The sequence below is a fragment of the Gymnoscopelus braueri genome (assembly GCF_963280865.1).
Source record: "Gymnoscopelus braueri genome assembly, chromosome: 16".
Taxonomy (NCBI): Eukaryota; Metazoa; Chordata; class Actinopteri; order Myctophiformes; family Myctophidae; genus Gymnoscopelus; species Gymnoscopelus braueri.
The window spans coordinates 52,856,028-53,000,206 of record NC_137616.1 but is presented as its reverse complement, the minus strand read 5'-3'; the positions used below and the strand labels follow the sequence as shown (position 1 = coordinate 53,000,206).

Here is a 144,179-nt window from a genome sequence, read left to right as displayed (position 1 = left end):
CCCTCCCCCTGTTGTATTTGATTTATTTTTTCCTTTTTTTGTGGTGGGTTTGGAATACTTTAACCACTTTGTGTTTATTAGTGATTTTCCAATAGATGGCGCTGTTCGCTAACCTATGAATGATGCCTTCACTGCCAGAGAAGGATAGACCAAGGAAGCTTTTGAAAGGAAAGGACATAAATTCCGTCCGTTCTCTAGATATCTCCAGGGTGGCAAAACTAGCACTGGAAGTTTGATGAAATATGTTGCAGTGGATGGAGCCGGCTGGAGCAGCTCATAAACAAACATTATTTCTGAATGATTGAGACCATTGTAAAATAATCGCTTCTGGAAAATAAAAGAAAACCTATCACACATTTTTTTTGCTGTCTTGTTTTTCCATGTACACTCCATATACATTTATTTAGGTATCCAAAGAGCAGAGAGAGTAAGTTTCTCACTGGGCAGCCATACACTCGCAGGTGTTGATAGACTGATTGACAGTCACTGAATGATTGACAGCTGTCTGCCAATCAATCATTCAACCCCCCCCCCCCCCCCGTGTTGTGGGCCGAATTGAGGGCGAATGTTTTTAATTAATTAATTAATTAAACGACCATAAAACAACATTAACAACACACTCTCCTTCAGTGGTGGAAAAAGTACTCAATTGTAGAATACTCTGTTACATTAAGTCTGGAATTCAAAATGTACTTGAGTAAAAGTATAAAAGTATTTGCATCAAAATGTACTTAAAGTACCAAAAGTAAAAGTACTCCTTATACAAAATGTCCCATTTCAAGTTTTCAAATGTATACAAATCTTTTGAAAATAGCTGATCTACAAGCTCACAATGCGTGAAATCGTGATTGCCGATATAGGGCTGAAGTGGTTACTGTATGTTTTGTAATAATAATCAAAATCTACAAAGTAACTAGTAACTAAAGTTTTCAAATAATTATAGTGGAGTAAAAGTACAATATTTGCCTCTGAGATGTAGTGGAGTAGAAGTAAAAGTATTGGAAATTGGAAACACTCGAGTAAAGTACAAATGCCAAAACATTTTACTTAAGTGAGTACTTAGTTACTCACCTCTGTAATTGAATTCATGAATCCCAGGACCATTATCCATTCTCTTTTGGACATGACACTTACATCGTTTTATATTACCACTACATTTAAGATGCAAATATTGTACTTTCATTATAATTATTACTTATTATTACTTGGCAACTATTATTAGGCTACTACTTAAACCTACTGTATTCATTGTTACTACAATTACATTAACAGCTTATAGCCTATAGGCTACAGTTAATTTGCGTATTATTCTAGAACTTGAGCAATAACCACGTAAGGCCTACAGTAATTTTTTTTGAAAAATGTGAATACTTTTACTTTGGTACTGTAAGTATATTTTGATGGCAATATTTGTGTAAAATTCTGAATAAAGGCCTTAACTTGTACGAGCATATTACATTGTGATACTGCAATGCAACTTTTACTTGAGTAAAACAAAATCGGAGTACTTCATCCAACACCACTGACTTTTAATTTTGCAAAATAATTTACTATCAACATTTTTAAGACGTTATGCTTAGTTTATAATTAACATGAATTAAAACCGAGATGGGCTTTCCACACCTATTGCTCATTAGCAGGGATCTGTCGTGCACAATGAGAATAGTAGTATCTAATATATTATATTGTTTCATATAATATAATATATTATATCATGTGGAATGTCACTCGTTGACAAGTCTCGCGATGACAGCCTATGCAGCCCAGGCAGAAACTTACTATCTGTGCTCTTTAGATACCTCAATAAAATTAAATACTTCGCAAGTTGAAAAACAACCACTCGGAAAACAACCTGTGATATGTCTTCTTTTATATTCCTGGATTATATGACAAATGTCGCAATCGTTCAGAAATAATGTTTGTTCACAAGTTGTCCAGTGGGCTCCCATCCACATCAATGTGTTTCATGAAACTTCCGGTGAGAGTTTTTCCACCCTGGAGATATCTAGAGAACGGACGGAATTTATGTCCTTTCCTTTCAAAAGCTTCCTTGGGATAGACCCGGAAATGACGTCATTTAAACAAATAAACAACTCGTTCACTTCCTTTTTATTTGTTGTGGAAAAAAAGCCTTTTCTACGTTTATGTTGCTTTTTGGCGAAAACAAGCCACATTTAACTGGCCATAACTATGGATCGGTGTACCGCGACCCCCCACCCCTCCTCCGATTCTACAAGACCCCTGAGCATGTAATGAGATGATCGCCGAAAATATTCCATGATTTTTCAAAGGTTAGTAAAATCGCTCGGATTCGCTGGCAGTGGCTTGACATTTTTCTGAAAAACTCTGGCAGTTAAAGAGTTAAAGGTAGGGTAAGTGATATTTTTTTGAGAACAAACAAACATGTGTTCTAGTGTGAACAGGTGAAGAGAGATGAGATCTCCTAGGCGCCAGTGTTACAATGTTAAGTTATAGATTTAACTAAAAGTAAGCTGCAGCCAAGAAGCAATAAATATCGAGCCCAGCGGAAAAGGAACGTGTCGTCGCTGCCGTGGGATTACGAGCGCTGGATTTATGAATGAGACGCCAGTCTGTGTGTGGAATCTGACGGAGCCGCAGCCGGTGAGATAAACCCATGTCTACTGTTCTTATGGATTACAAACTTAAAGGTTTCATGACATTCAGTTTTACAACACATTAAAAGTCTTTGTCATGGTCCTTCAAACGTGTATAAAAAGTTTAAACTGAAAATTCCACTCTAGTGAGCCATTGCAGGTGTTTTTCTCTCACATTTTTAAAGCCTTTTCAACTGCAATGAAAAAAGAAATCTTTGCGGGTGTCGCTGTTGAGGGATTTTGCCTGTCAATCATCAACCCTGCTCCGCCCGCCCCCCCCCCCAAAGGAAAGGATAGGGGAGGGGTGAGGAGGGGAGTGGGCGGGATTAATGGCCTGTGACTTCACTAGCCAAGGGCCAATCTCAGATTACTTTTCAGCCTAATTATTCAGAAAACCCCAGACCACAGAAAATCTACTGAATGTTCAAAGTTCAGGTTTTTTGGGTGTAATTGAGGTCATAAAACCCACCCAAAAAAATAAAAAATAAAAAAAGTAAAAATGAATGTCATAGAACCTTTAAGGGGTACCCCGAACTTTAGGTTACTTTTGGATGGTTAGTGCGGGAGACCGTTTACATTCCGTTTGGATCTAAGGAACTAATAGACACTCTCGGGACGGTGGTAAGAAGAAGCCGTTCGGACCGTAAAGTGGGACTGTTTATTATGTAAACAAAGCGAGTAAGCGACTGTCCGCGGTAGCGTTCTATCTTATGTTGTGACATTTGTTCCTTTATGGTTTACGTTTGAAATTGTGAACAAAGGACATTGGGACTTGTTTGGGTGGGGAGGGGTGTGTGAATATAATATTGATTGTTGATGTGTTTGTTTATTTATTTTGTTTGTTAGGGAAAGAGACAGGGACAGTATTTAATATCCAGAAGAGTATTATTATTTACCATTTGCTTTGTCAATTATTAATTGTGTGGCTTCTATATAAAGTAATTCAGTTAAACACCTGCCTGTCCCGTTGTTTTTCCTTTTATAGTCTACTTGCCAGCCCATAGAGCCCCATTGTGAACCCGGAAATGTTGAGTACACCAAGGTTTTATGTTAGAAATGTTGAGTATGGGTCCCCAGCATGTAGAAACTGCCTGATGCTAACTTGGATATGTTGAGCAATTTTCAGAATGAGCGTAATTAGCTTTTATTAGCATAATCACCTTTATGGACAATATTTCCGAAATAGTCCCGGGCCTTAGGGATATTTTCGCGCTAATCAGTCTTAAATGCACCAAATTTGGCCCAGATGTAGCCTAGGGCATGCTCTAATGATTTAGCTAGGGCGCCCGAGCGGGCGACCTTTGGGGTCGCCATAGCGGCCAAATCCAAAATGGCCGCCATGTAAAACGGTTTTGGCTGTAACTTTTGAACCAGGTGAGCTACAAATACAAACTTGGTGTCTATTTCATGTTTTTTGACCATTGCAAACACATTGGAATGCTTATCATTATGATTGGGTGTGTCTGGAACCCTAATTTGCATATTTCCAATATGGCGGCTATGTGAAAACGTGAACTTTTGACAGTTTTGGCAAACTTAGTGTCTATTTTATGTTTTTTAAGCATTAGAAATGCTCCGATTTTCTGATTGCATCCATCTAGAGCACTCTAATTTACTTATTAACAATATCAACACTATCCCCAAAAAGGTATTCAACATTTTCACGCAGAACACTTTTAGGAACAACCTTAATAAGCAACCTTTGTATGTTACACATATAATGTATTTGAAAGATAGAACAATGGAGTGCAGCACATTCCTATTGATATAGATAGGAGTATTTGAAACAATCTTACAATTAATGCACAAAAACTCGGTATGTGCATACTGCATACGTGGGCTGGGCGTATCAGTATAGTATAGGCATATATGGAGATCCGGTTGTCCAGAACCGCTGATCCAAACGATATGCCTCTCCCTGAAGACGGGGGGGGGGGGGTGCCGCAACTGTGGCAATCTTCCTGCATCGTCCCGGTGCCTAAGAAAAGTCGCACCTTGTGACTACAGGCCAGTGGCTCTGACATCAAAGAGCATGAAGACCTTTGAGCGTCTGGTACTGAATCAACTGAGACTGATGGTGAGTGAATACCTCAACCCCCTTCAGTTTGCATACCAGGCGGACATTTGATGATGCCATCATCTACATGCTAAACAGGGCATTCACACACATTGACACCCTGGGCAACACAGTCAGAATCATGTGTTTTTACTTCAACACTATCCAGCCACAACTGCTTGCTGAGAAGCTTGCGTTGATGATGTGATCACGGCTTGGTGGCATGGATCAAAGACTACCTCTCGGGCAGACCGCAGTATGTGAGACTGCAGGGTTGTCAGTCGGAGGTGCTGGTGAACAACACGGCTGTCCCCAGGGCACAGTGCTGTCACCTTTCCTGTTCACCCTACACACATCTGACTTCCGATCAACTCCAAGACATGGCCCCTACAGAAGTTCTCAGATGACACTGCAGTGGTCAGCTGCATCTCAGGTGACAACACTGTTGAGCACGATAGCATGGCGAAGGACTTTGTGGACTGGAGCGAGGCAAGCCGCCTCCGGCCCAATGCTAGCAAGACCAAGGATGATGGTGGTGGACTATGGCACGACCAAGAGGGTACCTCCGGTCCCCAGCACCATAAATGCTGAGGTGGTGGAGATTTTAGCCAACTACAAGTTTCTAGGAGTGCACCTGAACAGGTTGTTGGACTGGTCTAACATACTCTAATGTAGGAGCAGGCTGTTCTTCCTGAGAAGACTCCGATGTTTTGGCGTGTGCAACAGGATGCTGTAAATGGCTGGTGAGGAAGGTGGGCTCCGTCGTGGGGACCTCACTGGAGGGGGTGGCTAAGGTGCGTACAGTGAGGAGGCTGGACGCCATCATGGCAAACACGTCCCTCTCCCTTCACAAGGATATAGTGGGGCATCCCGGGGTAGATTCACCTACCCCGGGTGGAACTGTTTGAGACTTGGCATGTCTTTTGTGCAGGTAGCTATGAGGATTTACAACGAGACACACGTTGGTCGCTCTGCCAGGTCAACTGTCTATAAAGAATACATCACATGGATGCACCTGGGACGTATCATCAGTGTTGTAGCCTGGGGTCATACGGTGTTTCGGGTCTCGCAACATACACCCTCGCCCAGGTGACCCAGCCGGGGTTGATCAAGCCCCAACTTACGTCCCAGGACCCACGGTCAGTCCTATAGGGAAAGAGAGGGCCACTCAGTCCGCTTCTCCGGAACTACTCTGCCGGAACTCGAGGAGGCTCTGGCACGTGGAGGGACTAAGCTCTGTGGGTGGCCTCCTGGCCGGGCTCCTCCTTCGTCTCACCAGGTCCAGGACCTGAGCACTGTACCAGATCCGCTGCACCAGATCCGCTGCAACACCCCGATCCAAACATTTCCTTCTGGCGTGATGGTTCCTTGGGCCGGTTTGCTTGAATGGCCCTCCTAAAGGCCTCACCGTGGGTTTGTTGGGCTTCTTCCTCAAGGAAGACACAGGCTGGGGGCGCTAACCCATACTGCTCCCGGTCATATAACTTGGAATAAAAGATATACCAAGGACTCTGACCTCTAATTACACTTAGATAGTTATTGTACTGATTGCACTGTGGACACTTTGTCACTTTTCTTTGCATTGCAGTGATTGTACTGGTTGCACGGTTTGACAGGACACTGTAACCTGGTGTTATTGTTTTTTTTCTGCATAGTGCAGGATAGTTTGTACAGGTGTATACTTTTGTTCTTTAGAGATGGTGCATCTTATTGTTATGTCTTAGCTTGGTATTGCTGTATACATTCCTTACTCTGTATCTGTAACTTTGTAACTCTGACTGCTGTGCTGCCTCTGGGTGACTGAAATTCCCCTGTGCGATCAATAAAGGTATCTATCTATCCATTGTGCTTATATGTTGTCATCTGGACCCCTCATTGTTGGTGATGTATCCTCACATCCACATAATCAGGTGCTACTGTGAGATCCAGTGTTGCCTCCCAAGCTGCCCATGCACTATTTTCCCATGGCCAAGGAAGGCTGATGTAGTATCACATCCTGCTAGCGCATGGAAGAGAGGAAAAGCCGGAGTTTGTTACACCTCATCATGTGGTTGTGAGGAACATTGAGGTTCTACACAACAAACCTTGTTGTGTGGTGCCCCCCCCCTCCACGCACCGCATTTCCATTTTTATTTGTATTGTTTAATATACTCTAGCCTACTGGCTTATTATCTGTATCAATAGGGATGTGCTCCACTCCATTTTTCTATTGTTTCAATAAAATTGTATGTGTAACATACATAGGTTGCTTTTTTTAGGTTGTTGATAGTGGTCATATTAGTAATAAGCTAATTAGAGTGTTCTAGATAGATTTAATCATTAATTGGAGCATTTCAATGTGTTTCTAATGCTTAAAAAAAACATAAAACAGACACCAAGTTTGCCAAAAGTGTCAAAGGTTAAGTTATAACTCGTTTTCACATAGCCACCATCTTGGAAATATGCATATTAGGGTTTCAGACACACCCAATCGTAATGATAAGCATTCCAATGTGTTTGCAATGGTCAGAAAACATGAAATAGACACCAAGTTTGTATTTGTAGCTCATCTGGTTCAAAAGTTACAGCCAAAACCGTTTTACATGGCGGCCATTTTGGATTTGGCCGCTATGGCGACCCCAAAGGTCGCCCACTCGGGCGCCCTAGCTAAATCATTAGAGCATGCCCTGGGCTACATCTGGGCCAAATTTGGTGCATTTAAGACTGATTAGCGCGAAAATATCCCTAAGACCCGGGACAATTGCTGAAATATTGGCCATATAGGTGATTATGCTAATAAAAGCTAATTATGCTAATTCTGAAAATTGCTCAACCTATGCAAGTTAGCATCCGGCAGTTTCCACATGCTGGGGACCCATACTCAACATTGCTAACATAAAACCTTGGTGTACTCAACATTTCCGGGTTCACATTCTGGCAAGTGGACTATTAGTTAAAGGTTATCCTTTCAAGATTTGTGAGTTCAGGTGAGTTACCAATTTCAGCCAATCAGGAGAGAGTACCCATTTATCAGCTTCAATTTTTATAGTGTTCCGGATCCAATTTGCTTATTGCTTATTTTTTTGTGTCATCACTTCCAAATCCCCTTGTTTATCCTATATCCTGTGTGAGTTCTCTCTCCTGATTGGATAAAATTGGTATCCCAACATGAAACCATTTATATCCTGTTGACATCGCCAACAGGATCAACATAGATCTTAATATCAATTAACCTTCTATGTTCTTCTACACTTCCAAAAGTGTTGAAGAACCCTAGTCCTCTGGAATTTCCTGACAAGTTTATAACATTATAAAATGTTATTTTTGCTGCAATCTTAACAGCTGAAGAATGATTACTCCTACCCTCTGTCAGCAAATCTGTATTTGTGTAACTATTTGTGTGTCGGCCTTTAGTACACACTTTATATGACCATTTATAATAGCATCTCTGTTAGAGTGGACTATAAGAACTGTCTGGGATTGGGGCGGAGGGAAGTTTATGCCGAAACAGGCCTGGAGGCCTGCTCCTTACGATCTGTAATGCTGTTGCTCTGCTGAATCTTCCTAATAAATGGTTAACACTTCACTCTGACTGGATATTAATATTTTCTATTATAACATCTTTACTTCAAGTACATTAATGAATACAAATACATTTAACATACAATACAGTATTTGGTGTATTTGGTGACCCCAAATGGGTCTATAAAAAAATTGCAGCACACGCCACCAAATCTCATTCCGAATGTTTCTGAAGAGTTGGCAGCACAGTGGTTAGCCTTAGATTACTAACCACAAAATCAAGTTAAAATGACCTAGTTTTGAAACAAATGGTCCCATTATCTTTATCTGCTGTGTTAAAAATAATCCAGGACCATTTGCAATTACCATTCAAGACTTTCTCTTTTCACAAGCTCAAATTAACATAATTCTATAAGGTGTAGTTCAAAACAGTTTTGTCAATCTAAACAAGCAATACCGGGTGTTGTAAGATAAATAAAAAAAATAGTAGAACAAAGAAAAAGAAGAAGAAATGCATTGTGTGGATCACATTTTGTGTGAAATGGATTTAGCTGTGTCTTGCAAAATATCTCTCACCAACCATTTGACCATTTCAGCATGGACTGACTTCACACCTCTACTCACTTGAGAGAATTCAGTCCAACAGAGAGCAGCGTCTCTTTTGAGTGTCCAGGTTGGTTGAAGCCTAGGTCGAGCTCTTTCAGATGGGAGAGTTTGCATCTCAGAGCTGAGGCCAGACAGGAAAAGCCTTCCTCTGAGACCAGACAGTGTGTCAGCCTGCAGAGAGAGAGAAAGCGAGAGAGAGAGAGAGAGAGAGAGAGAGAGAGAGAGAGCGAGAGCGAGAGCGAGAGCGAGAGAAGAAACAATTTAATAATCTCCTGCTGACAATCAAGTAGAGATCCACACAGAAAACACATTATTCACCTCAGAATCTCCAGTGTGCAGTGTGGACTCTTCAGTCCAGCAGAGAGATGAATTACTCCTTCATTCTGCAGCTCATTGAAACTGAGATCCAACTCTCTCACACTAGATGAGTTGGAACTGAGAAGTGATGATAATTCCTTGCAGCATTTGTCTGTGATGCTGGTTTGTCTCAACCTGAATAATAAATAAATAAATAGTAAACCGTTAATTCAGACAGAAAACTGACTTAATCACATATCTGAATCCTTAAATACATGTGTTTCATTCAAATAAATGTCAGTACTCAAATTGATTTGTAATCTAACCTGAGAATCTCCAATCTACATTGTGTACTGTCCAGTCCAGGAAAGAGTATTTTCACGCCTGAATCGTGCAAGTCGTTGTAACTCAGGTCAAGTTCTCGAAGACTAGATGACTTGGAACAGAGAACTGAGGCCAGATGTTCACAGCAGCTCTCTGAGAGGCCACAGTAACTCAACCTGAATGGAAATAAAAACATATAAACATGTCTTCTTTAAGTGTCTTTGTTGTCTGCTCTGATGAATAAATAAAGCACATTCTCAATACATAATGTCACCAGCTCTGACTCACTGGACAATGGATAAAAGATCCTGTTAGATATGTTAGTCTCTAATACTAATGTTAGTGTTTACACCTGTGTTGAAAAGGATTGTTTCACCTGTTGTCTGGTAGGCGTGGGACAAAAAAAAATCAATATAGCAATATATCGTTGTGCTCCCGTTTGTGATAAATAATCGATACATTACCGGCAAATATAAATATTTTATCAAAATGTGCATGTGCTCTATGGATTCCCCCGTTGCCACAGAGTGCAGTACTTCATGCCTCCTGTCCTGTCTGTGGTGGGGCTATTGACATAAATGAGGGTAAAATGGGCGGGAGTAAGCAGCTCTGAAGAAGAGAAGACGTGTGAAAGTGAATGCCAAGAATGAATGGAATGCATGCAGAGAGCGAGCGAGAAACAGTGAGAGAGTGTGACATCGCATCTAATCAACTTCTAGTATGTGAATAAGTTTATTTGTGAGCAGCGTGGCTCTATGTAGTGGACACATACATGCACACACGAACACACGCTTACACGCACAGTCACCCATGTAAAAAACACAGTGAATGGAAGTGATGGTGATGATGAAGGTGGGAGCGCAATGGTGGGAGAAGGCTGCTTCCGTGCGAGCTCCGTAACATTGTCGCGTTATTTCCTTCTTTTTTTTTGCCTTCTTTTTTATCTACACCGTCGGGGGTATAATGGGTTATGACAGACAGGAACGTATGGACATTAGCTAACAGAGTTAGCATCTGATGCCTTCATCAGTCCCCTTGGTTTCACTGCCTACAGAAAAGACCATAATGGTCCGAGCGTTAAGCAGTGTGTGTGTGTGTGTGTGTGTGTGTGTGTGTGTGTGTGTGTGTGTGTGTGTGTGTGTGTGGGGGGGGGGTGTAAACAGTAAGGTATGTGTAAAAATACATGAACTGGTTTCAGATCTGGCAATGTGGGGTACATGAGCGCGGCCCTAAACATTGTCATCATGAAGGCAAAGAAGGCCTTCACTGCAAAGATGGAAGACCAATTCAACATCAGGGGCGGTACACACAGGCGGTACACACCTTGATGGACAGCAAAGCAAAAAACAGAAATGAAGTGAACCCGCCTGCCTCCCTCCCCAACAAACTGAACATCTACTACGGCCGGTTCGAGACCAGTTCTACCCGCGGCAGCCCAGCGGTGCCATCAGCGACATCAACCAGCCAGCGGCAACACCAGCAGAGGAGACCAGCCCTTTAACCATCTCGGAGGACGACATGCGCACAGCCTTCAAACGTATCAAAATCCAGAAAGCAGTGTGACCTGATGGGATTCCAGGCCAGGTCCTAAAAGCATGTGCAGACCAGCTGGCGGGAGTTTTTGCTGACATCTTCAACCTCTCCCTCTCCCAGGCTGCGGTCCCTGCAGGATTCAAAATTCCCAACCCCAAAAAGGCCAAAGTGACATGCCTGAATGACTGGAGACTAAGAAAAATGTCAAGTTTAAAAACACACAAGGCATCAGTAAGTCCATCTAGGCAAATGTTAAAAAGAAAGTTTATAGTCCCCTTTTAAAAGCATCAACGGACTGTGGTGCTCTCATATGGTCAGGCAGGGCATTCCACAGCCGAGGAGCAGCTGAGCAGAAGGCCCGGTCCCCCATGGTGCGGAGCTTCGTCTTGTGGGGTTTGAGTGTATTCGAATTTCCAGATTACAGGTTGAGGAGGCCCTTAGCGCTGAACTCGGTAGAATATGCACCGCACCTGGCTCACTGATAACAAAATATGATTACACCTTGGCAAAACTGAATCCATTCTTTTGGGTCCAGAATATACCTCTACAAGGCCAAAGACTTCACAGTCAAAGAAGGCGACAATGTCATCACAAGAAAAGATGACATTTCCTACCTGGGTTGTGTAAGAGGGCAACGTCTCAAGTGAAAACATGGCAATAAAAGTAATCAGAAAAGTCAACCAAAGAACACGTTTTCTATTCAGGATCTCCTCAGTGGTCAGTAGGAACACAGTGAGGACACTAGCAGGAGCACATATCCATTCATTTTGACTATATATGCACCTTGTGGTACTTTAGTACCTCAAAGGCATTAAAAACAAAACTGCAGAAGGCCTTACACCCAGAACTCACCTAGCACTTGCTCATTATGCTAGGGTGGGATGGCTCAGGGTAGAGGACAGAGTAGGGTTGTAGTCGAGTCCACACAAAGCGAGTCCAAGTCAAGACCAAGTCCGAATAACTAGCATCACTTTCTCCGGCCAGATCCTCTCCCTCTCACCCGTAGTCACCAACCTCTGTGTTAAAATGGACCCCCAACTGACTTTCGATTCCCATATCAAACACCTCTGCAAAACCTAATTTTTCCACCTCAGAAATATAGCCAGGCTCCGCCCCACACTCACCCTGCCAGATGCCGAAAAACTAGTTCAAGCCTTTGTCTCCTCAAGGCTTGACTACTGCAACGCACTTCTCATCGGGATCCCTAGTCCCTAGCAAGAGCATCCAGAAGCTCCAGTACATCCAGAACAGTGCTGCTAGGATCCTGATGAGAGTGCGGATATACGAACACATCACACCCATCCTCCATTCACTACACTGGCTTCCCATCTCCGTTAGGATTGAGTACAAGTTCTCCCTCCTCACCCATCAGTGCATCTACAGCAACGCCCCCTCCTATCTAAAGGAACTCCTCAAACCCCAGAACTCCACCCGCTCACTCTGCTCTAGAAATTCAAACGCACTCGAGCCCTGCACACGCACTCGAGCCCTGCACAACGAATCTCCGCACCATGGGGGATCGGGCCTTCTGCTCAGCTGCTCCTCGACTGTGGAATGCCCTCCCGGACCATCTGAGAGCACCACAGTCCATTGACATTTTTAAAGGGGCCTAAAAACCTTTCTTTTTAACAAGGCATTTGCCTAGATAAAGATGTAGTTGTTTTATCTTTTTAAACTTCTACTGTGTTTTATTGACTTTGATTTGAAGTTTATTCATTTCACTGTTTTATTATTATTGTTTCTTCTTTCTTTCTTTTTTAACCTGTAGCACTTTGAGATTTGTTTCAAATATAAAGTGTGTTACAAATAAAATGTATTATTATTATTATTATTATTAGAGAGAGTATAGGGAAGTGACATGTAGCAAATGGTCCGGCTGGCCAAGAATCTAATCTAATCTGGCCTTGTGTTGGGGTGGTGGGGGGTGGGGGGGGTCAGACCTTGTGTTGGGGTGGTGGGGGGGGTCAGACCTTGTGTTGGGGTGGTGGCGGGGGGTCAGACCTTGTGTTGGGGTGGTGGGGGGGTCGGACCTTGTGTTGGGGTGGTGGGGGGGTCGGACCTTGTGTTGGGGCGGTGGGGGGGGGGTCAGACCTTGTGTTGGGGTGGTGGGGGGGAGTCGGACCTTGTGTTGGGGTGGTGGGGGGGTCGGACCTTGTGTTGGGGTGGTGGGGGGGTCAGACCTTGTGTTGGGGTGGTGGGGGGGAGTCGGACCTTGTGTTGGGGTGGTGGGGGGGTCGGACCTTGTGTTGGGGTGGTGGGGGGGGGGGTCAGACCTTGTGTTGGGGTGGTGGGGGGGTCAGACCTTGTGTTGGGGTGGTGGGGGGGTCGGACCTTGTGTTGGGGTGGTGGGGGGGGTCAGACCTTGTGTTGGGGTGGTGGGGGGGGGCAGACCTTGTGTTGGGGTGGTGGGGGGGTCAGACCTTGTGTTGGTGGGGGGGGGTCAGACCTTGTGGTGGTGGGGGGGGTTCAGACCTTGTGGTGGTGGGGGGGGGTCAGACCTTGTGGGTGGTGGGGGGGGGGGGCAGACCTTGTGGTGGTGGGGGGGGGGGTCAGACCTTGTGGTGGTGGGGGGGGGTCAGACCTTGTGGGTGGTGGGGGGGGGGGCAGACCTTGTGGTGGTGGGGGGGGTCAGACCTTGTGGTGGTGGGGGGGGGGGTCAGACCTTGTGGTGGTGGGGGGGGGGGTCAGACCTTGTGGTGGTGGGGGGGGGGGTCAGACCTTGTGGTGGTGGGGGGGTCAGACCTTGTGGTGGTGGGGGGGGGGCAGACCTTGTGGTGGTGGCGGGGGGGTCAGACCTTGTGGTGGTGGGGGGGGTCAGACCTTGTGGTAGTGGGGGGGGGGGTCAGACCTTGTGGTGGTGGGGGGGGTTCAGACCTTGTGGTGGTGGGGGGGGGGTCAGACCTTGTGGTGGTGGGGGGGGGGTCAGACCTTGTGGTGGTGGGGGGGGGTCAGACCTTGTGGTGGTGGGGGGGGTTCAGACCTTGTGGTGGTGGGGGGGGGGTCAGACCTTGTGGTGGTGGGGGGGGGTCAGACCTTGTGGTGGTGGGGGGGGCAGACCTTGTGGTGGTGGTGGTGTATCTAAATACTGAATCAAGCGACTTAAAAACTGTCTGGGGGGCTCACAAAGGCCTGAGTAGACGATAAAATGACCAAAAGTTTTTTTGAAAGTGAAATATCCCTTTAACATAAGTATTCACCCATACTCTGAACATGAGCACCTCTGCTGGAAGTGTCGAGGGGTGACACTTTTCAGTACAGTAGAATTAGCGAGGCTAATCAGTGAAAAAAACCTGGGGAAAACCTGTGTTTTCAGAAAACCTTTAAGAAAAGATCAGGAGAGCGTGAAGAGTTGGAATGGCACATCTGTACATGACAACCAAATAATGGGAATGAACGTATGCATGCTGAGTTCAACCCAGTGATGAGCGAACAGGTCAGACAAGAAAAAAAAGATTGGCTAAACAATCTTAGCCTTATTATTATTATTTCTATTTTATTTTAATGTGAGTGAATTGTTTAATCTGTTTTCTATCTATAGCTGTCGATGGTGGAAGTGCATACAGTATATCCTATAATTAATTTAGTTCAGAAACGCACAAGCCTTCTGGACCGATACAAATGGTGCTAAAAGGATAACACAAAAAGCCCTAAGAGCTTGTTTCCATTGTGGTCCTGTGTATTCAATTAATCGAGACATTTAAAGACATACAATACTATCCAATAATATGCAAGACATCGTATAGCAATAAAAATATATGTACAGTAAACAGTTGGGGGGGTGGGGGGGGGCATTTCTGGTGTTAATCTTAGATCGATAATATGCAAGACATCATCCACACTAGTAGGAATAAAAATGTCTGTTTGGGTCGATGCCATGCGGTCGGCCACGTCGTTCCGCGGTGGTGACGGGCGACTGAGTTGACGTGTCGCTATGGATGTATTGAAACAACGTTTTGAACCAGGGTTTTATGCCAGTTTAATTTAACATGCAGAGACGCTCTTAGTCTGTAACACACATGGGTTTTTAACATGGAGCCGCGCTCACAATAAGGAGCTGTCTCCATGTTAATTCAGTGCATGCTGACAACCCGGTTTAATAGGTTGTTTACTACATTATGTAGGTTACCGCTACTGCCTTTACATTTTTCATACGATGTTCAGAAGAAGGGATCTTAAAGGAGACATCCGGACATTTTAAGTGTTATCTTTGATGTGTCGCTAATCACTCACCATCATTGAAATGGACGTTGACTTATTCCAGAGAGTCCCGTCTCCTGCAGTCTGTCGACCCCCTCCGTTGGCATAATGGGAGCCTGTGTAAGAGTGAAATTAGAGCTAATGCAGAACGCTGGTTGCTTGTTTCTCTCCCAGAACCTGGCAACTCGGTGTTGCCAGGGAGAGAAACAAGCAACCAGCGTTAGCTAGTTCTGCATTAGCGTTAGCTCGTCGGGGACTTGAAGTGCATGTTTGAGTATCATGAGACTCCACAATGAGCAGTAGTAGAGAAAATACTAACTTTGCATCGGTTATAATAGACGAATTTCACTCTTACACGGGCTCCCATTATGCCAACGGAGGGGGTCGACAGACTGAAGGAGACGGGACTCTCTGGAATAAGTCAACGTCCATTTCAATGATGGTGAGTGATTAGCGACACATCAAAGATAACACTTAAAATGTCCGGATCTCTCCTTTAAGTTCTATACTTTCACCAATAAGTTGGTGAAAACAGTCTCTGTAATGTGCTGAAGGTGTCATTATGGATAACATTTGTCACATGTCTTTGTCAACTGGTAAACAATGAAAGGACTGTTACAGTTGATTTTACAGATATAGAGAAAAACAACCTGGCGTCCCATGATCAGCGTGTGAAAGGGGCGTCAGTCACACATGTGCGTTTGAGTTAGCCACGCCCACAGCTGTTGTTGTATGATAATAAGGGGAGGGGATGTTTTTAGTACGTAGTTAAAACAGTGTATTTCGATTGGGCCTTTTGACACAAAAGCTTTCAGCTTACAGGAAGAACCCCCAAAATACACAGATAAGACATATTTGCATATTATAACCACATCCGTAAAACTACATCAGAGGGCCTATTAGAGTCATGTAAAATTCATAGATAAGAAACTGGAAAAGAACCCCATATTTAAATGACACTTCAAGTGTTTGTGATGGGCAGTTCAGAAACATAAAGCCCGCCTCCTCACAGACTGAACAGTTCAGAAACATAAAGCCTGCCTCCTCAGAGACTGAACAGTTCAGAAACATAAAGCCCACCTCCTCAGAGACTGAACAGTTCAGAAACATAAAGCCCGCCTCCTCAGAGACTGAACAGTTCAGAAACATAAACCGCGCCTCCTCAGAGACTGAACAGTTCAGAAACATAAAGCCCGCCTCCTCAGAGACTGAACAGTTCAGAAACACAAAGCCCACCTCCTCAGAGACTGAACAGTTCAGAAACATAAACCCCGCCTCCTCACAGACTGAACAGTTCAGAAACACAAAGCCCACCTCCTCAGATACTGAACAGTTCAGAAACATAAAGCCCGCCTCCTCAGAGACTGAACAGTTCAGAAACATAAAGCCCGCCTCCTCAGAGACTGAACAGTTCAGAAACACAAAGCCCGCCTCCTCAGAGACTTAACAGTTCAGAAACACAAACCCCACCTCCTCAGAGACTGAACAGTTCAGAAACATAATCCCCGCCTCCTCAGAGACTGAACAGTTCAGAAACATAAACCCCGCCTCCTCACAGACTGAACAGTTCAGACACAGTTCAGTCAAAGAGTTAATGCTGACAAAAACAACCCTGTTTAATAGGTTGTTTACTACATTATGTAGGTTACGGCGACTGCCTTTACATTTTTCATACGATGTTCAGAAGAAGGGATCTTAAGTTCCATACTTTCACCAATAAGTTGGTGAAAACAGTCATTTGTAATGTGCTGAAGGTGTCGTTATGAATAAAAAACAGACATTTGTCACATGTCTTTTTCAACTGGTAAACAATGAAAGGACTGTTGCAGTTGATTTTACAGATATAGAGACAAACTAGACGCGTCGCAATTCAGGGCAATTGCAGAGTGTGGTTGCGCCGACGCGAGTCACGGGTCGCTGCCGCCGGGACTCGAGGAATACGCTGGGAGGAATACCGTCGGAGGCTGCACCAATTACATTGTCACGTAACTCCTGAGATCACTTGCGTTTCATTTAGAGTAATCTCTCAAGAACAGATTCTGCTCTGCGTTGGAATCTGTCGTGAAGGTTCGTCATAACGTGTACGCACTGGGCTACAAGTGGGCGTGCCTTCAGATCAGGAAGCAGGCCGCGCTTTACCCAATCAAATGTAGTGGGCGGGATTCACGTGTCCGTCGATCCTTCCCCCTCGAAACAAACCCAAACTAATTTAACAATAGCGTCCGCGGAGCAGACAAAACCACGGAAAGATATTCACATTTTAACTTACTCTTTCATCATAGAAACAAGTGGGCTTATAACCAAAACGATCCATGTTCTCTGGGAGAAGTGGTGTTAGTGTTTCGTGTAGAAATATTGTTAGTGGGAATGAAAACATAGTCGCACCACCGGAAGTGATGCGCTGAAGGCAGACCAAAACCCCGGTTTCCTTGCGCACGGGTGCTACGTCGTCATTGTCCCAGAGCCAAGTGAGATAGTACAAACAGCAGAGGGCGCTGTTTTTCCTTCTCATTTGGCTTTGGGTTCCCAGATTGCATTTAGAGAGGATTGATCCCCCCAACATAAGGTTTTTGCATCAAACGGTTACATTTTGAGCATTTGTGGCGCCCCCTATGGATCAAAGTGGAAATGCTTTTGGGGATTTGTTGAGTAAACCATCCTTGACATGTGATTCAAATTTGGGATTGACCGGACGTTTCGTTCATGATTTCTGGCATTTTTGGTAAAACGGGCCCCTCCCACTAACTTTGGAAGCCATTTACGGACGAACGGTAATGAATATCAAAATGCCGTTTGGATAAGTTTATCGCATGGGCCCAGAGACCATTTTGTAAAATTTGGACGAAATATGTGGGAGGATCGAGGAGCTAAAAGTGTGTTTGAAGAAAATTCAAAATGGCGGAAAATATATATACTGGTGTAATTATTTTATTAATAATTTGGCAATAAAGTATGAACCCCCCCTCCAAGTTTTTAAACTCTAGCCTTTACGTTTTTTGAGAGAAAAATACTTGAATTTGAGTTTTTCATTTTCCCATTAAAGTGGATGGGGAAATTTATTGCACTAATAAATCAATATCAAAAAATCTATCCAGATGCAAATGGGCGTGGCCTATATGGGGATGCGTCGTGACCCAAGGAATCCAGGGAAAAAGACATTTTGATTTTACGACCTACGGTTCAAGAGTTATAGGCCAAAACGTGAAGGGAGCTGTTATAGCGCCACCATGAGGCCGACTGGTGTATAATTTTGTTTAATAATTTCGCACTAAATCATGAACCTCCCCTGCAAGTCTTGTAACTCTAGCCCTTACGGTTTCTGAGAAAAAAATACTTGAATGGGCATTTTCCCATTAAAGTGGATGGGGAAATTTAATGCACTAATAAATCAATATCAATTAAACTATGTAACCAATCTCTTAGCAAAGTACAAGCGCACGATTCCCGGTGAAGCCGGTCATTTTGACATATGGCACGAAATTGGGCAAAAAAAAACTGTGGGAGGAGTAGCAGCCCGAAATATAGTTTATCTAGAAACATCAACATATGGTTTTTGCATCAAAAGGTTACATTTTGAGCATTTGTGGCGCCCCCTATGGATCAAAGTGGAAATGCTTTTGGGGATTTGTTGAGTAAACAACCCTTGACATGTGATTCAAATTTGGGATTGACTGGACGTTTTGTTCGTGATTTGTGGGCTTTTTTGTAAAACGGGCCCCTCTTTCTAACTTTGGAAGCCATTTACGGACGAACGGTGTGGACTATCAAAATTCTGTTTCGTTATCGCATGGGTCCAGAGATCATGTGTACCGATTTTTGTGAAATTTGGAGAAAATATGTGGGAGGAGGAGCTAAAAGTGTGTTTTGAAGAAAATTCAAAATGGCGGAAAATCTATCCTGACGCAAATGGGCGGTTCAAGAGTTATAGGCCAAAACGTAAAGGGGGCTGGTTTAATTATTTCTATAATAATTTTGGGCTAAATCATGAACCACCCCTCCAAGTCTTGAAACTCTAGCCCTTACGGTTTCTGAGAAAAAAATACTTGAATGGGAGTTTTTTCATTTTTCCATTAAAGTGGATGGTGATATTTAATGCACTAATACATCAATATCAATTAAAGTATGTAAGCAATCTCTTACAAAAGTACAAGCACAGGATTCCCGGTGAAGCCGGTCATTTTGACATATGGCACGAAATTGGGAAAAATAAACTGTGGGAGGAGTAGCACTTTGAAATAATGTTTATCTAGAAAGAATAAAGTTTATCTATAACAATAGTCTGGTTGCCCATTCGGGCAACCACACTAATAATAATAACTAGACGTGTCGCAATTCAGGGCAATTGCAGAGTGTGGTTGCGCCGACGCGAGTCGCGGGCCGCTGCAGTCGGGACTCGAGGAATACGCTGGGAGGAATACCATCGGAGGCTGCGCCAATTACATTGTCACGCAACTCCTGAGATCACTTGCGTTTCATTTTGAGAGGATTGATCCCCCCAACATAAGGTTTTTGCATCAAACGGTTACATTTTGAGCATTTGTGGCGCCCCCTATAGGTCAAAGTGGAAATGCTTTTGGGGATTCATTGAGTAAACCACCATTGACATGTGATTCAAATTTGGGATTGACCGGACGTTTCGTTCGTGATTTCTGGCATTTTTGGTAAAAACGGGCCCCTCCCACTAACTTTGGAAGCCATTTACGGACAAACGGTAAGGACTATCAAAATTCCACTTGGAGATGATCATTGCATGGGTCCAGAGATCATGCGTACCAATTTATGTGAAATTTGGACAAAATATGTGGGAGGAGGAGCTAAAAGTGTGTTTTGAAGACAATTCAAAATGGCGGAAAATCTATCCTGACGCAAATGAGCGTGGCCTATATGGGGAGTTGCGTCATGACCCAAGGAATCTAATATTTTTATTTTACGACCAACGGTTCAAGAGTTATAGGCCAAAACGTAAAGTGGGCTGTTATAGCGCCACCATGAGGCTGATTGGTGTAATTATTTTTTAAATAATTTCGCACTAAATTATGAACCTTCCCTCAAAGTCTTGTAACTCTAACCCTTACGAGAAAAAAATACTTGAATGGGAGTTTTTTCATTTTTTCATTAAAGTGGATGGGGAAATTTAATGCACTAATAAATCAATATCAATTAAACTATGCAACCAATCTCTTAGAAAAATACAAGCGCACGATTCCCATTTTGACATATGGCACAAAATTGGGGGAAAAAAACTGTGGGAGGAGTAGCACGGCAAAATAAAGTTTATCTATAAAGAAGAATAAAGTATCCCTAGAACTATAGTCTGGTTGCCCTGTTAGGGCAACCACACTAATAAAGTGTGAAGATTACTATAGTCTGGTTGCCCTGTTAGGGCAACCACACTAACAACCTGGCGTCCCATGATCAGCGTGTGAAGGGGGCGTCACAGTCACACATGTGCGTTTGAGTTAGCCACGCCCACAGCTGTTGTTGTATGATAATAAGGGGAGGGGATGTTTTTAGTACGTAGTTAAAACAGTGTATTTCGATTGGGCCTTTTGACACAAAAGCTTTCAGTTTACAGGAAGAACCCAAAAATACACAGGGAAGACATATTTGCATATTATAACTACACCTGCCTGAACCCTGTAGCAAGGTTTCTATAGCACATCAATTCACATTCCAGTGCTTCATTTGGAATGAAGGAGGGACTTGTAACGGACTCCTGACATGGTAACCTGTGTAGATCGCACAGCCAACGGAGTAAAACAAACAAGGCTATCATCCAATATTAAACCTGCTCCAACTAGCGCATGGACAAGATGCTCTTCCTTTAGAAAAACAACTACAGCTTTATTCATGTGTGAGCCATGAGATACTTTCATGTCCCACTTGTTCACCCAAAGCCAACAACTCTTCCTCAACGTTAAACAGGGTTCAGCGCCTATTCTCGCCTCATGTCTGATGGACGACGTTCCCTCTGCATCGGGGACGCCATCCCCACCGACACCAGCTTTTAAACTTAACTCTTCTCTTACCTTGTTGTGTAGAAACAGTACAGGTTGAAAAAGAAAAGGTGGAAAATCCAAAAGGCCTCATTCACCTCAGTCCACACACACACACAATGCAGAGAGAGAGAGAGAGAGAGAGAGAGAGAGAGAGAGAGAGAGAGAGAGAGAGAGAGAGAGAGAGAGAGAGTGGGGGGGACTTATAGGTTAATATGGATAATAGCAAACATACATTTATGGAGCACAAAATACTTTGGTTGCCAGAGCAACCGACTTCCTAGTCAAACCCCCGGCCACACCCATTTCCATTCCACTGATAATTCTGCCAGTCTACACTTTTCACATGTTGAGAATTAGAAATAAAATACCAGTGGTGCCCTTAAATAGATATGAAAGGTGTTTGTGGTACAATATTCATGCCAATAGATAAGTGTAAATGTTAATGAACAGATCAGTGCATAACATGGACACCAAACCCAGAGGATGTGGATGTTCTAAACCAGCCCACTGCTGGACCACACACACACACACACACACACACACACACACACACACACACACACACACACACACACACACACACACACACACACACACACACACACACACACACACACACACATTTAGGGGGGGGGGGGGGAACTGACCTCAGTATCTGCAGTCTACAGTGTGGACTCTTCATTGCGTCACAAAGCTGCATCACCAGAGATGCTGACAGGTTGCAGTGAGTTATTTCCAGTTCTATCAGAAGGGACGGATTAGAGCTGAGAGCTGAGACCAGGATCTCACAGCATGTCTCATTGATGGGAAGGTCAACAAGTCTGTAATTACAGATTAAAAGGGAAAATTTTAGCTTTATGACAAAACATTCGTTGACGTTATCAAACGTACGTCCGACGAGTGGTAATATAGAGCATAGAAGAGGCCGCCATTTTGTGGTTCCACAGATAGAAAACCCATTCATTTGTTTCTGTGTGATTCTGTGTCAAAACATATTTGAAGACCACAAAAAAAGGGTATTTATTAAATATAGTAGGTAATATGATTAAATATTCAAATATTTTTTGACATAGAATAACATTTGATGTTTTTTAAGTGTTATGGTCATGATTCACCAGGAGCCTGGATGGCTTGGTTCCAGGCTGAAAATAATTAATATACATTTTTTGGAAATCACTATGGGAAAACATTATGGGCTTTATATCTGTGGAACCACAACATGGACGCTACTGCTATGCAAGGAATTTATTAAGGCTTGGGCTCATAGGCGGAGTTTACATTTGTGCCGGGGGGGGGGGGGCACAAATGTGAAACAACATAGTAGCCTAATATAAGCATTCGCGCGCGCGCACACACACACACACACACACACACACACACACACACACACACACACACACACACACACACACACACACACACACACACACACACACACACACACACACACACACACACAAATTGCACTTCATGTTAATTGCTAGCTCTAAACACGGCATGTGTATCACTATGACTATGTGCCTGCTAAAAATGAAATTGATTACAAAACCAAATAGAATAAAATGTATTCATTGCATATCTTACAATCATTTTATTTTAGTACAATTTCAATGCACAAAATATTTTAATCAAACATATTTTTGACTTAGTGTAGTTACAGATTTGGCCAATAGGGGGGGGGGGGGCAGTGCCCCTATCCCCGCCCCAAACTCCGCCTATGCTTGGGCTAAAGAACAGGGAACCTGCTGATGGAAATCATGTCGCCCAGGGATTGTGTAGAGAGATAAGGTGAAACATCAATGGTCAATGGTCATCGTGTGTTGCATGTCGGCTGTTTAACGTTTCTATAAATCTAGCCAAACCGAACTCATTAACTAACTAACGTAGTAACATTAGCCACTTAGTCTAGCGTGTAGCAACTTGTTGTGAAACTTGATGTGTGTGCTTACACCTAGAGGCAGCGGACATGTGAGGTTCAGTCAGTATTGCCATGTCTGCTTATTATAAGCAACTATTGGCTTGTTTTTCTTTGAAGTCTCTTGTAAATATTGGTGGTTGTGTTTTTTGGGGGCTTGTTTCTAAAGTGTAGTTGCTTTTGCTTGCTGATGTTGTTTAAAGTGTCTCTCAAACATTTTCATGTCGAGAACCCGGGACCCCAAATTAATATCCATTTGTCTGCGGGCCCCCATCTGAAAATATTTTGTGCCAGGGTGTTTTGAAAATAGCAGATCTCGTTTTTCAAATAGCCAATGTATATAGGCTTAAAGGGCTTATAGTCACTTCTTTTGGGCTGGTTTTCTTAGACCTGGTTACTTATGGTTGAACTGGACATGGGTTTTATAACAACTCTGTGTTTAGTGTTAGGCTGTACTGGGATCAGTGTGATAAAATGTCAAGTTTAATGGAATAAAAGTAGACTAACAGACAAAAATTCAAATGTAAAACTAAAATGTAAAAGGTTTTTGTTGACTGAGATAAAGACTAAAATGCTTGACTTTTAGTCGACTAAAACTAAACCAAATAAAAACAGAATGAGCTTGACTAAATAATACGATAAAAACTAACAAGGATGATTGAAACTGGACTTAGACTGAGACTAAATTAAAAAAAAAGAACACTAAAGGATAGCACAAAATTCCCCAAGGGGCTTGTTTCTATTGTGGTCCATTGGAAAAAAAAGCCCCCTGGGGCTAAATGTTTGAAAACAAGTTTAGTTGTAAACAAAGGACCATTTCCATGTCATGTTAATCTAATGGTTAACCAAGTTTTCTTTATCTTTATTTATGAGCCAATACAGCATTATTGAGTTACTCATCGATGACAGAATGAAGCCACAAAATATGACTTTGCTTTAAACTTCAAATACTTTAAATACAATGTCTATATACAGTGTGACGTTCACTAAATGAACTTAGACTGTGAAAAAACGAAATTGAATATTTAATTATATGATATACTATATTTAATACATATTTATTTTCATAGAATCAAACGTTTTATGGTCATGATTCACCAGGATCCTGGATGGCTTGATTCTAGGCTTGAAATAATTGATATAAATATTTCTGGAAATCTCTATGGGAAAAATGAATGGGGTCTTGATCGATGGAACCAGAAAATGGTCACCACCGTTATGCCCTATATCATGTCTAGTATATTTGTATTTCATTCTAGGGTGTTTTGTGTGAAATGTAGAAGCAATATCTGAAGTAATATTATAATGTAACATATCACTGAGTTTAAATGAAAGCAATCATTAATGCGATGCTATCATTATTCATACTTTACTTCGGTTACTAATATTACTACCACAAAAAATATATATTAATAATAATACTATTGTAGATGCTGTATATAACCCAATGTTTTACAGTATTTGTATAATTGATAATGTAAAATATTTTTCATTTAAAAGTACAAAACAGTTTAGTTGAATATTTAGTGATGTTTAAAATGACTGACTGAAGCTTTAGTATGATTGAAATTCACATGAATACTAACCGAGCCTTTCTGCAGTTCCTCACAGCTGGCAGCAGTCTATATCGCCCGTACGGTGATGTGTTGTATGACTGAGGGTCAAACTCATCCAGAACCTCCTCTGACATCAGCAGCATGAAGGCCAGAGCTGAACACTGGGTGTCAGAAAGTTCCTTCTCTGATTTGTTCTCTGGCTTCAGGAAATGTTGGATCTCCTGCAGTACTGAGTCATCCTTCATCTCCATCAAACAGTGGAAGATGTTGATGCATCTGTCAGGAGAGCCATCGTAGTCAATCTCCTTCAGGTTGTTGATGGCTCTCTGGATGCTCTCTGGACTGTTCTTTCTCTGACCCAGCAGGCCTCCTAACAGTCTCTGACTGGACTCCAGTGAGAGGCCATGAAGGAAGCGGACAAAGAGGTCCAGGTGGCCGTTTTTACTCTTCAGGGCTTTGAACATGGCTTTCTTCAGGAAGTCATCCAGGGAACTGTCACTGTTGAAACCTTCCAGGAATGTCTTCAGCACCTCCGTCCTTCTCTCATTGAAACAGTGCTGCAGGTAAACTGCTGCCAGAAACTCCTGAATGCTCAGATGAACAAAGCTGTAGACCTTTCTCTGGAAGAGCACACTCTCTCTTTTGAAGATCTCTGTGCACACTCCTGAGTACAGGGAGGCCTCTGTGACATCAAGACCACACTCTTCCAGGTCTTCTTGGTAGAACATGATGCTACCTTTCTCCAGATGTTCAAATGCCAGCCTGCCCAGCTTCAGAAGAACCTCCCAGTCAGACTCCATCAGCTCCTGTTGATTCACGTCTTGTGAATACTTGAGATTCTTCCTCCTTGTCTGGACCCGCACAAAGTGGCAGTACATCTCATTCAGGGTCGTGGGCAGCTGTTCTGTCTTGTCTGTCTTCAACATGTGCTCCAGAACGGTAACAGCGATCCAGCAGAAGAGTGGGATGTGAGATTTGTTGTAGAGGCTCCTTGTTGCGTTGATGTGTGAGATGATTTTACTGGCCAGCTTCTCATCACTTAATCTCTTCCTGAAGTACTCATTCTTCTGGAGGTCTGTGAACCCTCGTACTTCTGTCACCCTGTCAACACATTCAGGAGGGATCTGATTGGCTGCTGCAGGTCTGGTAGTTACCCAGAGGAGAGCTGAGGGAAGCAGATTCCCCTTGATGAGGTTGGTCAACAGCACGCCCACTGATGATGTCACTGTGACATCAGAAACAATGTCATTGTTGTGGAAGTCCAGGGAAATTCTGCTTTCATCTAAACCATCAATGATGAACACAGTCTTACAGGCAGCAAGCTGCTCTGCTGTGACCTTCTTCAATGTTGGATGGAACTCATGGATCAGTGTGAGAAGACTGTACTGCTTATGTCTGACCAAGTTCAGCTCCCGGAACGACATCGGAATTAAGAGATTGATGTGTTGATTGGCCACGCCCCCCGCCCAGTCCAGAGTGAACTTGTACGTAGAGAATGTTTTTCCAATGCCGGCGATGCCCTTTGTCAGAACACTTCGGATGGGTTTCACTCTGCCTGGTAAGGGTTTGAAGATGTCAGAGCACAGGATTGGCTTGTCAAGGAGGTTCTTCTCCATCTTGGATGCTTTCTTAAGCTGCCACACCTCATGTTGCTGATTAACCCCTTCACTGTGTGCCTCTGTGATGTAGAGCTCTGTGTAGATCTTGTTGATGGAGGTTCTCTGACCTTCTTCTAACCTCTTTGTCACAACGATCATGTGTGGCTTTAAAATATCCTGCAGACTGACATCCCAACAGTTCATCACTGGAACCAAACAGCTCACCACTGGAACACAACAGTTCATCAATGTTAAACACACGTCCAATCATAACTGTATATCCTATAGAAATATATGGTTTATAATTTACATTGCCAGAGTAAAAACAGGATACAATACAAATAAAACACTGTCTGACACTGAACCAACTCTAACCCCAGGATGAGGTGATACATTGTCTGCAGGTCTGGTCTCCACAGGGAATAGATACTGGATCGGGCAGAATCTGGTCACACACTGCACACCTGGACGGCTCCTCAGTCAGGACACAAGTACTGATTTTCCTCTCTCTGTGGACACATATTTACAAGGTGCTGTAAAAAAAATTACAGTCAGGAAATCTTGGACTAATACCCACACACAACAATGAATGGATCATGGCAAATAAGCTGAAGTTGAAAGTCTTAAAAACTAAATGCATGGTAATAGGCTCTAAATATGCTCTAAGGACAGATCAGAAATTAAGCCTCTCTTGTAGGGTGCTACTATTGAGCAGGTTAAAGAAGTCAAACTGTTGGGTGTCAGAATTGACGAAACACTGTCATGGTCCAATCAGATTAATAATACAGTGGTGAGAATGACAGTCCTTACTCACAAACCCCCATTAACAATGCCATTAGAAGGAGTGCTCATCTGCTAACTAACAAAACAATTAGACTAGTCATACAATCTCTAGTTCTGTCAAATCTGGACTACTGTCCTGTTATCTGGTCTAGTGCATCAAAGCAAGAACTTGGTAAACTTCTGCTTGCTCAGAACAGAGCGGCAAGACTAGCACTTCACTGCTCTGTTAGGAGTAGTTTGGATAATACAAGTAAGACGCGCGAACGCTGGAAGCGAACGCAGCTCGAAAATATTGTGTATTTACGGACTTGTAATCCGTGTTATTTCACTGTGATGGGGAGAGAACATTGACTGTGTGTGTGTGTGTGTGTGTGTGTGTGTGTGTGTGTGTGTGTGTGTGTGTGTGTGTGTGTGTGTGTGTGTTTGGATAATATGATGGAGTAGTGTAGATGCTATGCATGCTAGGCTGTCATGGAGGAGGGTGGATGAAAGACTTAGCCTGGTAAACCCTCCCTCCGGAAATCTCATTTCCATTTGATTTCAGAAGTGAGTCTGGCCTGATAGCCCATTGTGGGGGTTTCTAGTGGAATTACCAGCTAACCGAGCCTATCAGCGTCGTCGCACATCGTTCTGTGATTGACAGCGACAGTTGGCCAATCAGGTGGCGAGTTCGAGTGAGCCCAAAACACGAATGGCAGCCATCTTTTTCTGTCCGCTATAATCTCCGCGATTTTTTGACTTCAAAAAGCTCTCTAACTTCTATTTTGAGGCACGGAATTTACTTATAAGATATCGTTTGGATAGAATTTAGTTGTTTAACTTCATATATGTGGTCAATTAATCATGACAAAGCCTATTTAAAAATAAAAATGTAGAGAACCGGTAGGGGTGGGCAGTGACACCCATGTACCCGAATAAGGCAACCCATTTTGGGCTTGGCTGTCTCAAAAGTCCCGTTGACGTCACATTAGACTGGTGAACTGCTGATTGGCTGAAGGGGAAAAAATATCATTGGCTGAAGGGGTTGTCAGTCAACGGTATTACTTCCGCCCAACTCAGCCTGCAGCCAATATTGCAGAATGGGCGATCAGGCCAGACTCACTTCTGAAATCAAATGGAAATGAGATTTCCGGAGGGAGGGTTTACCAGGCTATGAAAGACTGGCATGCAGCCTTATTCTGTTTTTAAAGAATGTGTATTCCTCACAGAGACCCTTTGGGTTTTTTTTACAGCTATTACCTGCAAATGAAAGACATGGTTATAATACTAGACAAGCATCAAGTGGTCACTTTACTTTACCTCTGCCCAGAATCAATGCACTTAAGAAAACAGTAATGTACAGAGCCATGGCATACTGGAATGTGCTCCCCCCACATTTGACTCTAACTAGAAATACATTTGGTTTAAAAAATAAACTTAAGGAAGCAATAATCAGAAAGGAAATTAGATTAAATGAAATTAGGTTGTTATTATCTTTAGTATTTTCGGACAATCCTGTTTTGTTATTATTCTTATTTTACTTTTAATGTATGCTGTTCTCTAAGTTTGTGTTTTTGTTCACTAACATTGATTATGTTGTACTGGATTTTATGATTTGTATTTGGATGTTTTTTTGCCTGGATCCCAGGAAGAATAGTCTCCACTACGGTGTAGACTATTGGGGATCCTTAATAAACAATAAACAAACATATTTATTTTGGCGGCTACCGATAGTAGAAGAGATTGCACAGATTTTTTGGCATCCCAAGTTGTTGGAAGCCTCTTACAACTAACCGTACATGTCCTAGGCTGCCAAAGATAAACACAAGTAGATTGCACCTATAGCCTAGCTCTGTGATGGTATTTAATGACTTTAGTCATAAAAGCTTCCTCTAAGCTAGAGTCTAAGGTGCAGGCCACTTCAAGAATGGAAACTGATTTGGATCCTTCATTGACAACAACATCTGGTGTTCAGTGTTTAGTACATAACTAGTACTCAACTAGTCAGTTACTCGTCCATCACTAGTTACTAGATCCATGGTAATCACCATACTGAGCCAACATTAGGTAGTGCATGACTTAAGTGTGTGTGTGTGTGTGTGTGTGTGTGTGTGTGTGTGTGTGTGTGTGTGTGTGTGTGTGTGTGTGTGTGTGTGTGTGTGTGTGTGTGTGTGTGTGTGTGTGCGCGCATATATGTGTTTGATTGATTGAATACTTTATTAACACGATTGTTAACAGTACATGTAGTACAGTCAAAAGTCAGCTAAAAATATAACACAAAAAGCCTCAATGTCTTATTTCCATTGTGGTCTGTTGTACTCAAATAATCAGTATGTTGTGTGTGTGTGTGTGTTTCAATAGACAGCTCTAACCAACTAAATGTAAGAGGATTCCATCACAACATTGTGTTTCCTGATCAGTGATCTTACTTTGAGTGTGAAGGTCCAGGTTCATCACTGACGTCTGAAGAGTAGATGCCACTCATTGTGCTGCTGGCTGCTGGAGCCTCTGGTTTCTGACTCTGGTTGTCATCTCTGTTATCATCACAATCACACAACACTGTTTATGTCATCTCTGTTATCATCACAATCACACAACACTGTTTATGTCACCGCTGTTATCATCACAATCACACAACACTGTTTATGTCAACTCTGTTATCATCACAATCACACTGTTATCATCACAATCACACAACACTGTTTATGTCATCTCTGTTATCATCACAATCACACAACACTGTTTATGTCACCTCTGTTATCATTACAATCACACAACACTGTTTATGTCACCTCTGTTATCACAATCACACAACACTGTTTCTGTCACCTCTGGTATCATCACAATCACACAACACTGTTTATGTCACCTCTGTTATCATTACAATCACACAACACTGTTTCTGACAACACTGTTTCTGTCATCTCTGTCATCATCACAATCACACAACACTGTTTATTAGGGGTGTCACGATACGCCTAATCCACGATTCGACTTTCGATTTTAAGGTCACGATTCGATTCGATTTTCGATACAATATATATTTTTAAAACTTCCTTTTTTTCAGCTTTGAGGGCTATTTGATTATTAATTTAGGCTATTGTCTTGATTTGTAAAGAAAAACACATGTTTCTCAATAAGTCCCTTTTATTTGAATAATATCAAATGAGAATGAGAATAACAAAAAGGGTTTTATGCCCTTACAATTTTCAGATTCTTCTTTAAGATGAGTTAACAACAACATTCTTGTGAAGCTCTATAACTAAATAAAATCTAACTACAAAGTTGAACATGTAAGAAAAAATCACACCCAGTGTGAGTAAGCGGTGCCTACTCTGTTTGATGAGTGTGTGCTGTCATTCAGTTGGTACAAATCTATTCGGTTCAAATAATGTGAACATACACAAATATTTCCAGTAACTAAGTACTTGGAATAAGTACTTAATTCACTTATTAAGTACTTTCCACAAAGTCACTTATATCCCAGACCAACAATCAAATAATGGCTTCATTTTTCCAATTTTCTAGCCTACCAAAAAATCAGGAAAATGCTCCATTTTTCTGATATTCTGCTTAGTATTTTGGCGTCTTTTGATTTGGGACTGACACTGAGAAAAGCTCAAAATGGTTTTTTTTCATCCCAGAATAAAAATCAAATAATGGCTTCATTTTTCCAATTTTCTAGCCCACCAAAAAAATCAGGAAAATGCTCAATTTTTCTGATATTCTGATTAGTATTTTGGCATTTTTTGATTTGGGACTGACAAAGGAAAAAGCCCTTTATTAAGTGTGCCTGCCATGTAATGGCAAAACACTTATTGAGATCCGCCATACTTATTAATCCAAGTTTATTTCACGCCGCAAAAGTTTGTCGCTCCGTAACTTTATTTGTTTATTTAGACAGGACAGAGCATATTAATGAACGTCACATGAACGTAAATACACCGGATTTAGCAAAGATGCTAATTTTCATCCGCAGTCCTCACACAAAACATAAAATCAGAAAAACAATAACATCAGAAAATAGACAAACGGTGAAATACAATTACATAACATCACATAGCCTAAAAATGAACCTAAAATATGATCACAAATGGTTGCAGCTTTGGTTTTCAAGCAACCATCTTTTCACATTGAATTTAAAAGATGGAAATGTAGCACAATCCCTTATATGTAGAGGAAGGCCATTCCATGCTACACAACCCTGTACTGAGAGGACATTTTGACCGAAGGTTGTTTGCCGGTGCGGCACTTCACAATCTCCTCGAGTGGTTGCTCTGGTACTGATTCCTCTTTCAGGCTTCCTTTTAATGAATTCCCTTAGGGGGGGCGGGCATAGACCATGTAAGGTCTTGTATATGACCCCAACCTGTTTGAACTTTTTGAAATTGTCGAAGCAAAAAAAATTGAGCCTCCTGAGTATGTTACAATGATGATAAGAGTGAGGCTTCCTGTCAAACACCTTGAGCGCACTTTTGTAGAGCTGTTCGATGGGTTTTAGAATCGTCACGCCTGTGCAAGACCAGTTTGTAAAACAGTATTCAATGTGTGATAGGATCATACAGTGAAGATACGATCTGGCAGCTCCAACTGTCAGGAAGGGTCTAATTTGTAAAAAATTTTGAAGGTTGAATTTAATCGTATTTGTGACTTTCTTCATATGTTTTTTAAAAGTTAGGGTTGAGTCTAGTATGACTCCGAGGTACTTGAACTCTGGGACAAGTTCAAGTTCCTCCCCACCCAGAAACACATTTGAGGACTCCAACACAACTGGTCTTTTGGAGAAGGCAATGCAGACTGTCTTTTTGGCATTCAAGAGCAGACATGAATCTATAAGCCAGTCTTGAATGCTTGTCAGAGCTGAGGTTAAGATTATTGACACCTCTGCATAGCTTTTACCATGGGCTTTTCGCAATTACGCGTTACCATTGCGACGTTATTCACAAAAAAATCCGAAACTCCGCCCCTTTTGGCCGCATGCACCACGCAAAATGCTACTCCTCCCACACGGTTTACTCGTTAGTGGCAATGTAGACATCAAAACGTGCGGAACGACCGGCCCACTTACCGCATTAGTTTTCTCACCGTTTCGCGTTACCACGGCGACGTAATCGGCAAAACCACGTAGCCACGCCCCCTTTTCAGTCCCAAATTCAGACTCATTCTAAAAAAGCAGCCTTCATCATCATCATCCTCATCTAGGTGGCCTTTGTTATGAACCTTTTACATTGAAGTGGACCTGGATGTCTTCTCCTCTCATCGGCCACACGGCCAACTGGTTATCAAAGAGTTTGGGTGTTGGGGGTCCGGGGACCCCCAACCACGTAGCCACGCCCCCAACCACATAGCCACGCCCCCTTATAGTCCCCCATTCACATCATGTTAACGGTTACAGATCCGGTTAAGAGTGCAGGTTGATGGGTGGACATTTCTTTTGGGTGGAGAATTTTTTTTTCCAACTTTTTTTTTTCTTCGATATTTTCTTTTTCCAAAAAATGTTTTTCTTCATTTTTTTTCCCCCAACTTTTTTATTTTATTTTATTTTTTAACCCCCAAACACTCTCTGAGGGCTATGGAGCTCAATGGTGCAACCCGGAAGTGGACCTCTTCACTTCCGGTTTAAAAAGTGCCCGAAATGCTCCGAAACTTTGCGCACCCCCCCTAAGTGGGGGTCTGCCAACAAATGCATCACAACAGGAAGTGGAATTATCACTTCCGGTTTTGAAAACTGCCCGAAATGCTCTGCTCTGCTCTGCTCTGCTCTGCTCTGCTCTGCTCTTCCGTGTGCGCTGCTCTGCGGCTTGCACCGTGACCTCAGCGTGGAGTGGAGTGATAACAACGCTCTTATCATTAACACAAAAAAGACAGAAGAGATTGTTTTTGGTGCTCCACTAGAGATACACAGATCCCCCATTACTAGTCATAGTGAACAGATCAACCAGGTATGTTCGTATACATACCTAGGAGTAGTAATAGACCACCTTTTGTCATGGAAAGACCAGATTTAATCAGTGGGTAAGAAGACAAAACAAAGAGTCTATTTCCTTCGCCGTCTGAGATATTTTGGTGCTAGTAGACAGATTCTTCTTTTGTTTTTCACTTCTGTTATTATGAGTGTTCTGCAGTACTGTAGTACCACCTGGTATGGATGTCTGTCTGTAGCTTTAAAGTCACAACTGCTGCAGCAAGTGAACATTTGTTCAAAGATTGTTGGACAACCACTTCAGAGGCTCTATACATCTACGTATAATGACAGTATGATAAGGTTGGCAAGGAATATCACTTCAAACACTAGCCATGCTTTGTATGGAGAATATAGGTTGCTGCCTTCAGGAAGGAGATACGGTGTTCCTACATACAATAAGGTCAAACTGAAGAGGTCCTTTGTCCATCAGACGACATTGAGGCTTAATCAGGAGTTATAGGCCAGGGGTAGGCTGAGTGGTGGACATTGCTCTTGTCTTTGCATGTCTTTATGTATGTATTTTGTTGTTTTCTTGTGTCATGTCAAATGTGTTATATGTTGCATACATGGCTGTTGGGTCGCAAGACAAATTTCAGTGCAAACTGACAATAAAGTATTATTGTATCGTATCGTAACTTCACCTACCCCCCCTAAATAGGGATCTGCGAACAAATGCGTCATATCCGGAAGTGAATTTATAATGGTCAGTTTTTGCGTCAGACCTTCAGAAGTGGGTGAAACAAGCACTCAAAACCATTTGAGTAATTGTTTATATATTAAAACAAATTATTAGATTTTTCTCAAACATTATTTTAGATGCTCATTCTTACTTTCAATTTTTTGGTTTTTTAATTTTCCTTTTTTAGGTTTGGGTTTATTTTTTATAGATTTTTCAATTATGTTTTTAATGCTAAGTGGATTTATTCACTTCCGGTATCTGAAAATTGCCCAAAATGCTCCGAAACTTCGCTTACCCCCCCTAAATAGGGGTCTGCGAACAAATATATAATAGTCACATATATAAAGTAATTGTTTATATATTAAAAAAATATTAGATTTTTTTTAAACATTGTTTTAGATGCTCATCTTTACCTTACATTTTTCAGTTATTTTATTTTCCTTTTCTGAGTTTCGGTTTATTTTTAATTATTTTTTTAATCATTATTTTGCTGCTTTTTTTCTTTACTTTTTTGGCCGCCCGAGGGGACCAAAATGCTACTCCTCTCACACGGTTGATACGGCCCCGCCAATGTATACATCAAAACGTGCGCAACGACCGGGCCAACCAGGCTATTACTTTCTTTGCCGTTACGCGTTACCACGGCAAAGTTATAGGCAAAGCCCCTCAGCCAACTGCAGGCACACTTAAATTTTTGTAGGAAATTTGTTTCTAGTTTGTCTTTGTTTTTTTTAATTCATCTGGAATCTAAAAGCCTGAAATGGTTATTATTCAAAATGTCAGTCATCTTTTAGTCTACCTTTTTCATCAAAACAAAGAAGCCATGTGACCATGTGTCAAAGCACATGGTCTTTGTCCTTCAAAGTAAAAGTTGTAGTCTAACATGCAAGCAATAGGATCTACAGTCATTACAGTCATTAACACCACATGTAATGACTGTATGATGTGTTTTTTAATGCATTTTCTGTCATTTTTTTTAGATCAAAGCTACGTCTCACAAAAGTATGTTGCAATTTTTTTTTTTAGACTAAGTTTTATTTTAGACTACTAAAATAAAACCGTAAACTCCTTACAACTATATACTTGTGGTGTAGAAGCTCCACCAGCAGGGGTCATTGACTTTCTAGGACCTGGCTAAGATATGTATGCACTTAATTTAGGAGAGAATATCTCAACTGTTCTTGGCTAATATGACCCCAGGGAACAACTTAGGAACTGTGACTAATTCTTTATCCAGGAAGAAATACCCGAAAATGACCACGCCCTTTTTAAAATGACCATAACCGGTGCACTACTTCCAACATGGCTCTATCCGCTAAACCGTTGGAGCTACAGATTTAATGAGGCGCTCAAAATGTTCAGAATACTTATGTTTAGGGAAACATACTGTAGTAAAGTGTAATATTTCTAATTTGATATTTTATGACAGAACAGCTAAAAAACGCAAAAGAAACTGCCAACATATTACAGTCCAGGGCTATAGGAATAATTTTGTGTGAATCAGTCTAGAAGCACCTAAATTGATGTAACCCGGGGCATGCTCCAATGATTGAGCAAGGGTACCTGAGCCAGCAATGCTCTGGGTCATCATTTGTGGCCAAATCGAAAATGGCCACCACCTGAAAAAGGTTTTGGCTAAAGCTTTGGAACCAGATGAGCTATAAATGAGAAAACTTGGTGTCTAAATCATGTTTTTTGACAATTAGAAACATGTTGGAATGCTTATCTTAATATTCGTTTTGCAAATGTGTTTCACTTACCTTAGTGACATTTTTGGCAAACTTAGTGTCTACTTTATGCTTTTTGAGCATTAGAAACACATCGGAATGCTCATATTTATGATTGAATCCATCTAGAGCACTCTGACTTGCTTATTACAAATATGGCCACTATACCAAACATGTTATGTAACATAAAGTTTCATCCAGATTGAGTGTATACAGTAGTTGTAGGAATGAGTTAAGATCAAACCGGAGAAAACAATGTAATTTTATCAAAACAACATAATATGACTATAGAATCCAAAGGATACAGAAACAACCAGTACAGTATGCACATCAATGCTCAGCATAAAGTGATATGATAATAGTCAAAGGTGTATGGAATTTGAACAATATGTTCAAATTAGAATCAGAAAAGTGAATTGCTAAACAACAAATCGTTGCTAGGAATGTGTCTTGGTGTTACTACAACAACAGAACAGCACTGCGATAACTGATACATACCACACACACACACACACACACACACACACACACACACACACACACACACACACACACACACACACACACACACACACACACACACACACACACACACACACACACACACACACACACACACACACACACACACACACACACACACACACACAGTTATATGTGCTCGGTCCTTTTGATTCCTCGGGTGATGACTGTTTTTAATGCCCTAATCACACAACATCTACATATCGAGATGCAGCAGACTCCAGTTTTGCAGCATTTGCTGTGTCCACTACATGACTTTTGCAGCCACAGTGGAGGAGGATGGCGCAAGCTTTACTGGCTGGTTCTGATATGCTCAATCAGTGCAGCTTGGGTGGGAGGAAGGTTCTCAAGGGACCTGGTACCATTTGACCAACATCAGCCTTCCCTGACTATGGGAAAAGGAGTGCAGGTATCTCAAAGAAACTCTGGTCACCCTTACTTTGGAGCCTGAAAAGATGGATTTTCCATGTCCAAAGATTGGAGTATATGGTCATCATCATATACTGTACGCCGGCAAGAGCCGTGGTGGCCACAGCAGAGTAGATGAATCCTGACAGTGGCTAGTGACTAGTACTGTATGATATCATACTAGTCAATGGTGTATAGAATAGTAATACTATATAGTATTACACTTTATGCTGAGCATTGTTGAACATACTGTATTAGCTGTAGCTGTAGGCCTATCATCATAGGAATTAGTTCTACTGTTAAATCATTCTTGTTTCAATAAAATTACATTGTGAGATACATTGGTTGTTTCATAACATAGTAGCCATATTTGTGATAATCAAATTAGTGTCCTCTAGATAGATTAAATCCTAAAGATAAGCATTCAAACATGTTTCTAATTGTCAAAAAACATGATTTAGACACCAAGTTTGCATTCATAGCTCAAAATGTGGTTCAAACGTTATAGCCAAAAACTTTGTCAGGTGGCGGCCATATTGGATTTGGCCACTATGATGACCCTGAAGGTCGCTGGCTCGGGCGCCCTTGCTAAATCATTAGAGCATGCCCTGGGTTACATCTGGGACAAATGTGGTGCTCTTAGATTGATTTGCGCAAAAATATCCCTATGGCCCTGGACTGTAATACGTTTCTTTTAGCTGTTCTGTCAAATATCAAATTAGAAATTTTACACTTTACTATGTTTCCCTCACATTTTGAGCACCTCAGTAAATCTGTAGCTCCAACGGTTTAGCAGATAGAGCCATGTTGGAAGTATAGTGCACCGGTTATGGTCATTTAAAAAGAGGGCGTGGTCATTTTCGGGTATTTCATCCCGGATAGAGAATTAGTCAAAGTTCCTAAGTTGTTCCCTGGGGTCATATTAGCCAAGAACAGTTGAGATATTCTCTCCTAAATTAAGTGCATACAATAAAGAATACATCACATGGATGCACCTGGGATGTATCATCAGTGTTGTAGCCTGGGGTCATAGGGTGTTTCGGGTCTCGCAACATGCACCCTCGCCCAGGTGACCCAGCCGGGGTTGATCAAGCCCCAACTTACATCCCAGGTAGCTACCCACGGTCAGTCCTATAGGGAAAGACAGGGCCACTCATTCCGCTTCTCCGGAACTACTCTGCCTGAACACGGGGAGGCTCTGGCACGTGGAGGGACTAGGCTCTGTGGGTGGCCTCCTGGCCGGGCTCCTCCTTCGTCTCACCAGGTCCATGACCTGAGAGTCAAATGACCATCACCAAGTCATCGAAGACAAGAACTTTAGAAGGATGAATTAGGTATGTAAATATGTACTACTATTTTAGTACTACTGTACTCTAATAGGATAAACACTAACAAATATTATTATTGTGATATTGAAATAGTGACAAAAAAAGTGAATTTCCCAATGTTATTACATGTTGAGTTCTTAAGTATAGAACATGTGGAGTATACCAACTAGTGTCACTCATCTGTGTTACAGAAGCACACTCTACTGTACAAGGCTCTTGCTGGACCTCTCCATGACCTTTCGGTGCTCAAGGTTGAAGAGGCATACAAGAACTTTGACCCCCCTGTCCAGGCCATTAGTCTGAACCATGGGAATGTCTGCATAAACCCTTGGTTGACTCCCGCTTTGGACCTGTCCAGGCTGGAAGTGTTCTGTCCTACCAACAGTCCCCAGTGAAAGCACTGCACATACAGTACTGCATGACAAAGATGCTCCACCGTTCCCTCCACTCCCCCTGGATGATTACAGACTTGCCTAGACCAGACCATACTTTACCCTAAGTGAACAGGGCAAACTTCACATTAAGTCTCTACAGGTCACATTTTCTACAGCTCAGAACATTTAAGAAGATACAACAGAGTGTCAGTTCTGAGTGGATAACACTGCGCAAGCCAAGACTGACCTCTTACAGGTATGGCTGAAACTTGATTATTTTATTAACTATTACGTTTAACTTTTTTATTAGAATACCAAAACTATTTTTTTGTAAGCCCTATTTAATACTTTCTCAATCAAGTGTTGCACAACAATAACTCTAATAGCTGATCTACAAGCTCATAAGGCATCACATTGTGACCTGTGATTATATTAACTGTTCCACCACTACACTACCTCCAGGTTCCGAGTGGCGTGCCATGTTAGGATGCTGACTTCAGCAAGTCATTCTGCTGCGAGAATTCTCAGGGGCACTGTACAAACAGCTGACATGAAGAGGGGCCTGGAGATGGAGGCAGCATTTGAGTATGTAAGGAGGAAGAACATGGACTATTACCTGTGTGGCCTTGTGATTCACCCTGATGCTCCCTGGCTTGCAGCCTCCCCTGACGGCAAGGTGTTTGACCCTTGTGAGAACCCACCTTTTGTTTTGATAGTGTCCCAATGTGCCTAGCTTTGTGTACTGCAAATACATGACCATGAAGAACGGCTTGAAGACACAGCATGGCTACTACAGGCAAGTTCAAGGCCAGCTTCGAACTTAAGGCTTAGATTGGTGTGACTTTGTTGTGTGTGCGCATGATGACATTTCTGTAGAAAGAATGTACAGGGATCCAGAGGTGTTGTCACAAATGAGACTGAAGGGTGACTGGTTCTATTACTATGTTTATATGCAGAGCTTTTTAGAGGGCATACTGTAGGTGGTGGTTTGTACATGCAGTGGGTGGAAGAGGAACTCATATTTGACTTGGTGCGTTCTTCTCCCATTGACACCAAATGTCTTAAATGTCTATAAATAAATAGTGGTTAAATGTCCAGTATAGACCTTTTGAATCTCTGGTAATGGAAATGGAAATATTCTCATGTTTTCCTTCTGACATAATACTCTATCGTAAGGGGAAATATTTACATATTCATGTACCGTAATATGACAAATGTAAGGTGCAATAAAATAAAAATGTCATACAGGGTGCCGTAGATTTTAGTTATTACTAAATCAAAACTATTAAGAGGCTGGCCATCTGGGGGTTTAGGCATATAAACTCGTGTAGATTCACAATGGAAGCTCTGAGAGATGTAAAATCTGGCACACTTGAAGCCAGGACATGCCTCTTCATTCTAGAAAACACCAAATGTCAATATCGGAATGTAAATAGAAGAGGAACACATACATACAACAGGCGAAGGCACATGTTGCTGACCTGGCATCCTACCTGGGACAACCAGGGGCTTGGTATACAGTATTTAACTTACAGAAATATAGAACTAATAACGGGATATGATTAAGCAACTTCAAATGTTAAACTGTCAGATGGCCCGGCCGTTGGAGTGATGAGAGGTTATCTGTCTGTACATGTGTCTGCATTTGTGGTTTCTGTTCCTTTCTGTCCTTCCCTAATCTTAGAAAGATGCAGGTTGGAGAGAAATGCCCCCCCCCCCCCCATTGTTTGAAGAGAAATGCTGAGTCAGGTGGCGAAGGGCAGACGAAGGAGGTGTCTTTACCAACCTGAAGACCACCCCACATTTCAGTATATAGGGGCTCTAGGGACAGATAGGAGGGCTCAGACTTTGTGAAGTGACCTCGATGCAATTTGTTGCTGATAAGGAAAGCTAGTGTGAGCCCAGAGATCTCTGTTAAGTACATTTCTATAACTTTAAACTTACTGCTTGATTAATAAATACACTTAATTTTAACAGTCTTGTCTGCTCTTAATTTCACCAACACAACGGACGGACGCACGACAAATTATTTCATTGCACAATTTGTCTGTTGTTTAAATAGCTGAAATCTCCAACACATAGAATCGCTCTGACATCAGAGAACCCCTCCTGGAACTCCATATATGGAGATAACCGAAACGTCCAGGACCAACATCATAGTCCTAAGGGAGTTCATCAGGACTGACATCATGGCTAAGGGAGTTCATCAGTGAGCCCGAGCGACATTAACTCTTAGATAAGCATCAGACAACTCATCAGCCTAGTTGGTTTTCACAGCCTAAGCCTTACATATCGATTTTACTAACTTCTCATAGCGGCTCTCGGATCTGGTCAAAGAATCAGCCGATTATCAGTTCAACAGTAGTAACCGATAGCCTCAGTAAAGCGTTTATTACATTAATTGAGTCAATCGGTTTCTCTCAGTGTGTAGATAAACCTACTCACAAATTCAACCATACCCTCGACCTTGTTTTGGTCTATGGTATTGAAATTGAACCTCTCATAGTCTTCCCATATAATGAGAACCTCTCCGACCACTATTTAATAACCTTTGATTTTACATTAATTGATTACTCACCATTGGACAAAAATGTATTTGGTAGAAATCTATCCGAAAGTGCTGTGGGCAAATTTAAGGAAGCAATACCATCAGCCATCAACTCAGTATATTCCAACACAATTGAAGATCTCTATACTTATAGCCCCTCTCAGGTCGATCACCTTGTTAATAGTTTCACAGGCTCCCTTCAGACAACACTTGACTCTGTTGCTCCTTTAAGAAAGAGGGTAATAAAGCAACAGAGGCTAGCCCCATGGTATAACTCTGGAACTAAAAATCTCAAGCGAACTTCACGTAAGCTTGAAAGAATATGGCGTTCAACCAAACAGAAAGAATCCTGTATAGCCTGGCAGAACAGCCTTAAAATATATAGGAAGGCTCTCTGCAATGCCAGAGCCACCTATTATTCATCTTTAATAGAGGAAAACAAAAACAACCATAGGTTCCTTTTTGACACTCTAGCCAAATTGACAAAAAGTCATGACTCTACTGATCCGCGTATTCCTATATCCCTTAGCAGCAATGATTTCATGAATTATTTCAATGGTAAAATCAATACTATCAGAGATAATATTGATAACCTACTGCTCTCGGCCCCTGCTGGACCACCCTCCGATGTGGTATCCTCAGAAGTGGCTGTGCGACACAGTGTATATTTGGACAGTTTCTCTCCGGTCGAGCTCTCCGAATTCATTTTAATGATCACATCTTCCAAACCAACGACCTGTCTCTTGGATCCAGTCCCAACTAAATTACTTAAAGAGGTCCTGACCCCGGTTGGTGCATCCCTACTCAATATGATCAATATGTCTCTGGTGACGGGCTACGTACCACAGTCCTTTAAGGTAGCTGTCATCAAACCTCTCCTCAAGAAGCCTACTCTCGACTCAGGCATTTTGGCTAACTATAGACCTATATCGAACCTTCCATTTCTCTCTAAAATCCTTGAGAAAGCAGTCGCCAAGCAGTTATGTGACTTTTTACATAACAATAAGCTATTTGAAGCTTTTCAGTCAGGATACAGAGCACACCATAGCACTGAGACGGCATTGGTGAAGGTCACAAATGACCTCCTGATTGCATCCGATAACAACCTTCTCTCTGTACTGGTTTTGTTGGACCTCAGTGCTGCATTTGATACTATTGATCACCATATTTTGTTACAGAGACTAGAGCATTTGGTTGGCATTAAGGGTGCTGCATTGAACTGGTTTGAGTCCTATCTGTCTGACAGATTTCAATTTGTAAACGTTAACGATACACCCTCATTACGCGAAAAGGTTAAATACGGAGTCCCACAAGGCTCTGTACTTGGACCAATACTATTTACTCTATATATGCTTCCTTTAGGTGAGATAATTAGGAAACACTCTATAAATTTCCACTGTTATGCAGATGATACACAATTATATCTATCGATGAAGCCAGATGAAACAGATCAACTGGCTAAACTTCAAGCATGTCTTATAGACATCAAGAGTTGGATGACCCGTAATTACCTACTCCTCAACTCGGACAAAACTGAAGTTATTATACTTGGCCCTAAGCACCATAAGAATTTTACCCTAGATGGTATTACCTTGACCTCCAGGGCCACTCTAAAGAATCTGGGAGTCACGTTTGACCAAGATATGTCCTTTCAGTCCCACATAAAACAAATTTCAAGAAATGCCTTTTTTCACCTGCGTAATATTGCAAAAGTTAGGCACATTCTGTCCCAAAATGATGCAGAAAAACGTGTTCACGCATTTGTTACTTCTAGGCTGGACTATTGCAACGCTTTATTATCAGGCTGCCCAAGTAAGTCCCTAAATAGCCTGCAGCTAGTCCAAAATGCCGCTGCGCGCATACTGACAGGAACCAGAAGAAGAGATCATATCACTCCTTCATTGGCCTCTTTGCACTGGCTCCCGGTTAAATACAGAATAGAGTTTAAAGTTCTCCTCCTCACATACAAGGCTCTCAATGGACAGGCACCAGTATATCTCAAAGAACTCATCGAGCCCTATAAACCAGCCAGAACACCATTGCGTCCACAGTATGAAAAAATGCTTACGGCTCCAGGAAACCCCCAAAAAATTAGAACAGGAGGGACCTCAGCTGTGGAACCTTCTCCCAGTCTCAGTCCGTGAAGCAGACACACTCTGTAAATTTAAGACTAGACTAAAAACCTTTCTCTATGATAAAGCCTATAGCCGAAGTGTATAGACTCAGTCACCTTATAGTCATCCTCTCCCCCCCCCTCCCCACCTTTCCTCTCTCCTCTTGTCCTCTCTTTTCTCGTCCTCCCTTTGGTTGTGTGGGTTTGTGTCCCATTGGTACAATCGTAATTAACCCTGTACGGATTCACGCTCTAGTAAGGCCTGCCACTAATTCTACAACCGGGGACCCGCTCCCCGGAGTTTCTTTTATATCCCACGTCGCAGGTCCATGGACCCCCAGCTGCGGCTCAATACTGTGACTGCGGACCGGGCCTCTCCATGGAGCACGACCGTGGATTTCTACTACATTACACTATACCACTACACTATACTGTATATTATCTTAACATTCTTTTATTATACCATTATATACTGCATACACACTATTGCTGTACTATATTATATTATCATATACTATCTTACACTATTATATTTGCTACTATTGTTATTGTTACTACTTGCACTGTATCTCTTTCTGTCTCTCCTCTGTCTGTCTGTCTCTCCCTCTCTCTCTCTTCTTTCCCCCGACACGGTCGAGGCAGAAGGCCGCCACCCTAGAGCCTAGGGTCTGCCTGACGTTTCTTCCAGTTAAGAGGGAGTTTTTCGTTGCCACTGTCGCAAAATTGCTTGCTCAGGGTGGGATGTCGGGTCTCTACTCTACATGTAAAGTGTCTTGAGACAACTTGTTGTGATTTGACACTTTAATAATAAAATTGAATTGAACAAAAAGGATTTTTTTCCCCTTCAATATTTAAAATTGTATATATTTGTTTTTATTAACGCGAGAACAATGGTTTCCATTATAGCGTGCTAACAGGAATAGAAAGCCTGTAGTTTCTATTATCTTGGATTCCCATCGATGATGTCACTGGTAGACAGGTTTCTGAACTGTCCACAGCCCTCCTCTGAGACACAGATTGAGTAGACAAAAATTGTGCCATATTATCATGAGCATTATTGAGGAACAATTATATGAAGACAGGTTGAAAATGGGTGAACTCGTCCTTTAAATCCTGATGTGAAAGAAAATATTTGATGAAAAATGTAGATTAAAAGATGACTGACATTTTGAAAAACAAAGACAAATAAAGATGTTTTCCTTTGTCAGTCCCAAATCAAAAGATGCCAAAATACTAAGCACAATATCAGAAAAATTGAGCATTTTCCTGATTTTTGGGTAGGCTAGAAATTTGGAAAATGAAGCCATTCTTTGATTTTTGTTCTGGGATGAAAAAATGGCAAAAGCCGTTTTTAAGAGCTTTTTTCAGTGTCAGTCCCAAATCAAAAGCTGCCAAAATACTAAGCACAATATCAGAAAAATTTAGCATTTTCCTGATTTTTGGGTGGGCTAGAAAATTGGAAAAATGAAGACATTCTTTGATTTTTATTCTGGGATGAAAAAAATGAAAAAAACCCTATTTTGAGCTTTTCTCAGTGTCAGTCCCAAATCAAAAGACGCCAAAATAATAAGCACAATATCAGAAAAATTTAGCATTTTCCTGATTTTTTTTGTGGGCTAGAAAATTGGAAAAATTAAGCAATGTTTTATTTAGGTTCTGAAACGAAAATCAGTAAAATAGACTTTTCAGATGTGAATTTGAATTGAATCTCAGATTATACTAAAATACCCCCACACCCCAAAGTGCCTATGGGATCTTAGTATAATCTCAGCTTTAATTTGGAAGTGACTATTTGAAAAAAGGAGCAATGTTTTATTTAAGTTCTGAAAGGAAAATCAGTAAAATAATTGTTTCAAAAGTGAATTGGAATTGAATGTGAGATTATACTAAGATCCCCCGACCAAAGTGCCTATGGGATCTTAGTATAATCTGAGCTTCAATTTGGAAGTGACTATATGAAACATGGAGCAATGTTTTATTTGGGTTCTGAAAGGAAAATCAGTCAAATAAATGTTTCAAAAGTAAATTGGAATTGATTGTCAGATTATACTAAGATCCCCCGATCTAGATCAACATCTTTAGCAGTGATGGATTTTGTGGAAAATATAGCAACAGCAATTGATGAAAAACAACACTCAATAGGTGAATTTATTGACTTACGTAAAGCGTTTGAAACAATTGATCATTCCCTGATTTTACAAAAAATGGAACGGTATGGAATAAGAGGTGGTACAAATGATTGAAGTTATCTAAATAATAGGTTTCAATATGTAAACATTAATAATACAGAATCACATCTTAGAAGCATAACATGCGGTGTTCCCCAGGGGTTCCACAAGTTATTTATACTTTATCTAAATGACATTTTTACAGTATCCAATATTTTGAAAATTGTTACGTTTGATTTGCTGGTGATACTAATTTACTTTGTTCAGGGGAGGACATGAAAGAATTATTGAAAACAGTAGAAAGGGAATTGATAAAGTTAAGAAATGGTTTGATAGGAATAAGTTTTCACTTAATGAAAACAAAATGTATGGTATTTGGTGGTGTTCCTACTGACTGTGACATTAAACTAAGCTTAAATGGAACTGAAATTGAAAGAGTGTACAGTATGAAACAAAATTCTTGGGTGTGATTATAGATCGCAAACTCTGTTGGAAGCCTCATATTCAATATATCAAAGGTAAATTAGCCAAATCAGTTGGCATTCTGTACAAAACAAGGGAGCTGTTGAATCAGAAATGTTTGCATATATTGTATTTTTCACTTAGTGCCTTACATGTCATACTGTGTTGCGGTCTAGGGGAATGTATATACAACAAATATAGATCCTATTATTAGATTACAGAAAACAGCTATTAGAATAATAAACAAAGTTAGTTACCTTGAATCAACTAATCCATTATTCATAAAGTCCTGCACAATCAAATTTGTAGATATGGTGTACATAAAAACCTTGGAAATAATTAGGAGAGCAAAAACCTACCTGTTTGTATTCAATGTCTTTTTGAACTAAGAGAAGGAAAGTATAATTTAAGAGGTTTATGTAGTTTTAAAACAGGTAAAAAAGTAGGAACCAATGTGAAAGTTAGATGTGTTTAAATTTTGGGAGATAAACTATAGAATAGCCTTAGTGATGGGTTGAAGTTGTGTATATCTCAGGGGACATTTAAAAAAGCCTTAAAAAGTCAAATAATTCAGGAGTAGTTTTGAGTGAAACATCTTTCTTTTTTTTCTCTTTTTTTTTTCCTTTTTGTTTTCTCTTTCATCTTGCAGCATATTTTAAGGTTGTTTTAATATTAAAATATATATTTTTTAAGTACTGTAAAGGGTAGGCAAAGAATAAGCATTATGCTTCAGCCTATTCCTTTTTTCGTCATTGAGTTTGGATTTTGTGTGTGAGCTGACTTTTGATATGTACATTTGTGATTTTTCCTTTTGTCCACTCAAGTGTGTTTTGATTATTTTTAAACAAAGACCGAAAATAAACCATTCATTCATTCAGATTGATACAAAACTAGGCTTGATCTTCAGAGCTTGATTGTTTGTCCTTTTATTTTTCAAATCATGAAATTCTATATAATTTAGGAAACATAATAGTTTAATCTGAACCACTTAAACCCTCTAGAATTAGTCAAACGCACCTTACAACTCTAATTTCACTTTTACACCTACAGCCAATCTATTTTTTGAACCATGGAGTCATCCTGCTGTTTTCACCGAAGCAGAGGCCCTGATGTACTGGACCCAACTTGCGTTTTTTCCACGGCCAGGAAACAAGGTAACTGCCATGATCAGATAATCACAAAAAAAAACTATTCAATGATTAAATTGAAGAAAAACAAAACAAACCTTGTGAGCTTTGGAAGTTACTCAACAACCAGCTAGGCTGCAGCAAAAATGTGAAAACCAAGTTTTCAAACATCAATATTAAGATGAATGACTCTCATTACAGCAAAGCGGGAAGTGGTTAAAATCTTTAACATCTTCTTTACAACCATAGCCACAACACTGGCTAACAATCTGCCCGAACACTTCGGGTGCTATGGTGAAGAGCACTCCCAAGCTTTCTATGAAAACCTTGGTGTACGCTAACGTAACAGGAGTTATTTTACATTTATTTTATTTGATGAAGTTCGTCAAAATGCAGCTTATTGACAACATAATGCACCCTCTAGATATTGTTAATTCTATGTTCTCTATAATACATTGTCTGAACAACAGCGCCCTCCGCTGGTGGACCCACAATTCACTGTGCTCAAATGTGCGCACGTGATGTTGCTCTTCCGTGTTGGATTCCAAGAGCAACGGTATGCTGGTGTTAACAACTCCGCTCCATTTCTATCATATAAAGTCTTACATTCCTGTATTAACTGTAATCTGTACACACTGTTTAACATATGGATGTGCAAGAGTTGATTTAAGTGAATTCGTATCATTTGACTCACTGCATTTAGCCTGTAATAATTTAATGTTATTGTGTTTGTGTACAGGAGCTGGAGTATTGTCCCCATGTTTCCATGTCTGACATGAACATGTTGTCTGTCCCCACCAGGTGTGTGTTGGGAGGGGTTTTGTATTCAGAATGTATGAGAGGGAATTTAAATGTTACTGTTTGTTGGGTACAGTGTGCCTATATTTACATTTACATTAATTATGTGTGTTTAATTAATCTTTCTTCCGTGTTGGATTCCATGAGCAACGGAGCTGGAGTATTGTCCCCATGTTGCCATGTCTGATATGAACATGTTGTCTGTCCCCACCAGTGTCTACAAATAAATGGTGAACAGAGGCGAAGCATTGTGTGGTTCTTCTGAGCAGCAGACCGAATTAGAGGGTGACACAAAGATGATTTTAAAGTCACCATGGTGACAACAGATGAGGTGTTTAAAAGATTGAGTGCACTACAACAACACAGAGCCACAGGCCTTGACAATATTGCCTCTTAATTTCCAAGACTCAGCCGCTTCCATTGCTCCAATCACCCACATAATAAACCTCTCCATCAAACAGGGACTGGTCCCCAGTGACTTCAAAATAGCAAGAGTGACCCCTCTGTACAAAAAAGGAAGCATATTAGACCCCGGCAACTACCGCCCTATTTCTATTCTTAGCTCCATCTCGAAAGTCATGGAAAATATAGTTTACGAACAGGTTGATAAGTATCTTACAGATAAAAATCTAATTTACAAATTCCAATCTGACTTCAGAAAATCCCACTCCACTGACACATGCCTTCTCTATTTGAACAACTATATATCAAACTAGAGGTCGACAAGGGCAAATATTGCGGCATGGTCATGCTGGACCTCCAGAAGGCCTTTGACACCGTTAATCACACAATTATGGATGTTAAGCTCAAAGCAATAGGTTTTGATGATACGTCGGCGAGCTGGATGAGATCCTATCTGGAGGGGAGGGAAGAGGTGGTGGAAGTGAACGGAACCCTGTCCCCCCCCCTCCCAGTGAGTTGAGGCGTTTCGTATACTAGGACCTTCACTGTTCCTGAAATATGTGAACGATATGTCGTCAGCTTGCGACTGCAACCTGTTCCTGTTCGCAGATGACTCGGCTCTGCTGGTCTCGGACAGGGACAGGCTGCAGGTTGAAAAAACTCTCAGCTCTGAACTCTATACGATCCGCATCTGGCTCTCTGACAACAAACTATCATTACACCTGGGTAAAACCAAATCCATTATCTTTGGGTCTAGTGTTAACCCTAGCAAGGCTGAGAGCTTCACAATCAAAGCGGGTGATGATGTTATCACAAGAAAGGAGGAAATTACCTACCTGGGTTCCATCTTGGAGGCAAACCTCTCCGGTGATAAAATGGCAAAAAGAGTCATCAAAAAGGTCAATCAAAGAACACATTTTCTGTATAGGATTTCCTCTCTAGTCAGTATGAATACCTTGAGGATTCTTACAGGAGCCCTCATCCAATGTCATTTCAACTGTGCGTGCTTCTCATGGTACCACAACACCACTAAGGCCTAAAAAATAAGGCTCTAGACATCCCAAAACAAACTAAGGCTAAGGTTAGGCTACTTCTTGGCCTCAAACACACAACCCATCTAACCCCTGCTCATTTTTGCTAGGGTTGGATGACAGAGTACGACAACTTGCAATGGGCCTGATCTACAAGATTCACAACCACATTGGGATACCCATGTACCTGTCTAAATACTTCAAAAACGTAAATGAAGTCCACAATCACAACACCAGAGGTAGCTCCACTGATCATATTCAACCCAGATTTGGCACAAACAAGGGAATGAACTCGTTCTCATGGTATGCAACAAAAATGTGGAATGCCCTACCAAAAGGAGTAAAGGAGTGTAAAACCCTACTCATTTTCAAAACTGCCCTAAAAACACCTTCCGGAGACTGAAATTCCAAACAGGCCCCTGTGTCAAAGTCTTAACCTACCTAGTCTGTTTGCTTAAGACCAGATTTGTGAAAAATGTGGACACGGCTGACAAAAGCGCCATTTTTTTTTTACACGTTCTCCATCACCATAAGTTTCATTTTGGAAGGGGAGCCACAAGATCAAGATGGCAGAAGGCGGCCATCTTGGATTAAAAAGATGGCCACCATGCAATATCTATAAAAGCCAATATCTCAGCTTCCAAGCCACTTAGAAGGTCAATCTTGGTGTCAAAATTTACATTTTCTGGGACAAGGAATGCAATAAAACTATAGGGAATATAAATAAGTGACTAATTCAGCCAATATTAGATAATTTGGTAAATTCTGGCAATATATGTACACAATTATGCATGCTTCGGCTAGATTATTCACAACATCTTGTGTGTGTGTGTGTGTGTGTGTGTGTGTGTGTTTGTTTTTATTAAACACTATTTTTCCTATCTATTTTGTAGTATCGTTCCTATTGTTTCCTGTCTACCTAGTTACTGTTTACCTGCCTTGTCTCTCCTCCCTGTGATTGTTAGTTATCTCCACCTGTGTCCTGTTAGTCCCCAAGGGTGTGGGTGTGTCTGGATCTGGTTCCTGCCAGTGTGACCACCTGCATTCACTCACCTGCAATCATGCCTACAGTACTTAAGCCTCAGTCTCTCACCAGTCTCTTGCTAGATTGCCTTGTGTTTACCCAAGCTCTCAAGCATTGTTCAAAATCTTCTCAAAAAAGCATCTCAAAACCTTACTGACCTCTATTCTGTTTTCTATACTACGTTTTTGCCCAAACACCTGGAGATCTCCAAAAGAGTTGATGTGGTCTGGGATACTTACATCACCAGCAGCATAAAAGAGTCAACAAGGGAGAAGCGAGGCAAAGGGATACGACGCAAGGTGGCTGGTCAGAACAAGCTGCCGGGGAATTGGCCAGATTTCCTGCGTGATCCTATAAACCAGCAGGAACTCTTTACCTTTCTCTCTGGGAAGATTGCATCCACCGCCTGGCCAGAGGGCAAGCTGGTCTTCATCACATCTGGCATCACAGTGGTCGGCACAGACACCAGCCACTCCATGCTGCCATGTAACCACGAAGAGGCCGACACCAGGATAGTGATTCACCTGCTTGATGCCCTGGAACATGGCTTTTCTACCTGCTTGATACGCACTGTGGATACGGATGTTGTCGTTATCCTCATCGGCAAGTTCCATGCCCTGCTCACCAAGTATCCAGCTGCAGACATCTGGGTTGCTTTTGGCACTGGCAAGAACTACACCTATGTTCATATAAACACCATCTGCCATGCTCTGGGCAAAGACAAGTTCACAGCACTTCCCATCTTCCACTGTTACACAGGCTGTGACACAACATCAGCATTCTGCGGGAAAGGGAAGAAGTCAGCATGGGTGGCGTGGAAGTCCTACCCTGAGGTCACCCAGGCCTTCAACTACATAGCAGAAAATCCATACACTTCAGTGACCATAGATGCCCAACACTTTCAGCTTCTTGAGCGTTTCACAGTCATCATGTATGATAAGACAAGTGATTTGGAATCTGTCAATGAAGCACGGCGAGAGTTGTTCTGCCAGAAGAACAAAACGATGGAACACATTCCACCAACGCAAGATTCACTGTTGCAACACGTGAAGCGAGTTGCCTACCAATCTGGGATCTGGGCCACGTCTGAACTGGCCCAGCAGCCGACACCCAGTCCAGAAGGATGGAGATGGACATTGGATGACAACAACCAGGTCTGGCTTCCTGTGTGGAGCATTCTACCGATGGCGTCAAAAGCCTGCAATGAACTGGTCAAGTGCGGTTGTAAACGTGGTTGTGGTGCAAGGTGCTCATGCAAGAAGGCACACTGGAATTGCACAGATCTTTGCAGTTGTCAATGTGACAGATAATTTGAATGTCAATTCACTTCATGCTCCATGTGTCTGACTGCTAACCGAGTTGAAAATTATGTAAATATGTTGCTAGAATGACCATATTTATTTGATCTTGGCACAAATAAACATCTAGTGGTATTCTCAATAGCTTTATTGCATTCCTTGACCCAGAAAATTTATATTTTGACACCAAGATTGACCTTCTAAGTGGCTTTGAAGCCGAGATATTGGCACTTATAGATATTACATGGACATCTTTGAAATCCAAGATGGCCGCCTTCTGCCATCTTGATGACGTGGCTCCCCTTCCAAAATGAAACTTATGGTGATGGAGAGCATGTAGAAAAAATGTGGCGCTTTTGTCAGCCGTGTCCACATTTTTTTGTTAACAGCGCTGACTAACCTGGCTCGACTTAGTCACTCCTTCTCAGTTGGCTTGGTGTTCGTGGAATAGAATAAACCAGGCTGCACTGAGTAGACTTGGTCAAACCTGGATTTATCTTACATCCAGGATGATTTAATTCTGCCTTTGTGAAACGGACCCCCAGGGTTCTAACTAAATGTAAGAGGATTCTATCACAACATTGAGTTTCCTGATCAGTGATCTTACTTTGAGTGTGAAGGTCCAGGTTCATCACTGATGTCACAAGAGTAGATGCCACTCGTTGTGCCACTCATCATAGACACATAGCTTTGTGTAGGAGATGCTGGTCTCTGGTTGTCAGCTCTGGAATCATAACAATATAAAAAGTATCAGTGTCTGGATCATACATTCACCTCCAGAATCATCACAATACAAAAACTATCATACATTCACCTCTGAAATCATTCAGATAATATCACTCACCAGAACCAAGGACAGGTGTTTTCGATGAGTCTAACATGGTTATCAAGCAAGTGAATCAAGCAACTTGAAAAGTGTCTGGGTGAAACACAGAAGACTGAGTAGACGTTTAAATGACCTCAGACATGTTTGAAAGTGAAATATTATTTTAATGTGTGTATTTTAAGTTATTTACTTTAAGCTAGGTTATATTAGTGGAAAGTAGCATGAATGATCTGTCATGCAGTTATACAGTGTTTCTCAAGGTGTGGTCCGGGCCCCCCCGGGGGTCCTTGAGTAGGTTGCAGGGGGTCCCCAGCTAAATTAGTTAATATAGTGTTTGTGTGTGTGTGTGTGTGTGTGAGTGTGCGCGCACACGTGCGTGCGTGTGTGTCAGTGGTCAGCTCTAGTGGTCAGCTGTGTGTGTGTGTGAGATGAATGACTCTCTCATTACAGCAAAGCGGGAAGTGGTTAAAATCTTTAACATCTTCTTTACAACCATAGCCACAACACTGGCTAACAATCTGCCCGAACACTCCGGGTGCTATGGTGAAGAGCACTCCCAAGCTTTCTATGAAAACCTTGGTGTACGCAAAGATGATTTTAAAGTCACCATGGTGACAAAGGAGGTGTTTAAAAGATTGAGTGCACTACAACAACACAGAGCCACAGGTCTCGACAATATTCCCTCCAAATTTCCAAATGACTCCGAAAGCCGCTTCCATTGCTCCAATCACCCACATAATAAACCTCCCCATTAAACCTCTCCTTTAAAATAGCAAGAGTAACCCCTCTGTACAAAAAAGGGAGCAAATTAGACCCCGGCAACTACCGCCCTATTTCTATTCTTAGCTCCATCTCGAAAGTCATGGAAAATATAGTTTATGAACAGGTTGATAAGTATCTTGCGGATACAAATTTACAAATAATAATTTACAAATTCCAATCTGGCGTCAGAAAATCCCACTCCACTGACACATGCCTTCTTTATTTGAACAACTATATATCAAACAAGATGTCGACAAGGGCAAATATTGCAGCATGGTCATGCTGGACCTCCAGAAGGCCTTTGACAACGTTAATCACACAATTATGGATGTTAAGCTCAAAGCAATAGGTTTTGATGATACGTCGGCGAGCTGGATGAGATCCTATCTGGAGGAGAGGGAAGAGGTGGTGGAAGTGAACGGAACCCTGTCATCAAAAAGGTCAATCAAAGAACACATTTTCTGTATAGGATTTCCTCCTTAGTCAGTATGAATACCTTGAGGATTCTTACATGAGCCCTCATCCAATGTCACTTCGTCTATGCTTGCTCCTCATGGTATCACAACACCACCAATGCCTTAAAAATAAGGCTCCAGACATCCCAAAACAAACGGTAAGGCTACTTCTTGGCCTCAAACATACAACCCCTGCTCATTTTGCTAGGGTCGGATGGCTCAGGGTTGAGGACAGCGTACGAAAACTTGCAATGGGCCTGGTCTACAAGATTTACAACCACATTGGGTCCACAATCACAACACCAGAGGCAGCTCCACTGATCATGTTCAACCCAGATTTGGCCGAACAAGGGAACTCGTTCTCATGCTATGCAACAAAAATGTGGAATGCCCTACCAAAAGGAGTAAAGGAGTGTAAAACCCTACTCACTTTCAAAACTGCCCTAAAAAACACCTTCAGGAATGTTGGTGACAGGTATAGGCAGCTATGATGGGCTGTTATGGTTTTTAATTGATTCATTGTTCATGTCATTCACAAAGAGGTCACGTGGTGTTGGTGATACGTCAGCTAGGCAGTGGTAGTAAAGTCAGCTGTTCACCTGCGGTTTTTATGAATGAAATGGAGAGGGGGTGAATGGGGGAAGTCCAACTTTGCTGACCGCACGGTATAACGCAACCCTATGCTATCATTGCTATGATTCACTGTACCCTGGAACAGTGAATTCTTGACAACTAGCGAGTCTGGCAAGTAAACGTTTCCCGCGATTTAGCCTCTCGGTGACTGAATAAGTTTGTTGATAATCGCCATACAAGGAGACTGAAATTCCAAACAGGCCCCTGTCAAAGTCTTAACCTACCTTCTCAGTTGGCTTGGTGTTCGTGGAATAGAATAAACCAGGCTGCACTGAGTAGACTTGGTCAAACCTGGATTTATCTTACAGCCAGGATGATTTAATTCTGCCTTTGTAAAACGGGCCCCCAGGGTTCTAACTTAATCTAAGGGGATTCTATCACAACATTGAGTTTCCTGATCAGTGATCTTACTTTGAGTGTGAAGGTCCAGGTTCATCACTGATGTCATAAGAGTAGATGCCACTCGTTGTGCCACTCATCATAGACACATAGCTTTGTGTAGGAGATGCTGGTCTCTGGTTGTCAGCTCTGGAATCATAACAATATAAAAAGTATCAGTGTCTGGATCATACATTCACCTCCAGAATCATCACAATACAAAGACTATCATACATTCACCTCTGAAATCATCACAATATAAAAATTATCAGTGTCTGGATCATACATTCACCTCCAGAATCATCACGATACAAAAAGTTTTTTTTAGAACAGGCTGCTCCCACTGCCAGACATTTTGACCATTTTGACAAATCTTTGAGGACCCAGAGAATATATTGTGCTATGACTATGAACACATGGAATATCTCAAAACAACGATTAGAATCGCTTCTTTCATCTGAGTTGATAGCATGTTCCACTTTTTAGCTAGAGGAAGTTGAATACAGCTTGGTTTTCAGCAAAAACAGCCCTTTTTCTTTAGAATCAGAGTTATGAGCATTTTAGTGAATGACACACATTTAGAGGCATAAAATTATTGTGTTTGACATTTATTTTGCGCCTTCATTGACATCAGTCATGTAAACAATACTTGTTTATATAAAACTTAAATATATAAAAATATTATAAACTGCTTTTGATTGTACATTTATCGCTCTGTTTGACTCCAAACTGACTGAAGTGACTATTTCAGCTCATTTCAAACAACATCTTTCAACTTAAGTTATATACATCAAATAATAAATAATAATAATAATAATTCAAAGTTCATCGAGAGCTTCATGAGAACACTTATTTTCCAGTCCTATATTCTATACTGCAGTGGTTTTCAAACCTTTTGTGCCCAAGCCACACCAATGGGCACAGCTTTTACTGAGCTTGTAGATCAGCTTTTTTTCCTTTTATGCCATTTATGACAATTTGTGAAAATAAATAAATAAAAATAAGGGATGCCAGGGCGTGACTCCCCAAAATAATCATATTTGAACAGTTTGACTCGGTTCCACAGATAAATATTGTGAAAATAGCAAATCTACAAGCCCTCTCTTCTTCTTCTTCCTCTCTTCCTCCCATCTGTCTGTCTGTCTCTCTGTCTGTCTGTCTCTCATGTGCCACTCATAGTACACAAATGGAACCAAATGGATCTGATTCAATAATCTATGCAGTGGTTCTCAACCTTTTCAGGCCGTGACCCCCCAAAATAATCATATTTGAACTGTGGACCCCCATTTTGTTTGACTCGGTTCCACAGATAAATATTGTGAAAATATCAAGCCCTCTGTTCTTCTTCTTCCTCCCCTCTGTCTGTCTGTCTGTCTGTCTGTCTCACATTTACAACTCAGTTCCACAGATACATATTGTGAAAATAACAGATCTACAAGCTAGCCCTCTTTTCTTCTTCTTCTTCCTCTCTTCCTCCCCTCTGTCTGTCTGTCTCTCTCTCACACAGTGATATGTCTCTGTTTACAAACATTGCAAACAAATGGACCCATCTAATCTATGCAGTGGTTCTCAACCTTTTCAGGCTGTGACCCCCCCCAAAATAATCATATTTGAACTGGGGATCCCCATTCTGTTTGACTGGTTCCACAGATAAATATTGTGAAAAAAGCAGATCTACAAGCTCACAACGAGCTCCGTTGTGGTCCCGACCCAGGGGTTGAGAACCACTGACCTAGCAGTGACGTCAAAACCTGCAAATTCCAATAGATGCCAGATATTTTGCTAGAGAAACAAGCAACCAGGTCTAAGAAAACAAAGTAAGATATTTACTATGCTATCTCTAACCAAAGTTGACTAATAGTCCACACAGCAGTGTGTGTGCAGGCTATTTGCACACACGCACACACACACACACACACACACGGATCACTCTGTCAATTCCTCCGTCTGTTGAGGGACGACAGGGGAGGGGGAGGGGGTCCACCGTTCGGTTCAACGGGGGAGGGGGTCCCCCGCTCGTTTTCCTCGCCGAGGGTTGATGATCCTGGGCTGGCACTTGTGGATCGGCTTTTTGTTTTGTGTCGCCCATCTCTCCTCTGACACAGAGGGGTGATACTACAGTCTTGTTTTGTTTTTTCTCGTCTTGGATCAACGGGCTGTCTATGAAGCGCTTTCGCACACCAACATCCTGGAGAAAAGATCATCACCCGCGCGCGTGTGTACATACGAGCTTGAGAATCTCACGGACGCACGCCTCCGCCGCTCATGGTAAGATCCTGTCTCCCAGAGCTAGAATGTGTTCACTCTGTTTCGGTTTGTGATGGCGGTGGACACCGTTACGCACGGCTTGGACTCTTTTGTGTGACGTGTTTGTGTGATCACGTGCCCGAAACACGTGTTTTTTCAACGGTGTGCTGGAGGAGCCAATCTAACGTGGACCACTAAAAAAGACTCTAGCCCGTAGTTCTACAGTCTTACCACTTTGTCATTCTTTATTTAATTTAATAATATATATTATTCAATTAATTTTATTTCATTTTGTATACTTTTTTTCTATTTTCGAAAACATATATACAAAATAATTGAAAAAAAGTAATTGAAAAAACATGGCCCCCTTATGCATTAGAAAAGAGACTAGAAACAAATGTCCTAAGAAAATGTAAGTGTGCCTGCAGCTGGCTGGAGATAGTGTCACTACAAAGTACCACCAATCGACTCCAAATGGCCTGAATGGTGCTATTAACTCATTGAGTGCCAATGACGTCGCAGACGTCACGTTTTTCATAAGCCCAGAGTGCCAATGACGTCTGAGACGTCATGGAAAAAAAAAAAAAAAAAAAACTAAAAAAAAAATCTTTTTTTTTTTTTTTTTTTTTTTTTTGAAAAAAAAGGTTCAGAACCCAAGATATGATGATTTGAAGATTTGCTGCTCCATTCACTTCTTGTTTAACTTTTTAACTGAAAAGGCTGTATCTCGGCTCCAAAGCACTTTTTTTTTACAATGTATTTTTGGCCTTGGCACAGGGGTGATATAGCCAGAAATATTTTTGGCACTGAATGAGTTAACAGGTTTTTGGGTGGTCCATTTTGGTGGAATATTTAAAAAAGCAGCAAAAAAAGCAGCAAAAAAAGCAGCAAAAAAAGCAGCAAAAAATTAATTAAAAAAATGAATAAAAAATAAACCGAAACCTAAAAAAGGAAAATAAAAAAGGCGAAAAATTGAGCATCTAAAAGAATGTTTGAAAACAATCTAATATTTGTTTTGTTATATATAAACAATTACTCAAATGGTTTCAAGTGCTTGTTTCATCCACTTCTGGTGGTCTGAGGCAAAAACTGAGCATTATATATTTGTTCGCAGACCCCCATTTTGGTTTGGGAGCATTTTGGGCAATTTTCAAAACCGGAAGTGAATATATCCACTTTTGGGTCTGATGCATTTGTTTGCAGACCCCTATTTAGGGGGGGTAGGCGAAGTTTCGGAGCATTTCGGGCACTTTTCAAAACCGGAAGTGAATAAATCCACTTTTGGGTCTGATGCATTTGTTTGCAGACCCCTATTTAGGGGGGGTAGGCGAAGTTTCTGAGCATTTTGGGCACTTTTCAAAACCGGAAGTGAATAAATCCACTTTTGGGTCTGATGTAGTCTCGCGTAGCCAGACAACTATTCCACAATCTCCGAATGCTATATAGAGTCTGGAACTACAACTCCCAAAATCCGATTGAGGAAACTGGCACTTCCGTTCACGAAAATATATTTTAAAATATCTATACATTTTCTTTTTTAATTTCCATTTCTGCTAAGCAGCAAGCTAAATATACTTAAATGATTTTGATTTATAGTCGGATAAATTTGCGCGACTGTAAAGACGAAACGGAAGTGGGGAGGAAGCTTCACATCCGGTTTATATTCTAATCATGATCAGAGCTTCCGAGTCCCAGACTAATATAAACATTTGAAAATTGTGGGAGGCAACAGTCTGGCCACACGAGACTAGGTCTGATGCATTTGTTCGCAGACCCCCATTTAGGGGGGGTAGGCAAAGTTTCGGAGCATTTTGGGCACTTTTCAAAACCGGAAGTGAATAAATCCACTTTTGGGTCTGATGCATTTGTTGGCAGACCCCCACTTAGGGGGGGTGCGCAAAGTTTCGGAGCATTTTGCACACCAACCTGCACTCTTAACCGGATCTGTAACCGTTAACATGGGTTTGAATGGGAGACTAAAAGGGGGCGTGGCTACGTGGTTGGGGGTCCCCGGACCCCTCTTTGATAACCAGTTGGCCGTGTGGCCGATGAGAGGAGAAGAGATCCGGGTCCATTTCAATGTGAAAGGTTCATAAGAAAGGCCACCTAGAAGAGGATGATGATGATGAAGGCTGATTATTTAACATGAGTCTGAATGTGGGACTGAAAAGGGGCCGTGGCTACGTGGTTTTGCCGATTACGTCGCCGCGGTAACACGAAACGGCGAGAAAGGTAATAGCCTGGTTGGCCCGGTCGTTCCTTACGTTTTGATGTATACATTGACACTGACGTGTAAACCATGTGGGAGGAGTAGCATTTGGCGCGCCGCATGCGGCCAAAAGCGCGGTTTCGTAGTTTTTTGCGAATAACGTCGCAATGGTAACGCGTAAAGAAAATGTATTTCCGAGCACATCATTCCCGGCCAAGCCGCACGTTTTGATGTATATATTGTGGCGGTAGTGTAAACCGTGCGACGAAATGTTGTGGCAACATTAATAAGTATGGGCGGATTACAATAAGTGTTTTGCCATTACATGGCAGGCGCACTTAAATATCAGAATCAGAATCAGTTTTATTGTCACATCACAGGTTTACAAGGTAAAGAAGTGGGTGAAATTCGTTTTTGTACATCGTTCCCATCGCAACGTTAATTTCCATAGAAAGAAGAGGGGGGGGGGGAGAAGAAGAGGGGGGTGGGGGGCAAGTGGGAAGGAGATCAAAACAAGAGAGCAACAGAAGGCCAGACAAGTTATCTACATATTTACAAAGTACCTGAGATAATAAAAAACTAAGGTGCCTGAGCATAGCAGCAATGTATGTATACTGTGCATGTTATACTTATACTGTGCATGATATACATATGGACGTTAAGGTGCTTAGAGAAAAAAGAGCACAATAAAAAAGACAAAAAAAAGTCAGTGCGTTATACATGGGATTAAGGTGCAAAAGGTCAGTGCGTGTCCACCTAGGGTGGACTGACCCTAGTATAATCCGCAAGTAGCTCCATGAGGGAGTGCAGCAAAAAAGTCACTCACCAGAACCAAGGACGGGTGTTTTCGATGAGTCTAACATGGTTATCAAGCAAGTGAATCAAGCAACTTGAAAAGCGTCTGGGTGAAACACAGAAGACTGAGTAGACATGTTTGAAAGTGGAATATATATTTTTTTTTTTACTTTTTCCACACAGAACCAGGAGATAACATGCATACAAACTGGCTCAATAGCGCCCCGTGCCAAACAGGACAATGTGGTATTGCAGGTACTTGCAAGTACTTTATAAGCCAGAGAGAAGTTAGTTGGAATGAGTATATCTGAGGCTTTTGAAAAACGTTTGAGGGACATAAACAATATGATATTAAATATATATTTTTTTTTTTTAAATTCATGGTGTAGTCCCTTTAAGTTATTTACTTTAAGCCAGGTTATATTAGTGGAAAGTAGCATGAATGATCTGTCATGCAGTTATACAGTGTTTCTCAAAGTGTGGTCCTTGAGTAGGTTGGCAGGGGGTCCCCAACTAAATTAGTTAATATAGTGTGTGTACGTATGTATGCATGTCTCTGTGTCTGTATGTATGTATGTACGTACGTATGTATGTGTGTGTGTGTGTGGTCAGCTCTAACCACGGAACTGTTTCATGAAACCTAGATGGCAGATTAACCCGGTATTTATCAGCTATTCTGGATAAATGTATCATGACTTACTGTAGCTATGAATTAGAGGTGCACGATATAATTTTTTTTAAACCGATACCGATATCGATAACTTCCTGCTTCTCAAGACCGATACCGATAACCGATAAATACAAATATATACATATATTAAAAATCATAGATATATATATTTAAAATGTATATGAATCTGTAGTATTAGCACACCTTATGGTAAGAAATACTAGTGGGCAAAGGTGGATTTAACATAGCTTTGACCTAACCAAATACAGTATATCATGACATCATCATTTTACTTATACTGTGTTTGTTACATTCTTCTTGAACAGTAATGCAGATATTATAACAGCAGCCAGTGTGGTACACTGAAACAAAAAAATAATTCAAGAACCAACGATTTGGATGTTACAGTCTGTTTGAATCATAATGCAGATTTATGACTGCAGCCAGTTGTACATACAAGCTAGATTTATACAGCGGGTCGTGTGTCGAAAATAGCAGATCTACAAGCTCACAATGCTTTGCGTCCGCAACGCATTGTGAGCTTGTAGATCTGCCATTTTCGGTGCACGACGTCGTACAACGAGGCTGCAACACGTGCAGTGCCGGTGTTGGGTTACTATAGTAACGTGACGGCACGCTGTCAATGAACAGAGATGATGAGACAAGACTGTCTTTCTGCTCCCGTGCACCTGTCTCACTCTCTCCTGTCTCACTGACCAAACTAGTTTACAACGAAGAATTGTAAAACAGATCACTTCCATAATGGAAGTTCCAAAGGATATTATTTTTCATGACTAAGATAACAGGCTCACTAGGAGATGAAGTGAAGTTGAAGCAGAGTAGCAGTTTGGCAAAACACACCCATCCAACTTTTCTTTATTTTACAGACACTGCCTTTTTTTGCAAGATAATAAAATAATAAATAATGGCGCTGCGAGATAATCACCCTCCCGGGCCGTCCTCACCCCCTTCCTAACTAACTCACTAATGCTCGTGGGTAGCGAACTCACATTACAAATTGCATTGATTGACTGACTGGTGGTGATATAAACATACCTGACGCCCCATTTTTTTCTGCGGAGGTGGCCGTTCCGAGGTCGCTGGATTAGTCCCGGGAAGAGTGTGTTTTGGGGCGACTGGCCGGGGATTGCAGCAACGGTATGCGAGAGTGTGATATACTTCTCCACACAACGGTGTCTAACCGAGAGAGTTGTACTTCTCCACACAACGGTGTCTAACCGAGAGAGTTGTACTTCTCCACACAACGGTGTCTAAACGAGAGAGTTGTACTTCTCCACACAACGGTGTCTAACCGAGAGAGTTGTACTTCTCCACACAACGGTGTCTAACCGAGAGAGTTGTACTTCTCCACACAACGGTGTCTAACCGAGAGAGTCCATGCAGATCACAGCTGACAAAACAATCATAATATATTATCGGAGCTATAATTGTTGTTATCGGTTTTATCGGGATGACGTCATAATTCCTGATATCGGACCGATAATTATCGGGCCGATACTTATCGTGCACCACTACTATGAATCAGTTTAATGAAAGCTGAGTTATCTCTCCAGATGAACTGAGTCAGTTGTCCTGATATGTTTATCCATGACTTGGTTTCATGAAGTCAATGCTACATTCGTTACCATGGAGATGTATTCTGTGAAGCTGGTCCAGACCAGATGTCACTTTTAATTACTGTGCCTGTTGGAGTGATCTATTCTAATAGATTGATACAAAACTAGGCTTGATCTTCAGAGCTTGTTCGTTTGTCCTTTTATTTTTCAAATCATGAAATTCAATATAATTTAGGAAACATAATAGTTTAATCTGAACCACTTAAACCCTCTAGAATTAGTCAAACGTACTTTACAACTCTATTTTCACTTTCACACCTACAGCCGATCTACAATTAGTGTGGACCCCCACCCTTTCATTCCTCCATGTAAACCATTATTGTGGACCCCCACCCTTTCATTCCTCCATGTAAACCATTATTGTGGACCCCCACCCTTCCATTCCTCCATGTAAACCATTATTGTGGACCCCCACCCTTCCATTCCTCCATGTAAACCATTATTGTGGACCCCCACCCTTCCATTCCTCCTCCATGTACACAATCAGTAAACCTCACAGTACATTCCTGATGGAAACTCCTTAATCTAACATGAATTAAAGTTTACAGTTACTTACTTTGTCTGGGAGTCTGGTTCACTGTGTTCTGGAGACTCTGGTGTCTGTCTCTGGTCGTCACTTCTGGAATCATAACAATCACACAACACTCTGTTAATGACTCATATATTCCTGCTGAAGAATCCTTAACACATTAACCGCCAAGAACGTAGTCCTACGGTCCGTTAAATCCAACTGTTAAGCGCCGAGACCGTAGCCCTACGGTCCACGGTCTTTTCGCGCTAAACATTTCCGGGTTCACTTTCGGAATTTTTTTGATCCACTTCCGTTTCCGGTTTGATGACCGGAAATAGAATTATTTGGGATCCGGTTTTGACGATCACGTCCGCTCTCGTTCTACAGACGAAACTGAAACTCAATTCTCTTCCTGTAGTTTTTTCTCCTCGCATTTCACTGTTTAACGTAATCCGCTCTAACTACAACATGGATACCCCGTTTGACACGTGGTCTTCACTGGGAGATACAGTGGGATGTCGCGGATGTAAACAGTCCGTGTACGGCTCAATCTTAAGGATTTTAACAAGATCTATGGCGACATGAAAAAAACAAAAAAACAACAAAAACACCTTGGCACTGGTGAGTACATTATGAGATTAACCTCTGGCGGTCGATGTGTTAATAACATGAACTAACATTAAAGACGTGGTGAAATGAAAAATACATTTTAACACTTTTAAAGCAAATCCGTGGTCATAATATGGACATACCTAACAATAGTTGGCCAAAAAAACAAAGATTTATTTTGTGTATTCTTACATCAAAAGCCCCTAAAAAAACAAGTCTAATTACTTTCTGTCAAACTAAAACATACAATGTGATGACATAGATCTGTCACAGTGAGATTGGAAAACCAGTCAGATTGACAAAGGTATACTCGGTTTCACCGCCTGAATCACAGCAGCAGTATTTATTTTATAAGCTTACTTCCACGTAAGAGCTTCTTCTCCATTTCAGGATCAGTAAATCTGTGATTAAACTTGTGGGCTGTTGAATAAATCGATAGTTACGGATGTAAATACGGTTCTATGAGTCCCGAATGACCGTCAGAGGCGGTGCTTAAAGCACTGAATAGTTCCTTCGCGCATGCGCATCTCGAGTATTGTATACCAACAATCGTCACTTGTGACCCCTGGATGACCCGGAGGAGACTATATCATCCGGGAATCATCAAGGGATCTTTTCCTATAGAATCTTCTCGCGAGAACACGAGGATTCTGAGTGACAGAGCGCTCTGGCGGTCATTCGGGACTCATAGAACCGTAGTTACATCCGTAACTATCGTTCTATTTCGTCCCTGCTGACCGCCAGAGGCGGTGCTTAAAGCACTGAATGACTTATACCAGACGAGTCACGATCCTGATTACAAAACTCAAAGAGTAGAATCAGAGGACTCTTGTAAGAGGACCACGCCCAATGGTGGGGAGTGGCAACGTTTACCCAATAGAACCTGGGGAACGTGCCGGTGATGCCCGTGGGGCCACGGCACAGATATCTTCCAGGGGTACCCCTCTCAGGGTAGCCCATGATGAGGACACTCCTGGTAGAGTGGCACCTTACACCAGATGGCCGGGGACGATTATTCGCCCCATAGCGTGATCGATGGCATCCACAATAAAGTGGGACAGGCGCTGTCCGGAGAGAGCGCAACCTTTGTTAGGGCCACCATAAGAAAGGAAAAGCCGTTCTGACCACTGAATGCACGCAGTAGGTCTAACATAGGCTCTCAGGGCCCGCTCAGGGCACAACAGTTCCAGCTTGTCCATCCACTCTCCTGGTGGAGGGTTAAACTGTGCTAGCCGTATAGGCTGGTTGAGGTGCGAATGTGACAGCACCTTTAGGGAGGAACGCTGTGTTTGGCCACAGAGTGACGCCCAAGCCGCCTGAGTTCCCCCTCAGACACAAGTCATTGACAGACTGGGCGTGCAGCTCACTGACACGCTTTGCTGAGGTAATGGCCGGGAGAAATGCTGCCTTACATGACACCCACTTAAACTGCCTGTGCCAGGGGCTCAAAGGGAGGCTTGAATAGCGCATCCAGCACTATGGGAGATCCCATGCTGGAGTTCTCAGGGCTCTTGGGGGATGCAACCTCAGGGTCCCCCTCAGGAAGAGGGACACTAGACCGTGGCTTCCCCACTGTGGCTGTGCCATTATAGGTTCTAGCACGTCAATATGATATTGCTGCTAGTATGTACGCTCTTAAGAGTAGAAGATCGGCCCTCGTCTAAGGGGGACTGCAGAAGCTCCAGAAAAGTAGGCACAGAGCAACGCACTGGGTCTTCACCCTGACCCATACAACAGTTGGAAAACAGCTTCCGTCTGTTACCATACTGTAGCCTGGTGGATGGTGCTCATGCGTTCAGGATGGTGTGCCTGTAATGCACAATCTATGTAAAGCACTTTGGATAAAAGCGCTATATAAAATGCACCATTTATCATTTATGCCTGACTGGGTCCACACGGCTGCTCAGCAGCGGTTTGGGCCCTCCGGCAGCCAACCACACAGTCGGAGGTGTCGAGGATTGGGATGCCAGATCCGACCTCTCCTGTCGGGGAGGCGCCATGGTGCCCTGCGACTGAGTCTGTGCAACAGAGGAAACCAAGTCCTCCCTGGCTAGAAGGGGGCCACCAGCGGCATGGTGTGACCCTCCTGAAGAACTCTCTGAGGCGCTGGTCGTATCAGAGGAAGCAGTAGAAAGGCATATGCATATGCATATGTGCCTCTGGCCAAGGGTGAGCCAGCGCATCTTGGCCCAGAGGGCTGGTTGTCTCCGCTAGGGAGAACCGGGTGGGTCGACGCCTCTGAGGCGAAGAGGTCCCCCTCTGCCGCAGAGGCCCCTGGTGGTGTACAGCACCTCTGGATGGAGGCACCACTCCCGGATGGACGCTTTTGACGGGAGAGAAAGTCTGCAGGTTTTCCTGCTCTGCTGATAGGTAAATTGCCCGTAGGCTAATCAGGCGGGGGGCTTGGTCCCGCCCTGATTATTTACATTATACACGGTCGAGGTGTTGCCTTGATATGCGGGGCCAGGCCAAGGAGACACTGCTGTGATCTCCTGATCTTCCTGTGTCCGTGCCGCTTGGCATCCAAGTGGCCTCTCTGGGGCAAGGAAAGGATGTTTAAGATGTCGTCCACCCGACGAGCGGACGGACAGGCTGTCATAGTCATGGCGTTTAAAGCCACGTCAATGAATGTTGTGGCCTGAGATGGTTCTAGGCCACTTTTCTTCTAGTCCCAGATGGGCCACGTGGGACGGGAGACGTGCTGTATTTCTGGATACAGAGCCCTCATGTCTGAGGCTGCAGAGGCGCAACTGCCACTGCCACACACCTTGTGAACGCCCTCGGGGAGGGAGAGCCCGAATGGTGGCACCCTGAACTACCAGTGGCGGCCTTGATAGGCAAGACACAAAAACTGCCAGTGTTGCCAGACAGGCAATGGGGACATGAAAGTATGCGTCCTTCAGGTCTATAGACGTGAACCGCTCTCTGTGGGCGACGGTTTGCAGACTATCTGCTGTGGTCAACATATGAAATGACATGACCTTCCTAAACCTGTCGAGTCCCTTCACATCCCAGCCAGGATGAAAAAACGCCTGTAATTTTTGTCACGAGGCAGTATGTAGACTAGAACGCCCTGAGGTGTGACAGGGGGTCTACAGCCTTGATGCCCCCCCCCTCTGTTGGAGGGAGGCATGCACCGCAGGCCTGCAAGCTGCAGACTAGTCTGCTCAGCATGGATGGTTCGCTCCAGCGCTTCCTATGCAGCTGAACCAAATACTGCTCCTAGCATAAGCAGAGTGTCTCTCAGACAGGCCTGTAGCTCCTTTGGGTACAGGCATGAGGAACAGCAAAGGCAGTGGAGGCCGGCCTGCGCCTGAAGCAGGCACTCGCCTGCTGTGGAATGGCTAGGCGTTGGTGCTCCAAGGCTATGCGCATGATGGTGCGCATGGAGCTGTCCCCCGTCTCAGCCAGTGAACTCTGAGCTGAGGAGTGGGAGCCCGGCTCCGAGGCCTGGGAGGCACCACTTTCTGCCTCTTCCTTATAGTCATGGAAGTGTGTAGCTGAAGCTGCCAAGGAGAGCACCTCACCCTCTGGAGTCAGCTGTATCGGAGGAGTAGGCACTTCGGTGTCCTCCGATGTGGAATCGGCCGGCAGGCCATGAGCATGGACCACCTTTGGGCCCGATCAGCAAACAGCCGATCCATCCTGGATGACAGTCTGCTGCAGTCAGACCTTTTCTTCCTGGGACGCAGGGCAAAGGTCATGGCCGTCATCCGGCTGAAGGAGCCCCACACAAGGTGCAAAAGTGGGAGCTCTCTATTGCGGTGGTACCGGTTTCTCTGCACGGCCAACGCACACCAGTCAGAACTAGCCCAGAGCGTGAACGCTACTGGTTGCTAGACTATATTGGCCGTATGCTGGGGGAAGGGTACGCTGCCTGCACCAGCAGAGGCTTTAATTCCAGCAGAATTTTGTCAACTCTCAGATAACCAGAGCGCGAACGTCACGGTTAGCTGGAACGCTGCTGTTAACTGGGCTGTAGAACCTGTATGGTGGGGGGAGGGAGCGCGTACGCTACCTGTACCACCAGCCGAGGTTTATTTTAACACAAAAGGCTTATAATAGCCGTTAGCCAAAGCTTGGACGCTGCCATCCATGTAGCAGCGAGTGCATATTTTTCTCAATGCAAATGCTTATGTAGCACCTTGAGATCCATCCAAATGTAAGTGGATTATAAAATCAGAGCCAGCGAGAACGCTGCTGCTAGCTCGACTTTAGAAACTGTATGGTGGAGGAAGGGAGCGTGCACGCTACCTGTACCACCGGCAGAGGTTTACTTACTTACAACCAATCAGCTTGTAATAGCCGTCCATCAAGTTTGGACACTGCTATCTATGTAGTAGCATGTGATCTCAACATTATTCTTAATGCTTATTGTAGCACTTTGAGATCTATCTCAGTGAAAAGTGCATTATTAGTATTTGTATGCTTGCTTTTACCGCATAAGCAAAGACCAAAACGTTACCTCCAAAACACTAGTGTAAACTACACATTAATGCCGGGAGGAGAGCGCTAACGCTGCCTACCCCGGCCAAAAAGGTTGTTCAGACAGAGGTTAATAAACAAAAGCTATACACAATAGCTGTTAGTAAGAGTTTGAGCTACAAACTACTTGCGGCTACACCACAAAGCCCATATGCTGGAGGGAGGGCGTATACGCTGCTCGTACCAGATAGGCTAATAACAACAAGACAGCTATACCTAATAGCTGTTAACAAAGCGTGAACGCTGCTATTAACACATTGATTGCCTAGATCGAGTCAACTCGTTTTTAGAATCCATCGCTTGATTGCCTAGATCGAGTTAACTCGTTTTTACATTTTTGGGGGAAAATTCCACAAGGGGCGACCTAACACAGCTTTGGAATGATCGATCGTCTCTCAGAGAAGAACAATGTGGATGTGACGTCATTCCAAAAAACGTCACTTCCATCCGCCCCAATGATGGGATTTTCAGAAAAACGGCTGTAACTCAGTTTCTTTTTTTTCCATTGAAAACCACCCGTTTTCAGCGGACCAAAGCTCCAAAATGGCGGATCACGGTTGGAAACTTGTTGTTCCCATGGATACACAGATCCTTCCGTCTACTCACAGGAAACTTTTTCCGTGTGTTTTTTTTACACAATGTCGGTTCCACGGCGTTTCAAATATCATCGGATTGAGGTAATTATACGCCGGCACGGGGATAGAAAACTATGTTTAATATCTTGGCAGTCAATGTGTTAAAGGGGTAGTTCACCCCCAAAATAACTTTTTTTCTATTGATTACTGACCATCTGGAGCCTTGAATTCATAGATATTTTTTTGTTTTTGTCACATTCCTAAGCCAATAATTTGATTATAATAAATGTGTCCCCATTGATTCCGGTAGGAGACACAAATGCATTTGTGTCTCCTACCGGAATCAATGGGGCTAAATTTATTATAATCAAATAATAAAGGAAGGAATGCGACAAAAACAAAAAAATATCTATGAATTCAAGGCTCCATGGGGTGAGTAATCAATAGAAAAAAAGTTATTTGGGGGGTGAACTACCCCTTTAAGCTCTACACAATATATATATATATATATATATATATATATATATATATATATATATATATATATATATATATACACATATGTATAAATATGGCTTTACTGTACATCAAAATAGAGGCCATATGCTGGAGGAAGGGAGCGCGTACGCTGCCTAGTCAGCAGACAGAGGTTAAAAAACAAACAAGCTATGCACAATAGCTGTTAATAAGAGCCTGAGCCACAAATTACTTGTAGCTCTATCTCAAAATAGAGGCCATATGCTGGGGGAAGGGAGTGCGTATGCTGCCTGCACCAGCAGAGGCTTTAATTCCAGCAGAATCTTGTCAACTCTCAGATAACCAGAGCGCGAATGTCACGGTTAGCTGGAACGCTGCTGTTATCTGGACTGTAGAACCTGTATGGTGGGGGGAGGGAGCGCGTACGCTGCCTGCACCAAATAGGCTAATCACAACAATATAAGCTATACAACATATAGCTGTATAAAAGAAGCTTGAGCCACTGGTAGCTACCAGCTAGGCTAACAACAACAAAGCTACACACAATAAAAAAAAAAGAAAGCAAACGTTGGGTAATGTCCAGGCGCCTCGGTGCGGCTGCAGAGTGAGACTAGGACACTCGTTTATGACATGTGCGTTTGTAGCTCACGCTACCGTTCACAGACAAACAAACCGTATGCTGGGGTAAGGCGGCGCTCACGCAAGCCTTTACCGACAGAGGTCCGGTCGTGATCCAAACAAATATAATTTGAACGTCATCTTAGTGTGGATATTACCGCTAACAACGGTGACCCACCTTTTGACCGAAGAGGGAAACAAACCCTCATTGACGGTGAACGAGATCCGACGCTAACGCGTCCCCGTGAAACAGCCTCCGCTCATGGAGGAGATAAATGAGTCGCAGCTCCTGGAGGGCGAACACCCGCTACTCCGACCGTACGGCCACGGAGCTACCAGCGACTTTAATAATAAGGTAGGTTGCACACCAATGCATTGTATAGTAATGCATTGCAGCTCGATGCAAACCATGTTTGCAACTCGCGCGCGAGAAGAAAAAAGGAAAAGATCCCTTGATGATTCCCGGATGATATAGTCTCCTCCGGGTCATCCAGGGGTCACAAGTGACGATTGTTGGTATACAATACTCGAGATGCGCATGCGCGAAGGAACTATTCAGTGCTTTAAGCACCGCCTCTGGCGGTCAGCAGGGACGAAATAGAACTGTGCTCGACCTCATGGTCTACTGGGGAAGACGTGAACGCACATTCAGCCTGACTTGACCAAGTCTGTCTTGACCTAGTCGCTCTTTCTCAGCCTGGCTTGGTGTTCCCTTCCTATACAAACCCATTGTAACTTCAAACTCAATTTTAACCATGTTAGATTCATCAAAAACACCCGGTTATGGTGACTCATACTGCCCTGCTAATTTGTGAGGGGGCCATGTTTTATTGATTACTTTTTTCATTTATTGTATTTAATTATTTTATTGTATTAAATGTATTGCATTTTTTTAATAAATGAAAAAAGTAATTGAAAAAACACGGTCTCCTCATGTATTAGACGGGCAGTATGAGTCACCAGAACCAAGGACGGTGTTTCTGATGAATCTAACATGGTTAAAATAGCGTTTGAAGTTATAATGGGTTTGTATAGGAAGGGGGCGTGTCTGATAAAATGAATATCAAATATCTAAATACTGAATTAAGCAACTTAAAACTGTCCAGGGTGCTCCCAAAAGCCTGAGTAGACCATAAAATGACCCAATTTTACTTTTTTAAAGTGAAATATCCCTTTAGCTAACATGAATTAAAGTTTATAGTTACTTACTGTGTCTGGGAGTCTGGTTCATTGCTGTGTTCTGGAGACTCTGGTGTCTCTCTCTGGTCGTCACTTCTGGAATCATAACAATCACACAACACTCTGTTTCTGACTCATATATTCCTGATGAAAACTCCTTAATAACATGAACTAACATTAACGTTTAAAGTAATTTTGAGGTCTGAGGGGCTGGTTCATTACTGAATCTTTGAGAACTTCTAAACCAGTGACTCTTCTGTCTACTGGCTCATATATTTAGTCATAAGCTTCACAAAATGTTTCACCTTCCCAGAGTAAAACTTATTTGGTACTAAACCCAATATACTTCTAATATCTGATAATATCTAATAATCTGATCCTGATAGCATTATTGCGGATGCATGTGCATTACCCACTACAGACGAATACCAAAACACTCGCCCGAGGCAAATCCGGCGGTATTCACCTGGTATTCCTAAACGTAACCTCAGTAAACTATGCCTAAACCTAACCTTATTCCTAAACGTAACCTCAGTAAAACTATGCCTAACCCTAAAACTTATTTGTAACCTTATCCTCAGTAAAACAAATACAAGAATACAAGAACCGCTGGTCTACAAAAGAAATGGGGTTGAGTGTTTTGGGGCGAGTCTTCCGCTTAACCCAGAGACAAGCATTGGGAAACAACACGGAATATGTTGACACAAACACACTGGAGCGATTTAGAAGCACTTTATAAGAAAACTAACACTTATGTTGATGTAACGTTAGTACATGTGTTTTATTGTTGGACAGGCAGGTTATAATATGGGCTTTTGACAGCATTGCTTTCCCCTCTTCTTCCCGATACGGCGGACCGTTATGGCCCACTTTTACCCCTGAGTACCAGCCAGGCGGTACAGTGTGTCCTGTGTGTCTGTGATGGATGATGAGCCAGAGGCTCAAGGCAGCGGCAACCCACAAATATCTATTGTTCTGGGGGGGGGGGTATTTTTCATTCAAATTTGAAGGACCTTCTAGCTGCTAGCTTCTAGAGGCGACAGCGCTACTGACTGCGCCGCCGTGCCCCTAAGCAATACCTTTGGTCTCTTTGTGTCACACACACACACACACACACACACACACACACACACACACACACACACACACACACACAGAGTTGTTCTGACCTTTCGGTTGCATTTCTTCTTCTCAGTCTCCTTCTTTGTTTTCTTGTTAGTTGTCCAGCAGACAGGGTGGAGCTGGGACCCACATCTTCCACCATCACTTCAGCAACACTGTTGAAAGATTCATTTGAATCAAATGTGTGTTTTTATCCATTTAGACTTAACCTTGAACCTTGAAATGCAGTCCCAGTGAAAGATGGATATCATTGTTCAAACAGTGACACAATAATGTCTAGAATGAATCCTCAGGTGTGTTTTCATTCAGAGCTTCACACAGACATCTAGGAAGCAGTTCAAAATGTAAGACACACTTTGAAAACGTTGTTGGCCCTTGACACGATTTATGGTCTACTTTGTTCCCACATTATATACTGCCTAACTAGCAAAATTAAAGATGGACACGGCCCCAACAGTAAGGCTCAACACACAGAGGGGTTGTGTTTAATCTCTGGATATGGTGTTTTAACCATAACGTGAGTTCAAACAGATTGGTCTAACTCATCAGAATGTCGCCCTTAATTCCCTCTCAGATCTACCCCCCCCCCCCCCCCCCCCATTTAGTCGTTATACCATTTGATTCCTCCCTGCAGTCACTGCTGTTTTATACTACTGGCTCTCCTGCCAGTGAGGAGCCCCAAAAGGGAGGACATAGAGCCTTTGTCCTAGTCCTCCCGCCCAACACTCCCGGCTGACATGCTCCGCCCTCAGCGGGTAGGAGTACGTAAAGTGACAAATATCACCCTCCCCGCCTGGCTTCCCTCCCTGAACACGGGCCAATTGTGTTTGTGTAGACGCTCGACAAAGAGATGCACCACGGTGGATATAGCCTAATTCATTTTGTTAGAAAATACACCATTATGGAAGAAAAACAACTTCAGTCTGCAACTTTTTGCCCAGATCCTTAAGGCCGCCCCTGGTGATCTTACTTTAGTATTGATATAATCATCACAGTAGACTTCCAGTAGAAACAGTGATCTTACCTTGAGTCTGGTGGTTTGTCTTCATTGCTGGCTGCTGGAGACTCTGTTCCCTCCTTCACTCTGTCCCCAGAGACACTCATCTTCTGGACTTTAACACATCTATGATGCACACACATGGTGTCCAAATCTCTTTCTTTTTATCTCCATTATGTTAATATGTATATTTTAAGTTATTTGCTTTAAAAAAGGTTAGTGGACAGTAGCATGAATGATCTGTCATGCAGTTATACAGTGGTTTCTGTCAACTCTGTAATCTTCAAAATCACACAACACTGCTTCATAGAGTACATTTCTGATAAATAATTATTGGACTAACATGAATTTAAGTTTATAGTTTCTTACTTTGTCTGGGAGTCTGGTTCATTGCTGTGTTCTGGAGACTCTGGTGTCTGTCTCTGGTCGTCACTTCTGGAATCATAACAATCACACAACACTCTGTTTCTGACTCATATATTCCCGATGAAAACTAAATGTTTAAAGTGACTTTACTCTGTCTGAGGGGCTGTTCATTACTGAAATGTTTGAGAACTTTTAAACCAGTCACTCTTCTAGAATTCTGTCTACTGGCTCATATATTTAGTCATAAGCGTCACAAAATGTTATTTATCTTTTGATAAAAATGTAAAACAATGACACAGCAGTTGATACACAACTCTGGCTTGTAAACAGAAAATATTATAGATCTGGAAGGCTGCATCCAACGACATCCAACTTCAACGTCACCGTACTAAACAGTGTTGCCATATCCGCTTATTATAAGCGAATTTGGGCTTATTTTTCTGTAAAGTTGCTTGTAAAATTGGTAGTTGTGGGTTGCGTTTTTTTGGGCTTGTTTCTAAAGTGTAGTTGCTTATTTGGGCTTGCTTCACATTTTTTTTTATTATTTTAACCGGTGGTTCTCAAATATTTTCATGTCATGGACCCCCAAATTAATATGTAGGCTAATTTGTCCCTATAACCCCCATCTGAAAATGTTTTGTGCCAGCTGGAGCCCCGTACCAGATTTGTGTTGTTAGAATGTTTCAAAAATATTCCAAATATTCCACATTTTATTTCAAGATTTTTTTTAAAAATACGTGTCGCATCGCAAAGCGTTGTGAGCTTGTAGATCAGCTATTTCCAATTTGCTTGTAGATTGGCTTGTAGATCAGCTATTTTCAATGTATACAGTATCTAATTTCAATGTATACAGTATATAGGTTTAATTAACTAATTTCCTGCCATAAACGCATAAAGTCGTTCTATTAAATAGTCCACTTGCCCGCCAAGAAACATTAAGTCGTTCTATAAAAAAAATTAGGCACGCTGTTGATGGGAAAATATGGCACATATTTTGTCAGCATCCATTTTAAAGGTTAAACATCACTTTACATTTTCTGGACCTCTGCATATTCAAGTCCCACGATAAGTGGAAATTTCCATCTCACCTTATGAACATAACATTGACTAAAACTACCTACAATTGGTTAAAAACAGGATACGAGGCATAGGCTGAAAAGTAAATGTCAAACTGTCTGAACTTTAACTGAACTTTCCCACCTTCCTGTCTGCACCGTATGCATAGTGGTGGTTTTTGCTAGAAAGTTGACATGCACCTCTTAACCCTTGCTGTCTTGGCTCCACGCGTGCCCTAACAGACTTCAGAACACCACGGCAACCACTTAGCACACCTTATGACACTGACGTGCATTTCTAAACTATCCAATCCAAACTCCCTTTTGGGGATATGGCCCCTCACTGGTTTCCTGTAGTATATAGTAGCATTACACATCCTGTTACATTAGAATTCTCCACGATCCTACAGACTTTGGTTTTACTGACTCTGTTGTTCGTGCATGCGAGGCGCCTCCCGATCCTTTCCCTGTGTGGACTAATCGCTCTTGAGCCTTTACGAAGCAAAACCTTTGATACGTTGAGTATTTGATTTGACCTATCTTGCATTATTGGTTCACATACAGTATCTCACAGTGTTGTTCCTGTGTATTGCTGCATTGAAGTTAATAAATATGCTGATCTTGAGCTAAGTTGATCTCTGTTTAATGTCGTGCATGTACCCTCTGGACAAAAGGATAACTGAACAAAGGGCACACTCCCCTTTTGGAGTGTGGCCGTTGACGCATCACTGTTTTAGGCACCCTGACACAGCTCTGGGATGATCCATCACTCAGAGAAGAAGTATGTGGATGTGAGATCATTCCAAAAAACGTCACATCCATCCAGCCTGGCGATGGGATTTTCAGAAAAACAGCTGTAACTCAGTTGCTGTTTTTTGCATTGAAAACCAGCGTTTTCAGCAGGGGGGCCACAGCCCCAAAAAGACGGATCGCGGTTGGAATGTTGTGGTTCCTCTGAATACACAGATGCCTCCGCCTACCCACAGGGACTTTTTTCTTCTTTTTTTTTTGTAACACAATGTCGCTTCCACGGCGTTTCAAATATCATCGGATTAAGGTAATAACGCTGGCAAGGGGATAACAAACGATGTTTAATACCTTGGCAGGTGTTGTGTTAAAGTGCTCATGAATAATGGCTTAGTGCCATAGTTGCTTCTTTGGGGCTTGTTCTCCTAGATGTGGTCGCTCATTTCGCTCACAAAACAAAAAAAAGATGTGGGGTCACTGGAGGTGCGTCTGAGCCTCTGCAGTGACATTAAGGCATCATAGCCTATCTTCATTATTACGTGACACTTTGGCTGAGATGGCCCGCTTGGCCGACCTGGCAAATACTCTGAGGGACCTAATAATTCAGCTCTAAACTCAACTGATAGCCTAGGGAAGAACAAAAAAGGAGCTATACATTGTTTGACATATTCTTTCTTTTTTATATATACGTGTTGACAAATGTTGTCAACACGTATAGGTAGCCATTTTATTTGAGGTTTGTAAGTGATTTTGCATGAAGAATTAAGCATTCTAATGACATACGCAAGCTTTGCTCCGTGGTAAGACAGCCTCGGAGCTGACTTGAGAACGTGCGCACCTCACGCTCAAAACACAGACAAAAAACATGAATGAATCTGACTGCTAGTGTAGGAATTGTCTTAAATGCCGGTAAGATCAAGATATGGTCGTAAATTGCTTAGTGAATCGGGGCCAGTGATCTTACTTTGAGTCTGGTGGTTTGTCTTCATTGCTGGCTGCTGGAGACTCTGTTCCCTCCTCCACTCTCTCCCCAGAGACACTCATCTTCTGGTCTTTAACACATCTATGATGTACAGCAGAGAAGACACACATAAGGCAAACTGTGTCAGTGGAAGGGCTTTGATCAACAACTTTGATCCCTATCAGCCTGTAACATGTAACCTGGCATCCCGTTTGGAGTTTAAGGACATCTATAAGGCAGAGCAGAGCGACAACAGATATAAGCTAGGACACACACACACACACACACACACACACACACACACACACACACACACACACACACAGTTGTTCTGACCTTTCGGTTGCATGTCTTCTTCTCAGTCTCCTTCTTTGTGTTCTTGTTAGTTGTCCAGGAGACAGATTGGAGCTGGGACCCACACCTTCCACCATCACTTCAGCAACACTGTTGAAAGATTCATTTCAATCAAATGTGTGTTTTTATCCATTTAGACTTAACCTTGAAATGCAGTCCCAGTGAAAGATGGATATCATTGTTCAAACAGTGACACAATAATGTCTAGAATGAATCCTCAGGTGTGTTTTCATTCAGAGCTTCACACAGGCAGCTAGGAAGCAGTTCAGGATGTAAGACAAAATTTGAAAACGTTTTATGGTCTACTTTGTTCCCACATTATATACCGCCTAACTAGCAAAATTGGAGATGGACACGGCCCCTACAGTAAGGCTCAACACACAGAGGGGTTGTGTTTAATCTCTGGATATGGTGTTTTAACCATAACTTTTTTGTCTTCATTGCTGGCTGCTGGAGACTCTGTTCCCTCCTTCACTCTGTCCCCAGAGACACTCATCTTCTGGTCTTTAACACATCTATGATGCACACACATGGTGTCCAAACTGACATCTCTTTCTTTTTATCTTCATTATGTTAATATGTATATTTTAAGTTATTTGCTTTAAAAAAGGTTAGTGGACAGTAGCATGAATGATCTGTCATGCAGTTCTATTTCGTCCCTGCTAACCACCAGAGGCGGTGCTTAAAGCACTGAATGGTTCCCTTCGCGCATGCGCAGTTCGAGTACGTATACCAACGTCGTCACTTGTGACCCCGGGATGAACCAGAAGAGGCTATATCTTCCGGTGTCACCAGGGGGTCAGTCCCTTTTTTCTTCTCGCGCGCAGGTTGTAAGAGATCTGCACTAAGCCATATTACAAACCTACCTTATCGTTTGTAAAAAAAGAGGTCGCTGGTAGTTCTGTGACCATATAGGTCGGAGTAGCGTTATTTCGCCCTCTAAGAACTGCGACTTCTCTCCCCCTGAGCTGGGTGAAGCTCACACGGACGCTGTTGGCGTCCGTCGCTCCACCGGCAGGGACGGCTCTAAGATCCCTCGCCTCCGGACAAGGTAGGTTGCTGCTAGACTGAGATTGAAAGTTTTGTATTATAGATCAGCCTCTGTTGGTAAAGGTCGCGTGCGCGCCTCCTCCCTCCTGCATCTGGTTGCACGTTGCTAACGGTAGCGTGAGCGCTCCGGTTAGCATCCGTTAGCATAGGAGCGGCTAGCTGCCTGTTGATAGTCTTACGCTGCTCGAAGGAGCCAATAACTTGTTTTGGTTAGCATCCGCTAGTGACGGCAAGCGTTAGCGCTGCCTGCTGCAAGCACGGTGTAGCTTTAGCGCTTTTTGCGTACATCAGTGCCTTTTGTTTATGTTAAACTAATGTAGTGAGCTGCGGTGTTCGGCCCAGCGACGTTTTTGTTTGGATTAGCCCTTGCGATAGCAAGCTGGCTACCTGCCCACGGCACGGCATAATTTAGCACCATTTGTTGATACTAGTGTGTTTTTCTTTTGCGGCTGTTTTGATTAGCCCCTGCTATAGCAAGCTTGACGCTGCCTGCCTAAGGCACGGCATAATTTAACGCTATTCTTTTTACTAGCGTTACTTTTGTTTTTTTCTGCAGCTTCTTTGATCAGCCCCTGCTATATAGTATATGTAGATTACATCAGCTCTCAAGCTTTGCTCAGAAGCTGGTTTTTGTCTCTATTTATTAATATTCATTGCCAGTTGCGTTAGCGCTCTGGTCACCTGAACTCGCTATCACTAGCCTCTGCTGGTACAGGCAGCGTAAGTGCTCCCTCCCCCCAGCTTACGGTCTCTCTCGGCATAATTTAACGCTATTCTTTTTACTAGCGTTACTTTTGTTTTTTTCTGCAGCTTCTTTGATCAGCCCATGCTATAGTATATGTAGATTACATCAGCTCTCAAGCTTTGCTCAGAAGCAGTTTTTTGTCTTTATTTATTAATATTCATTGCCAGTTGCGTTAGCGCTCTGGTCACCTGAACTCGCTATCACTAGCCTCTGCTGGTACAGGCAGCGTAAGCGCTCCCTCCCCCCAGCTTACGGTCTCTCTCCTAGCAGCCAGCGGCGTCCGCGCTCTGGACTATGGATGACTCCCATTATTGTGCTTTCTGTGAGGCTCCACTCCAGCCAGATGATGGACACGATCTTTGCCCCGGGTGCCTGGGCCCCGAACATCTGAGGGAGGCACTGGACGGCGACGCCTGCATGAATTGCAGCTACATGCCTCGGGCAGCGAGGGCGGCCAGACTGGCAGAGGTGGAACCGCCACAGGGTGCAGGCGAAGTCCCCCCATCAGGCCAGCCGGCTACAGCCAAGGCTAGGCATTCTAAACGTCGGGCTGAGGCGGCTGCCGCCCCCCCTCCCAAGAGGAGGTCTGACCGCAGTCTGTCATCTGAGATGGAGAAGCTGTCGGCCGAGCTGGCCCACATGAAGTCCATGCTCATGGCCCGCCAGCCCGATCCCCCTTCGGAGGAGGCAGAAGCGCCTACGCCTCCAATGCCACACCTGACCCCAGAAGATGACGCACTTTCTCTGGCGGCATCAGCCACTCACTTCCGTGAGTTTGATGGGGCGGATAGGGGAGACTATGTCTCCCAGGCCTCGGAGCCGGGCTCCCACTCCTCAGCCCAGACCTCACTGAGCGAGACGGAGGACAGTTCCATGCGGGCGGTCTTGCGCATGGCTCTAGAGCAGCAGCGGCTGACCATACCGCAGCAGACGGAGGCAGCCCCTGCAAGCGCCTTCTTTAGGCGCAGGCCAGCCCCCACTTCGTTCGCTGTTCCTCACTCAGGGGACTACATAAGCTACAAGCCTGCTGGAGAGACACGAGGGCCCGCTCCCGTCTCTCGGCTGACGGGCGTACTCTGTCGGCCATGCATGACGCTGCAGCAGTGGGCCTGGACCGTATGCCGGCTATCGAACCTGGCATCGCATCCCTCATCGTCTCCCCCGATGAGGCTCTGCGGCGGGACATTAGATGCCCCAGTACACAGTGCAGGATCACTGATGACCTGCTAACAAGGGCGTATGACACGGGAGCGCGCGCCGGTAGATTGGGCAACTCCCTGTTGCACCTACTGCTGGCCCTCTCAGCATCTCTGCAGGAGGGCAGTGCTAGCGCGGACGCAGACTCCATCGCTTTCTGTGACGCGTCGCTGGAGGCGTTTGGCCTCATGACACAGGAGCTCAGGAGGACGATGTCCACCCTGGTCCAGACTCGGCGCCAGGTCTGGCTCTCTCAGTCGAATCTCACTGAGGCGTCCAGAAGAACCCTCCGCAGTCTCCCAGTGGAGCGCAGGAAGCGCTGGAGCGTACTATTCAGGCCGGGCAGACCAGGCAGCAGCTAGCAGGTCTGGGGCGCACGCCTCCCCCCCAACAGGCCTCCCCCCGGCAGGAGCAGGAGCCTCTCGGCGGCCCCCCGGGGTCGCCTACCACCAGCTCGTCCTAGGGGCCAGCGCTTCCCGCAGCGTCCTACGCAGAGGCAGGGCCGTGATGCCGGAGACACCGGCCCCTCGCCGACATTTCGGGCCCCGGACTCTGGCAGACCCCCACCCAGGGCCTCTAGGGGCCGGGGGGGAAGACGCTGAGCCCACGGGGCCGGCCGTCGGACATTTTTCCCATCAGCAGCTCAGGCGATGGGCCGCTCAAGCTTCGGACCTGTGGGTGGTTACCACCTTAACCCACGGGTACAAGCTTCAGTTCCGACGCCGGCCCCCCACAGCCGGCCGGGTCAAAAGGACCATCATCGGCGACCCGGCAAAGGCCCTCGCACTGGACCAGGAGCTATCTGCCCTCCTGGACAAAGGCGCAATCGAGGCAGTAGACCCCCTGTCACACCCCAGGGGCTTCTACTCAATGTATTTCCTCGTTCCAAAAAATAAACGGCGGATTTCGTCCCGTATTAGACTTAAGGGGACTGAACCAATACCTCAAGGTCATGCCATTTCACATGCTGACCACGGCAGACGTGTTGCAGTCTGTTGCCCACAGGGAGTGGTTTACCTCCATAGATTTGACGGATGCGTACTTCCATGTCCCCATTGCCCGCCAACACCGGCCATTTCTGAGGTTCGCCTACCGGGGCCGCCACTGGCAGTTCCGGGTGCTACCGTTTGGGCTTTCCCTCTCTCCAAGGGTTTTTACCAAGTTTGTGGCAGCGGCACTGGCGCCTTTACAATCTCGAGGAATAAAGATCCTGCCTTATCTGGACGATTGGCTGGTGTGCGCACCATCCCAGGCGCAGGCAGCCGAAGATACAGCACGGCTCCTGTCCCACGTGGCCCGCCTGGGTCTAAAGGTAAATACAGTAAAGAGCTGCCTAACGCCATCCCAGACCACCACATTCATTGGGCTTGCCCTGAATACTACAAACATGACAGCATGTCCGTCCCCCCGCCAGGTGGACGACATCCTGAAGCTCTTGCCTGCGTTCCGGAGAGGCAGACGGCTGCCGCTCCTCATGTTCCTCAGCCTCTTGGGCAGACTTACTTCCGTCGCAGCCGTTGTTCCGCTGGGTCTGCTGTCACTGCGCCCCCTGCAGAGGTGGCTGAACAGCTTTCACCTAGACACCGAGCGTCACAGGCACAGAAAAATATGGGTGTCGAAACAGTGTCTCCTACGCCCATGGAGGGACAGGGCCTACTTATCAAGGGGTGTCCCTATGGGGTCGGTCCCATCCCGCAGGAAGACTGTGGCCACCGACGCCTGCCCCTTGGGCTGGGGCGCGGTGTGGCAGGGCAGAACGGCTTAAGGACGGTGGTCCACGGAAAAACGTGCTGGAGCTGCGACCGGTGCACCTGGCCCTACAGCATTTTCTGCCATTTCTAGGGGGCAGGCACGTCCTGGTACGGTCGGACAACACCTCGACCGTGTACCACATCAACCACCAGGGCGGGACCAAATCCGCTCGGCTGCTACGGGTGTCCACAGACCTCCTTACGTGGGCAGCCCCCCGTCTGACGAGCCTTCGGGCGATGTACTTACCGGTAGAGCAAAACCATGTGGCAGACTTCCTCTCCCACCAAAAGCCTCCACCTGGGGAGTGGCGCCTCCACCCGGAGGTGGTGCACACCATCTGGGGCCGCTTCGGCAGGGCAGGGGTGGACCTCTTCGCCTCAGAGGCGTCGACCCACTGCCCGCGCTGGTTCTCCCTGGCGGAGACGACCAGCCCTCTGGGTCAGGATGCGCTGGCGCACCCTTGGCCGGAGGCGCTGCTATACGCTTTTCCGCCTCTTCCTCTGATACGTCAGATCCTTCAGAGAGTCATGCTGGAGGGTCACACCGTACTGCTGGTGGCCCCCTTCTGGCCAGGGAGGACGTGGTTCTCCCTGCTCCACAAGCTTTGCCGCGCGGCACCATGGCGCCTCCCCGACAGGACAGACCTGCTCTCACAATTAGGAGGTCGGATCCTGTGTCTGGCTACTGGTGGGCCCGAACCGCTGCTGAGCAGCTGTGCAGGGCCTGTCAGGCACACCATCTTAAATGCAAGAGCGCCTTCCACCAGGCTACAATATGACAACAGGTGGAAGCTGTTCTCCGACTGGTGTAGGGGTCGGAACGATGACCCAGTGCACTGCTCCGTGCCTACCATCTTGGAGTTCCTACAGTCCCTCCTGGGTAAGAGCCGATCTCCCTCGACCCTGAAGGTTTATGTGGCAGCCATTTCGAGCCGACACGCTAAAATAGACAATGCCACTGTAGGGAGCCACAGTCTGGTGTCCCTCTTCTTGAGGGGGGCTCAGAGGCTACATCCTCCGAGAGCCCCGAGAGCCCCAGCCTTCCTCCCCAAAGTGCTGTCGACTGCGCACCTCAACCAGCCCATAAGGCTGACCCGGTTCAACCCTCCGCCTGGGCAGAGGTCCGACAGGATGGAGCTGCTGTGCCCAGTCCGGGCCCTGAGGGCCTATATCAGAGCAACCGCCCATACTCGGCGGTCCGAACAGCTGTTCCTCTGTCACGGCGGCCCTAACAGAGGGGGCGCGCTTTCCAAGCAGCGCCTGTCCCACTGGGTTGTGGACACAATCAGCCACGCCTATGGGGCGAGTGGCCGTCCCATCCCACCCGGCATACAGTGCCACTCCACCAGGAGCGTCTCCACGTCGTGGGCCGCCCTGAGAGGGGTACCCTTGGAGGACATCTGTGCCGCTGCCTCATGGGCGGTATACGTCCTCGAACTGCGCATGCGCGAAGGGAACCATTCAGTGCTTTAAGCACCGCCTCTGGCGGTCATTCGGGACTCATAGAACCGTAGTTACATTCGTAACTATCGTTATACAGTGGTTTCTGTCAACTCTGCAATCTTCAAAATCACACAACACTGCTTCATAGAGTACATTTCTGATCAATAATTATCGGACTAACATTAATTTAAAGGTAGGGTAAGTGATATTTTTTGGTTAAAACAAAAAGTATTTTGTTAAAAGGTTAAAGCACTATATTCTGATAGTAATCATTGCTATAGAGTGTTTGTTCAGTAACAGGAGTCTCCCCGTCTCTCCAGCTCTTTAATAAACAGAAAATACATTTTTCGGTAGGTGTCAAAATCTCAGCCAATCAGGAGAAAGTACCCATTTTTAAGCTTCATTTTTATAGTGTTCCAGTTCCAATTTGTTCTGCTCATTTCTTAGTGTCATCACTTCAAATTGCACTTGTTTAATCTATATCCTGATTGAGTTCTCTATCCTGATTGGATAAAATTGGAAATGAAACTGAAACGAAAATGTATTTTGTGTTTAAATTGACTGAGTTTTTCTAGAGCAGTCTGTAGCCTCTGCCAGGGTTTTTAACGATTGTGTTACCTGTTCAGGTAGCCACAGATTTTTTTTCCTCCAGTGTGATTGATCCCCTGATGGTTGCTAATCACTGAGGAGATTCAGGTGTGGTTTCACAAATGTCAACGAGGTCATTGTGACCTCGTTGACATGTGTTGTTTGATGTTTGAAAATAGCTCAAAAAACAGTAGTTTTAAACCAAAAAAACAATGTGAATTGTTTGTCCGTTTGAATTTTAACATTGAAGTGAATGGAGCAGCAAATCTTTGGAAATTGTTATCTCCTTATCCGTTTTGAATATCGAAAAAATGTAAAAACTAAAAAAATAGAGAATCCTTTTAGCTTTTTTCTTTTTTGTTTTAATATTTTGTTTATATTTTTTAAAAGACGTTTATGAACGTCCTTTTGGCAGGCAACAGCTGAATTCTCAAAGACGTTTTTGGCAGTTAAAGAGACAAGGAGACTCCTTTTACTGAACAAACACTCTATAGCAATGAGTACTATCAGAATATAGAGCTATTTAACACTTATTTTAACCAAAGAAAATCACTTACCCAACCTTTAAGTTTACAGTTTCTTACTTTGTCTGGGAGTCTGGTACATTGCTGTGTTCTGGAGACTCTGGTGTCTGTCTCTGGTCGTCACTTCTGGAATCATAACAATCACACAACACTCTGTTTCTGACTCATATATTCCTGATGAAATTAAAGTTAATTTCATCAAAGTTTAAAGTGACTTTACTCTGTCTGAGGGACTGGTTCATTACTGAATGTTTGAGAACTTCTAAACCAGTCACTCTTCTAGTACTCTGTCTACTGACTCATATATTTAGTCATAAGCTTCACAAAATGTTATTTATCTTTTGACTAAAATGTAAAACAATGACACTGCAGTCGACACACAACTCTGGCTTGTAAACAGAGAATATTATGATCCTCTCACACTATGTTCTACGACTTCCAGTAGAAACAGTGGCCCCGATTCATTATGCTGGTCGTAAATATGGGGTAAATAAAGTTTGTAAAGGAAGGCGTATTTTCTGTACTCACAAAATGACGTGCAATTCTCAAAGGGGTTCGTATATCCCTGAAACTTCAACGACACCGTACTAAACAGTGTTGCCATATCCGCTTATTATAAGCGGATTTGGGCTTATTTTTCTGTAAAGTTGCTTGTAAAATTGGTAGTTGTGGGTTGCATTTTTTGGGGCTTGTTTCTGAAGTGTAATTGCTTATTTGGGCTTGCTTCACATTTTTTTATTATTTTAACCGGTGGTTCTCAAATATTTTCATGTCATAGACCCCCAAATTAATATGTAGGCTAATTTGTCCCTATAACCCCCATCTGAAAATGTTTTGTGCCAGCTGGAGCCCCGTACCAGATTTGTGTTGTTTGAATGTTTCAAAAAATTTCCAAATATTCCACATTTTATTTCAAGATTTCTTTAGAAAATAGCAGATCTACAAGCTCACAACGTGTCGCATCGCGAAGCGTTGTGAGCTTGTAGATCAGATATTTTCATTTTTCAATGTATACAGTATCTAATGTCAATGTATACAGTATATAGGTTTAATTAAAGTGCTCATAATGGCTTAGTGTCATAGTTGCTTCTTTGGGGCTTGTTTTCCCAGATGTGGTTGCTAATTTCTCTCACAAAATAAAACAAAAAAAGATGTGACAGCTGTCGGCGTCACATCACCTTGACAGTTAACTTGTACATCTGCTCTGTCTGGAAGCCTTGACAGTTAACTTGTACGTCTGCTCTGTCTGGAAGCCTTGACAGTTAACTTGTACGTCTGCTCTGTCTGGAAGCCTTGACAGTTAACTTGTACGTCTGCTCTGTCTGGAAGCCTTGACAGTTAACCTGTAGATCTACTCTGTCTGGTAGCCTTGACAGTTAACTTGTACATCTGTCTGTCTGGAAGCCTTGACAGTTAACTTGTAGATCTGCTCTGTCTGGAAGCCTTGACAGTTAACTTGTACATCTGTCTGTCTGGAAGCCTTGACAGTTAACTTGTACATCTGTCTGTCTGGAAGCCTTGACAGTTAACTTGTACATCTGCTCTGTCAGGAAGCCTTGACAGTCAACTTGTAGATCTGTCTGTCTGGAAGCTTTGACAGTCAACTTGTACATCTGTCTGTCTGGAAGCCTTGACAGTTAACTTGTACATATGTCTGTCTGGAAGCCTTGACAGTTAACTTGTACATCTGCTCTGTCAGGAAGCCTTGACAGTCAACTTGTAGATCTGTCTGTCTGGAAGCTTTGACAGTCAACTTGTACATCTGTCTGTCTGGAAGCCTTGACAGTTAACTTGTACATATGTCTGTCTGGAAGCCTTGACAGTTAACTTGTACATCTGCTCTGTCAGGAAGCCTTGACAGTCAACTTGTAGATCTGTCTGTCTGGAAGCTTTGACAGTCAACTTGCACATCTGTCTGTCTGGAAGCCTTGACAGTTAACTTGTACATCTGTCTGTCTGGAAGCCTTGACAGTTAACTTGTACATCTGTCTGTCTGGAATCGGGGCTCAGCTGAACGTAATGCTCTCATCATGTGTGATGAGACTAAAGAAGTTTACAGCTAACCCCACCACCAAATAATAGACTATAAACATGGAAAGGATGTTATATAGGCCTTTTCTACTGAACGAGGTAAAAAGATGACGTTGCAATCCAGGGCATAGCTACAAGTGGAACGCTGCTATACGATTATGGACTAGAGCTTATTGATTAATTATTGATTAAATGTATTCATTTTGGATTAAAATATCACTGTCATATGTTGGAATGCGGAATGGATCTATTCTGGACACAGCTTCATCCACTAGTTGACAGATAGTAAGACTTATTGTGTGTGGCGTCCATGTGATCAATATAGCCTACAGTATTATAAATTAATACCGCGCAGACACCGGAGGTGCGTCTGAGCCTCTGCAGTGACATTAAGGCATCATCATAGAATATATTCATTATTATGTGACACTTTGGCTGAGACGGCCCGCTTGGCCGACCTGGCAAATACTCTGAGGGACCTAATAATTCAGCTCTAAATGCAACTGATAGCCTAGGGAAGAAAAAAAAAGAAGCAATACATCGTTTGACATATTCTTTCTTTTTTATATATATGTGTTGACAAATGTTGGGCACATACTATTTTATTTGAGGTTTGTAAGTGATTTTGCATGAAGAATTAAGCATTCTAATGACATACGCAAGCTTTGCTCCGTGGTAAGACAGCCTCGGAGCTGACTTGAGAACGTGCGCACCTCACGCTCAAAACACAGACAAAAAACATGAATGAATCTGACTGCTAGTGTAGGAATTGTCTTAAATGCCGGTAAGATCAAGATATGGTCGTAAATTGCTTAGTGAATCGGGGCCAGTGATCTTACTTTGAGTCTGGTGGTTTGTCTTCATTGCTGGCTGCTGGAGACTCTGTTCCCTCCTCCACTCTCTCCCCAGAGACACTCATCTTCTGGTCTTTAACACATCTATGATGCACAGCAGAGAAGACACACATAAGGCAAACTGTGTCAGTGGAAGGGCTTTGATCAACAACTTTGATCCCTATCATCCTGTAACATGTAACCTGGCATCCCGTTTGGAGTTTAAGGACATCTATAAGGCAGAGCAGAGCGACAACAGATATAAGCTAGGACACACACACACACACACACACACACACACACACACACACACACACACACACACACACACACACACACACACACACACACACACACACACACACACACACACACACACACACACACACAGCTCAACACTTCTGATTTTCTTGTCCTCATGTTCTGTTTTAATTGTGATGTTTGATGTGAGGATTGACATCTGATCATAATTAATACTGCTGTAGTAACGTAGCAGGCAGATTATGTGTTTGTAAGGAAAACAATAACCAAAAGTTAACAGTAATTCACTCCCCATCAGATGCCCAACGAGAGAAGAGAACTACCTGATCTAAGGAAATTACACCTGGAAAATGTCACACTTTCTCCATGAAAAGGTGTGGATTTCCCACTGATTTGACCATGAATTGTCAATAGCAGGTCCTTTAAAATGCTCAAATATCACATCTGTACAATGTCTGACCACCTGCCCACTGTACCAAGACATCACATACTGACCACCTGTCCACTGTACCAAGACATCACATACTGACCACCTGTCCACTGTACCAAGACATCACATACTGACCACCTGTCTACTGTACCAAGACATCACATACTGACCACCTGTCCACTGTACCAAGACATCACATACTGACCACCTGTCCACTGTACCAAGACATCACATACTGACCACCTGTCCACTGTACCAAGACATCACATACTGACCACCTGTCTACTGTACCAAGACATCACATACTGACCACCTGTCCACTGTACCAAGACATCACATACTGACCACCTGTCTACTGTACCAAGACATCACATACTGACCACCTGTCTACTGTACCAAGACATCACATACTGACCACCTGTCTACTGTACCAAGACATCACATACTGACCACCTGTCTACTGTACCAAGACATCACATACTGACCACCTGTCTACTGTACCAAGACATCACATACTGACCACCTGTCTACTGTACCAAGACATCACATACTGACCACCTGTCTACTGTACCAAGACATCACATACTGACCACCTGTCTACTGTACCAAGACATCACATACTGACCACCTGTCCACTGTACCAAGACATCACATACTGACCACCTGTCTACTGTACCAAGACATCACATACTGACCACCTGTCTACTGTACCAAGACATCACATACTGACCACCTGTCCTCTGTACCAAGACATCACATACTGACCACCTGTCCACTGTACCAAGACATCACATACTGACCACCTGTCCTCTGTACCAAGACATCACATACTGACCACCTGTCCACTGTACCAAGACATCACATACTGACCACCTGTCTACTGTACCAAGACATCACATACTGACCACCTGTCTACTGTACCAAGACATCACATACTGACCACCTGTCTACTGTACCAAGACATCACATACTCACCACCTGTCCTCTGTACCAAGACATCACATACTGACCACCTGTCTACTGTACCAAGACATCACATAATGACCACCTGTCCACTGTACCAAGACATCACATACTGACCACCTGTCCACTGTACCAAGACATCACATACTGACCACCTGTCTACTGTACCAAGACATCACATACTGACCACCTGTCTACTGTACCAAGACATCACATACTGACCACCTGTCCTCTGTACCAAGACATCACATACTGACCACCTGTCTACTGTACCAAGACATCACATAATGACCACCTGTCCACTGTACCAAGACATCACATACTGACCACCTGTCTACTGTACCAAGACATCACATACTGACCACCTGTCTACTGTACCAAGACATCACATACTGACCACCTGTCCACTGTACCAAGACATCACATACTGACCACCTGTCTACTGTACCAAGACATTAAGACTCTAGACCAGTCAGTCGATCACACCCAGGGGGTCCCTACATGATTTTAGGGGGTCCCCAGGTGATTAGCTTAATGTGCAACAACGTTTTCTCACTCAACAGTAAACAAACCAACATATAGTACAAGTGTATGTATGGGGATCTGCATATTTATAAAGTTACCATTTAATGACTTTTAAAGGACAACTTCACCCATTTTCAACCTATCTTCATATAACAGGTCCTCACTAATACTCATGATAAAATGGTACCATTTTTTTCTACTCAGTCTGTGTCTCATAGGAGGACTGTGGACAGTCCAGAAACACGTCTACCAGTGACATCATCCTTAAGCAGGATTTTTTTGCCCAACAAGGTTTCACATTTTTTATTTCGATTTTTATTAAGGCGAGAACAATGGCTTCTATTATTGCATTGCATCTTTCCAGGACTAGAAAGCCTGCAGGTTCTATTAGCTTGGATTCCCCATTGATGACGTCTTACATAGTGTACGCCAAGGCTATTAAACTTAAAAGATCTCCACCAAACAAACAAAACTGGCCCAGAATTTGGTTTCCAAACTGTGATGTGAGGAATCATGCAAGTAGTCGACCCAACTCTTGAAATCAATAAGTGGTTCTGAACCTTTTTACACTGATTACCACCTCAGAAAATATTAGCCTCTACCAGTAGGCTACCACCAGTATGACTGATGTTAAAATACAGTAGCGTAGTCCTACCCCATCGTATTCAGCTATACTACAGGATACAGATAGGTGGGCACTAGGGACATCTGGGCACCTCCATGTAAAATTGGCTATTTTGACCAAAATGTTAAAAAAAATTATAATTGAAAAATGTTCTTACGTTAAGTAAAGTATACATGATGTGAACATGCACCGTACATCATTATCAGACTTAATTTATCCTTCAAATTCTAGTTTATGCCCCAAAATGACTGGATATACAGGTTTTGTAGCAATTTGTAGCAATTGTAGAAATATTAGACCTTAAATGTTTGTTTGTTTGATTGATTGATTGATTGAAATTTTTATTAGGCAAAAGAATGTAAAACAACACAGTTACATTTATAATGCTTTTGTCTAAAAGGTCCGGCCAAAAAAGTCCTTGCGGACTTGTTTCCGTTGGGGTCCTTGAATAAATTTCATAGACATATATAGTAGCAACCAAACAGTTCAAAAATCAATACCACTATGTACAAAAAAAGCATGAGAAAATAAAAAATATATACAAAAAAAGGGGAGGGGAAAGCATGAGAAAATACAAATTATATACAAAAAAAGCATGAGGAAATAAAAAATATGTACAAAAAAAGGGGAGGGGGGGGGGGGTCGTCTGTCTACAGGGAAACTGGTACTAGCTCCTCTTTAGGCCTCCAGAAAGATTAGTTTTTAGGGCTGTTTTGAATGAGCCCAGCGAACTGCATTTTTTGAGGGATGGGGTTAGACTATTCCATTCCTTGCTGGCTGTGCTGTAGAAGGAGAATTTGCCCATGTTTGTTTTATGGGTGGGTGGTACCAGATTGTTGTTTACGCTCCCTCTAGTTTCGTGACTGTGGGTGTCACTAACTTCGAGGTATTTATACAGATATGCGGGTATAGGGGGCATTTCGGGCAAATCTGCATTTACAATTTTGAAGACCAGTCCCATTTTTAGTTGTTTAACACTTGCATGACTAAGCCATCAATATGACCGATTTTGAGAATTTAAAGTGGATTATCTTCTCTCATGAAGCTCTGAGAAAGTTCCCCTTTCATGACTTTTCCTAAATATTTGTTTCAAATCATCTCCGTTTTTTTATCTTCTGAAACGTATTATAAATATGAAATATATACCATATATACCATCCCAGCCGTTATATTTCGGCTAAATTGACCGTTCTCCCCCTCTCTCCCCCAGGCAAGAGCAGTTGACACCTCCACACCCCCCGCAGAGCGGCCCGTAGACGAGCATACGCAGCGGGTCTATGCGAGTCTATGTTGCCATGTCTGCTTATTATAAGCGACTTTGGGCTTGTTTTTCACGTCTTTCTATTATTATTATTATAATTATATATATATAATTACATTATAATGGTAATAATAATATAGCTGCCCACGTGTTTTGTGCACAGTTTGCACACTGGGTTGTTTACAAGTTACTATAGTTCGCTTGCTGCTACTAAATTTAAAGCAGCATTACATGACGGTCATATTATGACAGTCATGACGAAACTTCAACCTGTTTTTTGCACTTTCTCCATTTACAGCCCGTACATCTACATAAACGTTCGGATTTCAAATATAAAGTTTTTATTCCGTGGCCACGGATGTTACAATTTACTTCGGGTGGGTATAAGTACCCGTAACTTCTGTATTGTTCAATAAAAAGCATTTTAATCCGATTGGCGGTCATTTTCTCATAGAGTTATAGTGTATCAGAGTGCAATTACACCTCCCAACCGATAGGGTCACGTAGTTGAAAGCATGGAGAAAATACGGCGAAAATGGCCACCGATCGGATTAAAATGTTTTTTATTGGACAATACGGAAAATATGGGTACTTATGGGTTACCCGAATAGAATTGTAACATCCCTGGCCATGAGGTAAGCACTTTATATTTGAAATCTGAACGTTTGTGTAGATGTACGGGCTGTAAATGGAGAAAGTGCAAACACCAGGTGTAAGTTTATCGCTACATGCTAAGAAGCTAACGTAAGTTCGTCAGCATTAGTTTGGGCACTTTGGGGTCGGATTAGTGTTTTTGTTGGAACATTAAGCCGACACGCAACACCACGTTTAATGTTACGTTGTAAACAACCACCACCAAACCTTTTGTTAACTTATAACTCGATCTCTTTGTGGTGAACGCTTGTGTCTCTTCAAGTTGTTGTGTTTTTCCCACATTGCTTGCCTTCGGATAAAATCAAGCATTGTGTTTTGTTCTCCACATCGATGTAGCGAAAATGTGTCCATATCACCTCTTCTCTTTCTCCCGAGCCCCGTGCAAAGAATTTTACCGTTTTATTTTGTAAAGTTTCGCTCTGAAATCTGAATCCTCCTGCCATTCATTTGACGGTGGTGTGACTCTGTGTGTGTGTGTGCGTGCGCGGCTGCAACTTTAAAAGGGGGTGTGTGTGAGTGAGGAACAGCATGCCCTGCGCTGCGCATCAAAGGAGACAGGGAGTGACAAAATCATATAATAAATATATGATATAATATTTTGTCTCGTCTTTGTTCGTGAACTAAAATGACCATAGATTTTAGTCCAGTCTTTATTTAGTGAACTACATTTTCGTCTCGTCTTTATTAGTCAACGAAATTGCATAATGATTTAGTCCCAGTTATTGTTTATTCATATGGGTGGTGGTCTCGTCTCGTCTTCGTCCTTTGAAAAATGTGCGTTGACGAACATATTTCGTTTCGTTTTCGTTAACGAAATCAACACTGCATGGAAGTAAAAATGAGATCCCCACATACACAAATCACAAATCATGATGACATATAGGAGACAGATAGAAATACACACTAGCCTACTGCTTCATGTCTCACTGTTTTCTCAGGGCACAACGCATGCAGTAACACTTTCATAGACCTGCCTGCTTATTTCTCTCTCAAAATTTGGCAACCCATTTTCAACTCTCAGCTTTTTAGAAGACAATGGAACCCCCCACTGTTTGGGGGAGAAAGTGTGAACTAGTCTGGAGCACAGAGGGGAGACAGTGGCCAATAGGATAGCCTGATTTGGGGATCAAAATGATCGTTTTTCAGGCATGGTGGAGGATAATGAAACCTCAGTCATGCGAGTGTTAACCCTGTCTTCCACCCTGAGCCAGCCTAGGCTGGCAAAGTGAGTGGGAGAGAGGTGGGTCATGGGCCCCAGTCCGAGAAGTAGTCGAATCAGTTTGTTTTGGGAGGTTTGAAGCTTAGTCTTCAGTGACACTGAGGTGTTGGAGTACCAAGATGAGCTAGCATAGTCAAAAAGGGGCTGAATCAGGGCCCCTGAGAGGGTCCTGAGGGCCTGAGGGTTGACAAAAGAGGAAACTCTGCCCATAAATCTGGTTCTCTGGTTTACTCCTTTGACCACCTTTGTTGCCATGCTTTCACCTGTCAGGTATTTGTCAAGAATACATCCCAAATAGGTAATCTCTTCTTTGCTAGTGATGATTGTGTCATCGACTTTGACCTTGAAGTCATTTACCTTCATTTTACTGAGGGAATGTTTGGTCCCAAATAGAATGGATTCAGTTTTCCCAAGGTGTAGTGACAGTTTGTTATCGGTAAGCCAGGTACGGATTTTTGAGAGTTCAGAGCTAAGAGCTTCCTCAACTTGCAACTTGTCCTCACCCGAGATCAGGAGTGCCGAGTCATCAGCGAACAGGAACAGTTTGCAGTTACAGGCAGCATTCATGTCGTTAATGTATAGAAGGAACAGTAACGGCCCTAGAATGCTGCCTTGAGGAACCCCGCAGCTCACCGGGAGGGATGAGGACATGGTTCCGTTGATGTCAACCACTTGTTCTCTACCCTCCAAGTAAGATCTCATCCAATTTAGTGATGTGCAATCAAAACCAATCGCCTTCAGCTTATCAAGTAGAATTGCGTGGTTTACAGTGTCAAACGCCTTTTGGAGGTCCAGCATGACCATGCCGCAGTATTTGCCCGAGTCTACCTCACGTTTGATGTAATCGGTCAAATACAGTAGGCATGTGTCAGTGGAGTGGGATGTTCTGAAGCCCGATTGGAATTCAAACAACAGTTTACGCTCGCTGAGGTAGCTGTTGATTTGTTCATGGATTGATCGCTCTATAACCTTTGAGATGGAACAAAGGATGGAAACAGGCCTATAGTTTCCAGGATCTAGTTTGCTTCCTTTTTTATATAGAGGGATTACTCTTGCCAACTTGAATTCTTGTGGGACGTGACACTGACTGATGGATAAGTTTGTAATGTGGGCTACTATGGGAGCAATGGAGACCGCTGCGTCTCTGAGGAATCTGGTGGGGATGTTGTCAAGGCCGGTGGCCTTGTTTGGCTGTAGGGCGAGGAGTTTGTTTTGCACATCATCAGTCAATACAGGTTTGAAAGAGAAGGAATCTTTTTTAGCCCCTAGTTTCTCATAGTGAGCTTGAATGTGGTCGGGGCCATACAGACCTGAATGCTGAGGGAGTTTGCTTACCAACTGGGTTGCAACTGTGGTGAAGAAACTATTAAAACAGTCCGCTACCAATTGCTTGTCGGTAGTGAGCGAGCCACTTGAAATAATGCAAATGTTTGTAGATTTTGTCTGAATTTTTCCGTTGCAGCCTAATTGTTTTAGTGCCTCCCACAGTTTTTGTGGGTGGCTTTTGTTTGCCTCTATGTTCTCATTTAAGAATGTCGAATGTCGAATGTTTTAGCATGTTCCAATCATGTATACTTTACTTTAGTCTTCAACAGGGGGTCTGGGACCCCTAGGGGGTCCTCAGAGTTACTATAGGGGGTCCTCAGAGCTACTATAGGGGGTCCTCAGAGCTACTATAGGGGGTCTGCCAAATCTTTGTGTGATAGGATGTTTTTTTTTAACATTTTTTCCACTTGAACCCTATAGCATCCCTATTCTCAGGGAAACATTAGCCGAAAATAGCAGATCTACAAGCTCACAACGCCTCGTGCTGCAAGGTGTGGTGAGCTTGTAGATCTGCTATTTTCGGCAAAGAGGTTTGGTGTAGGGGAGAAAGGAGCAAATCAAGTACTAAGTAGCCTATTGAAGGTTTAAGTGATTAAATGTCTGAAATTAACAAAAAACATTAATTTACACAACACTGATGACAGCCTAAGCTATCTATGAAATCTATGAAAATGTTTAATCTGCAACACAGTGTTATACAATATGACTCTCAGCTAAGGGGTCCCTGCTACATCTCTCTCTGCTAAGGGGTCCCTGCTTCATCTCTCTCTGCTAAGGGGTCCCTGCTTCATCTCTCTCTGCTAAGGGGTCCCTGCTTCATCTCTCTCTGCTAAGGGGTCCCTGCTTCATCTCTCTCAGCTAAGGGGTCCCTGCTTCATCTCTCTCTGCTAAGGGGTCCCTGCTTCATCTCTCTCTGCTAAGGGGTCCCTGCTTCATCTCTCTCTCTCAGCTAAGGGGTCCCTGCTTCATCTCTCTCTCAGCTAAGGGGTCCCTGCTTCATCTCTCTCTCAGCTAAGGGGTCCCTGCTTCATCTCTCTCTCAGCTAAGGGGTCCCTGCTTCATCTCTCTCTCAGCTAAGGGGTCCCTGCTTCATCTCTCTCTCAGCTAAGGGGTCCCTGCTTCATCTCTCTCTCAGCTAAGGGGTCCCTGCTTCATCTCTCTCTCAGTTAAGGGGTCCCTGCTTCATCTCTCTCTCAGCTAAGGGGTCCCTGCTTCATCTCTCTCTCAGCTAAGGGGTCCCTGCTTCATCTCTCTCTCAGCTAAGGGGTCCCTGCTTCATCTCTCTCTCAGCTAAGGGGTCCCTGCTTCATCTCTCTCTCTCAGCTAAGGAGTCCCTGCTTCATCTCTCTCTCAGCTAAGGGGTCCCTGCTTCATCTCTCTCTCAGCTAAGGGGTCCCTGCTTCATCTCTCTCTCAGCTAAGGGGTCCCTGCTTCATCTCTCTCTCAGCTAAGGGGTCCCTGCTTCATCTCTCTCTCAGCTAAGGGGTCCCTGCTTCATCTCTCTCTCAGCTAAGGGGTCCCTGCTTCATCTCTCTCTCAGCTAAGGGGTCCCTGCTTCATCTCTCTCTCTCAGCTAAGGAGTCCCTGCTTCATCTCTCTCTCAGCTAAGGGGTCCCTGCTTCATCTCTCTCTCAGCTAAGGGGTCCCTGCTTCATCTCTCTCTCAGCTAAGGGGTCCCTGCTTCATCTTTCTCTCAGCTAGGAGGGTCCCTGCTTCATCTCTCTCTCAGCTAAGGGGTCCTGCTTCATCTCTCTCTCAGCTAAGGTGTCCCTGCTTCATCTGTCTCTCTGCTAAGGTGTCCCTGCTTCATCTGTCTCTCTGCTAAGGGGTCCCTGCTTCATCTCTCTCTCAGCTAAGGGGTCCCTGCTTCATCTCTCTCTCAGCTAAGGGGTCCCTGCTTCATCTCTCTCTCAGCTAAGGGGTCCCTGCTTCATCTCTCTCACATGTAGGGGTCCCTGCTTCATCTCTCTCTCTCAGCTAAGGGGTCCCTGCTTCATCTCTCTCTCAGCTAAGGGGTCCCTGCTTCATCTCTCTCTCAGTTAAGGGGTCCCTGCTTCATCTGTCTCTCTGCTAAGGGGTCCCTGCTTCATCTCTCTCTCAGCTAAGGGGTCCCTGCTTCATCTCTCTCTCAGCTAAGGGGTCCCTGCTTCATCTGTCTCAGCTAAGGGGTCCCTGCTTCATCTCTCTCTCAGCTAAGGGGTCCCTGCTTCATCTGTCTCAGCTAAGGGGTGCCTGCTTCATCTGTCTCTCAGCTAAGGGGGTCCCTGCTTCATCTCTCTCTCAGCTAAGGGGTCCCTGCTTCATCTCTCTCTCAGCTAAGGGGTCCCTGCTTCATCTCTCTCTCAGCTAAGGGGTCCCTGCTTCATCTCTCTCTCAGCTAAGGGGTCCCTGCTTCATCTCTCTCTCAGCTAAGGGGTCCCTGCTTCATCTCTCTCTCAGCTAAGGGGTCCCTGCTTCATCTCTCTCTCAGCTAAGGGGTCCCTGCTTCATCTTTCTCTCAACTAGGAGGGTCCCTGCTTCATCTCTCTCTCAGCTAAGGGGTCCTGCTTCATCTCTCTCTCAGCTAAGGTGTCCCTGCTTCATCTGTCTCTCTGCTAAGGTGTCCCTGCTTCATCTGTCTCTCTGCTAAGGGGTCCCTGCTTCATCTCTCTCTCAGCTAAGGGGTCCCTGCTTCATCTCTCTCTCAGCTAAGGGGTCCCTGCTTCATCTCTCTCTCAGCTAAGGGGTCCCTGCTTCATCTCTCTCACATGTAGGGGTCCCTGCTTCATCTCTCTCTCTCAGCTAAGGGGTCCCTGCTTCATCTCTCTCTCAGCTAAGGGGTCCCTGCTTCATCTCTCTCTCAGTTAAGGGGTCCCTGCTTCATCTGTCTCTCTGCTAAGGGGTCCCTGCTTCATCTCTCTCTCAGCTAAGGGGTCCCTGCTTCATCTCTCTCTCAGCTAAGGGGTCCCTGCTTCATCTGTCTCAGCTAAGGGGTCCCTGCTTCATCTCTCTCTCAGCTAAGGGGTCCCTGCTTCATCTGTCTCAGCTAAGGGGTGCCTGCTTCATCTGTCTCTCAGCTAAGGGGGTCCCTGCTTCATCTCTCTCTCAGCTAAGGGGTCCCTGCTTCATCTCTCTCTCAGCTAAGGGGTCCCTGCTTCATCTCTCTCTCAGCTAAGGGGTCCCTGCTTCATCTCTCTCTCAGCTAAGGGGTCCCTGCTTCATCTCTCTCTCAGCTAAGGGGTCCCTGCTTCATCTCTCTCTCAGCTAAGGGGTCCCTGCTTCATCTCTCTCTCAGCTAAGGGGTAATTCTGAAAAACGTTGAAGCCCTGCTTTATACCATTTATTTTTTACAGTTTGAACAAAATAGCCAATTTTACATTGAGGTGCCCAGATGTCCGTAGTGCCCACCTATCTTGTTACTACAGACAGACAGAGCAAAAGATGACATTAACTACTGTACTTCATTCAAACACAGCAAGTACGCACACGCACACGCCCACGCCCACACACACACACACACACACACACACACACACAAAGCCAAAGATGACAGAAAAGTTGTTAAATCAAAGCAACAGTTTTGCTGACGTTTGTCTTTACACACTCAGAGTAGGAGGAGGAGCACTTTAGCCAGCATAATGAGATCATTAATAACCACTACTCACCTAATGCTTCATAATTTAAAAAAGAACACACTTCCAACGTGTATACAGTGCATTGGTTAAGTCACACAGCATGGTTTCATATCATTAATATGAACGTTTATAATCCATAGGCATGGTAAAGCCCCTCCAGCTATGGGACAGACCCACTTTCTTACACTGTTGCATGCCACAACACACACACACACACACACACACACACACACACACACACACACACACACACACACACACACACACACACACACACACACACACACACACACACACACACACACACACACACACACACACACAGGCCTTACACTCATAATGAGCAATAAAACCTCTTCATAAGATATATTATATTATATTATATATATATATATATATATATATATATATATATATATATATATATATATATATATATATATATATACATACATTATATTCATAGTTTTCTTACCATCAGTCAGCAGGTCACAGAGTGTAGTTTACAGTTGGTTGTTCAATGTAAAGTTAACTAGTCTCTCTATAAGTTTCTATAAGTTTAAAAACAATACTGGCTTTATAGTTTAAACACAGAGATTAAAGTCATGTTTACACATGTAGAAACACTAAACTTATACTGGATTATAAAGTTTAAACACAGAGATTAAAGTCATGTTTTAACATGTAGAAACACTAAATATACTGGATTATAAAGTTTAAAAACAAGGCGCGTCTCTTCCTGATGAAATCACTTCCTTGTTTGAAACAAGGTATATACAAGGAAGGTCCGGTCATCTACGTCATTATCCAGCCCATAGATCTATAGGTCTATCCATGGAGCCAGACTGCGGCCTAGAGGTGGAATGCATGCAGTGAATGAGAGAGTTCAGTGGAATGCATTGGAGTGAATGAGAAAGCTGTGAAATATCAATATAACAATATATAATACTGAATATAACATATTATACACTCACTGTGTTGACAATAACAATATATATATACAGCGCCTTGTGAAAGTCCTCACCCTTCACTTTGTTATGTTACAGCCTTATTCAAACATGGATTAAATTCATGTTTATATTATTATTATTATTATTATTATTATTATTATTATTATTATTATTATTATTATTATTATCGTAGAGATAAAAAAAAATCAAAATCGATAAAATACATCAATGACAGTCTTTATCTAAGGCTAATATGATAAAGTATATTAAAATAATATAACATAATATTATTACATGTGTCTCAGTGATAAAGTATATATGAAAAGGTGTTAATGTAATGTAATGTAATGTAATGTAATGTAATATAATATAATATAATATAATATAATATTCTTACATGTGTCTCAGTGATAAGATGTATTAATAATAATTATAATTATAATGTAATGTAATATAATTATAATGTAATGTAATGTAATATGTATCCGATCACACACTGTATCATCAGATGATAAAATATATTAAAATAATATAATATAATATAATATAATATTCTTAAGAACATGTGTCTCAGTGATAAGGTGTATTAATGTATTAATAATAATTATAATTATAATGTAATGTAATATAATTATAATGTAATGTAATGTAATGTAATGTAATGTAATATTTATCAGATCACACACTGTATCATCAGATGATAAAATAACGAGCTTCAACTTTAACAACTTTATTAACGGAACACAAACAAACGCTGTTGTTGTTGTTTTTAGACCAACAAAAATACTTTCGGGTGTTATATTCTTGTTCCGGTGCCACTGGGAGTGGAAGCTGAAGTCCTCACATTGCCCCCTGGTGGCTCCAGGTTTCTGCATCTTTACCGACAGACCGTTGCTGAGTCCAGAGCGGATACGGAAACGTTTCCTGCATGTATGTGTGCGTGTAAATGACCGGACACCGTAGGCGGGCTGTAGACCGGATCACACTCCCTTTTCAGGGAGTTTGTTCCAGATAATTATTATTATTAAAAATAAATGTTTAGTTGTGATTTTAGAGACAGAAAGACCTGAGAGATCCCAAATATGTGTACACTCTCAGAGTTACAGACCTGTAAGGGTCCATTTGGTTCCATGTGTACACTCTCAGAGTTACAGACCTGTAAGGGTCCATTTGGTTCCATGTGTACACTCTCAGAGTTACAGACCTGTAAGGGTCCATTTACCAAAATCTGGCAAAATCATATTTAACACAAATTAAAGTCTACAAATCCAGTAAAATAAAGTCATGTATATGCTGTCATTTCACATAATGATACATGGATGACAATACACTCAGTTGAAATGTACCAATATAATCCTGTTGTGAAGTTGTGGTTATTGGTATTTGTGATGGAATGTGTATTGATGACATGAAAGAACAGCAACATGTTATTTATTTTATTTATGATTATCAGTATATATATATATATATATATATATATATATATATATATATATATATATATATATATATATATATATATATATATATATATATATATATATATATATATATATATAATATGAAATAACTTACAATAAACAAGGTGAACACATACATACAAATATATAATAATGATATAACAATGTAATATATATAACTTACAATAAACAAGATAAACACATACAAAGAATGTAGAGAGAACAGTGTACTGTCTCAGTAAACTATAGGATCATAGAATACAGAGACAGTGTAGTGTCTCAGTAAACTATAGGATCATAGAATACAGAGACGGTGTAGTGTCTCAGTAAACTATAGGATCATAGAATACAGAGACAGTGTAGTGTCTCAGTAAACTATAGGATCATAGAATACAGAGAGACAGTGTAGTGTCTCAGTAAACTATAGGATCATAGAATACAGAGACGGTGTAGTGTCTCAGTAAACTATAGGATCATAGAATACAGAGACAGTGTAGTGTCTCAGTAAACTATAGGATCATAGAGACAGTGTAGTGTCTCAGTAAACTATAGGATCATAGAATACAGAGAGACAGTGTAGTGTCTCAGTAAACTATATGATCATAGATTACAGAGACAGTGTAGTGTCTCAGTAAACTATAGGATCATAGAATACAGAGACAGTGTAGTGTCTCAGTAAGCTATAGGATCATAGAATACAGAGAGACAGTGTAGTGTCTCAGTAAACTATAGGATCATAGAATACAGAGACAGTGTAGTGTCTCAGTAAGCTATAGGATCATAGAATACTGAGAGACAGTGTAGGCCTAGTGTCTCAGTAAACTATAGGATCATAGAATACAGAGACAGCCCTGCTGAAAAAACCAGCACAGACCAGCTTATGGTGGTTGCTGGTTTTAGCTGGTTTTAGCTGGTATTAGCTGGTCTTAGCTGGTCTTAAGCTGGTTTAGATGGCATACCAGGCTGGACAAGCTGGTCAGGCTGGTCAGGCTGGTTTGCCAGTGTAGTTGGTTAGCTGGTCACTAAGCTGGATTCTGCTGGTCTTTGCTGGTCAGCCAGCTGGCTGGCTGGACTGACCAGCAAAGCCAAGCTGGTAGCTGGTCTTTGCTGGTCAAATGGGTGGACTGCCCAGCAAAGACCAGCTTACCAGCTAGACTTAGCTGGTCAGATGGCTGGACACTGGACAGACCAGCAAAGACCAGCTTAGCAGCTGGTCAAGTTTGGTTAGATCCCGATCCAACATGTGGATCGGCACTCCCAGGGGGGTCCCCACGTGATTTGGGGGTGGTCCCCACCCAGATGACAGTGAAGTGATAATTTAAGGACCTTTAAGACCTTTTTAGTACCTAAAAAAAAACCACCATTTACTGCATCAAAAGTAATCAACAAACTATACTATAAAAAAATGTCAAACATTGGCCAAATTGTCTAACAATAATAATAATATAAGAAAACATTTTAAAAATAGCAGATCTACAAGCTCACAACACCTTCCTTGCGAGGCGTTGTGAGCTTGAAGATCTGCTATTTTCACAATAGAGTCAAACTAAACGTAATGCATCAACTCCTACATTCCAAGTGCTTTAAGGGTGGGGGGTCCCCAGTTCAAATATGATTATTTTGGGACGTCCCATTTGTGGCTTGTGGGTCATGTACACATCACGAGGAAAGATCCCTTTTTTTGTTTCCTACAAAAATATATTACTATATTATTTCAAAACATTTCCCACCCAAAAATCTAAAATCTTCATCAATAAAAAAACAAATAAATACAAAATCTAAGAAATTCCATCAATTAATAAAAAAAAGCATGCAGTGAAAATAGCAGATCTACAAGCGTTGTGAGCTTGCAGATCTGCTATTTTAACTAGTTTGGATCCCGGGGAGACATCATACCTGCCATTAGACTGTGAAGATTTTCTTCTGTTACAATTGCCCCCCCCCCCCAGTATATACAGTATATTTTATTGTATTGTATTGTATTGTATTGTATTGTATTGTATTGTATTGTATTGCATTGTATTTTACTTTACATTTCTTGTCCCTTTCTTGTGATGTGACATAAATATTATATTTAATAATAATAATAATAATAATAATAATAATAATAATAATAATAATAATAATAATAATAATAATAATAATGTATTATTATTATCATGACAACATTCATCCAAACTTATTTACTTAATTTCGCAATTGGCAAATAATATGCTAGTTTGATTCTAAATAACACTTTTTTTTGCTATGGTTACCAAAATGAACAGATCTACAGATCTACATCTTGTCGCAATTTGACGTGTTGTGAGCTTGTACATCTGTTTTTACAGAGAAGCGGGCCCTTTATGGGCCCTGAGCAGTGTTGCCATATCTGCTTATTATAAGTGACTTTGGGCTTGTTTTTCTGTAAAGTTGCTTGTAAATATTAGTGAAATATTTCACTTATTATTTTTGAAAATAGCAGATCTACAAGCTCACAATGTGTTGCAAATGCGACGCACTGTGAGCTTGTAGATCGGCTATTTTCAAATAGGTTTAAATGTAGCTTCTTTTGGGCTTAATTTTTTTCACAGACCTGGCTGCTTATTTCTCTCACAAAATCTGGCAACACTGTCTCAGCAGGCTCGTGACCCTTGAACTCTATGCTCGCGATACGCGGGGAGAATTAATGCTGTCTGAGTCGAGCTGCAGCTCTCACTTCAGTAGAAAGTTTATTGCGTTGCTTTGGATTCATCAAAAATAATTATAAACCGGCTTCAGAGAAGATAAAAGAAAGAAAAAGAAGCGGCGGACATTTTAGGTGAGTGTTGACACACAGAAATACTATTTATGTAGGCGTTTTAGCCTACTATTACTGTATTGATAATTAAGTGCGTAGGCTGCTGTGTTCGAAGTCAATCACAAGTGACTCATGTCATGACCCAACTCTACACATTTAGTTATTTAATTTGTCTTGATAAAGGGATTATGACAATAATTACAATAAATTATAGTGGGAATATACAATATAATTTATACTATAGGCCACTACTGCTTGCCTGTGTGCCGCTCAAAACTAAATTCAGAATATGACGTCTGTGTGTGTGTGTGTGTGTGTGTGTGTGTGTGTGTGTGTGTGTGTGTGTGTGTGGACACACGCTTTCAGTGATGAAGCTACAGAGTGTTTTAATATCCCGTGAACTCTGAACATTAATGATTCCCTTGTCTGTCTGTCTGTCTGTCTGTCTGTCTGTCTGTGTGTGTGTGTGTGTGTGTGTGTGTGTGTGTGTGTGTGTGTGTGTGTGTGTGTGTGTGTGTGTGTGTGTTATTATTACACATTTCTTTGGCTGCAGTGGCCAAAATGAATGGTTTGCAGCCCTACTAAAAGAGAAAAAGGAAGAGAGAACCATTATGTGTTATGCCCCCCCCCCCCCTCCCACAAAGAGAAGAAAACAGTTTGAAGGTAAAGTGATATTGTTTTGTTAAATGTTAAAGTAATCATTGCTTGTTCAGTAACAGGGGTCTCCCAGACTCTCCACCTCTTTAGTAAGCCGAAAATGCATTTCCAGGAATACCAAATTTAACCAATCAGAACTCATACAGGATACAGGATAAATAAGTTACAATTGGAAGTGATGACACAAAGAAGTGGGCATACAAAATTTGAACCCATTTAGACCAGGAACGCATCTGTGTAATTGTTTTGATTTCTTTGGCTAGACCTTTGGCTTCAAAAATAGCAGATCTACAAGCTCATAGCGCGACACCGAGTGGCGCGCTATGAGCATGTAGATCTGCTATTTTTGAAAATCTTTGAATATATATGTTTTAAAGTGAACATTTGTACCTCAAATCTTTTTCCTTTTATGTTCAAAAAAATTTTAGGATTTAGAGAGCATTTTTAGAATCGGCCCCAGGTCTTAATGGGTTAAAGCTGCACTATGTAACTTTCCTCTTCTACCCCGGATTTGAACCCGGTTTCCTGAGCTGTAGTGCTGTAACCTTTTACCATTGAGCTAATAGAGCCTGCCTGCTTGCTCAGGTGATACATTGAATCTTGACCATCAGATCAAAATTCATGTCAGATCCTGTGTCTAGGTGAGACATGACCTTTGACACTATCTAAATGTCTCAATAGAAGAGCAGGGAGACTAAATACAACCACCCCAATTATATAAGTTATATTGTATTATTTGTATTAACATACTCTAACATACAGATTGTATAAGTTATATTGTATTAATATACTCTACGATACAGGTTGCATAAAATTACATTTTATTCCACTTTAACTTTCTAACAAAAAACATCTTGTTTTATCCAAAATATATTACTTGCACTACCTTTAGACTCTGACTGGTCTGAATACGGTGGAGATGCTGTTGTTCCCCAAGCTATCCACGACGAAATGTCAAGTACAGTCATACCCAGAAGAAGGCCAAAGAGTTGGAGCTGGACCTACAGCATCTTAAAACTAAGTAAGCAATGACTAATGTTAACGAAACAGTTGCATGAGTTTGCTCTTCTCTTTTTGTATATATCGATATGTTGGTTATTTGTTCTCATGTTCTTTTTTACTTAGATCTTGACCACAAATGTTAAAAAACATTATATAGAAAGCATGTTAAATGGAGTGGACAGATGCTAGGCTCATTATTAAACTGGTATCCTACTAAGGCATACATCAATTCAGTTTTTATTTTTTATTTTTCCGTACCCTGTTCATGCTTTAAGATGCAACAAATTAGAGATTGCAAAACAGAAACTGGAGGAAGGGCCCCAATATAGCTCTGCAGCAAAGCCTGACATCCCTGCTGCAGATAAGCAAACCAGTGACAGCATAGGTGTGTTTAGACAGTGATACTGTTCTACGGAAAATGGTGACAATGTGTACAATATAAGTACTGTGATACTGCCAAAAGGAGCTTAAATATGATTCTCTACATTTTCAGTTGCAACTTCCTCCGTTTCCTCTTCCCCCGAGTCAGACGATTTGGCATCGACACCTGGGATGTTTGACGGCAACGGTGACAAGGTATTGAAGAAACATACTGTGTAGGACAGTGGTTCTTAAAAGTGGGGTTCCACAGTGTCCCCAGCTAAATAAGAAACAGTTATCATTTCAAAAATAGGCAACGTGTCATGATGCATCGTGAGCTTGTAGATCAGCTATGTTTTGCTATTTTTGAACTATTTTTGAACAGTTTTGCCTATGGCATGAACAAAATAGGGATGCCGGGTGGAAAAGGTTAATTTCACTACTATTTTACCAGCTAGAATGTAATCCAATGACAATGTACTGTATAAGAATTACTTCAACTCTCCCCACCTACAGTATAGACAGTTGTAGAATTCTGTACTAAATGTAATCCAACAATTAACATCTTCTCTATTGGAGGTCCATGGCACCAACTCTTTTCTAAATGGGTCCACATTTGGGGGTCCTTGAAAATGTAATTTCTTTACAGTAAATTCTGTTTGAAGTGGGCCTGCTTTTGTCAAAAATGAGTCTGAAATGTCATGGTAAAATGTTTTTTAATTTCTAAAACATGTGTTGTTTTCTTCTGTTTGAGGTCCACATTGGCTCTGGTGTGTGGCTCGAAAAGGAGATCTGGAAGATGGTGGCAGCAAACACCAAGGACTCCCTGTTCATGAAGGAGCTTGCTGTTGCCATTTGGGGGACAACAACCCTGAAGACCATGCAGGAGCCTTACAAAGAATGCCCCACTAGCAAGGGGGAGGCCAAACCCCCCTGACCGCAGGACTCAGAAGAGGTATGTTTACTGAGGGGTGGGGGGGTTCATTATGACTTGATCTCATAATTCAATCTGCTCTGTGCATGACTGTAGTTCTCTTTTCCAGAAGGTGGAATTCCCGTTAGCGTTACCTGTTCAGTTTTTCATACCTTCATTTGGTTGTCTCAGCAGCATACTGTTTCAACCAGAAACACATTATGGAGATGTTGGTTGTAGCCAATCAAATGAAGCTATGAAAAACTGATCGGGAAACGGGAATGTCACCTTCTGGAAAAGAGATTATATTAAGCTTATTAATCAATCATAAAAGAAAATACTCTATTGTAATAAAATCGATTTTATGGCTGAAAGAAATGCCGATCTACAAGCTTGCAACTCGTTGGACGTGTTGTGAGCTTGTAGATCAAAAAAGTAATCAATAGAATAATCGCAAGTAGAATAATTGGTAGTGGCAGCCCTACATGCATGTTTGACAGGGGTAGCTTTTCCCCCAAATTGTTGTTGTCCATTGTAGCCATCTGACTTATTGCCTGCCCACTGTCCACCCACCTTTTTCATTCAAATGCATGTTTTCTAACTGAACTGAAACACGGGGTTAAAAAAACACTTCACCCCATTTTCAACTCATCTTCATATAATTGGTCCTCACTAATACACATTTTAAGATGGCACCATTTATGTCTACTCACTCTGTGTTTCGTTGATAGGTCGTGGACAGTTTAGAAACCTGCCTACCTTTGACATCATCGGTAGGCAGGTTTGGTCATTTAGAACAACTTTATTTGTTCATTATTAATGCAAGAACAATGGCTTCTACTTCTGCATGCAAACTTTCCAGGTAGAGACACACTGTAGTTTCTATTAGCTTGGAATCTCCATTGGTGATGTCACTGGTAGGCAGGTTTCTGAACTGTCCACATTCCACCAATGAGTGGCAGAACGAGTAGACAGAAATGGTGCCATTGTATAATGAACATTAGCGAGGATCAGTTAGTTATATGAAGATAAGGTTGAAAATGGGTGAAGTTTAAGTTACTTTAAGTTTTTCTCAAAACATCACAATTCATTTAACTCACCCCATGCAGTATATTGCTAATTATATTTGTTTTATTGTTGGGGGTTCTTGTTTGTTTTCTTTCAGACTGTTTCCATTGGTGGCTGCAGGGGCAGAACATTCTCACAAAGAGGAAGGCCATGGACCATGGCCAGGACATCAATAGAAAGGACAAGAAATTGTGTGTCTGTGTAGGGGGGGGTTGATATGGGGGTAATGCTTTATAGCGCCACCAGCAGGCCGATTTTTGCAAGACACATTTTTGGCTGCAACTTTACAGATGTTTTCCAAACATCACACACATCGGTATACAGTATCTCCATAGTCATGTAATCAAGACGGATCTGTCCGATTTTTCATATTCTCTCACTCTTTTCCAGTCATTTGAACACTGTGTGTGTGTTAGTGTGTTCCTCAGGTTGAAGTTCATGTATTTATGTGTTTATTTATACATTTATTTGTTATTTAAATGTTGTTTTTGAGGGTTTTTTATAAGTGTTTAATAAATTATTGTTATGTATGAAATTGATACATGATTATTTATGACTTTGTGGATTTTGCTCACTTTTATATAGGCTACTGTAGGCTACTGTTTTTTAAATATACCACGTGCTGTGGGCACCTGGCTGAAATTCACCATGATCATGCATCCTCTCCAGCAAAGTTGGTCACTGCATATCCAGAATACACCTGAATACACATAAATACCAGATAGCAGCTTAAACCAGCTACCAGCTAAACCATCATAAATACCAGCTACCAGCTTAAACCAGCTAAACCATCATAAATACCAGCTACCAGCTTAAACCAGCTAAACCATCAAAAATACCAGCTACCAGCTTAAACCAGCTAAACCATCAAAAAATACCAGCTACCAGCTTAAACCAGCTAAACCATCATAAATACCAGCTACCAGCTTAAACCAGCTAAACCATCAAAAATACCAGCTACCAGCTTAAACCAGCTACCAGTTTAAACCAGCAAAACCTACCACCTTAAGCTGGTCAACCACCAAGACCAGCTTAAGGTGTGTTTTGGACGTCCAAAACACACCTTAAGGTGGTCAACCACCAAGACCAGCTAAAACCAGCTGGTCCAGCTTAGGCTGGTCTAAGCTGGTTTTTTCAGCAGGGACTAGTGTAGTGTCTCAGTAAACTATAGGATCATAGAAAACAGAGAGACATTGTAGCGTCTCAGTAAACTATAGGATCATAGAATACAGAGAGACAGTGTAGTGTCTCAGTAAACTATAGGATGCCAGGTCAACAAATGAACCAAGCATCTGTCAAAATAACATATTATCTACATTACTTTTTAACCTTTGCATATGACTGCATGTCAAGTCTAGATCTATAGAGATCTATTTCAATGATAGAAAATATAAAATACATTCATATAATGCAGATCTAGAACAAAGTAAACAATGATATCTGCAAAAAACCATCACCGCTAGATGGAGCCATAACATCATTAAACTTCCCACATCCAGAAAGTGTGCAGGCAACCCCTGTAAATACTTAATGTTATTCAGTTTTTAGGAATTAGGTTATGACTTTTACAGGGGCCAGTTTAGAATTGCAGCCTCCTGTAGGTACTCTTTTAGAGCAGTTTTTAAGGACAGTAGGGTTTTACACTCCTTGACTACTTTTGGTAGGGGGTTCCACATTTTGGTGGCATAGAGACACACGGCCGGAAGCGGAAGGCCTACAAATCCACGCCCACTTTTGACACTCGGGGTCCGTTAGAACGATGAACTGCAGCTCTCAATGCAATCTCTATGAGAGGCATTGTAAAATACCGTCATTTCACTGGTTAACTACTGAGGCTGTAGCGATTTTTTTTGTGTTCTAATAATCTGTGCCATTTGTTTAATTTGTCCTTTTTAATGTCCCATATCTTTCATCTCGATATACTACCCACAATATACTATAATATACTCCATCAGTATGTCAAAATCGCTAGCATCGGAGATCTAGAGTTTAAGTGATCGCATGGTATATACGTCACGGACGCATCCCTTGAGGTTTTCAATACCCAGAAAACTGGCGAAAGTGGCCGTTTTCAATAGGTTTTGGTCATTATCTCTGGAACAGAAGGTCCAATCTGCTCAGTTCAAAGCTTGTTGGATGCGTGACTTTGAGGACATTAAGCACGCAATGACACATTTTCGGGTTTTTTTTTTGTTTAGGGGAGGCGAGATCTTAGTTGGGCAGGCGACCGCCTCTCCTGCCTCTACAGTGGGTACGCCACTGGTCGGCGCTCGGCACTCGTAAAGACAGTGATGTCACTGAAATGCCCGTCTGCTGTCTACCCTCTGCTGTGTTAGCATTATGGGTAACTCGTTAAAGTGGCAAATTAAATGTGAAACACATCAAGTATTAAGAAAACAAGAAGATATGTTGACAAAGACACTCCATACATTTGGAAACATATTTTTATTTAAATCAATATCGTCTTCAGTTAATGCAGGATAATGTTAAAAGTAGGCTAACTTTCATATCCTCTCATAGGGAATGCATTGGCAGCTGCTGTTCATCGTTCTAACGGACCTCGAGTAGCGGCGCTGTCTCAAAAGTGGGCGTGAAATTTGTAGTCCCCGTGTGTCTCTATAGCAGGAGAATGAATTCAGACCCTTGTTTGTGCCAAATCTGGGTTGGACGTGATCAGTGGAGCTGCCTCTGGTGTTATGATTGTGGACTTCGTTTACGTTTTTGAAGTACTTTGACAGGTACATGGGTATCTTAACGTTGTGGTGTATCTTGTAGACCATGTTGAAGTACTTTGACAGGTACATGGGTATCTTAACGTTGTGGTGTATCTTGTAGACCATGTTGAAGTACTTTGACAGGTACATGGGTATCTTAATGTTGTGGTGTATCTTGTAGACCAGGTTGAAGTACTTTGACAGGTACATGGGTATCTTAACGTTGTGGTGTATCTTGTACACCAGGTTGAAGTATTTAGACAGGTACATGGGTATCTTAATGTTGTGGTGTATCTTGTAGACCAGGTTGAAGTACTTTGACAGGTACATGGGTATCTTAACGTTGTGGTGTATCTTGTAGACCATGTTGAAGTACTTTGACAGGTACATGGGTATCTTAATGTTATGGTGTATCTTGTAGACCAGGTTGAAGTACTTTGACAGGTACATGGGTATCTTAATGTTGTGGTGTATCTTGTAGACCAGGCCCATAGCAAGTTGCTGTACTCTGTCCTCTACCCTGAGCCATCCAACCCTAGCAAAATGAACAGGGGTTAGATGAGTTGTAGATGTAAGGTATATTATATTATATATTAAATATTATATTATATATTATAGATGTAAGGCCAAGCAGTAGCCTGATCAGTTTGTTTTGAGAGGATGTCTGGAGACTTTTTTTTAAGGCCTTAGTGGTGCTGTGGTACCATGAGGAGCATAGTTAAGTACCATGAGGGCTCCTGTTAGAGTCCTCAAAGTATTCAATTAATTGGTCTTCTTTTAACCACTAACCCCAGAGAGAGAGAGAGAGAGAGAGAGTGAGTGTCATCACACAGACAGAGAAGCACACACACACTTATACTTAAAGACTTAAGCTGAATAAACAGTGCATGACGTGACATGTTGCTTGTTTTTGTTAAACAACAGTTATACTATGAATTATATTATACTATTATACATTATATTATAGTATTAAACACCAGTTATACTATGGAGTCTAAATGATGTTCATACATTGAACTTTAAGGTGTCCGTGCTGAATGCCTGTTGGGTCATATAACAGTAAGGTGTCCGTGCTGAATGCCTGTTGGGTCCTATAACAGTAAGGTGGCCGTGCTGAATGCCTGTTGGGTCCTATAACAGCAAGGTGGCCGTGCTGAATGCCTGTTGGGTCCTATAACAGTAAGGTGTCCGTGCTGAATGCCTGTTGGGTCCTATAACAGTAAGGTGGCCGTGCTGAATGCCTGTTGGGTCCTATAACAGTAAGGTGGCCGTGCTGAATGCCTGTTGGGTCCTATAACAGCAAGGTGGCCGTGCTGAATGCCTGTTGGGTCCTATAACAGTAAGGTGTCCGTGCTGAATGCCTGTTGGGTCCTATAACAGTAAGGTGGCCGTGCTGAATGCCTGTTGGGTCCTATAACAGCAAGGTGGCCGTGCTGAATGCCTGTTGGTTCCTATAACAGTAAGGTGTCCGTGCTGAATGCCTGTTGGGTCCTATAACAGTAAGGTGGCCGTGCTGAATGCCTGTTGGGTCCTATAACAGCAAGGTGGCCGTGCTGAACATAGATATTAGAAACCTAGATACCTCATTGGCCTCTGCAGTTCATTGGGGCGACTTGTATCGCAATACACGGCGGCTCTTCCGTCTTCCGCAGGGAACCTGTCACTCAAAGTGACTACTGGCCAATCACAGCGCTCACAGTGCGTTGACTACTGGCCAATCACAGTGCGTCTTTTCCGGGACTTGTCAGTGCAATGGTTCTCAACCAGTGGTCCGGGAACCACCAGTGGTCATTGAGGGGGTTCCAGGTGGTACCCAGCTAAATGATGGAGAGTTGATAATAACCAAATGGACCCTTATAGATCTTTAAATCTTGAGTATAACATTTCACACTGTCAAGAGTCAAATTGTTAAACATCTGCATTACTTACTAAACAAGTACACAATTAGAGAACGTAAACAATTGTTATTTTGACAACAGCTTATCGAACGATAACATATTCTACGTTTTGGGTGTGAGAGGCTAAAGCTTATCAAACGGTGTTCCGTGACTCAAATGCTGAATAAATAATGGACCTTGATATGAAAAAGGACCAGTCTCTTATTTGAATTTCACAAATAGAGTGTGGAGTTTGCCAAGTTCCAACTAACTAGATGCTGCGCACAGCTGTCAGCTGCTGCCTCTCAAAGGGTTAAGAGCTGGGTTAAGAGCTGGGTTACAAAAAGACCCGCCCCCACCTGCCTCTGATTGGCCTACCGAACTTCCGCGTGTGTGACGCACACGGCAGCCCTGCGGAAGCAGGAAGCGCGCCTGAGATACAGACGCTTCAGAGCCGAATGAGGCGTCTACCTTTATATGTCTATGGTGCTGAATACCTGTTGGGTCCTATAACAGTAAGGTGGCCGTGCTGAATGCCTGTTGGGTCCTATAACAGCAAGGTGGCCGTGCTGAATGCCTGTTGGGTCATATAACAGTAAGGTGGCCGTGCTGAATGCCTGTTGGGTCCTATAACAGTAGACATATAAAGGTAGACGCCTCCTTCGGCTCTGAAGCGTTCGTATCTCGGGCGCGCTTCCTTGTTCCGCAGGGCTAGCCTTCCACTTCCTTCCGCTTCAGCAGGGCAAGCTGGAAACTTCTGTGTGCGTCACAGAAGGGGGCGTTCGGTAGGCCAATCAGAGGCAGGTGGGGCGGGTCTTTTCTTAAGAGGCAGCCGCACAGCAACTAGTCAGTTAGACGCGCTGTGATTGGCCAGTAGTCAACGCGATGTGATTGGTCAGTAGTCAAACAGCCCTGCGGAAGAGCCTTGTATTGAGATACCAGTCGCTACAATGAACTGCAGAGGCCAATGAGGTATCTTGGTTTCTATATCTATGGTGCTGAATGCCTGTTGGGTCCTATAACAGTAAGGTGGCCGTGCTGAATGCCTGTTGGGTCCTAACATCAGTGGTTGAAGAAGTACCACACCTGGGGGCTGATGGGGCTTTTCTCCTTCTGCTGCCCCGACCCTGTGGAATGCCCTAACCCAACGTTTGCAGGATTGGTCCGTTTTGAACAAAATGCCTCAAATCATGAATGCAGTGTCCGGTTGCCGTGAAAGGCCTAAGAATAAATGGCACCCTTTTCACATTGGCCTATTTTAGCGCCACCAGGAGGCCACAATAACCGTACCTGACCTGGCGGAGACCTGTGCTCCGAGGAGCACCTTTTCTAGTTATTGTTGTTATTCTTCTGAAGGACCACATAGAAGCTGAGAGGCGGTTGGTGCAGAGAAGGGTTGACAGATGCAGGGCTAGTAGAAGGCGGTTGGTGCAGAGCGAGGTTGACCGGTACACGGCTAATAGAAGCTGACTGACAGTAATGTGACATCAAAGACGTCACACAGTCCTTTAAAATGCTCTTAATTGGAACATTCTTTTGGCGACTATATGTATATATATATATATATATATATGTATTCACACACACACACACACACACACACACACACACACACACACACACACACACACACACACACACACACACACACACACCACAGATTTGAAACACTATGTGTTTGAAACACATGTGTTTGAAACACTATGTGTTTGCACACACACAGATTTTGAAACACTATGGTGCTTGTTATTGGATGACACACACACACACACACACACACACACACACACACACACACACACACACACACACACACACACACACACACACACACACACACACACACACACACACACACACACACACACACACACTCACACACACACACACACACACACACACACACACACACCCCCACACACACACACACACACACACACACACACACACACACACACACACACACGCACACACACACCCATGTTATCTATGTATTCGTGTCTACATAGACGCAGGAACGAGGCCACATTAGAGGATATTAAAGGGATAGTTCACCCCAAACAACCGTTTGTCTCATTCCTAAGACAATAATGTGATGACCAGCAGACTGTTAGGAGACACACCGCACATTATTGTCTTAGGAATGAGACAAAAAACTAAACAAATCCATGAATTCACGTCTCCATGGGGTGATTAATCCATAGAAAACAAGTTATTTTGGGGGTGAACTATCCCTTTAAAACACCCAAAGGGCCGGCTAATGTACCTTCAGACCAAAGTCATCATTTAAACAATTCAAACCGGGAACGCCTCTGTTTAACCACTTCAACCATTATGTTATGCTTTGGGTTTATTATAATAATAATATACATTATGTTATGCTTTGGGTTTATTATAATAATAATATACATTATGTTATGCTTTGGGTTTATTATAATAATAATATACATTATGTTATGCTTTGGGTTTATTATAATAATAATATACATTATGTTATGCTTTGGGTATGCAAATATAGCAGATCTACAAGCTCATAGCGTGGCAGTCGCGATATGAGCTTGTAGATCTGCTATTTTTGAATATCCTAGTATAAAATATGGAAACACAAGATGCGTTCCCGGTCTTAACACCATGTGTTGAGCTTGTAGATCTGTTATTTTGGTGTGGTACTAACATCACCATGTGTTGGGCTTGTAGATCTGTTGTTTTGGTGCATTACTAACATCACCATGTGTTGAGCTTGTAGATCTGTTATTTTGGTGCAGTACTAACATCACCATATGTTGAGCTTGTAGATCTGTTATTTTGGTGTGGTACTAACATCACCATGTGTTGAGCTTGTAGATCTGTTATTTTGGTGTGGTACTAACATCACCATGTGTTGGGCTTGTAGATCTGTTATTTTGGTGTGGTACTAACATCACCATGTGTTGGGCTTGTAGATCTGTTATTTTGGTGCAGTACTAACATCACCATGTGTTGGGTTTGTAGATCTGTTATTTTGGTGTGGTACTAACATCACCATGTGTTGGGCTTGTAGATCTGTTATTTTGGTGTGGTACTAACATCACCATGTGTTGGGTTTGTAGATCTGGTATTTTGGTGTGGTACTAACATCACCATGTGTTGAGCTTGTAGATCTGTTATTTTGGAGCAGTACTAACATCACCATGTGTTGAGCTTGTAGATCTGTTATTTTGGTGTGGTACTAACATCACCAAGTGTTGAGCTTGTAGATCTGTTATTTTGGAGCAGTACTAACATCACCATGTGTTGAGCTTGTAGATCTGTTGTTTTGGTGTGGTACTAACATCTGTGTTGGGCTTGTAGATCTGTTGTTTTGGTGTGGTACTAACATCACCCTGTGTTGGGTTTGTAGATCTTTTGTTTTGGTGTGGTACTAACATCACCATGTGTTGAGCTTGTAGATCTGTTATTTTGGTGTGGTACTATCATCACCATGTGTTGAGCTTGTAGATCTGTTATCTTGGTCTGGTACTAACATCAAGCATCACCATTGATGATGATGCTTGATGTTATTACCGCTCCAAAACAACAGATCTACAAGCCCAACAATAGAGAGACTTCCATTCTGGGTTCAAATGGCTCCACACACACACACACACACACACACACACACACACACACACACACACACACACCCCCACACACACACACACACACACACACACACACACACACACACACACACACACACAGAGAACCTGGGACCCCCCCCAAGTAATTTAGGATAATTAAAAAATACTTTTTAAATTTAAGTTAATAGAATCCGAACCCGCTTTTGAAATCATGACATGCACTAATAAACACTAATTTATCCCCCCCCCCCCGTGTAAATCCCAAAATGGTTTGGTCCACAGCGCCGCATTCTCGAAATTCAGAGGAGCACGGTGAAAACACTCGCCCCAAAACACACTCACCCCTATTTTTTTCGCCGGCCGAGGCCGCCAGATATACCCGGGGCGAGTGTGTTTTGGGACGATGCGTTTTTGTATTGTACCGACACACAGCAACATCCATGTGGTTTTTCACCGGGTTTGTTTACGTTTTGGGGAAAGAGCTCAACAACATAACGAGACACGAGAGGATACAAGAGCTATCTGTGCTAGCTGCAAAGTGTGCAGATTTAAGCAAGTATTTTAAAACAGTGAAAGCTACCGAGGAAAAAGAAACAGAGTGATAGACCCCCGCCGACTCAAACTAACGACGAAAACGGGAGTTTATCATCAAATCCAAGGATTCGTAGTGTATAATTATAAACAAACAACCTCCTGGTGCTTCCAAGTTGGGGGGTAGTTTGACCAAAACCAAAGGTATTGAAGAGGAGGATGTGGATAATGTTACGGTCATCAGAGATCAAAGGATTTAGCAGCTGCCATTCTGATAATGTTAGGAGAATGGACTGACAGGAGTGACACTACGATCAGGTAAGACCAGTGGTGGAAAAAGTACTCAAATTCTTTACTTAAGTAAAAGTACCAATACTACAATATAAAAATACTCTGTTACAAGTAAAAGTCCAGAATTAAAAGTGTACTTGAGTAAAAGTACAAAAGTATTGGCATCAAAATGTACTTAAAGTACCAAAAGTAAAAGTACTAAATATTTGAAAATAGCAGGTCTACAAGCTCACAACGCGTTGAGATGTGACGCGTTGTGAGCTTGTAAATCGGCTATTTTCAAATAGCCTAGGTATAAAATAGGGTTAAAGTGGTTAATGTATCACATTATATCATAATTTATAGCTGAAAAGTAACTGGTAACTAAAGTTTTCATATAAATGTAGTAGAGTAAAAGTACAATATTTGCCTCTGAGATGTAGTGGAGTAGAAGTAAAAGTATTGGAAATTGTAAATACTCAAGTAAAGTACAAAAAACTCAAAATTTTACTTAAGTACAGTACTTAAGTAAATGTACTTAGTTACTTTACACCACTGGGTAAGACCATGTATTATGCAAGTACATAATGAAGTTGACCAAAGTTTCTCAGGTGCATTATATTTGTTATTAGTGTCTGTCTATCCTCTGAAACAAACCAACTCCAAGTGCGGCTGCATCAGTGATGAGTAAGTTTACTAAGTTAATATAAAGCAAACTTCATGTTCTGAACAAAACTCACACGTCTCTGTGCCGAACCTTCTATTCGTTATACTTTACAGTAGCTATTGATAATCGTAGATGGTTGATGCTCAATTCCTCTGCTCTGCTCATTATTTGAAACAGCCAGTGGTGGGTAAAATAAAATGTATATTACTCCTACTTGGCAGTTGGCTGTGCCTCGGCCTGTGTTTTGCCTTGAGGTGATCAGGGCTACTCATCCCCAAGTCATTTAGAATAATAAAAAATGAATGTTAAAATAGTATTTTGATATCAGTAAAATTAGGCAAAATAACAAAACCCTAACCTAACCCTAAAACCAAAATAAAGTAACCAAAATCCAAGAAAGAACCCTCCCAAATCCACCATATAACCAATTTTTTTACATTAGTATAAACCCATTTTGTTTGAATATTTTATTAGGCAGAAATTGTTTTTTGAGATAATAAATTGGTAAAATCAGGCAAAAATATGAATTAAATAACATAACCCTAACCTAACTCCTAATCCTAACCCTAAAACCAAAATAAATAAACCAAAAACTGGAAAAAAAACGAACCCAATCCGCCCAGAACCGTGAAAAAAACGGACCCAATCCGCCCAGAACCGCAAAAAAAAATGTCGCGCACGCGCGCTTCGCGGGGGGTCCCTCGCGCGCGCCCCCCAGCCTCAAGACAGATTGACGCCCCTGGTGTGTGTGTGTGTGTGTGTGTGTGTGCACACATAAAGGGAGGGTGAGAAAGAGCGGCTGACAAGAGAGGGAGAGAGAGAAAGAGAGAGAAAGAGAGAGAGTAATTACGTCAGTGCTGAGTGTTGATATTAGGAAAAGTTCTCCACCAGGTCAGGTAGGATATTGTGGGTCAGCATGAAGAATCAATTAGATCCGTCATGATCACATGACTATAGAGATCATGATCACATGACTATAGAGATCATGATCACATGACTATAGAGATCATGATCACATGACTAGAGAGATCATGATCACATGACTAGAGAGATCATGATCACATGACTATAGAGATCATGATCACATGACAGAGATCATGATCACATGACTATAGAGATCATGATCACATGACTATAGAGATCATGATCACATGACTATAGAGATCATGATCACATGACTATAGAGATCATGATCACATGACTAGAGAGATCATGATCACATGACTAGAGAGATCATGATCACATGACTATAGAGATCATGATCACATGACTATAGAGATCATGATCACATGACTAGAGAGATCATGATCACATGACTAGAGAGATCATGATCACATGACAGAGATCATGATCACATGACTATAGAGATCATGATCACATGACTAGAGAGATCATGATCACATGACTATAGAGATCATGATCACATGACTATAGAGATCATGATCACATGACTAGAGAGATCATGTGTAGCGATGTGTGTGATGTTTGGACAAAATCTGAAGGCTTGATATCCAAAAATGTGTTGTACATAAGTCGGCCTGCTGGTGGCGCTATAAAAGGCAGATGTGAAAAATGCAGGGCAAAGGTTTTACCTTGGCCTCTAGGGAGTGCGCATACAACGTTTTACACAGATCGGTGCAGTTAGAAGTAAAAACACAAATCGGCCTGTTATAGCGCCACCATGAGGCTGATTAGAAAAAAATCTAGTGTCATTTCTTCCTCAGCCTAGTGAGTGATGTGTGTGCAAAATGTTATGGATGAATGGTTTTCTCCACCATGTGTGTGTGTGTGTCAATGTAATGCACTATCTATGTAAAGCGCTTGGGATAAAAGTGTGATATAAATGCACCATTTACCTGTATATTTATGTTTCATATTGTCATATATTTCATGTTTCATATTGTCATATATTTCATGTTTCATATTGTCATATATTTCATTTTTCATATTGTCATATATTTCATGTTTCATATACAACATGAAATATGTCATGACGGATAATAAAAAACTAAGGTGCCTGAGCATAGCAGCAATGTATGTATACTGTGCATGTTATACTTATACTGTGCATGATATACATATGGACGTTAAGGTGCTTAGAGGAAAAGAGCACAATAAAAAAGACAAAAAAAGTCAGTGCGTTATACATGATTAAGGTGCAAAAGGTCAGTGCGTGTCCATCTAGGGTGGGCTGACCCTAGTGTAATCCGCAAGTAGCTCCATGAGGGAGTGCAACAAAAAGTCATTTGTACCTGGTGTAGTCCACAGGTGTGTCCGAGGGGGAGCTAAGTCCAAGTCATTGTCCCTGGTATAATCCACAGGTGTGTTCAGGAAGAGCCAGAAAAGTCTGCACCGCCTGTTGTCAGGCTGCTGAACAAGGCCTATGCCTCATTCAGCATTCTGACAGCAGCCGGATTAAAGCTGCACCAGAGCCTGGTGGTGGAACTCTTGATACTGCGGTAGAGCCCCTTGCCCGGTCGCGGTCGTTGTAGGGGTTTGAACAGTCTGTGACTTGGGTGGTGCTTGTCCTTGATGATGCGCTTGGCTTTGACAACGCACCGCTTTTTGTACAGTTCCTGGAGCGCTGGGAGCTCGCTTCCCATTATTCGCTCTGCCGATCGCACTACTCTCTGTAGGCTGATCTTTTCTCGGGCAGTGCAGTTCCCGTACCAGGCCGTGACACAGCCTGTTAGGATGCCTTCAACAGAACTGTTGTAATACAGCCTAAGGATGCGATGTCCTACTACGAGCTTCTTCAAGCGGCGGAGCCAGTACAGTCGCTGCTGAGCCTTTTTCCTCACGTGTGTGGTGTGCGTCTCCCATTTGAGGTCCTCCTCGATGTGTACTCCGAGGAACTTGAACTCGCTGACCCTTTCCACTGCAGCACCGTCGATGAGGATGGGCGCATGGTCTCTCCGCGGCCTCCTGAAGTCCACGATCAGTTCTTTGGTCTTGTCGACGTTAAGAGAGAGGTTGTTCTCCCGGCACCAGAGTGCCAGTGAGTTGATCTCCTCTCTATAGTCAGACTCGTCGTTGTTGACGATTCGGCCGTCAACAACGGCCCGCGTACTTTATGATGGTGTTGGAGACATGTGTGGCTATGCCATACGTGTACAGGGAGTAGAGGAGAGGGCTCAGCACGCATCCCTGGGGTGCTCCGGTGTTGAGGGTCAGGGGGTCGGATGTGATGCTGCCCATTCTCACCACCTGATGTCGGTTGGACAAGAAGTCTTGTATCCAGTCGCACATGCTTGGGTGTAGCCCTAGGTCTCTGAGCTTTTTGTCAAGTATTGCTGGGACAATGGTGTTGAATGCTGAGCTGTAGTCCACGAACAGCATACGTACATATTTGTCCTTCAGCAGCTTGTTGTCCATCTGCGAGAGGACGGTGTGGAGAGCCATGGCAATAGCGTCGTCGGTGGATCTGTTTTTGCGGTATGCATACTGCCACGGATCCAGCGAGGCAGGTAGCGTGGAGCTGATGTATTCCCTAACCAGTTTCTCGAAGCACTTGCTGACGATCGGGGTGAGAGCGACAGGTCTCCAGTCATTCAGGCATGTCACTTGGGCCTTTTTGGGAATGGGCACAATGGTTGACATTTTGAACCCTGCAGGGACCATAGCCTGGGAGAGGGAGAGGTTAAAGATGTCAGCGAAGACACTCGCCAGCTGGTCTGCACATGCCTTAAGGACCCGGCCTGGAATCCCATCAGGTCCGGCTGCCTTGTGGATGTTGACCCGTGCGAAGGCTGTACGCACTTCTCTCTCCGAGATGGTTAGAGGGTTCTCCTCTGCTGGTGCTGCTGATGGCCCCGCTTGGCTGCCGCGGTTGGGGCTGATCTCAAACCGGCCGTAGAAAGTGTTCAGTTCGTTGGGGAGGGAGGCAGGCGGGTTCACCTCGCTTCTGGTTCTTGTTTTGCAGTCTGTCAAGGTGTGTACCGCCTGCCATGTGCTCCTGATGTCGCCATTGCTGAGTTGGTCTTGCATCTTTTTTGTGTAGGCCTTTTTCGCCTTCCTGATGGTGCTGTTTAGGGCCGCGCGCGTCGTGTTGCGCGTTTCCACGTTCCGTTCATGCAGATGTGCACGTACTCCGCTGTCCATCCATGGTTTCTGATTGGGATAGATCCGAACTGTCTTTTTTGGGACTATGTCAGCTATGCACTTACTGATAAAGCCAGTGACTGAGTCTGAGAGTTCGTTGATGTTATTCCCAGCGGCGTTCTTAAACATCCCCCAGTCAGTCTGGTAGAAGCAGGATTGTAGCATAGCGTCTGTGTCCTCAGACCAGATTCGGATTTCCTTCTCAACGACCGGCTCCCTTTTTAGCCTCTGTTTGTAGGCAGGTAGCAGCTGGATGGCGTAGTGGTCAGAGCTTCCTAGCGGTGGGTGGCGGAGAGCTTTGTATCCATCCTTGAAGGGCGTGTAGCAGTGGTCAAGAATATTGTCACCACGGGTACTGCAGGTGACATGCTGGTGGAATTTGGGAAAGACCTTTTTTAAGTCTGTCCGGTTGAAGTCGCCTAGGCAGATGACTGCGCAGTCCGGGTGGCGATTTTCTTGTGCACTGATCGCCTGGTGTAATTCCCTCATAGCTGTGTCCTTATTAGCTCCAGGATGAATGTAAACAACGGCTACAATCACAATGCTGAAGTCGCGTGGTAGGTAGAAAGGACGGCAGGCTATGATTAAAAGTTCAAGGTCTGGTGAGCAGTGACTATCTAGGATTTTAACATCTTTGCACCAGTTGTTGTTGATCAAGGCACAAACTCCCCCCCCCCACGTTGCTTACCGCTTAGTACAGGGTCTCTGTCTTTCCTATACACGGTGAAGCCAGGGGGAGTGATGGAAGAATCAGATGCTAACTCCGTTAGCCACGTCTCTGTTAGCACAACAATAGACGTGTTCCTTGCATCGGTGTTATATTTAACGCGCGCCAGTAAGTCGTCCATAGTGGTCACTGTTCTTGATTGTTAGCATGCTACTCATCAAAAATGTGGAATGCCCTACCAAAAGGAGTAAAGGAGTGTAAAACCCTACTCACTTTCAAAACTGCCCTAAAGATACACCTTCAGGAGGCTGCAATTCGTCTTAACCTACCCCCCCCCCTCCTTAATTTTCCTTTATTTTTTTTCTCTCGTCATACCAGTAACCTGAAAGCTGATTGTATGACATTCTGTATAGTAGTGTGTATATCTGTCTGCCTCTTATATGACATCATGATTTGTGTGCATGGGGTTCTCATCTTAAACAAGCTTAGTGCTTAATGAGAGTTTCCAGTTTAGTAGACCTTGTATTGTGAATTTGTACTTCCATGTACTGTTATGTACTGTCATGTACTATTCTCATGTCTTTCTAAATAAACTACATCAATCAATCAATCAATCAAGTGAGTTCTCTCTAACGCTCTGCCAGGTGAGCTGCTCTGCTCATAGACCAACATTACACTGCCGTGAGAGGTCTCCGTCTTTAGTAAAAATAAACAAAACTATTTTGCTACTCACCAAAACAAAGGCTGTTTTGTGTTGTTGAAAGTCTATTCTCCAGGGTGGGAAGAGTCTCAGCATCCCACCTTCGCTGTATAATACACTTTTGGGGCAGAAAATAACATGTGTACCGCCAGACGGAAATGATTGTATTTACTCCACTGCGCCCCCTACAGATCTGGTCAATATAAATTACCATTGAGCAGATCTGTAGAGTGCGCAGTGGAGTAAATACAATAATTGTACAAGGAAAGAAAATACATTCTACAGTTGGTACAGCTACATGGTCTTTGTAATAATGTTGTCATGAGCTGCAGCATTGATTACACAAACACTACCTGTCATAGTATATATGACAGTCTTGTATCAAGGCTAGGTATAAATGAGTCACAGTGAAGCTATCAGTGTATGATATGAATAACTATTGAGTTGTGTGTTTGTCTGGAGGGAGTGATACTTGACACTTATTAAACCATTAGTTTGATCTAAGTGTGAAAACAAACCATAGCGTTGTCCCAGTTCTGTAGAAATAAACACAATGCTTGTCCTGTCAGTATATAATCAATGGCTTTCACAAAAATCCACTTTTGTCATGTTGTTATGACAGACTTACTGCCAGTAATAATCTCTGAATCTGCAGTATTGCATTTTTATAAAGTGTTGTTCTTGTTTTGCTGTGTTTTACACCTACACAATGGTGGAGTAACCAAGTAACTGAATTTACTCAGTACTGTATTCAAGTACAATGTTGAGGTACCTTGAGTATTTACATGTTCAGTTCTCTATACAGTACATCTTCTTCTCTAAATCTCAGAGGAGAATATTGTGCTTTTAATTCCACTGCAGTCATTTAAACACTTTATTTACTACCTTCTTTGCATATTTAATTCTGTATACGTAGTATTACAATACATACATTAACCAATTAAAACCCATTTTATACTTGTGGTATTGAAAAATAGCCGATTTACAAGCTCACAATGAGCTTGTCGATCTGCTATTTTTGTGAAATGGGACATTATGCATAATGAGCACTGAGAGTATATTTTTCTGCCAACATTTTCGAACTTTTACTCAAGTAGAAGTTTTAAAGCATTTTTACTTACTTTTTACTTTACTAGTTTTAAGGCCCACTATGACTCTAGAGAGTGTACAAATGGAACCAAAAAATGACCTTTTTGATTCCATTTGTACACTCTCAGAGTTAGACCTGTAAGGGTCCATTTGGAACCCCCTCAAGTAACCCAGAGGTATACAATACTGTATGTATGATTGTATTTGTTTATACATTTCTTTAATGAAGACTGATTTATTTATTTTCAAATCTAGGAATGGTTAAAGGGAAGCGTTAAGGAATCAGACCGTTGAGAGGGAATGGTTCAAATCCTACAGGATCCCAACCCTACCTGAGACAACACAGTAAACACAGAGGTTGGTATTTACACTCCTCACTTGCCAAACACACCAGATGTACAATTGATTGATTGATGTACTTTATTTAGTAAGACATGAGAACATCAGTACATGGAAGTACAAATTCTCAATACAAGGTCTACTAAACTGGGAGACTCATTAAGCACTGAGCTTGTTTAAGATGAGATCCCCATGCACACAAATCATGATGACATAAGAGACAGACAGATATACACACTACTATACAGAATGTCATACAATCAGCTTACAGGTTACTGGTATGAAGAGTGAAAACATTTTTTTACAAGAGAAGAAAAGGAAAGAAACACCTTCATTTCCCCTCGGGGATGAATAAAGTAACTACCAACCAATGGTGTTCTGAAGAACAATATACATTATAATAATTATGTCTACAGGCAAAACACGTGGAGTGAAGCTTTTCACTTTGTAAAGGCAACCTAACAACAAATAATTGCCAGTGAGGGATATGGTGTGAACTGTGAAGCTTTTCCAGACGCGTGGTGTTGACAGTAAATCAGGTCTTCTCTTGAGTGCATTTAAAATGTTTATTATGATTGCAGGATGATAACAGCAAAAACAAAGCCGGGTGTTTAACGGATAACTAACCAACTAACTGTGATAAGAAAATAAACCAAAAATAACTAAAAACAAACAGAAAACAAACGAAAACACGCACGGTTGAAAAACTGTTTGGCTTCCCTCTGTGATTCCCAATCCCTAATGCTGTGCACCTGTGACACCCCCAAATAGGCTGTACCCCCAAATTGGCTGAGTCTCCGCCTATGCCCAGGTCACTTCAGTAGTATCACAGCACCATCACAATACAAATATTAAACCACAATCAAATTGGCTGCAACACAGTTATTACACTGACGGCATGTTCAGGTTTCAGTACTCTGGGTTTATGGGTTAAGTTGTCTCTCCGTTCTAGACTGTTCTAGACTCTCCTCCAATTAAATAATAATAATACATACAATTTATATAGCACTTTTCTAGGTTAAAAAAAGGCTAAATACTATAAAAGAAGGGTAAACAAAGGGGGGTTGGGATTTATGTAGGGAATGCAAGTCTGGCCACAGAGAAAGGCCTGTCACCCCAGGTTTGCTTATTTGTTCTGGGGACGTCCAGGAGGTTGGCATCACCCGACCTGAGGGAGGGGGCGTGGTGTTGGAGGAGTTCAGAGAGGTAGCGGGGAGCCTGGTTGTTGAGGGCCTTGTAGGTGGTGATTAGTATTTTGAAATCTATTCTGTGCTATTGCAGTAGTGGAGTCTGGATGTGATGAAGGCATGGATGAGTGTGATGGGCTGGGGCGAAGGCGGGCAATGTTGCAAAGGTGGAAGAAGACAGTTTTAGGGATCTGGTTGACATGGGACTAAATATGTTTGGGGCATACGTCATATGTGTATCAGATTAATGGCAAATTTGTGTTTGTGTGTGTGTGTGTACTTTGCAACAGGTCTGTGGTGGTGTGTCAAAGCTCCGCCCCCTGCCAGATCCTGCCAGACTCATCTGAGACGATTAGATTGACCTTCAGATCAAACACAACTTCCAGTGAGGAGGACAGACTGTCTTTCCACATCAGCTACAGGAGGGAATACTGACCCAGACCACTGGAACCTGCTGCTGACTCTGTCAGCTGAATGGACTTTAACAACAACCACGATTCACAGTTAAAATAAACTTCAGGGAACATTCTAGAGGAGGAAGTGTTACCACCAATGATTGACTTCCTGTATTGAGCAGAGTGTTTGTAGCTTCACTCGGAGACTAAATGGCTTCCACGTCGTCTCTTCCAGAAGAGGATTTTTCCTGTCCTGTGTGTCGTGACATCTTTAAAGATCCAGTTCTCCTTTCATGTAGCCACAGCTTCTGTAATGCTTGTCTGCAGGAATGGTGGAGACAGAAGACAATAAAGCAATGTCCAGTTTGTAAGGAAATACATTCAACAGATCATCTACCCCGTAACCTGGCTCTGAAGAACCTGTGTGAGGCCTTCCTACAGGAGAAACGGAGAGCTTCAAAACGTAAGAGAACGTGGTCAGGGTCTGAGGATCTCTGCAGTCTGCATGCTGAGAAACTCAAACTGTTCTGTCTGGAATGTCAACAGCCAGTGTGTCTTGTGTGTCGAGATTCTAAAAAACACACCAACCACAGTTTCAGACCCATCGATGAAGCTGCTCTGGATCACATGGAGGAAGTCCAGAAATTACTGAAGCCTTTACAGGAGAAACTGGAGGTCTTTAATGAAGATAAAAAGCTAAGTAACCTAACAGCAAAAAACATTAAGGTCCAGGCCCGGCACACAGAGAGACAGATTAAGGAACAGTTTAAGAAGCTTCATCGGTTTCTTAAAGAGGAAGAGGAGGCCAGCATCACTGCCCTGAGGAAGGAAGAGCAGCAGAAGAGTCGGATGATGAAGGAGAAGATGGAGGGTCTGAACAGAGACATATTAACCCTTTCAAACAACATCAGAGCCATAGAGGAAGAGCTGAGAGCTGAACACATCTCATTCCTGCAGAACTACAAGACCACAATGGAAAGACTCCAGTTCACACTGCAGGACCCACAGCTGGTCTCAGGATCACTGATAGACGTGACCAAACACCTGGGCAACCTGACCTTCAGAGTCTGGAACAAGATGAAGGACATTGTCTCCTACACTCCTGTCATTCTGGACCCCAACACTGCCCATCGAGAATACACCCTGTCTGATGATCTGACCAGTGTGAGAGGCGGAGAGGAACAGCAGCTTCCTGACAACCCAGAGAGGTTTTACGATGGCAATGTCCTGGGTTCTGAGGGCTTTAACTCAGGGACTCACAGCTGGGATGTTGAGGTTGGAGACAATAAAAACTGGGAAGTGGGTCTGTTAGCAGAGTCTTACCAGAGGAAGGGAGACGGAGGGGGTCAACTCTGGGCAATATGGTTAGAGGGAGGTAAATACGCAGCAGAGTCCCCATCATGGTCAGACACTGTTCTCTCATTGAAGCAGAAACCTCAGAGGATCAGAGTCCAGCTGGACTGGAATGAAGGAAAGCTGTCATTCTCTGATCCTGATACTAACACACACATACACACCTTCACACACACTTTCACTGACACACTCTTTCCATACATTAGCACTGGTGATGATACTGTCCCTCTGAGGATGTTACCAGGGAAGATCAGTGTAACTGTGGAACAATGCAGTTAGACATGATGAGATGATGATGAGTCTATAAGGGGGAATATATTACTCTATATATACTCTATATATTAGTTTAGTAGAATATGTGATTATGTTGTGGTCAACGACAGTCACATTAACAAGTGTTTCCTAAAGCATTGGTTCTCAAACCTTTTCATGTCGAGGACCCCACAAATTGATATGTTGACTATCCAGGTTAAATAAGTTTTATTGTAAAATATTATATCTTGAGTAAAACTAATACCCTTGATGTTATCCCTCTATAATGACTGTCTGTAACATCACATTTTTGGGCGGTGTAGCCGCCCCTATAAGTGGGGTTGGGACACCTCATTAGTACACCCTTCGCTGTACTGTGATTGGCTCATAATTAGTACACAGGTTCATGGGTTTAAGAGTAAATGTACTTAGTTACTGTCCACTACTGTTCATGGGTTTAAGAGTAAATGTACTTAGTTACTGTCCAACACTGTTCAATGGTTTAAGAGTAAATGTACTTAGTTACTGTCCAACACTGTTCATGGGTTTTAAGTACTGCACATTGGCTCTGATGGGATCCAACTGCAAGATGAATAGAATGGCTATTTGTCTTATTATGCAGAATGTCTCCTTAATGTGCAAGAATTCATATTTTTTTTTTTTAAACACTTTTTTTTAAAGTGAGCTTCCATCACTGTGATGACCACTGTGATGACCACACCGCCCACTTCACACTGGGTGTGATTTTTTTTTAATCAAACGAAGACATTCGTACTTTTCAAACTGATTGTATAGGGCATTTAACTTTGATAAATAGCCTACATTTTGTTACAAATTTAGTAATTCATAATTCGAGTATATTCTGTATTCAGATATGACTGATTCATATTACGTTCTGATCTGCCTAGTGACAGACAAGACTTTGGTGTCAACTTGGTGGCCACAGGCATAACTTCATAATGTCATTCAAATTAATTTATTAGCTGTTGAAAAAGTTGATTCAACAACGTTCAGACAAGGGCCAAGTGACTAAAACAACTAACTGACTTACCAGAAAACACAGCGGAAATGTATGAATATGTCCTGTTGCTACCGTTAAAGTTCACTTTAAAAGAGTTGACATTATTGATTTCTATATTGTACAGATCACTTAAGATGAAAGGCAGAGTGACAAGACTAGTGATGATGTCACCAAGAGACACATACTGGAGCTGCTCCATAGATGGTTAATGGAACATTAGAACATTATGATATAATAATGGAACAATATAGAATCCATCCATGGTGATTTAGCTATGAACTCAGAGCAGTAAGACTAAGTAAATACATTCAAGCTAAACTCATGTGGATGTAATATTAACAATTCTATGAGCCACACAGTTCAGTCTCAAATGGACCTCAGCTCATATAAAGTGTTAATGTTCTGATATCCAGTTTAGGGAGACTGTTTTGAGACACTGATTCAATATCATTTGAATAGAACAATATACATGTTTTGGTGTGTATTTTTGCATGTAATCACGGCCCCCATATAAATGTAACTGTGGGTGTAACATAGATTCAGGTTCACTTTTTCTCACTTAGATGCACTGGTTACACTAGATGTCACTATTGACTCTATTATCAACCTAGGAAGCTGTACAAGAACAATGTGAGAGTTAAACAGTAATGGTCATGTTTCTTGTAGACATGCTATTGTAGACAGCAGGTATTGCTAATAGTAGACATGACATGCAGTGTTACAGTGTTGTCTACTGTCACATAATATGCATTTGGGGGGGCATTGCCCCCCCTTGCCTATGCCTAGATCCGGCCCTGTTTACTACCTTTACAATACATACACTAACCAATTAAAACCTCTTTTATACTTCAGGTATTGAAAAATAGCAGATTTATAAGCTCACAATGTGCCGCTTCCAGTTGTGAGCTTGTCGATCTTTAATTGTTTAATTATTTTTGTGAAATGGGACATTCTGCATAATGAGCACTGCAAGTATATTCAGAGTGTTTGTAGCTTCACTCAGAGACTAAATGGCTTCCACGTCGTCTCTTCCAGAAGAGGATTTTTCCTGTCCTGTGTGTCGTGACATCTTTAAAGATCCTGTTCTCCTGTCATGTAGCCACAGTATTGTGTTAATTAAACATAATGTGTCCAAACAATTGTTACTCACTGACTATTTATTCCAGCTCCTCCTGTTGGATAGAGGAGACATGACTTGTGCTCATGGATAAGACGAATCCCGACAAGATGTTGGAGAGCCTAAACAGTATTTGCCTCAAAAGGGAATAATGTGATGTGATTCTGTGCTGTGGAGGAAAGGAGTTCCCCTGTCCATGTGAACATTGTTGATCTGGTGTTTTTAAGTGAATATATTCAATTCTGTCTTGGCTTTCATGTGAGCCAAATCCCATGCTAAATGCAATCAATACTCAAATAAAAATGACAAAGGACTAAACCATCAACATTCCAAGTCAAATATTAGAATTTTAAACCTGCACAGGCAATGTTTACAACTGGCATGATGGAGTCAAGACAGGAAAGGGTTGACATGATCGATGTGGAACCTCAGGTGATGGAGATGTTGGTGAGCTATGCCTACACTTCAGAGGTAGTCATCTTCACGCAAAATGTGCAGGTAATTTTGTCATCTTAAATCTTATTAATTGTCTCCATTTTGTCCAACATCGGTGCTTAATATCATTGTATTTGGTCCAGGCCCTGCTAGCAGCAGCACACTTGTTAAATGTCACAGCTGTTCAAGAGGCCTGCTGTCGTTACATGGAGAGTCACATGGAAGAACTGTGTAGGGATTCACTGCTTGGCTGACACCTACTCCTTTAAGACGTTGGAGAAGCACATCATGGATTACATTCTGAAACACTTCAATGTTGTGTATCAGCCAGTCAGACATTGAAGGATACAGATACAGACATTGAAGGATACAGATATTTGATCAGCCACACAGGCTGATCAAATATTAAAGGTGTTTTATTACTATTAATCAACCTGTCAACACCACAACTGACCCAAATGAGTGTAGAAATATTGAGATTGAGAGGTTATTTCAGGAAGTATAGTGGAGTCATAATATATCAGCTACTGTATTATGCTCTTAGGAAGATTTCCTCTCTCTCTCTGTGGACAAACTTCTTGCCAGCGACCATGTCAATGTGACCAAGGAGGAGACAGTGTTTGAGGCTGCCATGTTGTGCAAGCAGAGCTTTGAAAAGGTCAGTCCCTTGTCAGTGTTTTACCTGATGAAAGACCATGGAGAAGTCAAAGCCATGCGACTGGCAAAGCGATCATAATGTTAAAGTTAATTTCAGTTAACTGTTGGATGGGCATCTTACAAATAAAATACTTAATAGGGTTCATTTGGTTCAATGTGTTCACGTTTCTGTGTTCACTCTACTAAGTTAATTCACAGGAAGCACAACTAAAGTATAACTACAACGATACGTATGTGAGCATCCACACTGATAAAACAGTAAACAGAGGCACCAAACGCTGTGCAGTCCAGCTGTGTCAGAGCACACACAGAGAAGGGAGAGAGATCTCTTGAGTGCTGAAAGACACATGCATATGGATAATCTGACTCTGATTATTAATTTTAAGGAGGTGAGATAGTTGTACCCTACCTGAGATAATGACAGTTAACCTACCAGCTAGTGTTAGCTGTATAATAGTCTCCTCATCATCTACATTAATAACACAATCTTTTGAGGATTAGTGACAGATTGCATCCCAGATGTCTGATGGATTTTGAATGGATGTCAATGCTTCATAAAATCGTTGAAATTGATCCAAATAATATTGTCGGTATCGTGCTTGGTGTGAATGACCCTTTAAATTAACACAGTGATTTTAATGTGTGGTCTGCAGAAACAACAATATTTACCATTGAGTGTGCAACAGGACACACGGACGGACAAGGGCAAAAGCATTGTCTCTGCCACGCCTTCGGCCTGGGGGAGACATTAATAATAACAACAACAACTAGGTATGCAGACTGTAAAATTAATACTTACTTCCATCATGTAATTCTGTAGTAATAATGTAAGCACAAGATATGCTAGGTGTCTTTTGTTATGGGCCTTTCACATTGAAATGGACCCTGACTGCAGTTAACTGGAGGAGAGCTGGGAGGAGGTGTTTGTCCACTCCAAGACAAAAGGGAGGAGTTACTGCTTTACTACATCAACACAACACAGACGGTCGGACCCCAGAAAACACACAGATACATACAGAGAAGACACCATTATTACCTCAGTTCAACTTTCAGACTGCACTCTTCTTCAAAGTGACCTTCTGAGAAAACATTGGTGTAAGATAAGATAAGGATGATAATAAACCCTATGATGTACACACCAGATATATTAAGCATCTGCTCTGTGGCTTAAACATTTGTGACACTGCTGCTAAAAATGTTATACTTGTCATTATCACATGTTTATTATACTGCTGTTCTGCCTGCCTCTACCTTTATTTCTCTCAATCAGTGTTGTTTCTTATTTTATAGTATTATCTGGTATTGTATTGTATTGTAACAGTTCCACTGCTTGTACCATGTATGAGTGTGACAAATAAATATTCTTGATTCTAATTGCTTATTACTTATTTGTACTTCACTGCTTTATTTCAACAACTGATTTCTCGTTGCTATTTATCATCACATTTATTACAAATGCACTCTAGAAGGAGCACGTTCAGTGAGAGACTCATAACGCCAACATGTACCACTGGGAGACACAGGAGGTCATTCCTACCTGTGTCCATTACACTTGATAACGTGTAAGGGGCATTTAATCGACTGGATTGTACAAGGTATTATGTGACCAGGGCACCTATGCCCGGAACAGAATACCAGACTTTCACCCAGAGAATACCACAAAATTCACAGTTCAGAATACCAAATGTCAGGTTTAAAAGAGGAGCAGAGATGTGTTTCCAGTTCAAAATATATGCCATTTTATTTAGGCACAGGGCAGATGCTTTAATAATACCTTCATGATTTAAGCAAACATACGTAACCACATGGACACATTCACAGAAATTGCCAATCTAGCGTCGTTAAAACGGACGCCTGCCGTTACGTTTTTCTCACTTTTACTGTAACATGTATATTACTGTGATAGAACACATTTCTACAGGACCTGTGGATATCCTTGTCTTTCTGGGCTTAAACGAGAAGTTGAATATTTGAATGATATAGCACACATAGAGGAACTGTAGTGGTGAAACCTTTATTAAAAAAAACAAAACAAAAACATAATAATTTCCCCAACAATCTCAACAATACACATGGCAACACACAGTGAACAGTTACACAAACCCAGTAGTTTGTCAGCATTTTACTGCACCATTATTTACTGCAAATCAATGAACATAATTATTGCATGAATATGAATGAATATGACTTGCTAAATCCTGACCAATGTGGACAGACACAGTGATGCTAATATTGTACTACCAGTAACTGAGTAAGTAAATGAGCTGGAGGGAATAATGCTATAAAGATAAATGTAAAAAAAACTACAAAGAAAAAGGAAATCTCCATCATGTTGAATAGAAAATAAGATCCATACACAAGATAAAATAAAAACCCATCACGAGAAACTATTAATGTTTATTTTCTTCAGTCATGTCGATTGTCAGATTATCTCTCTGCTTTATCATTGTCATCCTGGATAAGACTGAATGATCATATAAGTGTCTGTGTGACTAACTTAAACTAAAGGCTAGAGGCCACTTTATGAGTCCTCATGTGTCTTTTTAGAGGAGCCTTTGTAGCAAAGCCTTTACCACAAACTGTACAAGAAAATTGCTTTTCGCCTGTATGAGTCATCATGTGTGTTTTTAGATCACCCTTTTGAGTACAGCCTTTACCACAAACTTTACAGGAAAAGGGCTTTTCGCCTGTATGAGTCCTCATGTGTGTTTTTAGGTCACCCTTTTGAGTACAGCCTTTACCACAAATTTAACAAGAAAATGGCTTTTCGCCTGTATGAGTCCTCATATGTGTTTTTAGATCACCCTTTTGAGCACAGCCTTTACCACAAACTTTACAGGAAAAGGGCTTTTCGCCTGTATGAGTCCTCATGTGTGTTTTTAGATTATCCTTTTGAGAACAGCCTTTACCACAAACTTTACAGGAAAAGGGCTTTTCGCCTGTATGAGTCCTCATGTGTGTTTTTAGATCACCCTTGTGAGTACTGCCTTTACCACACACTGTACAAGAAAAGGGCTTTTCACCTGTATGAGTCATCATGTGTCTTTTTAGATTACCCTTGTGAGTACAGCCTTTACCACACACTGTACAAGAAAAGGGCTTTTCGCCTGTATGAGTCCTCATGTGTTGTTTTAGATCACCCTTTTGAGTACAGCCTTTACCACAAACTTTACAGGAAAAGGGCTTTTCGCCTGTATGAGTCCTCATGTGTGTTTTTAGATCACCCTTGTGAGTACAGCCTTTACCACATACTGTACAAGAAAAGGGCTTTTCACCTGTATGAGTCATCATGTGTGTTTTTAGATTACCCTTGTGAGCACAGCCTTTACCACAAACTTTACAGGAAAATGGTTTTTCACCTGTATGAGTCCTCATGTGTGTTTTTAGATCACCCTTGTGAGCCCAGCCTTTACCACAAACTGTACAGGCAAAGGGCTTTTCGCCTGTATGAGTCATCATGTGTTTTTTTAGATTACTCTTGTTAGTACAGCCTTTACCACATACTGTACAAGAAAAGGAATTTTCCCCTGTGTGAATCATTATGTGTCTCTTCAGATGTCCCTTACGATTAAACATGTTGCCACACTCTGCACAACTAAAACTTTTCTTCCCCGTGTGACTCCTCATGGAGTGAGTTTGTTTAGATGATTTCAAGTCCTGGGACACCACATTTTGTGTGTTTTGTGATTTTGCTGTATTTATAGCTGACTGATCTCCCCTAGTCTCCTCCCAGTCATCACTGTCTTCAGTGTCTGATTCAGAACAGTGTGAAGAGAGGAGCTGGTCGTCACTAGTTGGTTGTGATGTTCCACAGTCCTCTACATCAGCTTGTGTTTTCATGTGTTCAGTTGATGTGCTGGCTACAGGCTCTGTCTCTCTGTTTTCATCATCATCTTCACTTTTCACTGCTAGTAATGTCAACGTTGACCCACCAGCCTCTTCTGGTCTGTGAAGTAGCTCCTCCTGTTCCTCTTTAATCTGTGGAAGTTGTGGTTCCTCCTGGACCAGACTGGAGCTCCTCTCATATTTTGGAGATTTTGATTCTTCCTGAGCCAGACTGGAGCTCCACTCCTCTTCAGGGGAAACCTCCTCTTTACACACATGGGCGAGCAGGAAGCCTAGGAAAAAAGATACAATGAAACTCTATAGAACTAGAAATAGTACATGATATCATGCAGTGTTCCCTCTGCTTTATGAAAAGATGGTGCACATACATCCACTTCAGTGTCCAGGTGCAGGAAAAACACAAGTTCAACAAATACAAATAAATGATGCACACTGGGGAAAAAAGCTCAGCTGTTTTAATTGCTTTATTTTCCTTTGTTTCCTGTTTTCTGTCTTTAGTAGTTGGAAGAACTTCAGCTGTAAATAAACTGCTGCGCTCTGTGCTGAAAATAATGTGCAGGCATGCAAACAGCCCCGAGGTGAAAAAGGTGACAACATGTTGTTTTCTTTCGGGTCAGGTGTCACACAATTGCCCTATTTGGGTTCAAAAAGGTGACTGTAGCTGAAAAGTGACACTTTTGCATGTCTGAATGTGGCCCTTTGTTTACATTGCAGCTCTCATAGAAGATGCGAGGTGAGCTGAATGAGAGGCGGTCCCTATTATTTTTTAATGACTTGTAAATGTTAGATGAGTGAGTCTTCTGATTAGTTAATACTGAAGTAGAATTAACTGCAAAGCTTCAGTGAACCCAATAATACTTTTTCAACCGAACCATCGTACTCAGTACCGGCCCACTTTCACCAATAAAATAAATAAAGAGTGCTTAAAACTTACTGAGATCCAGGTGGTTTTCAGGTTCCTGTTCAAGGTAGTCTTCAGGTTCCTGTTTAATAGAAACGGTCCTGGCTGGAGAACTGATCTTCACTTGCAGACTGGACTCCACACACTGGTCTGGAATGAAGGAATAGAATAAGCACTTTAATAATAAGGACTTTGATGTGATATAAATAAGGAGGACTAGACTATATATAGAGACTATAGACATGTTTAATATTAAACTTTAATATTAAATGTAATCAAAATGGAGCCTAATGGTTGTTCTATTGATCTACAAATAATGATCCCCAAAAGCAGATCTACAACCTAACAACACTTTGCCATGCAAACACTGTGTCATACATGCAGTGTGTAGTTTGATGTTGTAACAGACATACCTGCAGTGTGTAGTTTGTCCAGCAGTTTGTTTTGTTTCTCCAGCAGAGTTTCTAGTGTCTCTATCTCTCTCTGGAAGAGGTTGCACATGAACTCTGCAGCCGCACTGAGGCGCTCCAACACAAACACTCTGACAAGCTTCACACAACAAACATCAGCACCACGCTGCTGTTTGTCCAAAACACACAATATCTCCTCTCCCACCGACGTCATGTGTTCATTTATCTTCAGCCGTACAGACTCCATTTGACACGTTTACCTTCTTCACGTTTTTCACCAAGACCACAACACGCACTTACTTCCGAGTCAACGTGTTTCACACATGCGCATTGAAGGATCCAGGCACCGTTGCCTTCTTAGTGCCTTTCGCCCCCTGGTGGAAGAGGTGTGTAAGTGAAGATAGAGCCTCCTGTAGCTGTGGAAAGACAGTCTGTCCTCCCTCACTGTGAGTCCTGAGAGTTTAACTGTGGTGTGTCCTGGAGTCTGAGCAGGAGGACAGAGTGGACATTTGGAGTGAAAACACCACCTTTTATCTTGAAGAGGAGAAACTCAGAAACACCTCCTCCCACCTCCTCACATTCGTCCAGTTCACTGCAGTCAGGGTCCATTTCAATGTGAAAGGCTCATAACAAAAGACAGTGCAATGATGGGCCATCATCAGAGAAACATTTACATAGATGCCAGTTCCAATGTGTTTTGTTTCATCAACATATTGACTGTTTTTTCTTTGCCAAAGAAAGCAAACCCAGAAACAAAAACATTTACACTTGTAAACCTGTGATGACACAAAAGTGGATTCTGATTATGTCAAAAGTTAATTTAGAAGTTTAGCTATTGATATATGGTTATTCTATGGAATTGTCCATTCAGATAACAAAATGTTACTTCTCTGTGAAAACAAGTGTGTTTGTTGGACATTACAATGATATGCCATCATGCCACCCTTTTCGTTTTTGAAAATGTACGGAATTCTGGGTTATATCAGCACTGCACACAGAGCGCTGAGAGTGGGGAGTACTTTTTATGTACTCATACAATAGAACCATATCAATGTTTTAGTGTGTATTTTGCATGTAATCACGGCCCCCATATAAACATAACTGTGGGTGTAACATAGATTCAGATTCACTTTATTCTCACTAGATGCACTGGTTAGGTACATACATGGACATGCAGGTTTCCCCTGCATGTCCACTAGATGTCACTATTGACTATTATCAACCTAGAAAGCTGTACATGATGAACAATGTGAGAGTTAAACAGTGTGAATGGTCATGTTTCTTGTAGACGTGCTACTTGTAGACAGCAGGTATTGCTAATAGACATGACATGCAGTGTTACAGTGGTGTCTACTGTCACATAATATGAAATCAAACCATAGCGTTGTCCCAGTTCTGTAGAAATAAACACAATGCTTGTCCTGTCAGTATATAATCAATGGCTTTCACAGAAATCCTCTTTTATCATGTTGTTATGACAGACTTACTGCCAGTAATAATCTCTGAATCTGCAGTATTGCATTTTTATAAAGTGTAGTGTAGTGGAGTAACTGAATTTACTCAGTACTGTATTCAAGTACAATATTGAAGTACCTTGAGTATTTATATTTTCAGTTATCTATACAGTACATCTAGTTCTCTAAATCTCAGAGGTGAATATTGTGCTTTCAATTCCACTTTATGTATGTATTTATATTCATTATTACAAAACATACATTAACCAATTAAGCCCTATTTTATACTTGGGCAATTGAAAAATAGCCGATTCAATGGTAATTTTATCGACTACTCAGGCTTTTGTCAGCACCCCAGACAGTTTTTAAGTTGCTTGATTTAGTATTTAGATGTTTCATATTCATTTTATCAGACAGGCCCCCTTCCTATACAAACCAATTGTAACGTCAAACTCAGGAGACCGTGTTTTTTCAATTACTTGTTTCATTTATTTGTAATATTTGTTTTATGGGGAGGGGGTGTATGTGTGTGTTAGTATCAGGATCAGAGAATGACACCTTGCCTTCATTCCAGTCCAGCTGGAATCTGATCCTCTGAGGATTCTGCTTCAATGAGAGACTACACACACTTGAGGTGTGTCATTGTCTCCAAGTATCCCCCAATTTACACATTCTAGTATCTAGACTGTGGGTCGTTGAGCTACAGTCATTCTCTAAGTACTCTCTCATTCCAAGAACCCTCAGTTTGATTTACATTAGGCCACGCAATTCACATGTATATGTATTCCTTTGATAACTATTTATGTTGGTAAAGAGTTAAAAGAGAAATTCTGTTCAAATAGCAATTATTGTACATTCTCCAGTTATACAGTACTTATGTGAATGGATGGTGAAGATTGTCCTAAAACCTCACATTGAGAACCACTGATACACTATTTTTTTTATTATTAATTTATCATTTATTTATACAGATGATGTCATTGAGACTCATTCTCAAGACACCCTGTTCAGACGTAGCTTATAGACACACTGTTTACATGACATGTGGATGGACAAGTAGGCAAACAGTTTAATATGGCAAATTGTATTTGTTCGTGGATGACTCTGCACTCCTGGTCTCGGACGAGGACAAAGTGCAGGTTGAAAAAAACCTTTTAACCTGGGTTGCATTTTAGAGAACAGTTTGGGGGGGGTACAATACAATTCAATTAAATAAATGAAAAAGGGCCCCTCACGTATTAGGAGGGCAAAAATTTAGTTATAATGGGATTGTATAGGAAGGGTCTGATGAATGAATATCATATCTAAATACTGAACCAAGCAACTTAAAAACTGTCTGGGGGGCTCACAAAAGCCTGAATAGACGATAAAATGACCCAATTATTTTTTTAAAGTGAAATATCCCTTTAATATGGCAAATTGTAGGCCTATTAAAGGGCCTATGATGACTCTGCACTCCTGGTCTCAGACAATGACAAAGTGCAGGTTGAAAAAAAACATTTTAATTACCTACCTGGGTTGCATTTTAGAAAATGAAAAAATGGAAACAGAGGTAATCAAGAAAGTCGACCAAAGAACAAGACTTTGGGGCAGGGCCTCCTCGTTGGTCAGTAGGAATGCTCTGAGGACACTAGCTGGAGCACTCATCCAATGTCATTTTGACTCTGCATGCACCTCATGGTGCTCTAGCACCTCAAAGGCATTAAAAACACAACTTCAGATCTATCAAAACTAGCTGATCAGGTTACTTCTAAACCCACACATCTCATTCCCCCCAGATTCGGCACAAACATGGGGATGAATTCACTCTACTGTTATGGTGGCATAATAGTAAAAAGAATGCTCTACCAACAGCCATCAAAGAGTGTGGCTTCCTACCCTCCTTCAAAACCACCAAAAAAGAGAACTTTGCAACTGGACCTAGACAAGTCTTCTAGCTTGCCAAAGGAAATTACCCCCCACTGTTTTACTGTAAATATACTTTTACTGCTCCTAGTATTTATGATCTTGTATGTATGTTGTATGTCTTTATATGTCTTGGTGAATTGAATATATAAACATGAACATATAGTGTACCTCAGGTGACAATATAGTATGCAGATGTATAATATCTGCACAAAATGTTGCACTGGATATTGAAGGGAATGTAAATAAATGTGTTTGGTGCATCTCATGGGTTTAGCAGGTCAGGACTTAAACTCATCCACATTTAAAGGGTACAGAAAGTGAATTATTTGTTAACATTCCCCCGTTCTGTGTGCCGTGCAGATACGCTTAGAAAATAGCTGATCTACAAGTTCAGAAAGCATTGTGATGTGAAGTGTTGTGAGCTTGTAGATCGGCTCTTCAAAGAAAAGGAAGAATTGTGAACATCTGTGAAAAATGTGGAATAATCTTATAAAGTTTGAACAACACAAATCTTATGGGGGATCCTGGGACAGAAGCAGTTATCAATTATCCTTGACATGAAAATGTTTGAAATTGACTTGACTATGCAAAGTATGACACAATTATCAATACAGTTAGGCTACTACTGTGAAAATGACTACAAGTGGGTAATGTTTAAACATGGCTATCGATTGTAAAATGGTGTAATTATGAATTGTGAATGTAAGAAAGTGACTTGCCATTAATATGCTACTGTTCCAAAAGCATTTTGCACGTTTTCTAAAATGAAAAAAGGTAATGTCCAAATACTTGTATACTGGTACATGAAATTGTATTAGATTCAGATACCACTCGGCTAACCTTTTTATAATCTAACATGACAATTGTTTTGCACAGCTAAGAACTTTATCAATCATTAATACTGACAACTCTGGGTTTGCTTTCTTTGGCAAAGAAAAACATTCAACATGTTAATGAAGCAAAGGACATTGAAACCTGTGTCTATGTAAATGTTTCTCTGATGATGGCCCATCATCATCATCTCCACGGTGGCTTTTGTTATGAGCCTTTCACATTGAAATGGCCCTGACTGCAGTTAATTGGAGGAGAGCTGAGAGGAGGTGGGAGGAGGAGGTGTGTCTCCACTCCAAGACAAAAGGGAGGTGCTCCTACTTATACTCCTACATCAACACAACACAACACACACTGTCCTGCTCAGTCAGTGCTTAGAGTCAGACAGACCACAGAACACAGAGACACACAGAGACAAGCAACTGTTATTATTTCAGTTCAACTTTCAGGCTGCACTCTTCTTCACAGGACCTTCTGAGAAAACATTGGAGTAGGATCCTAAGTTACAGGTAAGAGAATATCATATGACAATAAACCTTATAATCTTCTGAATTTGTTGGCAATTTTTACATAAAGTAATTGAATTAGTAACAAGCCCATTCAAATGTCAGTAATTGTAAGTGTGTTTATTGAAGTGGCATATATTTCACTCATTCTACCGACCTTTCTACTCAGTGGTGGAAGACTTTAGTTTTTTATACTTAAGTAAAGGTTGCAATTGCACAAACATACTACTGATTTGTTACAAGTAATTAAAGTCATATATTCAATTGGAATAAAAAGCTGATGGGACTATAAATTCTGTTTCTGATGCCTACCAAGTTTTGACACAAGTCATATTGAACCATCAGAGACATATTGAGAGTTATGTTCTAGTCAGTTTGCCTGAACAAGACAGTTATAGATGTAAAATAACTGTCACAGCCAGAATCTGATCATTTTAGGTCAAGGTTCGTCAAAATGTAAAATCAACAGGAAGTTTTACATAATGTATCTCTTTGCAACAGGTCTGTGGTGGTGTGTCGAAGCTCCACCCCCCCCCCCCCCCCCTCAAACACAACTTCCAGTGAGGAGGACAGACTGTCTTTCCACATCAGCTACAGGAGGGAATACTGACCCAGACCACTGTAACCTGCTGCTGACTCTGTCAGCTGAATTGCCTTTATTAACAACCACGATTCACAGTGAAAGTAAACTTCAGGAAACATTCTAGAGGAGGAAGTGTTACAGTACCACTACTGACTGACTAATTTACTGTATTAAGCAGAGTGTGCGTAGCTTCACTCAGAGACTAAATGACTTCCACGTCGTCTCTTCCAGAAGAGGATTATTCCTGTCCTGTGTGTTGTGACATCTTTAAAGATCCAGTTCTCCTGTCATGTAGCCACAGCTTCTGTAAAGCTTGTCTGCAAGAATGGTGGAGACAGAAGGAAATAAAGGAATGTCCAGTTTGTAAGGAAATCTCCTCTCATATTTTGGAGATTTTGATTCTTCCTGAGCCAGACTGGAGCTCCACTCCTCTTCAGGGGAAACCTCCTCTTTACACACATGGGCGAGCAGGAAGCCTAGGAAAAAAGATACAATGAAACTCTATAGAACTAGAAATAGTACATGATATCATGCAGTGTTCCCTCTGCTTTATGAAAAGATGGTGCACATACATCCACTTCAGTGTCCAGGTGCAGGAAAAACACAAGTTCAACAAATACAAATAAATGATGCACACTGGGGAAAAAAGCTCAGCTGTTTTAATTGCTTTATTTTCCTTTGTTTCCTGTTTTCTGTCTTTAGTAGTTGGAAGAACTTCAGCTGTAAATAAACTGCTGCGCTCTGTGCTGAAAATAATGTGCAGGCATGCAAACAGCCCCGAGGTGAAAAAGGTGACAACATGTTGTTTTCTTTCGGGTCAGGTGTCACACAATTGCCCTATTTGGGTTCAAAAAGGTGACTGTAGCTGAAAAGTGACACTTTTGCATGTCTGAATGTGGCCCTTTGTTTACATTGCAGCTCTCATAGAAGATGCGAGGTGAGCTGAATGAGAGGCGGTCCCTATTATTTTTTAATGACTTGTAAATGTTAGATGAGTGAGTCTTCTGATTAGTTAATACTGAAGTAGAATTAACTGCAAAGCTTCAGTGAACCCAATAATACTTTTTCAACCGAACCATCGTACTCAGTACCGGCCCACTTTCACCAATAAAATAAATAAAGAGTGCTTAAAACTTACTGAGATCCAGGTGGTTTTCAGGTTCCTGTTCAAGGTAGTCTTCAGGTTCCTGTTTAATAGAAACGGTCCTGGCTGGAGAACTGATCTTCACTTGCAGACTGGACTCCACACACTGGTCTGGAATGAAGGAATAGAATAAGCACTTTAATAATAAGGACTTTGATGTGATATAAATAAGGAGGACTAGACTATATATAGAGACTATAGACATGTTTAATATTAAACTTAAATGTAATCAAAATGGAGCCTAATGGTTGTTCTATTGATCTACAAATAATGATCCCCAAAAGCAGATCTACAACCTAACAACACTTTGCCATGCAAACACTGTGTCATACATGCAGTGTGTAGTTTGATGTTGTAACAGACATACCTGCAGTGTGTAGTTTGTCCAGCAGTTTGTTTTGTTTCTCCAGCAGAGTTTCTAGTGTCTCTATCTCTCTCTGGAAGAGGTTGCACATGAACTCTGCAGCCGCACTGAGGCGCTCCAACACAAACACTCTGACAAGCTTCACACAACAAACATCAGCACCACGCTGCTGTTTGTCCAAAACACACAATATCTCCTCTCCCACCGACGTCATGTGTTCATTTATCTTCAGCCGTACAGACTCCATTTGACACGTTTACCTTCTTCACGTTTTTCACCAAGACCACAACACGCACTTACTTCCGAGTCAACGTGTTTCACACATGCGCATTGAAGGATCCAGGCACCGTTGCCTTCTTAGTGCCTTTCGCCCCCTGGTGGAAGAGGTGTGTAAGTGAAGATAGAGCCTCCTGTAGCTGTGGAAAGACAGTCTGTCCTCCCTCACTGTGAGTCCTGAGAGTTTAACTGTGGTGTGTCCTGGAGTCTGAGCAGGAGGACAGAGTGGACATTTGGAGTGAAAACACCACCTTTTATCTTGAAGAGGAGAAACTCAGAAACACCTCCTCCCACCTCCTCACATTCGTCCAGTTCACTGCAGTCAGGGTCCATTTCAATGTGAAAGGCTCATAACAAAAGACAGTGCAATGATGGGCCATCATCAGAGAAACATTTACATAGATGCCAGTTCCAATGTGTTTTGTTTCATCAACATATTGACTGTTTTTTCTTTGCCAAAGAAAGCAAACCCAGAAACAAAAACATTTACACTTGTAAACCTGTGATGACACAAAAGTGGATTCTGATTATGTCAAAAGTTAATTTAGAAGTTTAGCTATTGATATATGGTTATTCTATGGAATTGTCCATTCAGATAACAAAATGTTACTTCTCTGTGAAAACAAGTGTGTTTGTTGGACATTACAATGATATGCCATCATGCCACCCTTTTCGTTTTTGAAAATGTACGGAATTCTGGGTTATATCAGCACTGCACACAGAGCGCTGAGAGTGGGGAGTACTTTTTATGTACTCATACAATAGAACCATATCAATGTTTTAGTGTGTATTTTGCATGTAATCACGGCCCCCATATAAACATAACTGTGGGTGTAACATAGATTCAGATTCACTTTATTCTCACTAGATGCACTGGTTAGGTACATACATGGACATGCAGGTTTCCCCTGCATGTCCACTAGATGTCACTATTGACTATTATCAACCTAGAAAGCTGTACATGATGAACAATGTGAGAGTTAAACAGTGTGAATGGTCATGTTTCTTGTAGACGTGCTACTTGTAGACAGCAGGTATTGCTAATAGACATGACATGCAGTGTTACAGTGGTGTCTACTGTCACATAATATGAAATCAAACCATAGCGTTGTCCCAGTTCTGTAGAAATAAACACAATGCTTGTCCTGTCAGTATATAATCAATGGCTTTCACAGAAATCCTCTTTTATCATGTTGTTATAATAATAATAATAATAATAAACTTTATTTGTATAGCACCTTTCATGACATGAAATGCAGCTCAAAGTGCTTTACAGAGCAATAATACAATTACAGTTAGAACCAATTTAACAATAAAGCAAACAAAGATAAAATAAAATAAAATAAAAGCAAGCAAAAGCAAAGGCATAAAACAACATTAAAATAGGGAATACAGTGAGGAATTAAAAATCAACCAAAGAATCAGCTAAAAGCAAGAGTGAAGTAATAGGTCTTGAGCTGTGCTTTAAAGCTATCGACAGAGGCTGCCTGTCTTAGGTGTAATGGGAGTTTATTCCACACTGTCGGTCCGTAAAAGCAGAATGCTGCTTCACCGTATTTTTTATATGTCATTGTAGGCACCTCGAGCAGGTCAGCACTTGAAGACCTGAGGGCCCGGTTTGGAACATATCTCTCTAGGCAGTCAGAGAGGTAGGTAGGTGCCAGACCATTTAGAGCTTTATAAACTATTAAAAGAATTTTAAAATCAATCCTAAAAACAACCGGGAGCCAGTGTAGTGAAGCAAGAACTGGAGTGATATGTTCTCTCATCCTGGTTTTAGTTAAAATTCTGGCTGCCGCATTTTGAACAAGTTGTAATCTGTCAGTTGTTTTCTTTGGCAGGCCAGAGTAGAGTGCGTTGCAGTAATCAAGCCGAGAGAAAACAAAAGCGTGGATCAGCGTCTTTGCATCGTCTAACGACAGATAGTCTCTAATTCGCGCAATATTTCTAAGATGAAAGAAAGCAATCTTGGTGACATGATTAATGTGTGTATTGAAATTCAATTCAGAATCGATAATCACCCCCAGGTTCTTTACTGTGGTGTTACTTTCTACAGCCAGGTTACCAAGTCTACTTGTTATTGATTCTCTCTGCTCACTGGAGCCAATTATGAGAACTTCTGTTTTATCCTCATTTAGCTTAAGAAAGTTCTCACTCATCCAGCATTTTATACTGGACAGACAGGTCAACAATGGGTCTAGAGCGCAGGGGTCGTCTGGAGCTACTGAAAGATACAGCTGGGTATCATCAGCATAGAAATGGAAGTTCACTCCGTGATCGGCGATGAGTTCTCCCAGCGGTAGTATATACAGGGAGAACAATAAGGGACCCAGAATTGAGCCCTGTGGAATACCAGAACAGATGTTGTGTTTGTCTGAGTCAAAGTTAGCTAGACTGACAAAATAGCTTCTGCCTGTTAGGTAAGAGTGAAACCAAGACAAGGCTGTGCCTGACAAACCAATCCAGTACTCCAAACGTTGTAGTAGAATTGTGTGATCAATCGTATCAAAAGCAGCGGTTAAGTCAAGAAGTAGGAGAACAGATACATTTTTGTCGTCAGCGGACACCCTTAGATCATTAATTACTTTTACAAGTGCTGTTTCTGTACTATGACCTTTCCTGAAGCCAGATTGGAATTTGTTATGAACCTTATTGTTCTGTAGGAACACATCCAGTTGATGAAAGATAGTTTTTTCTAAGACCTTGCCCAAAAATGGCAGATTTGAGATTGGTCTATAATTACCCAGCACCAATGGATCAAGGTTGTGTTTCTTGAGTAGCGGCCTGACTACAGCCGTTTTCAGTGAGTCTGGAAAGACGCCTGAAAGTAGAGAGCTGTTTACAATTCTTAGGATATCTCCAATAACACTGTCTAAAACCTCTTTGAGAAACGGGGTGGGTACTACATCCAGTGAGCAAGATGATGATGTCATCTGTGATATAGTTTTACGGAGTTCCTCTTCATTAATTGCGCAGAATGATATTAGGCTTCCTCTGGAGGGATCTACATTTTTGCACCATGCACCATTTGCCGCATTTGCAGTGCTAGCAGCAGCATTTATAATACCAGCTCGAATGCTAAAAATTTTGTTTTCAAAAAAGGATGCGAACTCATCACACTTAGCTTTAGAAGCAGGGAGCGACTCCTTGTAAGC

General features: G+C 42.3%; 4 protein-coding genes across 4 annotated transcripts in view; 2 read left to right on the top strand and 2 right to left on the bottom strand.

Annotated features, from left to right (window-relative positions):
* Nucleotides 1-35,374, bottom strand: part of LOC308103085 (NACHT, LRR and PYD domains-containing protein 3-like) — a gene marked incomplete at both ends in the record, with an annotated part of 51,525 nt that extends 16,151 nt beyond the window's left edge. Inside the window, 8 exons of the mRNA XM_080452934.1 lie at nt 8,797-8,949; nt 9,097-9,270; nt 9,402-9,575; nt 21,776-21,949; nt 24,630-26,424; nt 26,573-26,706; nt 29,389-29,493; nt 35,364-35,374. Coding sequence (XP_080309060.1) covers nt 8,797-8,949; nt 9,097-9,270; nt 9,402-9,575; nt 21,776-21,949; nt 24,630-26,424; nt 26,573-26,706; nt 29,389-29,493; nt 35,364-35,374 — 2,720 coding nt within the window. The remainder of the gene's footprint in view (nt 1-8,796; nt 8,950-9,096; nt 9,271-9,401; nt 9,576-21,775; nt 21,950-24,629; nt 26,425-26,572; nt 26,707-29,388; nt 29,494-35,363) is intronic.
* Nucleotides 35,375-51,536: 16,162 nt separating this feature from the next.
* LOC308103084 (uncharacterized protein) lies at nt 51,537-97,277 on the bottom strand (the record flags this gene model as incomplete). The annotated part of the gene is made up of 12 exons (XM_080452933.1): nt 97,117-97,277; nt 85,770-85,868; nt 82,960-83,025; nt 75,584-75,691; nt 75,251-75,349; nt 72,488-72,553; nt 72,146-72,244; nt 71,169-71,276; nt 70,030-70,095; nt 62,102-62,164; nt 54,021-54,137; nt 51,537-51,657 (listed from the first exon to the last, which is right to left on the bottom strand). Exons 2-12 carry the CDS (start codon nt 85,847-85,849, stop codon nt 51,537-51,539), a joined length of 993 nt encoding a protein of 330 aa, XP_080309059.1. The 5' UTR covers nt 85,850-85,868; nt 97,117-97,277.
* A 4,443-nt stretch (nt 97,278-101,720) lies between these two features.
* On the top strand, nt 101,721-106,369 carry LOC308103200 (uncharacterized protein). Its single transcript, XM_080453096.1, has 6 exons — nt 101,721-101,851; nt 102,384-102,493; nt 103,380-103,508; nt 103,983-104,065; nt 104,604-104,804; nt 105,928-106,369. Exons 2-5 carry the CDS (start codon nt 102,442-102,444, stop codon nt 104,784-104,786), a joined length of 447 nt encoding a protein of 148 aa, XP_080309222.1. The 5' UTR covers nt 101,721-101,851; nt 102,384-102,441; the 3' UTR covers nt 104,787-104,804; nt 105,928-106,369.
* A 17,807-nt stretch (nt 106,370-124,176) lies between these two features.
* Nucleotides 124,177-144,179, top strand: part of LOC308102580 (E3 ubiquitin-protein ligase TRIM35-like) — a gene marked incomplete at its 5' end in the record, with an annotated part of 614,451 nt that continues 594,448 nt past the window's right edge. The window contains one exon of the mRNA XM_080452348.1: nt 124,177-124,974. Within this exon, the coding sequence (XP_080308474.1) occupies nt 124,177-124,974 (798 nt within the window). The remainder of the gene's footprint in view (nt 124,975-144,179) is intronic.

Bases quoted from the DNA above. Each gene is read 5' to 3' on its own strand.
- LOC308103200 (XM_080453096.1), top strand. From the start codon at position 102,442: ATGTGTTATGCCCCCCCCCCCCCTCCCACAAAGAGAAGAAAACAGTTT. The intron at 102,494-103,379 runs GTAAAGTGATAT...CACTACCTTTAG, and splicing joins GAGAAGAAAACAGTTTGAAG to ACTCTGACTGGTCTGAATAC. The intron at 104,066-104,603 runs GTATTGAAGAAA...CTTCTGTTTGAG, and splicing joins TTGACGGCAACGGTGACAAG to GTCCACATTGGCTCTGGTGT.